We start from the raw sequence: 144,179 nt of genomic DNA, 5'->3' as shown, positions 1-144,179 counted from the left end.
ACGGACCATCTGGTACCGCCTCTTGGGGTGGAGAGCTCCCCCCTCGGCGCTTTGAAATCAACCCGACTTACTCCTGCAAGATCTTTGTAGGCGGTGTTCCATGGGACATGACCGCAGAAGACTTAACCATCTTCTTCTCACCTTACGGAAGAATTCTCGTAGAATGGCCTGTTAAAGACACTGTCACTCAACCCAAGGGGTATGTTTACATAATCTTCGAAGATGAGGTCAATGTAAAAGTACTGCTCAACAACTGCGTCCGTGATACCAGTGACAACAACTTGAAATACTATTACAGACTTATCACAAGGTCTCTGAAACATAAGGTTGTTCAAATAATTCCTTGGCGAATAACCGACTCCAACTTCGTGATGGAACCGACACGGAAGCAGGACCCCAACCTCACAGTTTTTGTTGGAGGACTTCACGGAGCCTTGACTGCAGAAGGTTTGTTCATAATTATGAACGACCTTTTCAACGGTGTGAGCTACGTCGGCATCGACACAGACAAATTCAAATATCCCATTGGCTCTGCCCGAGTCACATTTAACAACAAGTATTCCTACATGCAAGCAGTCATGGCTGCGTACATCGAAATAAAGTCGAATCTGTTCAGCAAGAAAGTACAAGTTGACCCGTACCTGGAAGATGCCATCTGCTCCAAATGTGATCTCCGCCCGGGGCCATTATTCTGCAAGGAGCTGTGCTGCTACAACTACTTCTGCCATGGCTGTTGGTTCAGTCATCATCAGGCATTGTTCATGATAAATCATCGACCTCTAGCAAAAACCTCAAAGTACAAGAGGAGCATGCAAAATGCACGTTACGTGCAGTTTAGTCATTGCTAGCTTATTCATTGTCAACAGCAAAAATCCACACAACAGGCCACTTGGATTATTACCCTTAAAAATCCACACAACAGGCCACTTGGATTATTACCCTAGCATAGAACAATAACCTAAATATTGTTCCTCCCCTTCGTTAGTTAATCTGGTTTTGAAAATTCCTATCAAAAATGCTGGATTGCAAAATTTTAATTGATTTTACTGTTTAATTTTAATTTACGGATGGTTCCGTAGTAAAAAAGAGTTTAAAAAAATAAAATTCCAATATTGTTGTGTAACACTTAAAATAAAATAATTTTAAATGTAAAAAATCAAATAAATTTACTACTTTTCTGGCAGAAAAGCCATGCATGTAGCATGTGCACTAAACTAACATTATCATTTTAATTTTTAATAAAAAAATAATTTGAAAACAACAAATTATTGCTAAGCATTGGTTTACATTTACTAGGCCTAAATGTAATGTTTTGGTCGATTTTAAAAATGTTTTTTAGAAATAAAGTGTGGATTTTAATAATACTAATATATATGAATAAGCTTGAATCTTATGGAGTTTTGTAATATTTTATGTTTTCAACTATTGTGCAATAAAACTGATTGTTTAATATGTTATTTATACTTTAACCTAATCCCCCTTAAACAAAAGTGAGTTTGATAAATGCCTATAAATCAGAGATGCTAATAGTGAGTAATTTGGATGGTGTTGCATAAAATTTAATTTCTTCACAAACATTACTATGACTGTAATCAATATAACTGTTGAAACAATTTTTTTTGGTTACAAACTGTACTCTATTTCGCCCCATCTATACAGTACGCTAAGCCGAATTTTGTCAATAGAATTCCTCCTTCACTTTTAGACCGATTTTGGCCCAGACCGAAACGGCCCTGATGTGTAGTTTTGTAAAGTGGTTTTCATTTTTTTAATCTTTATTGGTTTGGGTAGGATCTTCAATTAAAGTTGGATTTTCTCCCTTAAGGTAATATAGATGGGGGAATAAATTTAGTTTAAATTCCTTCTGTTTTGTTTATGTTTGATTGACAGTTTTAATAAAAGCACTAATCAGATGATTTGTTTAAATTTTAGCTCAAAACAAAGATAATTATGTGAATTTTGAATTATCGTGTTTTATTTTATAGGGAATGGAGTAAATGGTTTATTATGGAAGTATTTAGTAAATTTGTTTATGATTTGAATTTAATTATTTGTTGGAGTTGCGTTTACAACGATGTAATAATTTTTTGTGATATATTAATTTAGATGAAGAGAAGATTATTCAGTCGTTTTTTTTTATCAAAGGACGTGACAAAATCCTTTTAACCTTAACCTTCAAACTATGGCTCTTAGACCATTTATTTTCCATTTACTTTAAGCTGAATTAGCCTAACCTGAATGGATATTGCCAGGATATGAAAATGTAAAAATTGAAAATAGAGGAAGAGGGGGCTCAGTAAGGGATTTGGTAATACATAAGACAACCTAATAATACTGATGTAACAGGTCAAACTAATATTAACCCGAGATAATTATAGTACTAGGCTCAATTATTGTATGTCATGTTGTTACTCGCTCTACTTCAATTGAGAAAAAAATCAAATGGATTATTTACTTCTTTTTGTTATATCGGCAAGGTTACGTTGCCAGTTCCATAAACTTACACAAGGTTAATGGTTGTGACCAAAACAAAATAGTAAATGCCAATTATTAGCACATTATCTTGCGACTTCCAGTAACGCAAAGTTGGAAGTCACCAACAATCAAGACATTTCAAGTCAAAAATAAGAAGCTTCAACAACTCAATTGCTAAGGTAAGTGTTAGTGGTGATATTAGACCAAATACAAGAGAAGGACCTTTTTGTATGGATTCCATCGTAAAGTTCACCACAGAACTTACGGAATTACAGTCGCTACAGTCAAGTTTATTTTTATGATTCAGGAGAGGTAAATAATATACTCTGTTCTATAAGAGAAAATAAAAATCGTTTTATACTTTTATAAAGTATGCGGAGCAACTACTTCTCCTACATTCTTTAAATTAAAAGTTTTGGTATTGTTGCAACATTGATACCTTGTATACAAAGAATATACAGCCTTATTAGTTAATTAATTTACACAATTTTCATAATATAAATGCCATACAAAGCAAATTTAATGTTTATATTACCTGCTCTACAGTTCAGTTTTCAAGCTATAAACTAAATTCATCCCAAAACATCTAACGAATTCCAAACCAGTACCGGCTGACTGTAACCATTGGTTATTTTTACGATACATAGGTTACACCGAGGAGTTGGTTTTATCTATGGTTATAAGATCATGAAACTATGAAACTCTAAGTTTGTATCTACATGGTTATACAATGATAAACTTAAATAAGCCATTATATTTTAAACATCAAAATTAAGGAGTAAGAGTCAATTCAAATGTTATTTCACAATTTTCTGATCCTAGAGCTCTTTTCAGGGTAGATCCTGATACCAGCACCATATCCACTACCTACTATTCTAGCCAGTACCATTGACTATATATACCTACAGGTATATATATATACCTTTTGACTATATATACCTATAGGTATATATAGTCAATGGTACTTTACACTACTTGTACCATAGACAAAAATAAATAAATAGCTTGTACCTACCACCGTTGTTTGATTACTAACAATCACTACTCATAACAGTTTTCGTTTATTTGTCTTAACAGCTGACGTTCAAAGCAGTAAAATTTTACTTATTTTCTCTAAATCCTCGAACCTCATTTGTTTGTTAAAATCAATCATCACCAACAATCTTCATTCTGACAAGGCTCCTGGTTACGACCGCATAACTGGTAAAATACTTAAAGAGCTTCCACGAAAATGAATAATGTTTTTGACTTATTTTATTTAATACAATGTTAAAACTTGAATATGTACCAGATCATTTCAAAAGAGCACAATTGATAGTCATTCCGAAACCATGGAAGCCTCTTGACCAGGTATGTTCTTACCGACCCATAAGTCTTTTACCAATAATGTCTAAGTTATTTGAAAAACTTCTTCTGAAAAGGATACAAGAACTTATTGGCGAAGATGTGATTCCTGCACATGAGTTTGGTTTCAGACGGAAACACAGTACCATAGAACATGTTCACCGAGTTGGTTGACGTGATACGTCAATGTATGGAAGAATAAAAAGTTTTGTTCAGCTGCCTTCTTGGATGTTAGCCAGGCATTCGATAAGGTGTGGCATGTTGGCTTGTTATAAAAAGTAAAAAAGTTTTTACCCCATTCAATTTATAGCATTTTAAAATCCTACCTTCAAAACAGGACTTTCCAAATTAAATATCAAGACGTCCTCACTAACCTACGTCCAATTGAATCTGGGATTCCTCAAGGAAGTGTCCTCGGGCCGTTTTTGTATATTCTCTACACAGCAGATCTCCCAGAAAATGAGTTGGTAGAAATTGCTACATTTGTGGATGATACTGCAGTTTTGTCTGTTCATCGTGATCCATTTCAAGCTTCTCTAAATTTACAGCAAAATCTGAACATAATTACTGATTGGTTTAAGACATGGAGGTTCAAAATTAATGAAACTAAATCTGTCCACATTTCTTTTACTCTAAATCAAAATTCTTGTCCTCCTGTCACAATAAACAACACCCAACTTCCCGAAGTAACTGAGGTTAAATACTTAGGTATCCATTTAGATAGGAAGTTAACTTGGAAAACACACATTTGGAGAAAACGGCAACAACTAAATTTAAAATCTAATCAGTTAAATTGGCTCATCGGAAGAAAATCAAAACTTAGTCTAGAAAATAAATTATTGCTATATAAAACTATATTGAAACCAATCTGGACATATGGAGTGCAACTATGGGGCTCAGCGAGTACTTCTAATATAGAAATTCTCCAAAGATACTAATCGACAATGCTGAGGAAGATAACAAATGCACCATGGTATGCCAGCAATAGAACACTACATCAAGACCTTAAGATGCCTACAGTTAAGGACGAAATCATGACCATAAGTGAACGATATATTACGAAATTGGAATCACATCAAAATCATTTAGCTCTTAACTCATTAAACAACATGGATACAATTTACAGACTTAAGAGGCCATCAATTCTGGACCTGCCCTTCAGATTTTTGTTAAGTGTTTTTATTGGAAAATTTGTTGTAATAGCATTGCTGAAATAGCAAAAGAATGCTTAACAGCTATTTTTAATGTTCCAAAGTCAATTTTTCGTATTACATAGTATTTACTTATTGTTCAATATATAATAGAACAGATTGTTAAGTAAAAAAAAAAAAAAAATAGTGTTGTAAAAAAACAAACAAACAAAAAACCGTGCGTACAGCAAAGTAAGTAAACAATGCGGTAAAGTAGATATTTTCAATTCTTGATTGAAATGGCTAGTTAAAAAAAAAAAACAATAATAAAAGCTTTTAAGGCTAAGCCATTCTCTACACATAAAATATTTGTGCATATTTAGGGGTCGAACCCCTCCCTCTCTCTCGCAGTCAATAACGACTAGAATAACAACACACCCAATACATTTTTTATAAGTTTTTCACAGCACCCCTAAATCCCACAAATATGTAATAATCAATGCAAGCTATTCCTAGAACCTTGCACCGGATGCATGGTTATTGTATAGATGAAGTTTCCCTTACAGCGGCGCCGCAAAGGCCGTGAGAACATTGTTCTTGTACTTTTACTATTTTAGAACGTAAACAATTTTAAACCTACGATAGCTATTACACGTGTATCGTATAAGAGTAGAGTACTGCAAATTTTAACAATTTTATATTTCAAACAATCTCACTAAATTGGCACTCGAGTAAAATCTATAAATATATAAATAACATGTTAATGATGGTCAAATTTGATTGTTCATCGTTCACAAATTCGAAAATCTCTAATTTAGTACTGGATTAGTGGCTCGTGTCATCAGTCTCAAAAAGAGCTATAGATGGTTATTCTATGTTTGGTATTTTAATCACTTCCTTAACACTTTTTTCTACATTCCAAATATTCAAATACAGTACTTTCAAATAAATGTAAAATAAGATCAAACCAGTTTGTGTATCCATGTTAAATAGGCAGTGCATAGAAACGGCACTCAATAAAGACAGCTCAATACAAGTTTAACGGCTACTTTAGCACTAACGTTCTCGTAAAACTCTCTATTACCTGTATGGGCGAGCATTACACCAACAATAACACTGCGTTGGATGGATACATGTCCACTAATATCTCTGGAGTATTCACTTCCATATAACATTTTAGTCGATAGTTATACTTGCAACAGAAAAGAACATTCTTTTTTCACAATTATTATCTCATATCAGCATTGACCTTAAATAGTGCAAGCGAACTTCACGTGTTATTGTAAAATCCAAATTCGAATTCGATGTGTGCTTCTTGTGGGGGACGTTTGAGTGCACCGATGAATTTTATAAGGATGGATTTTAAATGACGATTTTGGTTCTTTCTCTAAGGGAATTAAGGATAAATAAATAGTAAACAACAAAAGCACGTTTCAGAAATTGTCCGGAACGTACCATAAAGTTGTTAAAATGTAAGAGACCGGTATGCAAAATGATTTATTTGTCTTTTTTCTGTTTACTGGGGTGTATTCCAAGTGCAAAGAGTGATCTGAGCTACAACATGGTGCCAACCTCCAGCGTGTTAGATGATGTTTTAAGTTTCCTTGTCAACACGACGGACAATCAAGTGTGTTTGAAGGAGGTTGGAAATGCAGAGGTGATCAAGAAGCTGGTCTCTATTCTAATGGTGTCCCTCAAAGTAGTAATCAGTTTTAACAATCACGTCAATAATCCCCCGTTATGTCAACTCAACATCGTAGCTACTGACACGTCAACGTGTCAAGACCTCCTGGTACACTCACTTCCTCTCACTGTAGAGCACCGGTTCTACATCATATTACCTGATATTCCTTGTGACGTAGACCAATGTGCGGCGCAGTTTGGCATTGCTCAGGTAGCCTTTGTTTCTCTGTTGGATGCGCAGGTGGTCTATCTCAGTTCGCCTTTGCTTACTGGAAGGAAGTTTCTTGCTTCTAATTTCACTCATGTTTCCAAGAGAGATAGTCTGAGTAAGGTCAATCTCCAAGGAAGGGCAGTAAGTGTAGCGACTTTCGACTGTCCTCCGTTTGTCAACTTTGAGGATAAAAATGATACAGGTTAGTTTTATGTGTGGTTATAGTAGTTTAAAGCATTTTACGTTGTGCTTCTTTATCTAGAACAACCCTGTGATTTAATTAAATATTTTTTTAGCAATTTGTTAAAACTCAGATAGTTCAAAATCAAAATCTCATATAATGTTCGCCTACATTGCAAATACAGTATTGTCATCGAAAACTTATTTAAAAGAAATATTAAACCACACATTTTTAACTGACATATTTAAACTAGATATACGAACATAGAAATTCAAGTCCTTACATTTAATGAGACAATATCAAAGTCATCGTCCACTTTGAAAATTTATTACCCAAGTTCTTTAATAAAACAAATTAACGAAAAATTAATTGAACATTAATACCCAGTTCGCTTATGGATATATTTAACGTTCAATTTTTAGTAATTGAAATACCAATAACAGAATTTTACATGGGCGCCGTTATTTTCATAACAAACAAACAAATTAATAATATTCTTTTCTCTTTAACAAATCATATATCTTCGTTGCAGATAACATAACCGGAATTGAATGGGAAGTCTTGAAAAGCTTGGCGAGACTTTTGAACTTCACGATAAAGGTAGTGGAGTTGAACGGTCATTGGGGTCATCGGGTCAACGGTAGTTGGACAGGTGGCATCACCAGAGCAGTATACGAGGGAAAGGCAGAGATAGGGGTTTGCAACATGTGGTATAGTCTTGACACCTTTGACATCATGGACTTTGGACCTCCTCTAAATGTGGTACAGTATCATGTAGTAACAGCTGCAGTTGCATTTAATGTAAGATGTAAGGTCCATAGCGTCTTCTAATGGACGACAGCTGTCCAAATAGAGAAAGGCTAAAATGAATTCTGCAGCATGTTATACAGTAAAGGTATCTTCATCCTTATGGACCTTGGACCTCATATAAAGTTAGTACACTATCATTATATACTAAATAATTATTTATTAAATGCAATGGACATCTCCTTATTGGCATCTGGTTAATGACTAAGAGGACACCAAGAGGCCTCTCGAGAAAGTTGCTAGGCAGGAGCTTGGAATTAACTGTTTTACACGGCAACAAATGTTCAAAGTACATTAATCTGCTAGTGTTATGCTTGATTGGTCTAAGGGTTATGATCAACGGGCTTTATACCTACTCATGTTCTAATTATTCAAGAAATATACTATACAAATTCTTGCAGGTCAAGTTCACATTCATAGTGCCTCGGCCTAAACCTCTTCTTCATCACTGGAAAGCTCTGGTGCAAATCTTTGACAAAAACGTGTGGATTTTCATTTTGATATCTTACTTTTTATATACCTTGTGCTATTGGAAGTTTGTGCAAAGGTATCCCAAAATGAGAAGTAAGTACAGTATTATCAATCATAAACATATAGCTTAAGGCTTAATAAATTAAGATTTCAGAGGAGCTTATGAAATAATCTTGAGTATAATGTATAATAATGAGTATACATAATATCACCCTTAAAAGAGAGTTTATTGCACAATAGAGTGATAGGATAGCCATCAAAAATAAAATGATACTCAGGTGGAAGTTGGCAGTTTAAGTTAATTCTTTGTGAGTTGTAAGAGATGCCGCATACATTATCATAGGTTAGGTTTCTGTTGTATCTAATGTCTTGTGCATTCGCTGGCCATGTTTAAAATTCTAATTGAAGCTCACTGGCCGTTTGACAGAAGTCATGGCCTCGTCGTGGTGCGTGTTTGTATTATTGTTGATGTTTGTATGTGACTTTGTGTGTTGTGACAGGACCTGGACTGACCCAGTGTTCTCTGGCCATGTTCGGAGTGCTGATGGGTGCTCATTGGCCGTCCCACAGAGGTCATGGAAGTTGTCGGTTTCTGGTCACATTGTGGTGCGTGTTTGTATTGTTGTTGATGTTTGTATGTGACTTTGTGTGTTGTGTCAGGACCTGAACTGACCCAATGTTCTCTGGCCATGTTCGGAGTGCTGATGGGTGCTCACTGGCCGTCCCACAGAGGTCATGGAAGTTGTCGGTTTCTGGTCACATTGTGGTGCGTGTTTGTGTTGCTCTTGTCGTCTACTTACAACACGAACATTGCGTCTAGACTTACACTACAGCTGTACGAGCAGCGCATCGAAAGTGTGAAACACCTAGTACAGCGAGGTCTTCAGTGGTCAGATAGTCCTAGAAACGATCGGGATAAGCGTCTGAGCTACTTCAACTTTGCGGTAACTATTGTTAGATCACTAGATCAGTAATACAGATGGGGACGTAACTTTGGCGTACTAATTTGAACCTAATATCGATCATTAATTAATGTGTGTTTGTGAGAGAGAGAGGGTCATCACTAGTGTTGAAATACAATGCAATCATCTCGTTATCTACAGTATCATTGACTATATATACTGTACATACTAGACGTTCTATCGCATTCTAGACCTGTCGCCAGTATTTTGTTGGCTAGCAGATATAGTCAATGCCTGTATGCAGGAGTAGGTTCCTGACTAAGATCTCCTGTTCCTTAGCCATATGTTTTTCTGAAGCTGTCCTTACATTTATATTGTTGGCCATTTGAAATATCTACAAACCACTAGTCTGATTTTATTTCCTTCTAATTTAAGTGGTTGACTGGTTGATTAACATAAATCATCCATACATGGCTATATCCTAGTTTAAATGAAATTTTCTCTCACTCTTGCTGAGGAAATGTTTTACACGGTGCCTATTGTTTCTGAAAAAGTATACAAATTTTCCACATTACTTTACAGAACGAGTGGCAGTCGCAATGGGAACAGCGGTACGTTCCAGTCTCAGAGAGTCGCGTGAAAGAAGCACTCGATTCTGGAACGTTTGCCTTCCCAATACAAAAATGGGGTGATAAGCTTCTATTCTTCTACGTCGATGGTCTTGATAACAACCAGGACCTCGGGGGCATGATAGTCCTCAAGGAGACGACCTCAAGTACGTACTCAAGCATCAAGTTCGCTAAACACTCACCTTTCTTCAAGGCGGCCCAGGTTTGAACATTTTCAACTACTGTAATAGTTAGCCTACCCCAAACAAAATATTTAGGTTAATGTGTTTAAAAGGAATACACTGTTCTAGTCCATAATAATAGGATAACTGTAAAATGTTGTAGGGTGTCCAGTACATGTTACGATTTTTATTTAAAGATAGGCCCATTTTCTCTGGCACACTTTACGTCCAAGGGGGCTGTTATCAACTTAATAAGAGAAAGCAAGTAAGCTACAATGCAATAATTTTTTTCCCTTTTGATAAGAGTAATGCAAAACCTGGTATTATAACGGTTTTTTAAACTGGAGATCAGATGACAATATGACCTAATTAATTCCAGAGGCCATTTCTGCACAAATGTATGTAGGCAAAGTGCTTGGTGGAGTTAGGTAATCTGTGTGACACATCGAAACTCACCCGACTTCTATTATCTAGCTGGATTTAATTAGCTAAATAGAAAGGTGCACTTTACTTTACCCAGTAAAAGTAATTCATTAATTGCTGAACCATCACGCAGCAAGACGAATGGCATAGTTTTGAGCTGAATCTACGTTATCTATACTTCTATACTATTATATAAAAATCTAGTGGTGTCTGTCTGTATGTGTGTTACTAATAGGCGCATAAACTACTGAACTGACTGGGCTTAAATTTTACATTAATATAGCTACCATACCAAGGACCATTATAGGACTATTCACACTTCGATACTGACCGTAGGCTTTGCCCCTTTAGCTTTAAAAGTTCTGCGGTGAGGATTTTAATAGTAAATATTGATTAGTCTCCATGGCTGCCATGTGAACACATACAATGTTTGCAATTTGCTATGTCCAAATGTCCAAATGTAAACAACCTGAACTGTCAAACCACACTAATTCACAATTCCACAGCTGGTTTATAAATAGGCATATAATATTTTCTACAATCATGTGACATTATTCTTATATTTGATGGTTCATTGATTATTGATTTTATGAAAAAAGTGAGATTGTATATGTGTTGCTGTATCTAATCTAACTTTAATTAATTATTTAACAATTTGCTAATGTGAATGATTGTATTGAAAGATTTTGGTGTAAAAATAGTGAAATTATAAAGTTCACATTTACTTGAATCATTTTAACATTTTTGAACACTTAACATGTGTTTAGAGTAGGGCACCTTAAAAATGGAATCTTTTCTCAAGGAGATATAATTAATTGTATATTTTTGCCATTTTAAAAGAGAAATATTGTTCACACCATTTGCCTTTTCACAATTTTTTAAAATCATAATTTCATATTACTACCCATAGATTAGTTATGATGTTTTCTAATCCAGAGGTAGCTAGGTACTACCTATCTATATTATAACTTTTGACACTTCCTGTAGATTTCACATTCTATTCTAATAATGAATAACTTTTTACTAGCGTTTCATGGACATAAACATTGTTTGAATGCCGTTAAATATCCTAATTGCTGATATACAAATATTTCTATTTAAAAACAACAATAACAACTAAGTTGTATATACACTTGCCTTTGGTGCATGAATAGTATGAGCTATAAATAGTAGGTCTAAGTATGTTTCTGTTTGTTTAAGTAGTAAGAGTGTTAATGTTTTCGTTTGTTCGCATATTATATACAGGTAATTATATGCTTTTATAATCAATGCTATGTGAGCAGATCACATGTTTCATTTCATTCAAACCATAATATTAACCAGATGTTGTAAATTATTGTTTGTCTATGTTTGATTTGATCATTTAAAAGTAAGTGAACGCTTTGAGTTTTTTTATTTGTTGTTTTAAAGTTTATGATAGGTACATTTATTGGAATTTAATCTTATTTTACACTTTTTTTCATTTCGGATTTCAAAAAGCACCATTTAAACATACATCAACCCCGGACTAAGGACGGGTACTCTGCTAGTGCTGGATAAATGTAAAATGGAGTGCATCGATCTCTGGAGTGATGCCTGTCTAACTTATCCATTGGCTGGAGAACAGCTGTTTCTTCGGCCTGGCAATTTTACCAATCGCCTAATAATCATGGACAGCAGAACAGCTGAGTCCAGTCCCAAATCTTAAAAAATATAATCATTTTCAAAATGAGACTGGCAAACTAATATGCAAGCACACTCTACCATCCGAATAACCATTTATTGTTGACAAGCACAGTGGCTGGCGGTGTAGTAAAAATGTTATTGAATGTAATCATATTGTTGCAGTAATGTTTATTTTCAGGTGGCTCTATCCAGAGTGTTCCAGGCAGGACTGATCAGTTACTGGGCAACTCAGGTCAGTATAAGCCCTGACAACTTGTATGCCAGAAGACTTCTGCAAGAGAAAGATGGCAGGACTGAGCCAAAGAAACTTGGAATGCACAACTTGAGAGCTGCGTTCTTAATGCTAGTTGCCGGGTTGTTCACTAGCATATTAGTTTTTGTTGCTGAAAGGATTTATGATAAACATTTGTGCTTTAGTTATATAATTAATCTCGCCATCCAATTTCGTTACAGATATCAGCTTTGTGTTGGACCGAGGAAAATGCGTTTGCAGGACTCTCAACAATAACGCGTTCTAATAAACTTTACGCCATTAATTAGGAGAGCTGACCATGTAAGAGTTCTAATTTTATAATAGAAGTTTTGTTCATGATGTATGGGGTTTTTTAAGGTTTCATCCACTACGGTCCATCAGGGTGAATAAAAAGTCAAGACCCCCCCATCTAATATTTTTCCAAGTAAATATACAGAGATATCCATTTGAGGATCGTGCAATCTTAGAAGGAAGTTTCTTTTTATGATTTTGAAATTTTTGAGTGTCCCCCCAAAAGGGGGGATTTGGGGGGTAACTCAAATATTTTAAATGTAAACCCCCTTCAAGTGACACCTCATTTTAAAGTGTTTACAAAAACTTAAAGAATGGTGAAAACTAGAGGTCGCTATCTCTTCTCTGACCAAAATGGTAGCCCGTCAAATGTTGTGGAAAATCAATGTTAAAATTGGTTCGTAATTGTAATATTGGCTACCATTTTGGATAGAGAAGGGATAGCGAACTCTGGTTTTCACCATTCTTTAAGTTTTTGTAAACACTTCAAAATGAGGTGTCACTAAATGGGGGTTTACGTTTAAAATTTTTGAGTGTCCCCCAAAAGGGGGGATTGGGTGGGCAACTAAAAACTTTTTAATGTAAAACCCCATCAAGGGACACCTCATTTTGAAGTGTTTACAAAAACTTAAAGAATGGTGAAAACCAGAGTTCGCTATCTCTTCTCTATCCAACATGGTAGCCAATATTACAATTACGAACCAATTTTACCATTGATTTTCCACAACCTTTGACGGGCTACCATTTTGGACAGAGAAGAGATAGCGACCTCTAGTTTTCACCATTCTTTAAGTTTTTGTAAACACTTCAAAATGAGGTGTCACTTGAAGGGGGTTTACATTTAAAATATTTGAGTTACCCCCCAAATCCCCCCTTTTGGGGGGAGACTCAAAAGTTTCAAAATCATAAAATGAAACTTCCTGCTAAGATTGCACGACCCCCAAAAGGATATCTCTGTATATTTACTTGGAAAAATATTAGATGGGGGGGTCTTGACTTTTTATTCACCCTGTATAATTAAACCATGTGTGCCCCTTGCGCAAACTGCACATTTTAATAAGAAAAGATACAATATGAAATGTGAATGGTGCTATAAGATTAATGACTTTACTAATTTACAACGTTTATTTGAAATGTGTCGATTGTATACAGGGTGTTGAAAATGTCTGGAACCAACATTATATCTCGTCAGTGGTTAAAGGAAAACAACTGATATTTTGTGTACGGATAAACTATGGTTTTACCTATCTTTTAGTGCCTTATGCAAATTTTTACCACTTATAGGGAACGTCCTGTGGAGGATGCAGTAAAAAGTTTTAATGGAAGCCTATGGTAAATGATACATCATTTTAAAGGCCATTTTTTTTCTGAGTAAGGAGCCACAAGTTTCATCTCAAAAGGACCACCCTAGAAAAAATGGCGACTGTTTGAAATTTAAAAAACCACTCATAGGGAACGGAATTTTTAAATTTCAATCAGTCGCCATTTTCGCTAGGGTGGTCCTTTTGAGATGAAACTTGTGGCTTCTTACTCAGAAAAAAATGGCCTTTAAAATGATGTATCATTTACCATAGGCTTCAATGAAAACTTTTTACTGCATCCTCCACAGAACGTTCCCTATAAGTGGTTATTTAAATTTCAAACAGTCGTCATTTTTGCTAGGGTGGTCCTTTTGAGATGAAACTTGTGGCTCCTTACTCAGAAAAAAATGGCCTTTAAAATGATGTATTACTTACCATAGGCTTCCATTTAAACTTATTACTGCATCCTCCACAGGACGTTCCCTATAAGTGGTAAAAATTTTCATAAGGCACCAAAAGATAGGTAAAACCATAGTATATCCGTACACAAAATATCATTTGTTTTTCTTTAACCACTCACCAGATATAATGTTGGTTCCAGACATTTTCAACACCCTGTATATATGTCGGTATATAAAAGTGATTCGCCTGAAGACTTTTCTTACTTACTATTTTTAAATAATTACTCACTTTTACAATAAAACCAATTATTATTAACACAAAATTACAAAAGCAAATGCTTTTTAAATGCTAGATGCCTATTTTCTGTTAACCAATCAGTCATAATTCATTGTATTGTTGTACTAATAAGATTGACTGTAACATATGGTCTTAATTATTCAGAATGGGCAAGCTTCTACAATTCTATTTAACCTTGATGTTACACAAACAAACATATTTTATTCTTATATTAAATTTAACTCTCCAAGCATGTTGTCATAATTAATTTATAATTTTCTCAAAGCTTGATCCTTGCAAAATTTTATCTGCTAGCTAAGTTAAATATCGTTTGTGATTTACAAAGTTATCAATGAGAATATTTTGAAAATACATTGTTATTAACAGATTGTCTATTTATTGTCCATTTCATTTCATGAATAATATTTACATTATATTTATAGTACATTGTCTACTTCACTCTATATATGTAAGTTTCAACTCAATTACTCAAAAGTTAGGCTTAACTTTTAATAAGATTTCTTTGAACTTTTGAAATTTAGGGAAGTTTGAGATTTAATGAAAATGAACATTATTGTATCATGTTAAACAACAAGATAGACAGTGAAATGTCAAATTAAAGGTATTTCCACGTAGATGTGCGAATACGTATCAGAATATTAAGAAAAGGCATAACATAAATACAGTTGAGGGTTAAGTTTTCGGAACAGTTTCGCTATCCTTCGACATTGGACTCAGTTTACAACCAAACATATGGTCATGGTTTGAAATTGTTCTTAAGGTTGACCACAGACTGCAGGACTTACTTCCAGAGCAAATTCGGAATTTATATTTATATTTTTACTAATTCTGGTTCATAAATTAAATTACCTACTTCCTCGAGGGACTTTACAACAAATTGTTTGTAATAGTTGAATCGATTTACCTTACATCGTATTTTACTGAATTGTAATGTAGTTTTGGTTATAGTTGCAGTCACCCGTTACATTACCATTTTATCATGTAATTTACAATATGTATCAAAATCTCTCTGTGGTGTTGTTTTCTGTTCTTTGGTTAACTAAATTTCCTGTTTTATTTCAATTTAATGGTACCCATTAAGACGAAGAACTGTGACTGTACGGAGGGAACGCGAACGTGACCGCATGCTCGCATGCTTCACCCACCCAATGGAATAGAACATGACTATATTGTCTGTGATTTGACTATTTAGAGCGGCAGTAATCTAATGCCAACGATCACATAAGTCTAATGCCTGGTAGTTCAAAAGTGTATGACAGTATTGACAGCATTGCCACTGATGATGATACTGTTCAGAATTAGTACCCAACTGGATTTTTGAAATTTTGAATAGTTTTACCGTTTCAGGGCTTCTACCACACAAATTAATTTAAAGGGTAATGCCACTATTTCATCTGTTGGTAAAATAGTGTTTATTTTCAAATAGAAAAAGAAAGCCACTACATAGCCTTATATATTTTTATAATAAGTCTCTAACTAACTTTTGAGTAACTCTTTTTGAGGTCTAGCTGTTTATGTGTACATTCTACATTCTTTTATTACAAGTTTTAGTTTTGCTTGATTTCGAGCAACGGATTATCTAGTTTTATGAAATGCCTACGCCCTTCCCTACCAAGGCCCCCCCTTCTTAAGGATTTTAACTGCATCAATGTGAATTTTTTAGGGTAATCTAGGTAGATTAGTAGATTTTTTTACCTATGATTTTCATATGGATATGAACACAGAAGAAATCTTCTTATAGACAGTTAGTAATACTGTTGAATACGTTTTCCATATTCAATGATACAGTATTACTCAGAAAAACCAACACGTAACTTAATTTAAAACATATATTATTAATCCATGTGGCAGTGTTATCAAACAGGATTCTAAAAACGTAAACCAACTAGTTGGACAAGGCAATAAAAACATAGAACAATTGACAATTCACACTCGATTAATAAAACAGTGAAGATTGTGATATGCTAGTAAACGATAAACTTATATTACAAACTAGGGAATAGTGATTAGGGAACAAAAGCAGACGAGCAGAGGTTGTTGCGCCTATTTCGTTCATGATGTGGATATCAGATAGAACCACTGTCGATGATGCGAAAGATCTGCTTTACCGACGCGAGTACAGTATGACGAACGGTGTTCCCCTTCTAAATTATAATTAATTACATAAAAAATATATGAAATTTACATATTTATAATCTGCAAACGTTAAAAAAACATTACAGTTAGTGAATTCATGACTCATGAAATGACGTAATAACGTTGCAAGTGTGAGGTGTGACATTTTATTGAATGAGGATAGAAACTAATTGTTTTTTTTTTAATGAATGTAGACTAGCTGTGTCTTACGAACGGGAATCAAGAGTAGCATATTTAAACTGAATATAATTCAGAACCATAATTCAGAACATAATTCAGTGCCAGTTGTACACGCCGTCACGTGGTCGTGGTTACTAAAATTATACTGAAAGATTTTATCAGTCAATCCTTTTGTAGCTAACAACGATGAATAAACAAGATCAGTCTTGTGATAAGAACGCGATAACCGCAGATGTGCACCGTTGCGCCGCGCCGAGGAGATAACAGTAAACACAATAGTCACCAAACGATAAGGTGATAAGGTTATGACTTAATGTAATAAAGTTTCACGAATATTTTACATTTAATTTCGGTATGCTACATTTTTCGGTTTAAGCTAAATTTTCGGGAGCTTTGCTTCAACATATTTTTTGTTCAAAAAGTTAGTTAGGTGATTATAATAAACTGTATTTAAAGAATTTAATGTTAATAGGTAGCAAAATAGCTATAATAAAGTTACCAGAGTGTTTATTGTAAAGAACCTGTAATCCCGCAACAATAATAATTTGTTAACCAACAATATTATTACAACACTAAACGTGTAGGTGGATCGTAGTACTTTTTCTGTGATCGTAGTGAATAGTACAATTATTACAATTACTACAATGATTCGGGGGTATCAGAATCAATGTTAAATATTAGGACTACTTGAAATATAATAAACAAATGTTAATCAACAAAATTACTATAGTTCAAGGTTTTGATCTCAATTAATTAACGGACAACTACGCCGATTGCCAGTAAAGTTAATATGCAGAAATAATGTCCACTAGGATTATGAATTAACTACAATACCAGGAAACTAAAAAATAGTTAAACCGTACAGCTGATCGGGTCGCTCTTATCTCTTGCTCATTCATCCAGAATACAATAGGCGAGGCGAGCTCCACGTTGGCTCCAACCAGTTGTAATAAATTAGCAGAGGGAATTCCACTGTTATGAGCAATGTAGGCTATAAACAACAAACCTCAAAAAGATAATCAAATTCCAATAAATATCTTGTGGATTTATTACAAACCTAGTACGTTTATCAACAGTACTGACGTTTAAACGTATTTAATTTTGTAGTTATCTAAATATTCCACTTTTGTTCCCTAGTCTGTGCTTATATTGTTTACAACTAATCAATTCTACAAGTAATTATTTGAACGAATCCCACTCGCTAAAATGTTCTTAGATGAAACGAAGAAATACACATACAACTACTGGCTCGATAGCGGTCGGGTTGTATTGACTCTACGTGTCACTTGGTCGACCAATCAATAAAGTGAATGACAGTTGACAGAGATACGGGTAAATCGTGACTGGGGCAACATCCTAACGAACTGAATACCGAACTGCTCATTCTCATACCAGGGAAACCACGTTTAAGTGGTGCTTCCAGCAAGCATTCCTTAGTGACACTCAATTGCACGATTGCTTTTTGTAACATTTTACCCAATTAGGTTTTTAATATTTGGCTAGGTGGTTAATGTTTATTAGAGGAATTTGATTATTCTCAAATCTTGTTCTCGTGACATATCACGTTAGCACGTGCCATCGCATTACCTCGGAACTGGTGAAAATACTCTGGGTGGTGTTGCGGATGCTTTCCAACGATCGGAGCAATCCACAATTAATTTTGTAGTTTAAATTGTGGCCAATCTTGAAAATGAATATTGTTTAACACTTGCGAAACGAAGACCATTATTTCTGCTAATTCAACGACCATTGATTCTCCTGCAGACTAAATTTTGAGACAATTCTTTGACCGTGGAATTCTCCGTTCGAATTAAATTACTATTAAAGAACATATGGAATCCAAGAATGTTTAAAATTTGCAGTTTGTATAGAAAGGTTCCACGAAGTTTCATATCTTGATTTTAATCCCTTCCCCTTGGTCTTCAGAACCTTCTAAGAAGAGGCCTTCCCACTCAAGACTGAGCTGTATTTTATCATGCCGAAACGTCTTGATAATTAATTCTGATTAGTAATTTAACATAGAAAATGGCTCGCAATATTCCGATAAACCTCACAAAGCCAACTTACACAACACAAATTACGAAAACTCCTCATGTCTGACAACAAACATTTGTGATTTTTTACATTGTTTAGATATATTAGTTCCACATAGCTTACACATTCTCAAGCATAAGAACACGTCTTTCTCAACGTGTAAAATATGTTTTCAACGGCCAAAAAATTCTGTTTGCAAAAAGTTACGGGCTAGGAGTCGCACGCTTGGTGACGTAGTGAAGTTTATAGGCTGTTGGAGTGCAAAGTAACACAATAAATCTCAGTAACATGACACTTGGATCGACCAATTAAGGGAACAGTGATTAAGACTGGATAAGTCTTGTAGTATTAATTAAACCACGTACTTCATTTACGGTTAAAGAAGCACCGGTTGACAGGGCAATTTAAAAACGGTTTATGTGGCTTTAAAACAAATGGTTATTAAAACGTGACCAAAGTCAGTTGAGTTATACGCATTGAGTTGGGAATACTTCTTATTTAGTTGTGAATGCCTACTGTGATGTGTAATATTATTCTTTATTAATAGTTAATCTTACGGGTGGGCTTAAGACGATTAAGGTGTGTTTCTACCCCATAAGCAGAGTGCATTTTTTTATATTTTATTTCTTTATATTTTACCAATACTGTATTGAGTATTTGGAGACTAAGTAAAACTATTGGATTGTTAACTGTTAACAACTGTGTGTTTAAGGATAAAAAAGAACCCTTGATTTTTGTGAATACTGAGCCTATTGAGCTTGTCACAAGTACAAAATTTCTTGGTCTAACAATAGATAATAACTTGGATTGGAATAAGCATGTAGACAACATTTTAGCTCAAATAAATTCTTGCATGTACGCACTAAGAAGAATGGCAGGGATGTGCAGTGAGTCCACTCTTAAAATTATTTACCATTCATACATTCATTCACACATTTCATTTGGAATTTGTCTGTATGGCTCATCTAAATTAGAATATCTAGATAAAATTCTTAAAGAACAAAAGAAAGCGATTAGAATAATAAAAAACCTACATCCAGGTACATCATGCAGGGAACATTTTAAAATGCTAAACATATTAACAGTTTATGGTCAGTTTATTTTAGACACTATTATGATATTTTTAAACAATAAGAAGGATACAATTTTAGAACAAGAAACACACCATTACAACACGCGAAAAAAGAATGAAATCATACCCACTCACCATAGACTTGAATTTTACACAAAGAAGCCGTCTTAAGGAGCAAGTTATTTCAGAAAATTGCCAAAAGAATTAAAGTGTCAAATAAACAGTTCAAAATTTAAACTAAAACTAAAATCTTACTTGGTTTGCAAAGTATTATATTCAATAGAAGAGTATATGAATAATTAAGCAAATGTTAATTTAAACAGCTAAGTTGACACTATTCAGATGTACTAACATGTACTTGTCTTGTACGAATAAAGATATTTTGATTTGATTTGATTTGATTTGTTGTTTTTCCTGCTATACCTAACCAAAGACAATACCGTATACTATGATGTTTATGTTGGATAAAAATACATATCCTAGTAAGCAACACATGCAAACATAACTGAACATAATACTCTAAGGCAGGTATCAGATTTACAATAGTGTGAGAAGACTACTTGCAGTATACAAAGTCAATTATTAAATACACATTAAACGTTTCATAAAATCTACTTTTTTAGGCTCACCTTTTGGAATGTTTTGCCCAAATTAAATCTAAACATTGAGTTTGTTGCGTTATTACATTAAAACATAATTTGTACCGTACTGCAACAAAAGCCTGTTTTCAATGGCCTATAATGCAGGTCTAAAGTAAGTTATTTTAAAGTTAGTTTTCAAGTAAGTTAAGTTTTTATAAAGTAGTAGTCTAAAGTAGTTTTTCCAACATCGTCTATACCTGTTTTAGCTCTATAATTAGTTGATTAATTTGACAAGAGAAAAAAGTCCCTAAATATATATATTTTTTACGAAGATTGTTTATGTTCATCATCTTCCCACGTAGTATATTTCACTACAGTGTCATCATTTAGACAATTATAAATAGATGTAAAACTATATCAATAACTTTAATTTGAATTTATGTGTATTTTTGGCGGATTGATATACATGTTTATCTTAATATTGCCAACAGTTGTTCGCATTTTAAGAGCTAATTAATGAATTTAAACCACTAATAAGACTAAAGTTGTTTTAAACTAGGTACTTAGCTAGTGCAGTATTGTATAGCAATAAATACAGTTCATCACACAAGCCAAAATTTCATTTTTGACCCTTTTTGTGAACTTTAAATAGATGAATAACTGTAAAAATAAGTGTAAATAGCCCATCGGCTTTTATCATCAACTTATAAACATCTGGTTACTAGTTTCAACAATTAACTCATAAAATACCATTTACGTTAGCATTTTTAGGTCCGCATTCCATAACTTTCTCCCAAAGAATTGTGGATGAAACTAGAACCATGACGCAGATAAGATCTCAACCTCAACCAAGTTTCATTATAGGAGTGTCGAGCAAAAGGTTTCCCTAAGGTAGAAAAAACCAGTTCATCTTCTCGTTGATAAATTAATAATTACAGGAGCCTGTGTAAAATAATAACCAGTTCTTTCATGTTTGCAGGCGGTTTCCTCAGATACGGAATCAGATTGGCGTAATTACATCAGGGGATCTGATCAATCGAACAGCTGTTTAACGCCTGTAATCAGCTGTTCATTTGTGACGTCACACTTAGCGAGTAGAAATCCTGAAATTTAGAAGTTGGTTTTCAAGATATTTATAGAACACGTAATTTTCTAATTTTAAGAAATATCAATACTGTAAATGTTGGGCTACTCCCAAAGAGGAGTTATTAACTTTGTTGAGGTCATGTACAGTATATAAATTTGGGTTAAGTTAGTAAAATGATTACTGTTATTTTCTTACTTTCTTTAAACCAGGCATACAATTCTTCGTGATTCCAATAACTAGCTAATGTGTGAAGTCGAACCCAATATGGAATGCGTTTTTATCTAATTTAATTCTGACTACTTACTTACGAGTTATTAGTAAGTTTACCTAGTTGGCAATAAATCTTTATAATATTACAGGCCAATAATTGTGTTCAAATAGTATAGTCTTCTTATTCAACAGTAGACAATATATTAAGCTATGTCAGTGTATTTATTGATATTAGTGTATGAAGAGCATGACTAAAATAAATAAGCCTCATAAATACAAATTACTGATAATGTTAATGATTTTGTCTGTTATTTTGAACCTTTCCATAGAATAGTTTTATGCACTTCTCATCCCATTGACTACATGAAAAATATTTGGATGTCTTTTTCAGATTGGTTGCCTGCTCATGATCACTGAATGGCTGCTTTCTCATTTTACAGTAGTTTATAAGTTGTGTTATGGGATTCACTCTTTAGGAGAAATATTTACCGGTACTTGATTGTTAATTATTGCAAGCAATAATTTATTAGTAGATATTTTTATTTATTTCATAAGTTAAAAGGTTTGTGAATTAACAATGCTCAAAGACAACTCTAAAACCGGACAGAACTAACCTAAACATTGTTTACTTATTTATGTGTTTATTCATTCTCAACGGTAAACACCATTTTATAAGCAATACATTAATTGATAAAATGCAAAAAGGTAAGTAAATTAGCAAGCAACCAGTGGCGGAAGTAATTCTAAAGTAGCTTACATCTATGAAATGCTGATAACAAACCTATGGGGGATTAAGTGATTACAGTTCAACAGATTATTTTAGGGTGTATTTTACAGTTCCATTTTCGTTCTTTGGACAAAATAAGGAGCAATCAATAGTGTACACATATCATATTGTATTATTTAGATCATTTCGCTGTAAAGTTAGTTGAATAAGTACCAATATACAAATAAAAAAAAGCCATTTGCACCTGTACCAGATGTGAAAAATCCTTAAAAATATCTTCAGCTGTTGACGGCTTGATTCTAAAACAATATACAATCCGTGGTACAAAAAACGTAGCGTAAAGGTTGGATAAATCAGAAGTAATTCACCAGTGACAGCTGGCTATTAAACAATGACGTCATTATGGCCTCCGTGCCTCTGATTGGTCCATTCTTCGCCACATCAACACCTGTCATCTCATCCCGAAATTACCCGACAAAAGAATCTCATTAAAACCAGACCTATACATCTCTGGTGAAAGTCTCAGTTTTTCAGTTTGGTAAAGAGGTTTTGTCAAGTGAATTTACTGTCAAGGTTTGATATTTATTTGTTCGTGTTTTTGCCCTCGTCGTTCGGCAACCGTTAACATACTCTTAGAATCTGATGGGAAAGGGGATGTGTGTTTCGAAGTCTGAAAAGAATCCGAACAACGAATATGTAAAGTTATTGAATTTGAAAGTTGCATTAGGGGAATTAGAAACTGTTTTGGTAAACAAAGAGGGATGAAGAAAACTTTGTAAGAGATAACGAACAAGACAAACAGTAATATTCCTGTAAATTCCGTGGGTTTAAATTTCACGTTGGAGAGGTATATTAACCTAGATATACTAAACATATACTAAATTATACGATATGTATTAGAATAAGTTAATTAAACAAAACAAAATAATAGGCCTAGTCGAGCTAGAAAAATGCTACCAGTTAAACTGGGGCAAAAGTAAAAAAGTGCCTAGAATTATAAAGCCTAGTACTTTTCCTGTAAACGTGTTTGGGGAAAATATCAATTTTTTTTAACCAGATCCCGTCAGGTGAGAAAGTACCTGAAACAACATTATTTGCACACTACTCGGATGAGGTATTTTCCCATACGAGGTATTATTGATACGGTGGGACCTAATGCTATTAATTTAATGTTAATACTCTAGATACCAAGACGTCATAAAACCCTAACCTAACCTTGTATTTGGCTCAACTGTCGCAAAATAAAAACAGACCTAGAAGTATAAAAAATCAACAATGTCTAAATAAATATCTATTGGTCCTATTAATGAAGTAATTTGACTTGCGGTGTACGTGTTATATGAAGCTGCTGCTGCTAGGATTAAGGATCGGCGCTACGTTATGAACGTATTCGATTCGAGGGTTTCCCAAGTCTTGCAGCTTCCAAATTAGTATTTACGATTAAATAGTGTCATACACATAAAAAATTGCATACATTGTTCGAATAACGTTTACATTGTACGGTTTACTAATCTCGGTTTTCATGGACTTAGGCTGACAACTTAGTAATGGGCTATCAACCTATCCATAGTCTCCATTTCCATTTTAATAGCTTGTGCAAAGCAAACATTCCCTGGGAAGATGTTTGCCCGCTTGCGGTCAGGATTCGCTCCGGTTGCGGTGGAAATGTAATCGTAGAAGCCGCGAGGCGACGTGAGGCAGAATTAAAGTAGAGATTAATGGAACCTCTCCATCTGTGGGTCGAGGTGGTCCAGTCATCGTAGCTATCATAGTCACTGAGGATAACTTGTGTAAAACTATCCTGAGGCATTTATAAGGGGTGGTCCAATGGAAACGGATCGATAAAAAAGTACTATTGCTCCTGAAGGTTTAAAAATGGAAAAGTTTTATTGACATAGAAGTGAAGGAAAAGTTATGCCATTTACAAAATAAAATACTATATTTTTAACTTTTGACAATTACATCACTCAAATTGCAGCTATTGAAACGGTCACACATTTTCAAGCCTTTCTCGAAAACCAACATAGGCCTAATTCAACAAAAAATATAAAACTGAAAGTATTAAAAAATTACATTTTAAACTCCGATTAAACTAAACTCATCTAACTAAATTCCAAATTCCTATTGATTCCCAAATCGGCAGTTTGATTATAAATGCAGCGCGAGTCGCGACCACACACCGCGCAGAGACAACGTGTGTGAGGTTATGGAGCGAGAAGTAAAAAACAATCAATACAAGACCTCAGCTCTCAGTTGAGATTTGTCTGCAAAAACACACGACGAGCCTCGCCTGGACAACTGATATTGCAATCACGTTCTGCGATATCAGTCGCGATAACACATATATCTCTGTCGGCCTCAATATCAGTTAAATTTTAGTGCCTACGTGACACTCTGGGGTATTTGACCGCCAGTCGAAAAAATAAACTGGTTTTGGCTAACCTGTTAGGATTTTAAAAATTTAAGAATGAGTTAAAACTATTTGTATTGTTAAAATGGACTTTTCTAACGTGTCTTGTGTCTAAAACTGCGCAACGTTTCTGGGGGTGGATCAACTCCCCCCCCCCTTTATCTAGTGAAAAATCCGAATTCTAAATTTTTTTTAAATAGGCCCTCAAAAGGTGGACAGTCACAATAGCAGCTTACTGAAAAACAACTAGACTCTAATTTACGACAAAAATCAAGTAGGCCCTACATAATGAAACAATAAATTAAATCTAGATTGAAAATTATAAAAAAGCTGAAAATAAAATCAGCTAGTACATACTAGTACTTACAACATTACAGGTTAACACTGACAAAACAAAGCACTGAATTAACGCTGCACTCCGCCAAGCATTTTTCACTTGATAACGGGAGGAGTTGATCCACCTCCTGAAACGTTGTGTAGTTTTAAACACAACACACCCATTTTTATTATTTGTCGGAAAAGTCCAATTCAATAATATCATTTCAGAACCAATGTCATATTATAAAAACTCTGTTAAAACTATTGTTACGAATACTATTTAACTATACAAATTTATAGTTTATTCACGAAGATCTGCAAGATTAACGATACATACAAGAATCACAACAAAATACCATAGATAAAACATGCTCCCTTAGTAGATTTTTCCATCTTTATAGAACAGCTGAAGCCAATTTTTTCGTTAATTCTGTCCGGTGCACTGTAGAGGTCGTGTTTTGTTTACAATTTGTTTCTTCTTATTTCAGGCATTTAAAACGCCGTTTAACCAAATAAAACAATATAATCATAAACAATAACTCCTCCTCTAGTTATATAACCAAACAGTAAAGCACAAATCATAATATTAATTCGAAAATAATAGAAACAAAATCTTGTCGACACCAGCCACAAACTAGACACGAAAAACGAGCTTCAATTTACAATGGGATAGGAAGTCTACTTGTGTTGGTTACTCCATAATACCTTTGTTTACAAATACGCACGGACATGTAGACTTCTTATCAAATGATAAATTATTAATCCTATTATCTAGCTGCTGAAGATAAAATTTTTAAATTATCCCCCTGTTAGTTTCGAAATTTATTGAATAACAAGAATCAAACAATAAAAAAAAGCTCTACATAAACCGATTGTAACCAATTTCAATTTATCTTTTCTGATCCACAACGAGGATGAATTCAGAGACTAGGCTTTGTTTGATATTTCGTTGTATTTTGTCGTCACGTTGTTCTGATTGTTCTGACAGATGGCTGCTGACCCTGTCTTAACAATAGGTTATAAACCTTAGACCTGAATGGTGGGATAAGCTCCTGTTGTACTCTCAGCTGGAGTGTACGATGTCGTCAGCTGTGTGTAATATTACGTCATATGTATAATCAACCACGGCTACCTAGATTACATCAACGTGAGCATCTTTAACACTCTTGTGTCATCGGCAAGCATGTGCTCTCAACAAGAACAAGGGTAATGTAGCATACTCTCTACCTAGATAGCGTAACAACTGGATATTTAAGACGCACTTATGTCGATATTAGGGATATTGGCGTTGCATATAATTTGCAGGCATAGTCAAGCCATGAGCGACTAGTGGGGCAACTAGTTGCTGATGTAGATGTGTAGTTCAGCAACACCATCCTCACTCAAATTATATTCTGCTGGCACGTTTTTTAGGGGTTCATTTATGCAATGCCACTAAAACTTGCAACTTGCATAGTCTGTAAAACAAGTATAGTGTTTTAAGATAGGTACCTTCTTGCTTCTTGGTTATAAAGTTAGGAAAGTTCTAAAATTAAACATTTATTTGATTTTGTAAAATAAAACTGATTGTGATTGGAAAAATTACAATTTACTTAAAACATTTCTTAGTCCCACATAATTTCTTTTTAAAGTAGGAAATTAATAGCTCAAGTCTTACTGTGCCTCACGTAAGAATAATGTTTTCACTCTTAAAACTAGCTCAAGGGCACAGTTTTAGTAGATCAAAATCAAAATCAATTTGCTAAATTTAAATTTACAGAAAGTAAATAAAGATACGTATCTATATATTAATTTGAAACTGTTTTTCTTTGTCATAGCTAAATTGAGAGAACGGCTGGGCGTAGAAACTCGGTAGAGGTGTCTAAAGAAAGGTCTTGGTCTGTAGATGAGCCATCAAAAGAGAAACGTGGTAAATTCCCTTGGGGCTCTGCCCGAGTGGTCTTTGAATTCCCATCCCATGTTATTCTTATGGAGGAAAAACTGGGTTTTTGTCCCAGCTAATTTGAGAGAACGGCTGGGCATAGAAACTTGGTAGGGGTCTCTAAAGAAAGGTCTTGGTCTATAGATGAGCCATCAAAAGAGGAACGAGGTAAATTCCCTTGGGGCTCTGCCCCAGAAGCCTTTAAAGTTGCCTCTTCAAATTTGTTTACCATATGCATAATTCTACACTACTTTTTAATGAAACAGCTGTTAATATTTAAATTGTGATTTATTGAATTTTTCAAAATGAAGTACAGTACTGTATTTGCAATGGGTTTTTCTGATTTTAAAATTGATTTTATTCTGCATCGTGTCATGTTTTGCAATATAATGTTCTATTACCAAATCAGTGGAAAATTCTAATATCACAGTAACTCTTTTCTTAAGGAGTTAACTTACAAGATCAGCTTTTTGAGAAAAGATAAGATATTTACAAAAGATTTTGATTATATCTAACTGTTGTGTAGATCGTGAGTATTTCCATAATCTTCGTGAGTTGCCTGTAATGCTTCGCAATTGCTCGAATTCGAGCAACAGGTACACTAGTAACACTTAAAACTAAAACATATATTTACGCTTATACTATTACTCACAAGACGGTGAATTGTTAAATTGTTACTCACAAGGCGAATGACACCTATTGGGTCTGATGATGATTGGAGTGTCCAATCGAAATCGATCACCACTTACCATCTTTTGTATATTTACCGTCTTGTGAGTAACAGTATAAGCGTAAATATATGTTTTAAGTGTTATAAGACGTATCTTTATTTACTTTCCGTAAATTTAATACCACGTACAATGCTGATCAAGAAGTTATTTAAATTTAAATCATATTTAGGATGATTTAAGATCAAAACAATCTAACTTAATCTCATTCGATACTAATTATTCAACTACAGTATAAAGTACTGTAGCGATGATTCGATAGTTCCAGTTGTATCGATGGAGCCCGTTCGGTTCCATGCCAGCCAGCACTCACAGCACTCAGCAGTCAGCAATTTCTGTCAGTCAGTCAGTCCGTTGTAGTCTGTTGGTGGAGAAGGTAGAAGGCATTGCTGCTCTTCTACCAGTTAAACGCGCGTGTTTTTAGTGAAGTGAACCGATTGATTGGCCTCGCACGAGTGTGACAGTAAAGAACATGGGGATTATATTTTGGATAGATATACCAAAAGGTAATGTTAAAATATTCGTTATATTTAGCCTATTTGTTGAAATATTTATAAACCTCAAATAGTTTTAAATATAATTTTCCCAAAAACAATTTAGATATTCTACAGGTTATAGTTTTAAAATATCTACATTTAAAGGATGAATCTGTATCTGTTATAAGTAGCTGCGTAAACAGTTAAATATAAATTCTGAGGTAAAACTTAAATATTTATAAAATGCAGTACCGGTACGAAAGTAAAATTTTATTTATTTTAATTCGTGTCAAATTAAATCGTTGGACTGCCTATGCATTTTTTATTAGTTTTAATTTAATAAGGGCTACACATTGAGGTATTTGAAATGTATGTATTGTAGTAAACAACATTTGTGAAGAGAACCTAAAATTAACTAATGTACATACGAATAAATAAATGAACAACCGGACATTCAAAGTTTTAAATCTTCAATATATGAGGTTCACTAACTTAATTTAAGCTAATTTTTACTTAAATAACTCTTTCGACAGTAAAAATCTGTAAAATAATAATGTTAATGACAATTGATGGATTCTTACAAAAACTAGGGACTTTTTACAGTAAATCGTCATATCAAAATATATTAAAACAAAAGAAAACATCTCAACAAATAACTACCAAAAATAGTGAATACTTGTTGATATGATCTTATGGCACATTTGAATGATTGTACAGTATTAATAACTGTTTTTTTGGATTTGCAGTCTGAATAGGCCCTATAGTTTAAATTTATAATGTGTTGTGGGGGGATTTCCATTATAATAAATTTGGTTTAGCTGAAAGAAATGATGTGTTTCTGCCTGAAGGGCGTTCAGAGATTTTACTTTTTATTTATTGTCATTACAGATCATTCTCCGGTGTTTGAAACCGAAATTTCAAAATTCCCACGCAATGGAGCTTGCACGGTTTAATTGGCTGTAACAAAATTGGCTTTATCACGAAATTTTTCCTTTTTACCATATTGATAAACACTACCAGTTGTACAAACTTATTCGCATGACCTTTGGATCAAGTAGTAGACAATATTCGTGAAATAAAATGAATAGCAAGGTGTAAAATTGTAGCGAAAATCAATTTCCCGATGTTTACCGTATAATTCAATTTAACCCAAACCCATTGCTCTTACAATTTTGTTTTTATTTGACAGATAGATTTAGATTTATTTGACAGGCTAGAAGTTTATCCTTTAAAAGATTAAGTTATTGCTTGTACAAATAATACAGTATTGTATATTTTAATAAGTGTTAATTCCTTATATGTTATGACACAATGGGTGTATAGTAGTTTATTTCAGCTCACTACGATGTTTTTAGCCGAAACGTTTATTGGAGGCCGAAAGCTACGTATTGCTGTATATTCCAGCTGTCATCGCTATTTGGGGACCGAGCAGGTTTTTACATACCTAGGGCAAAAAATTAGCAAATACACAATCAGTATCCATAGCATTGCAATACATTTTATTTTATTGTCACTACTGCCTAGCAACTATTTATTATTATTTTCCCTGATTCCTCAAATTATTTCTTCACGTTGTAGTTGCGTTGACTGTTAGTGTGCATTATTATTGTGTCAAATAGAGGTCATATGGTATAGTGTGGTAGAAAATAGGGTTCGTACCACGGACCGAAATGGTTTTGCAGCTCTCGATCGTAAAAAAAGCTCGAGCCGGCAAAAAAAATAATTTTTGGCCCTAGGTACGAAATATGCTATTACACAATTGTGGGTTTTAAATTAGCGAATAAATAATATTAAATAATAATAGCTAAACACATAAACATTTAGAGTACTTAAAAATAGATAGCATCAACATAATTTCATAACTGTCAATTACTAAAAGCACAATAGTTAACAGCTTATACTAGTCCTAACTCTTTCCCTAAAGGTCTGCGTTAAAAATGTTCGGAATTAAGTCAACTACCCAGTCATTGTCAAATGCACCTTAGGGTACCAATGTTGATACATTTTACAATAAGTTCCACCGTGTCAATTTCTCGCCTAGTTCAAGATAATAAGTCATACGATATAATTAGGTCAGTAAAAATACTGACCCAAGATAACTCAGCGTATGATTATAAATTATTAGAGGCTTAGATCAACAAGCTCACTCAACTGACTAAGCAGTTTTGATCTACGGGAGTTCATGTGTTTTACCATGTGGTAGTAGTACACACAATATTTTCCCTATCTCCATAATTAACTAATCATAACACAGATTAACTCTTTAGTTGTTTTTAAAATGCTATTTAGGTTATGTTTGCTTTTTACTTTCTCTCCCTATAGGCTACATAGTATATGGAGAATGTATTGTTTTCGTCAAAATTTACGAGTTTGAGTTTCGAGTGGATATATCCGTTTGGGGTTCCTCTGGAGCCAAAAAAGTGGTTTTCGAATTGATGTGTGTGCTTGTGTGTCTGTTTGTGGATGTGTAGGTACAGAGCTATAGACTACACCTGTTGTCCGATTTCGATGAAATTGGGTACGGTACGTATGTGTTTAATTAATCCATGGTATTTCCAGGCGTTGTTTCATTTTTATATTTTTTTTATGGTAATTTTTCCATAAAATAACGGACAAATCAGATTTTTTCGAAAAAGGCTCGAACGATTTTGATAACAATTTAGTATTTTATATTATTCCTTTAAATCGTGAACAAAATCTAAATGGTATAAATCCCATTTCCTTAAAAATATGGTTAAAAAGTTATTGTAACTCATGTTATTTTCCCCATAACAATTCCATGTCAAAAAATAGACTTTAGGACTAAAGCCGGTTTTTATTAAATTGTGTTATGGTCCTTATAATTATAGTGCAACTGTATATATATTACACTGTGGTGTATATTAGTGCAACTCCCCATTGCTGAAACAATTATGGTTTTAAAGATATTGCAACTTTTGACATTTTCCTTATAAAATATCATAGGTACTCCCCTCGCTTACCCATGATATAGGTTGTTCTGTTGTTCACGTGCGGAGAGAGAATGTGTCAGATTCTGATACAGTTTATTTTAGGTTATGTTATTTGCTCACCGATTGTTAGTGTTTTATAGAAACACCAACAATGAAATCAGCTGACTTGGTCATTTAGCGGAAATGAGCTATTTTGCGTAGGCCTACTGCTTTTTTTCTCGAGTGAGGCAATTGTACTTTGAACTCGAGTTGCACATTATACTTTTCCTACAGTTACCTAACAATGTACATGTTCTCTCACTGATTTGAGAAAGCAAAGTGGCCAATTCGCTCACCAGTGAGACAATGTTAACATTGTCTCACTCCAGATTTGCAACGTGAAGGCACGAAATAGTGAGCGCGTAACATGCAGGCAACGTCGTATGCGCGCGAAATACGTTGGCAGCACTGGCTCAGCTGGTCAGCTGTTGTACTGTTGTATTTGTCACTTTACATTAAATGTTATATTAAAAGTTCACTTCTGTGTAAAAATAGGTTATGTTTGTTCATGTTTCTTCACAAATGTTTTTGTTTTATGGTAACTGTAGGAAAAGTATAATGTGCAACTCGAGTTCAAAGTACAATTGCCTCACTCGAGAAACCATTCCTCACTCGCCTACGGCTCGTGAGTAAGGATTTCTCTCGAGTGAGTCAATTGCTCACTTTTCTCACTAGTTGCACAAATAACTATTTCCTACCGTTACCATAAAACAAATAAATTGGTAAAGAAACGTAACATATTTTTATACAGAAGTGAACTTTTAATATAACATTTAACGTGAAGTGACAAATACAACAGTACAACAGCTGACCAGCTGATTTTTAGCCAGTGCTGCCAACGTATTTCGCGCGCATACGACGTTGTCTGCATGTTACGCGCTCACTATTTCGTGCTTTCACGTTGCAAATCTGGAGTGAGACAAAGTAATTAGAGTGAGACAATGTTAACATTGTCTCACTGATGAGCAAATTGGCCACTTTGCTTTCTTAAATCAGTGAGAGAACATATACATTGTTAGGTAACTGTAGGAAAACATATTTGCAGTTAAATGCGTTGATCCAAAAGAACCTTTTCTTTAGATCAATGTCCAGTATAAATAACATTTGCTAAATTAGTACAGTACAAGGATTAACAGATAAAATGTTTACAAAAATGGCAATGTATATAAATTTTAAAATACAGTACTCCAATGAATTAAGTGAATCATTCGAATTTATTCGAAAAAATATTTCAAAACTATTGATATCTGAATACAAAATTGATATAACTCAACGTGCTGTGTTCAACAATTATTTCTGTAAAAAAAAATGAAACGTTATACAGTAGATTGGTTTGTTTCGCGGAAATTAAAAGAGTACAGCAATAGTTTTACTGTACAAAACCCCATTCTTCGTAGCCAGATGAGACTGGATAACAAACTGGTAAAAACTGACATACTGACAATTTCTACGTTTGGTCCAAGTTTGTTCAAAATCGGAATCATTTTTACGATTTGTATGGAACTAGTTCAAGTACGGTGGACACGGGCCGGGATATGGATTATCATTAGAATTTCGGCAAATGCTATTTCATCATAAGCAAATTTTTTTAACAGAATATACATTGTAGTACTGGAGCATGTTAGATTATTATGATTTTTTTCATTGCATTTTCGATTATTCGTACTTTGATTATCTATTCCATGCTTCTTAAAAGTGCAACATGGTATAATTGATACATTTTGTTATCTAATGCAATCAGTTTAGCGTATGATATGCATAGAGACTACGTTGTTAAAACAACTTTAAGACATTCAGCTTATAACATTAGTGGAATAAAGCAGTAACCTCCGAGAAACCCTAGAATAAAATCTAGTATACATGAATAATATAAAAGTTTTTTTTTTAATGATATACCCGCTTATAAGTAAGATCACATACAAAAAGTAATCGGGTCTATCTTACACGTTACAATAGTAGCCTAGTTACAAATAAAACTTACAACTGGCGTCAATTACATAGTTTGCTCGGGTAACGATGTTTTTGTAGACATAGTTGGTTTTTTTTTCAATTTGCAAGTGCCATATTAAAACTCTGTTGGGTAAGGATGCCCGGCATGTAGTACACAAATAACAATGAGACAAGGGGCAAGGTACCTACAAAATTCATAAGTGTGCTTTATAGCTCCACTGCCATTAAATACAATAGAGGGAAATATGTGAAGTATAGACGTGACTGTTTGACTAACTGCTCAATAATTAACGGACAGTAGGCAACTGTTGGTAAGCTGATAGTCAGGTATTCTTTTGGAAATTAAATTTAGTACGGTGCAATCAGACCGAAACCTCAAAGATCCATCAACTGCTTCTAGTTAAAAAATTCAACTGTACAATACTGTTTCTATTCGATCAGTGGTGATATCCAAATAGGCCCCTACCCTATGATACATTCTGTGTATCCTTTTGATCAATGACCTTCGCCTGAATGTTTATTTTTTGTACTGTATTTAGATTGCATTATTGGATTGTTCATAAACATATGCTATGATTCTTTGTTTACATTTTACTTTGTTAATTGGTTACCATCGCGGTTCCTAATGTATAAGCCTAATGTAAACAGTATAAAATGTTATGTTAGTTTTAATTTCTATAGGCATTATCAAATTAGGATTTGCACTCCCTCTTCACTAAGACCTGGTAATATTTGGTTCAATAAATTTTAAAATAAACACTTCCAGGATATTTTAGTATCTTTATTTTAAGAGGTCTTTCCCCAGCTATGCTGGCATCGTAAAAAACATACTCACTATTCGCCGAAATAACCTTGGTAAGTTTGGCTAATAATTAAGTTTTGTTCAGCCGTTGATGCGATTGCAAAACTTGCATAAGCCCCGATTTCAAGGAGCTCCACTCAATTACCTACGAAGAGTTTCTAATGTATTTGCTTACGCTAAATATTCTAAGGACCGAACCGGTAAGCGTAACTGTCATGCGATTTCATCATTAATGTTTTGCTGGTGTTCCAGACCGGCCAGTGACGTGATGCCCATCAACTGCCAGAGGCGGTATGTCCCTTCAGCCGCCGTTGGACAAGCGCCGCAAGCTCAGCTTCCCTGCCCAGCTTCACCACAACCTCCTAGGACTGCCAGAGCGTCGGCCACCCAAAGTATCCAAGCGACGGTTCAGTACAGTCAGCGACGCTGTTTCCCGCAAACTCTCCGGATGGCGTTCCAACACCGGCGAAATCGTCGCCCAAGCCAAAACACTTTGCGGACAGTACATCCGGTGTAGGTTGAAACGAACGAATCTTCTTAACAGAAAATGCGGTCTGCAAAGACTCCGGAGTGCCGTGAGTTTGCCGGAGGTGCGAGAGGTGTTCCCAGAGCTGTTGAGTATCGGGTTGGAGTTGGAGCGGATGCATCCGTCGCTGTACACGGGCGTGGGACGTCAGGCGAGCTGCACGCCGGTGTTGACCAGTGAGGCGGCCGTGACCAGTGTACTGACTGGGGTGGCGAGGGAGTTGTCTCGGGAAGTGACCTGGGCTAAGGTAGTGTCTCTGTTCGCCGTAGCTGGAGGGTTGGCTGCCGACTGTGTGAGGCAAGGCCATCCGGAGTTGCTGCAGACAGTAGTGGAGTCGCTGGGCCAAGCTGTGGATTACCACATGGCTGATTGGATCGCTCATCACGGAGGATGGGTTGGTTATTTTTTAACGTAGTTAAACATTCTATTCAATAACAAAATAACAAAAACACACGTCAAATTAAGAATTTAAGGACAATTTCGAGCCTATTTCATTGGGTTGTGAGGTTCACTGAAAACTTGGTCAGCAGAATGCATCTGAGTACTGAGGTTTATGATAATTGTGTAGTATTTGTAAATCGACTAAGGATCACGAACTATATCAACTTCATACTTGAGTGAGAGACCTTGATAAAAAAACTTCCCGAAATTATTATGTTTTTGAGTCTGAATGTCAATTGACGTATTCAGACTGTCCAAAATTTAAATATTGCCTATAAACAATTGAACGATTATTTATAACAAAATTTACGATAGCTTGTGCTAGTTTCTTGTAGTACATACATGAATATACAGACATTAATTTATAGACCTAGAAATAACAATAAATATCTCAACAACAGTTTGTAATTTGTTTTGCAGGCTGGTCTGCTGAGTTACTGCAAGCCGCCAGACAACGACATCTCTCTCTCAGGGTTCGTGGCATTGTTAGCAGCAGCTCTGATGATCTTTCTGCTCCTGATTCTTTCTCTCCGTTGGCTTGGGAGGATCTCTTTCTTTTGAGGAACTTGTACATTTTTGTTGTTGACCATATTGGTGGAAATGTTATGTTTTTTTCAATATAGATTTTATATTAATCGGGGTATATTTTAACCCATATTTTCGTTTTACGTCAACAGCATAAAATATGTTCCTGGAAATGTTGATAATTAGGTAATTAACAATCAACATGGGTACATCATACAGCAAAGAATTTTCGTATACAGTTTACAATTACGTGGTTACGGTTAGGGGAGTTCAAAGATTGCTTGTTTTGTTAAGTTAATAGTTGTTTTATTTTTTACATTCCACATGCAAAAGAACAGCATTTTAACAACAGAATTCTCTTAATATTTGGTATTATTTTTTTAGTTTTCTTAAACACACACTTAAAAATTACCACTCTTGGTCATCTTGGTCAAGATAACTTGACCGGACACTATAATTTTTTCAGGAATGCCAGAGGAGTTATTTGAAGACAAATAAATAAATTGGTGTCATTAATAGTATGAAATATTTATCATTGAAAAGATTTTTAAAGCCGTGATTTATATTCAGAATTGTAGCTAGATCCACTTGTCTTAAGTAAAGAACCAAAGAACATAATAATTCAGAATATACATTTATGGCATTCACAGCTTTATTTGAAATAAAATATTACATAAGTCTCTCCAAACTAATAAAAACCCAACGTGTCTTTATATGATTGCAGATTAAGAAAAAACTATGCCACGCGACCAACAATTCCAATTAAACTTGCCTCGCAAGAAAGTATCATCCAAACACGGGTCAGTTCCATGTCTGTAGTAATGTCGATTTGCCTTAGTCGTCCAATGGATCCGATCAGAATATAAATGTGTTCTGAGAATGCAAATAAATCACGACTAAGTACAGAACTAACAGTTGTCAATAGTTTGCATACATTGCTTGAAGTGCCAACCGATAAGGTATTTCGTATTTTTATTTTGTAATTGATTAATAAGATACTTTATTAGACCTAGTAGCTTTGTTGTTGGTTCACAGCGATGAGAGAAAGCAGGAAAGATGAGTGCGGTTCCAGAAAGTCACTGTAATAAATTATCACATCCTCCTATTTACCGTAGAAACTCAATTGCACCATTTTGTCGTTTTGAACAACTTTCTATGCTTCAATGATTTCAGCAGTAAATAAATTTGCCGAATTTTTAAAAGAGTATTTGTAAACACTGTCTTTTTTGCCAATAAAAACAACTTAAGAAGTTCCGTTGGCATAGATAAACGTCTTAACCACAGACAATATAATACTTTAATTTTATTCCATTGTCTGTGTCTTAACCTTCTCGTGACGGATTTTTGTACATTCATAAACTATAAATGTCTTATCAGTATTTTTACCTTTTTGGTAGCCTAAGGTGTCCAAAATTCTTATCTCCTGCGAGACGCGTTTCGCATTAATTACAATGCATCTTCAGTCGCTGTCCCTGGTCTCAACATTGCCCACAGAAGTGGTTGACAAATATAGATAGATAGATATAGGTAGACAAATATAAATGTCTAATTGTATGGGTAGCCGAGTGATTATTGAGCTCATCTTCAAATTTGAAGGTCACTAGTTTCGTGGTTTGATTCCAAGCGAGATGAATTCCGTATCCAGGTGCAGTTTATTTGTCTTTGGTTTATCAATCAATGATTACGGATAACAAAAGGAAGACGTTAGTTGGTAACTAAACCACAATTTGGACCATTCAATACAAGTTTATAATAATTCCAAATATGTAGATAGACGAACAATAAAAGAAATTATAAAGTATTGACTACTTTTGAAAAAAGTTACTAGCAAAAAACAAAGGCAGCCACCAAAAATTACTACTTACTTGTATTTGGCCCCATAAAAAGGTGTCTAATTTTAGAAATACAAATACACAAATTCGCTATAGACAGTCATTTCTTATGCTCAAGAAAAAGGGAACTTCATAACAAATTATAAAAGAATTGTTAAAAACACACAACTAGAACCCATGTTAGTCTTTGGTTCAACCTGATAAGGTATTGGTCTTAACACCTTCTACCACTAATAAAAGTTTATGTCCTTTCAAGACAGCAATCGAAGGACATTTCATCGGATCGTTTGAAACAGATTTCGATCTTAGATTTGATATCTTCGTCCACGACTGTGCACCAGGTAAGCCCGGGGAAGCGACTACATAAAGATCAGTATCAAACAGCGGTCAACTGGCTACTTTGGCAAGAACATTATTGCACATGTGCAATCAGTAGCAATCTTGTCTCGTAAAATCTGTACAGAAGCAATAATCTTGTGATAAAACTGCAAGAAATGTTTAACAAGCACAGAGGAATCTTGAGCAATATTTTCCGTTGGTATGTTTAGTGCTTCACCAAGTTAAACTAGGGTGTGACGTTAGTATCCATAGAGTATCGGATTTCGGTTCGAGAAGGACGGGTTCGATTCCCGGCACATCCACAAATCATATGGGCTTATACAGCTTGTCCTAAAAGCGTTTTCACCACACTATGATGTTTTTAGCTGTTTTACATACGTTAATTGGTGGCTGAAAGTTACGTTTTGCTGGCCATGCCAGCTGTCATCGTCATTTGGGGACCGAGCGGGTTTTTACATCCCTAGGGCCGCAAAATCAGCTGCCCGCTTACTTTCTTAAAACATGAATGCATATTAAATACACAATCAGTATCCATAGCATTGCAATAGAAATGTTTTATTGTCACCGCTGCCTAGCAACAATATTTATTATTATTTTTGCTGATTCCTAAAATTATTTCTTCACATAACCTTAAAGTTGTAGTTGTGTTGACTATATCAGTGTGCATTATTATTGCGGTGAATAGTGGTAGCAGGGTATAGTGTGGTGAAAATAGCGTTCGTACCACGGACCAAAATGGTTTTGCAGCTCTCGATCGTTTAAGTTCTCGACTTCGTCTCGAACTTAAAAATTATCTCGAGCCGGAAAAACCTCATTTTCGGCTCTAGGTACGAAATATACTATTATTTACCTCCTCTTTAACTCCTTTATAAATGCCACAGGCGTAGACAATAACGAAACGACCTTTTAATATACACTTTGGGTAATATCATTGAATATACAAACACTAGTGATAGTCAAAGGTAGTATGCAAAATTAATTGTAAACGTATTTTAGGTTATCTACTCAGTTGTAAGACTACTAGCTGACGATTTGGAAGTTTTAGTCTATGACTGAGGCCGAATTTGATCCATGTGACATTTTGTACAAAATGTTTGAAGTTTACCAAGATGTTACACCTAAATAGGTAACATATTTGACAAATTATGTTACATTGAAAGTCGTCCTGTAAGTTATAACGGCCCATGCCCATTAGGGAAGGGAATACAAAAAAAACGTTCTTTTTTATGGAGATAAAGATCTATCTTTTGTTATCAACTTGAATAAGCTTGCCGCTTGAGAATGGTTCCGGACTTCCGAGTACAACATTATCACATGGATAAGCAATTGTCATCATTTCAACTCAAGGAGTAGTAATAGTTGAAGAAAAGTTAGTTGCTGTAACAAATAATCACATATTATTCGTGTATAAGTTTCTAAAAAAACACACAGACAGACAATAAATTCATAAAATCTACATCGAGATTAATTTTATTTGTTTTACATGAAGATACCAAATATTTTCCATCAATAAGGTATATGCTATGTAAATATACTAAGAAAACAAGGCGTCTTAGTAAAAGAAGAATAATGACAGTTTGAAATTGCTGTAACTAATGTTTGCCGTTGTTACTCCACGGTAATTAACTACACCCGATAACGCTCGCTCGCTACTCGTGTAATTTATGGTGCAAACTTAAGCCTTGTGCGTTGATTCAACGATGGGAAACTTCAACAAATGTATAATTCAATAAGTGCATTCATCAGTTTTGTGGCGTGTTGTAAAAAAACTTAAATAAAATGTTTCACCATGAAAAATCATTTTATAATTTTTTTTTTGTAAATATAGTAGTTTTTATTTGTAAATGTCATAAGTTTTTGTATATCTATCTGAACCCTCCATTGGTGAGATAAAGTGCTTAGAACACAACAAAATGCAAAAACGAAATCCCCAGAAAGCTGGAAATTCACAAAATAAATCAATACTGAGAAGTATATAGTAGGAGTATTTAGATAGCCTAGGTATAAGTAAAAACCCAATACAAAAAGTTCATAAAAGAAAACAATAATTATTTTAGATTGAGGTTATGGGCAGACAAAGTGCACGTCTGCTCAGTATATAAAAATATAGTTTTGTTTGTGGAGTGGGGTCATCATACCGACACAGTTGCCATTGCCTGAGATATCTTCCTCAATTAATCAGTGGACCTACAGCCTTAAGGTTGATTCGAACCACCATGATACAATATTATAACCATGGAAAATCACTAATGTATCAGTAAATTGTGGGATTCAAATCGAAATCATAAGGAAAGAATGGCCTGCACATTTGCCCCCCTTGTACAAATCCAAGACTTATATAATACAGTACCAGGGGACCGAGCATTGCTCGAAGTGTTTGATTTGTTCAAGAGGTTTAAAAATTAAACCCATAAGCCTACAACTATTTCAGTTTTGCTACGATTAATTAAGTTAAGTCAATTCGTTTTCGGAATGACATTCACTCATTCTTAATTTACCTAAAAAGCTTTTTAGTGTGGACGAGCAATCTATCTTGAAATTTCTCCAATAAACTTCAATAAAAATGCATGGTACTTAACATCTGTTGACCGTTATTGCGTTAGTCACTGGGATTGCAAAATAATACGTTGAAAAAGTTTAATTTCATTTTATGTTTTTAACGAAAAACAAATTTCCCAGAACAGAGCCTAGCATGGATATTGTTTTTAGCCTCAAACTAAGATATTTCTAACAATTTTTTAGAAACCATAGGAGCCGTTTTTGAAATCATTGTGCACAAACGCTACTCATATTAGAGTACAGATTTATTAAATTAGTAACAATATCTTGGGTTATAACCACAATCATAGCTACTTACTCCATTGTCGATATGAGGATATGGGTCAATTGAATGATGAACCCTACATGCTTGCGGCAGATCAGTATGGCGTTACCATCTACACGTGATAAGTTGTAGGTTTGACTACAAAATATAAATGCACTTCCATAAATTATATTTTGTACACTAGAATTTTGTCTTTTGGGTACTAGGGTAGAAGGGATAGAAGTTTATGGACCAGAGCTGTACCAATTTTCAATTAAAAATAACATAGGTAAATGAGCCGCGTGCAGTGCGTTCTATAATTTTCGATACTTAAATGGATCATGGGACTAAAGCTGCTATACTAACAGCTATCCTTTCGGTTTGATTAAAACTCCATTAATGCTACAACAAAAGTAAGTTACATCAGCACACTCACTCTACTAGCTATTCATTCTAATTTTAAATGGCTACAACTTCAAAGTAGGTAGATATTTTCCCACTGCCTATAGATGTTTTATAGTAAAAAATACTTAGTTCAAAGATCACCACGGTTATTATTAATTGGTGGTTTTTAGCAAATTGTGATACGATGAATATTTTGTACTAAACTGTATCAGACCGCTGAGGTTATCACAGGTTGTGTTCTCAATCGGTTGCAAATTTGCTAACGCAAGTTTAAAACCTTTCTTGTGCTGACATCAATTCATTGCGGGAATGTTGTAAACTTTTACAGAATAACGCTGAGTCAGACTGAGCAGTTACACGATATGTCATATGTCAAATACATTAGGACCACTATATAGCAAACGCTGTTTCGTAATGAACTTGGCGCATCGTGAAGTGAGTATTAAACTCATAACACCTTTTAATGTCGCCTCAATGCTGTAATTAAATTTAGAATTTTGATTGAACTACTGTAGTAGGTACTGAAGTAAATTTAGATTCGACAGAATATGCAATTGGAATTCTTATTGATAAATTGTTTTGTGTATTTTCGAGGGATGTTGAAAGGGGAAGTAAATAAATCTCTTTAATTTTATAAATAAAAGTTCAGAATAAAAAAAACTTGTTAGTGCTCAAAGTTTTCTCAAATCGAGGAAGTATTTCGAGTAATACTGTTCACAATAGATTCTGTTTTTGTAATATTAAAATCAAAATTGGAATGTTCAAAATAATAAATCCATTAAAACTATTAAAGTTGGTTTATAAGTAGCCCATCTTACTATGTTGAATATTAATAAAATCTAAACAACAATCACATAACTAACGTTTTGTAAGATATTTTACAAAATGTATCAGCTGTAAACAATAAACTTAATTTAAAACTTTAATAAAATAATTTTCTTTATATGTGAAATTCATTTACACAATGCCTAAAATGAACAAAAAATGCATTCAAATAGTCTTTGTTATATTTTATGAGATTTGTATGTACACTTGGTTATGATTTAGGCCTAATATTTATAAAATAAACAACATCCGTTTGTATGTGGAGTGTATTACCGAAACAATGTATGTTTTTAAAGTCTTGCATGTGAATGATCGATGGCTATTGGATTATGGTTTGGTGTTAACGATTCCCTCCAAAACCGCATACCAGCTTTACAAAGTCACATGGATCAGAAGTTTTTTGTCCTGACAAATATACAGTATTTAAACTATTATTGGTAAAACCAATAGCCTGTCAGTAGTTACACTACTACAGGCTACTGTAGCCTGTCTGTAGTGGTATGTCTGTAGTACATCTTGGTCTGTAGTGGCATGTCTGTAGTATCCGGTCTGTATAGACTGTAGTAGTGGCCTGCAGTCGCCTAGTCGGTTATCCGGGCAGTTATAGATCCCGCCTTTAAATCTTCAAATGTTCAATTCCAAGCAAGATCTATTATGGACCCAGATTTGTGTTTTGGACTAATTAAATTATGTTATCTAAAAAAAGGTCGACCATAGATAGTCGACCAAGGTGCATGACCAAGGTTTGGACACACAAAACAAGTAACAGTTTTAGTGGGATTGAAATCGTAAATTTAAAAATAACATGGGTATTTAAATTATAGCATTTGTCAATAGAGACATATTAGAAAACTATAATTCCAGCTATGATATTACTCACAAGCACAGAATGTTTTTGCCAAGGATGGTTTCCATTGTTTGGCCTGAGGCAGATCTCCATTGAATTACCGGCACGACAGCGACATTAATTAATTACAGCTGTCAATCTAGCTGTCGGCGTGCCAGACTGTTTCCATTCATACCCTGCGCTTTCTCAAACCGCACGCCTTCAGGGGATTAGTGAACCCCCGCGGTGCGTAAGAACTGGTAATAGTCTTCAGTAAGTCTATTGTTACACCATATGAAATCAACGGTTGACGAAGCTCGGCGTCTAACTGACCGTAGGATATACACTAGAACTTGATGGCCTTTTGTCTGTGTAAGTTTTCTGTGTGGTACCTACCAATCGCCACTCTTAAATTTTAAGTTTGTAAACTGGAGAGGATACCTCCATGTTTTTTGTTGAATCAGGCCAACCTTTATACATAATGTGAGGAATGTAAAACAAAAATGTAAGTAAAAAAGTGTTCGACAGTTTAGGAATTTCGATTCCTAAATTTAGCGTGCTTCTTTACCTAAGGTGGGTGTTAAATGACCGATTTTGGAGATATTAAAATCCAACTATATATTCAGCTGTCAGATTATGCGTAGAGCACACATTCCATGGCCAAACATACACACGACGTGTTCACGTATACAAAGGCACTCACTGTTAGTCTTTAACTTACATAAAAACACATGATATTTTATTATGTAATGTTTTCCATTACTGGGATATTAAAAGCGCGAAAATAACTATTAATTTACACAAATAAAAGTTACTTGTTTGGTGAAACTGTCAATAAAGTGTAAAAAAACACACAAAGAAGATTTTCCCCACAAAACAGAAAATTGGATTTCTTCAGAACAACAGTCAAACAAAACTTTAATAACGAGTTTTAAACTTTCTGTGAACTAAGTGAAGTCTCAAGATAACTGTCAGAACTAGTTTTATGGCTTAAGGGGGAGTAACTTCCTTAGTTAAATCCCTTAGCTCGAAACATTTCAATTGACATAGATATGCTGTTTACAACCATAAAGAACAATCAGTGTAACTAAAGAATGCGTATAAAATCAAAATTAATCGTTGACAATCTACCTTGTATTCAGGATACTAATCGTTATGTACTCCGTTCGGTAATATGGTAGAAGATTAGGATCCGGTTTGGAGACGCCTCCAAATTCGAAACCTCACGGACGCCTCGGAGAAATTATAAGTTTGAATAAAACATGCGTAGTCCTTGGTGACTGTAGCTACAAAAGACAGTGTAAAAAAGAGAGGAACGTTGCCAAACTTCTATAGGATAAAATACCACTGATGCAGCAAACCTGCAGACTAATCAAATTTCAATTTGTCTCATTTGGTTTTTACAAAAATATTCCCATTAATAAAACTTATTTACTCCCCATTTAACTATCATTAGATTTAATGAGTGCTTCGGTTTGCTGCTACGGTGAAGGTAAAATGTGTTCCTATTAGGGAAATTCGCCAAATGAGCTAAAATTGCTGTTGCGTTATCAAAAGGACTTTTTTTCAATTTTCTCCTAGTTTGTCGGGTTTTGTGCTCAATCAGTTTTATATATGGTTATTATTAAACAAAATCAATCAATTCATTGAGACAGATATGCAAATTTTAGGTTCGTATTTTAAGCTGAAATTAATACAGGTTGGGAGTAAAATGGATTGAGATAATCTGGGTAAGCTGTGGTCTACTGTAGTAAAAAAAATTTAAACATACTACTAAACTTTCTACTGGAATCACTAGATTAACTGTGTTGATTTAATTTTAAGTTGCATTGATTGACTTAAGATATTACATGACTCAAATTTGGATAACTGCAACGATTACTTATAGAAGCAATTGCGTTAAAAATTTACCATAAACCATAAGGTTGAGTTGTGATTTGTACAATCAACAATTCTGAACAACATGATTAAATACTCTACCAAACCTCTAGAGTTATAAATACAGTACAGTACAATACAGTCTAAATACAGCACTTGCATCATTTTTGCGGTTCTGTCACCACGATTCACATTAGATGTTTGAATATTATTGATCAAATGCTTGACTTGCCTTTGCCGTGATAAGGTCTTGCAACAATCCATGCGTGACCGAAAGATTTACTTTCCTAGAGTACATTCCTACACCTGGCCCAAATCAGAGTCAATTTGAAGAATTTACTCTCAAGTTGGTTAGGTAATGTAACTACATCAGTACGATGTTGTAACAGTACGTTCGGGGGATTGTTGTATAGTAATTTAAATTTTCAGTGAGACATTGAACATAACATAACATTGAATCAGATGGATGGTGCCAGACAAAACAATGAAAATAAAACCCTACAAATTTAATTTATAACAAAAAAACTCAAATTGTATCGCTGGCAGTACATACCACAGAGCTTAACCTTTGAAATAACCTATTTTCTTACAAATTCTTACCAGGACTCAAATACCAATTAGTAATACATGTAATACTTTCATACTTTTCATTTCCATGCAACCATACAAAGTAGGTAATGTACTCGTATTTTAAACCAAGTATGAATGGAGATTAGTGTAGGATGAGTGGCGCGATCTAGTTGCCAGAAAAGTACAAATTCTGTATCAGCTCCTATTGAGGTAACCTAAATTAGGTACTGATTTTTTAAATTTATTTTCTACAGCCCCGACTATCAACTGGGCAAAGATAAACTTTTGAAATGATGTAGAAGTAGAATGAATCCCTAATTTAACAAATAAAGTGTAAGAGATTGCTGTGCTCATTTTTGACCAGTAAAAAGTACACAAGCTATATAAAAACTAATTTAAAAAACTCACAAATTCATGTAAATTGAAACTACAACCCACGCAAAATCTACCATGGAATTTAGTAGGAAATCTTATGTTCATTTCAACTTTCACCAAGACTCCGTTTTATGAGTTGGTATTAAGATACGGGACTTCAACCTAGAAGGAAAGTGAACTAGTAAAGGTGGAGGTCTAAAAATAGAACACTCGGACAGCGGAGGGCGGACCATAACTCTTTAACTCTGTAAGTGTGTGATTACAATGCTAGCCGCAGGCGCTAGTAATTACCAGCTGTCTGAGGACCATGAGGTGAAGATTTGGCGGGGAGCTGCCTATTCGACGGCTGCTAGAGATGTACTAGGTGAACACAAAATAATGATTCGGTTTCATACTTAAACCATAATGTTACTTTTCAACGTAAGATGTTCTATCTGTGTTAACTGTATCTCTCATCATTGCCTATAACATATATGCTATGTATATAGGCGATATATATAGGCCTACAGATTTCAGATACAGATGTCTCAGGAGCATGAGGCGCATATTTAATCTATACTAGTGGCTTGTAGGGGCAATAGCCCCTATACAGGGTGATTGATATAAGTGTGCCAGCCGTTTTATTCGAAAACTATAAGAGATATTAAAAAAGGTTAAATGGTAAGTGCCTTGCATTTTTTATTAAAAAAATTGTAGTCAAGTCAAAAAAATTATTTTAGCCACCATTTTTCCAATATGGCCGCCAACTTTGATTTTTCTTATGGAACACCCTGTATTTTATGATGTATTCTGGTGGAACATGTAATTTTAAGACGATTTTATTCTAGTGATTTTTTCCATACACCTAACCGTTTCAAAGATAATAACGGTTAAAGTTTTGAAATTTCGCATGAGAAAGAGTTTCGATAAAGGCCTAAGCAAGCATTCCAGCTGTTTTATTCGAAAACCATTCAAAATTTCCCAACTTAAACCATTATTATCTTTGAAACGGTTAGTTTTATGAAAAAAATCACAAGAATAAAATCGTCTTAAAATTACATTTTCTACCAGAATACATCATAAAATACAGGGTGTTCCATAAGAAAAATCAAAGTTGGCGGCCATATTGGAAAAATGGCGGCTAAAATAATTTTTTTGACTTGACTACAATTTTTTAAATAAAAAATTCTAGGCACTTACTATTTAACTTTTTTCGATATCTCTTATAGTTTTCGAATAAAGCGGCTGGCACACTTATATCAATCACCCTGTATATATATTCTAGTAAATATTTTGTACAAATTATTAGTCTCATGGGTTACCCTACCTTGAATTATCGTTTAACATTTTTGTATATTATAATATGTATAAAAGTTATTACATACCTGCATAATGCAATTTTTTGATGTCTGTTCTGTTTAAAATATAGATTCCAAAGGACTGTTCATGTAGTGTGTTTATAATACAAACTTTCTAATCATGATATACGTCTAAGGAAGATTTTCAATAATAATCTTCATGACTATTAATTAAATATTTATCAATTCCTTTGAATATAGACAAATTCACTTAAATAAAACACATAGAGATAATGTCATCCTCCAAATTGTATAATGCTAATTATAACAAAATCTCTCTAAAAACAACAGAGTATAGTATCCATTTTAATCGAATCCTTGGTCTTTATTTTGTTCTAGTACTATTTTATCATCATCTGGCAACTTTAACCGGCTAAAAGCTACATAAGTTGACCATGGGTAAACACGGGTTTTTTCAAATAAATGCCAACTTTTTGAAGGTTTGGCCTTGCGCTTTATTTATAGTAATATCGAAAGCTAATCGCAATAGGAATTGAATTCCTAAACTTAAACGACATATTAGGATCTTTAGATGTTAGTTTTATTTTTGGCATGAAAAATATGTTCCCTTTGCCTACTCCAGTAATTACTTCTAACTTTACACTTTTTTCAGACATACCTAACACAACTAATCTTATTCCATTAACTAATAGGCCTGTAAAAATAGGTTTTTGCCCGGAAATAATTCTCGGAAAGCTGGAAATCGTTTTAATCCTTTTGTTTTATATAGAAGTAAAAGGATTTGAAGTTAGTCCCATTTTTTCAGGTGAGCTTCTGACCTGGGACCACAAAAACCTTGAAATTTAGGGTCGTTTTTTAGTTTTTATTAAAACGTTAAAGAACCGTCCAGCCTACAGAAAAACACGTAATAACGGAATTGTAGAGTATAAAATTCCGCATCCATTGAGTATCTAGTGATGAATATCGAACCAATATTAAGTTATTTATAGTAATTTAAATAAAGGTATTTTATTAAGAAATTATTGAACATTGCATATTTAACATTTTTATTTCTTCTAGAAAATATATTCCAAGTACATTATTATTTACAAAGCAATTAAAACGAATTACAAATACCCTTGCCACAGCGAACCTGCAGAATAAGTGATTTTCCATTTACCTGGCTAGATTTGTACTAAAATATTCCCTAAAAATTGTCAGATTTATCTCCTATTTACTTAACATTAATTTTAGTGACTACTTAGGTTTGCTGCTACAGGGAAGATATTGGGATGTGTTTTTTATTGCAATGTCGATAGCTTAGTATTAAATAAACAAAATTTCCAAATTTGGTTTAAATATACCCATAAACAAGCAAAGTACAACAGTTTATTTATTCTCCATAAGAATAACATGGGAGTTTAAATTAAAAATTTTTTAAATTGTCCCCGTAACCGTTGGGCATACAACAACGCGTCAGTATACAAATAAATTATTTATTTGTTAAGCTCTACAAAATGGTTTGGAGAGAAATTATGAAATTTTGGGCTTTTGGGGTCAAAAATGGGAAAATATATTTTTACCCCATAAAAAAACCCCACAAACCCCCGCTCCCATAGTACGATTATGATGGTTCGTGAACTCATTAGAATAAATGTAGGTTTACACGTGTCTACAAAATTTCATCAAAATCCTTGTTGTATGCCCAACGGTTACGGGTATAATTTAAAAAATTGTAAATATACCCAATTTAGTTTTAGTCACTAAAATTAATGTTAATTAAATAGGGAATAAATCTGATAATTTTTAGGGAATATTTTAGTATAAATCCAGCCAGGTAAATGGAAAATCACTTAGTCTGCAGGTTTGCTGCGGCGAGGGTATTTGTAATTCGTATTAATTACTTTGTAAATAATAATGTACTTGGAATCCATTTTCTAGAAGAAATATAAATGTTAAATATGCAATGTTCAATCATTTCTTAATAAAATAACTTTATTTAAATTACTATAAATAACTTAATATTGGTTTGATATTCATCACCAGATACTCAATGGATGCGGAATTTTATGCTCTACAATTCCTTTACCATGTGTTTTTCTGTAGGCTGGACGGTTCTTTGACGTTTTAATAAAAACTAAAAAACGACCCTAAATTTCAAGGTTTTTGTGGTCCCAGGTCAGAAGCTCACCTAGAAAAATGGGACAAACTTCAAATCCTTTTACTTCTATATAAAACAAAAGGATTAAAACGATTTCCAGCTTTCCGAGAATTATTTCCAGGCACAGCCAATTTTTTAACTAATTTTACTGGCCTATAATCCAGGCCCTGGAAAAAGTCTATATTTCAGTTTATAATAGTATACATATTACAGTACATATTACCATATGCTTTAAATTAAATAAACCACATGTTTTTAAGTAACCAAAGCAGACATGACCTGGATTCCCATGTTATTTAAATGTAAATTATTTTATTACGTAACGACCTTTTGGTGCATAATTAAGAAAAATGAATAATTTTCCCCAAAACTTCATGCCCAGACCTTTAAAATGAGACCTCTCCCAGCTTTCTACGGCCTCCCGTTCGCTCACAATTTCATTGTAAAATTTTGGGCTTACGGAATTAGATATATAGATATATAAAATCCAATGTATGAATGTTTGTTTGTCCTTTATGGACTCCGAAACCGCTCGACAGATTGTAATGAAACTTTCAGGCTTTATTAAGCATTATTCAATGATGGTTTGTGTGAAGTTTGGTGCAGATCCGTCTAAAGGGCTTTAAAGGGCTCCATTTAAAGGGCTCCACCCCAGTGGCTCTGGAGTTTCTCATGTTAACCTTATGAGTACTCATATTTAAATGGAATTAAAGAATCTTAACAGCTGGTTCAACTAATCAATTTGATTCTGTGATGCTCAATACATTAAAAAGTTAATAGGTTAATAGGTTATAGGTTATTATAGGTAATTTCCAACCAAAAGGTGAGTGAGCGTAGCGAACGAACTTCAACCTGGAGGCGAGTTAGCGTAGCGTACGAGCTAAGCTGAAGGCAAGTGAGCGCAGCGAACGAGCTCCCTCCTAAAGGTGAGTGAGCGTAGCGAACGAACTTCAACCAGGACGTGATTGAGCTATGCGAACGAGCTCATCTTGAAAATGAACGAGCTTTTGTCATTATACCACATTAGGACAGGACGATGTCTGTCGGGCCAGCTAGTCAATTTCATAAAATATGGTCTTAGTAGCTAATAAGTTGATTTTGAAGCATTACAATTTTACCTCTTTTCTCTCAATCTTAAACCTCAATGGTCTCGTTGCTTGTCATTTTACCTTCGACGGATCCATAATTTAAAAGGTATTTTAAATAATTTTACTTCAAGCCACAAAATGGCCAGAATTATTATAATTTAATACGAATACATCTGATAACAAACAAAATGAGAATTCAAACAATAGGCTATCAATATTCAATAGTTACTAGAACACAATATCTAAATCGTCTAAAAATCGCTACTGACTTTCGTTTGGTTTGTCACATCGGTTTGACAGTTAACATTGTTAGAACAGCTGATTTAATAAATTGTACCGACGCGCCACACTTGACATTTACTATTGAATTTCAGGCTTCAACTCCCTTTTACATGAACAATGAAAATAGTCTTGTCAGTTCGGCATGTCCATTCAATTACTTGAAGCACAAATACGTTTACGAAAAATCAAAAAGTTACAGTAATGGTTACCACACAATGTTTAATCATGTTTTATACTGGGTTCTAATAAAAATAAACCCACTTCAAGAGAAATGTAAATGCAGATATTTCTTAACTGCAGTGTAAATGCATACGTGTTTGAAACCAAGCAAAACCTCTCGAAAGATCGAACACTTTCTTTACAGTAGCGGTGCAAAACGTATGTTTTTAGACCGAAATGGATACATTGTCTTCTAATTGGCGGACATTCTTACTTTGTCTCGCTTCTTGTTACAATAGGAACATAAAGTAGCAGCCGAGGGAATCGAGCACTGTAAAGTATAGCATTTCAGCTAGGAAGTGTTGTTAGGGTTAAGTATATTAGCAATTTACAGAGTAATTGGTACTTTCCTGCTATATTGGCCCTTAATTCCAACACAGTGTTAACTATAGTTTCGTATCTTATAAAATAACTTCTTTGTCAGCATCGTACGTGTTATTAAATTACCTGAAAGCACAAAAATACGTCAAATAACACTTGTAATAATAAATTTACTCTTATACTGTTTACTCACAAGACGGTAAATACTTATAAATGGTGGTTAGTGTTGATCGATTTCGATTTGAGTATTATTGTAACATAATTATTGTCGGACGCTTTTAAGAACTGATTAATGACATTTATTGCAATCTAGTGGGGGTACCAATAATCTGAGCTGAAATCGTATAGTTATCTATACACGGTTGCATGAAAACATAAAATTAACATGTTCTTGTTTTCCTCAACGTAGAGTTATCGTTCGTATTTAATGTTTTACTCAATTAATTAACTGAGCAACAACTTTGTTCTCAATTTTACCAATAACGACAGTAAGCTTGAGTCAGAAACGTGAGTTACGAACTAAATACGTGAGCAGTCCCAGAGAGTTGTGTTAACACAGCAGAACATACGGCTGCTATGTGTTTAAGTTAGCTGATTCCATCAAATTTCTCGGCTAGAAATAGTTAAATGTTTAATTAATTTCAATCATAACCACGAAAGAGTTTGAATTTAGAGAAATAACAACCCAAAAATATCACAGTGCACTTTAAATATTCCGACTAGAAACTTTTAATAAAACAACTTTAGCTGATCCGTAAAGACAAAAAGCATGTTTTATTCATAGAATTGTCGTAATGCATATTACAAATTTAAAAGAGTATATGATGCTACTAAACGTTCCAAAACGCCTCAAAAACCTAATTGCATTTCCGTGGTCACTAACGGGATCGCCAGCAGAAATAGTTTCTCTTCAGCAAACATCAAGTACAGTACTACACTTTCAAAGTGATTGTAAAACCACGTTCATCTTGACAACATTGTTTATTGCTGAAAGATAACAACTAGTGATTTATGTCTCACGTTTTTCTGATGTCTTCAGGCAATCAATCGGTTCGCCGTTCATTCTACGTTTGTTAAGCCAAACTCTGTAGTGTATAGCACGGTGTATAGTATTGTTCAGGGTTTGCAATGTTTGCAATGTCCCAGCTGTTGTAAAGACCCAATAAAGTGAATTTTTATAAACTGTAATGAAATACAAGAAATTTAATTTGATGCAAACAATTTGCGAACAGGTCTCCTCGTTATCATTTCATTTCAATTCAAACATTGAGAAAATAAATCTTAAAGATGTTAATGAATTAATTTAAATACCGGAGTTTTCAACATGTTGTCGGAACAATATTTTAGTAGTATTAAAGACAAAAATCATTAAACCCAAATAATATGTAGCGGTGATGGAATCAGTGGAAATAAAAAATAAAATAGTTTTCACCATCCAAACACACATGGGGTTTTGCTAGGTTACGAAATATTTACGCAAATGTATGATGTTGAATTCAAGTTCCTCACTGCTAAGATTTGTACGAACAAACCCTTCTTTAATAACAGAAAACAGAGTGCAAGACTTTACATTACGCGTGGTACCCCTGGGGCACAACCTCATTTCCACATAATAACACCACCTTTTATCTCACACCTGGATAAAAAATATTCACAGTCTGGTTAAAAAATTTGTTTTAACATTTACACTTAGTTTTGCTTTTTTGGTGAAATAAAATCAATTTCAGTCTCCAGCATTATTTACAGGATTTAAAAAATTATGATACTTTAAATGGAAATGTCATTGGGATGTCAATGGGAGCTCGTACTATGTGTAGCTCATTCTGAACAAATTTGATGCTGATGCGGAACTTATAGTTTTGATTCACAGAATCAATGGTCCTATTAAATATGTTAAAAAATTTCAATTTATACATAAAATAATTTGTTTTGCAATATTGTCTAGACTACCCCAATAAGCTTCACGGTAGTGTGGACGAAGTCAAGCAAACCCTTATTCTCAGACGGGGAAGCCATGCTTGTGTTTGGCCACTCGAAGCTAATCCTATTACATACCTTACTCTCCTCAATATATTGTTGTTTGGTATTTCATATTTAGTACCTGTAGAAATTTATTGATGAATAAAAAGACAACAGTTCTCAGTGAGTAACGCTTTGTAGTCATTTTGCACTCATGTGTCAAGAGTTAAAGATTCATATTAATGACTTTTGAAATAAAATAAAAATGAACTCTTTCACAAGCTAATTGTGCTAAATATAATGTTATTATATCATAGGAAGCAGATGTAGAATAAGCCATATTTAGTGTTTTGTTAATTATTTAGTTTAACATTACTGTTTTTAACGCCGTTGACAGTCTCTTCAGGTTTTGTAGGGAGAAACCTTGGTCTGCTGTTATCTAAGATCACAGAAAAGTAGATACAATAAAATCAAACTTTTTTTATCTAGTAAAATAACCAAGAAAGATACAAGTAGAAATATTATTTACTTAAACAATTATTATGAGATACCAAAAATCTAAACATAGATATACAATATTTTAAAATAAAGTGATTCTATTTCCACAAGTTTAAACAGTATCTCAATTTTTTTAATTCCTACCATGGATTAAACATACGTCCTAAAGGGAGTATGTTTAATCTATGGTTTAATCTATGGTAGTACTTATTGTTTCAGGAAAATTTCCTTTTATACAACTTTACCGAAGTAATAACACTAATGGTCTTGAAAATCTCAATTATTTTTTATTTGGTTAAATTTGTTTTAAAACATGTAAATAAAAAAGATTGATTGTAAACAACAAAACGCCCTGTACGTGAACCAGGTAAAACTAACCTTAAAATTGTCTTTACCCCTAATGACAAGGAAAAATAGGTAGATGGGTACAGTATAAAATCCCCTAAACACAAAAGTTTAACACATAACGACTATGGCACAATTTATAATTTTAAGTCAGATTTTAAACCATTTATACTGACTCTCCACCGTTCTAATTAATATGTAGAGTTGGTTGTCAACCTATGTTTTTCATTATCTTTATTTTCGTGTGAAGCATCCCGCCAGCCCAGTTGTGGCTTTACAGAAGATTTATTATGCAACATAACCACTTCTCATGTAATGGGTCTCCTCGAGTTGTGGTCTCACTCATTATTCTATTAAGCTTCATCATCTACTTTGGGGACTGTTATAACACCACGAACACCTTGTAGCTCTTGTTGAATGCATATTTTACTAAATCTACCTAATTAGGCATAAACAGTGAGCGCGGCTGCCTGGAAGGCTAATGTAATTAAATGCGGAGGATTTATAAGTCCCCTAGAAAACTATGTTCGCATTCAACTTTCTGGCTTGATCTTTGTATTTCTTGTGTGTTTATCCGTTATTTATAACTGATGAGCCTCAATACTCAATACAGTACGTACATAGAAAATTAGGAATATCTATAATAAACTTGGACGTCTGGTTAATTAGTACGGTGTAATTAGACCTAAACCGGGACATCCAAAAAAAAAGTTTCAAATCAGCGCCAAATTGTTGAATACACTTCCCTCAATATGTAAAAAAAAGTTACACTGATTTGAGTGTCGGGTTTGGGGGGGAGGGGGTGAAAATGGGGTGAAAATAGGACTTTTTTTACTTTTTTGCAAATACCTCAAAAACGGTGAGTTTTTCTTAAAATACAATGAATTACAAAAATAATCTACATTAAATTTGGAACAAAATGATACCATACAATACCTATCTACAATGAACGGTTCAGGAGATATTGAGGGGTAAATGTGATTTTTTCTTAAAATTGTAAAAAATTGTTTTTTAAATGGAGAAAACCCATGGACACCCATAAAAAAAGTTTCTATTGAGTGCCAAATTGTTCAATATTCCTCCCTTAATATGTGTAAAAAAGTTACACTGATTTGAGTGTCGGATTTGGGAAGTAGGGTTAGAAAATGGGGTGAAAATAGGACTTTTTTTTACTTTTTTGCAAATACCTCAAAAACGGTGAGTTTTTCTTAAAATACAATAAATTACAAAAATAATCTACATTAAATTTCAAACAAAATGATACCATACAATACCTATCTACTATGAACGGTTCAGGAAATTTTGGGGGGTAAATGTGATTTTTTCTTAAAATTCTAAAAAAAATTGTTTTTTAAATGGAGAAAAACCATGGACACCCATAGAAAAGGTTTCTAATGAGTGCCAAATTGTTCAATAGACCTCCCTTAATATGTGTAAAAAAGTTACACTGATTTGAGTGACGGATTTGGGAAGTAGGTTTAAAGAAAATGTGGTAAAAATAGGTCTTTTTTACTTTTTTGCAAATACCTCAAAAACGGTGAGTTTTTCTTAAAATACAATGAATTACAAAAATAATCTACATTAAACTTCGAACAAAATGGTACCATACAATACCTATCTACAATAATTGGTTCAGGAGATATTGAGGGGTAAATGTGATTTTTTCTTAAAATTCTACAAAAATTGTTTTTTAAATGGAGAAAACCCATGGACACCCATAAACTATCTTAATCCAATAAAGAATTTTAAAATGGTGGCCATTTAAATATTTTAAATTTAAATTTCAAAAAAGGTTATTTTTATGAAAAATGTAATGAAAACTTTTATTTAGGTTTTAAAATTCCCTATCAAACGACACCAAGCTCAATAAGATTGAATAAAAATAACTAAATTATAACTATTTTTAGTTGTAAAATTATTAAGATCAAGGCTTCGCTATTCAGGTTTGCCTCATTTTACAACTAAAAATCGTGATATTTCATTTATTTTTTTTATTATTTTCATCATTTTAAAAGCTAAATGAAGTTCATAAAAGTCTCATAAAATTAGTCATTTTTTGCAATTTCAATTTAAAAGAATTTAAATGGCAGCCATTTTGAAATTTTTAATTGGATTAAGATCATTCTTTTTCTAACGAGAGTCTATTTTACCTCAACATACATACCAAGTTACATAATGATCGGTTAAAATATTCAAAGATAAAATACTGTTTATGTGTAAAAAACAAAATGAAAAATATCTGGTTAACGAAGTGATTTTGGGAAATAATTTATTCTTGATTTTCTTATTATTTTGACCCATAGAACCATTTTCTGGAGTTTGGCTGTTCTTACGGGACACCCTGTAGGATGTCTCACGTAAAGTGAACCAATAGCGTTGAAACTCACCTTTTTTTATTATGAGTTATAGAGTTGACTTCTTATGGAGCACTCCCCTTTACTTTTTAGATGTTTTTTGGGATGATTTCCAATTTTAAAAATATGTTTGCCATTTTCCAATATGGCTGACAACTTTGTTATTTGTTATGGAACACCCTGTGGTTTATGATTGTTTTATAATTCAAATGCAATTTAAAGACATTTTTAATTTTGACATTTTCTCTTAAAAACTACTCATTTAGGAGTTACAACGTAACGTGTTACACTTATGGAAAAAAGGCTTGCTGTATACATTCCGCATCCTGTAGCTCATATACGAATAAGTTTATAGAGAATATGCAAACAACAAAAAAGAGTTAAAATCGCATTTATATCTTAAACAGACCATGAAATACAGAAGGTTCCAATATTAAAGTTAGCTGCCATTTTGGAAAATGGTGGCAATTTTTTTTACAAGGAAATCAATATTTTTATCGTATTTTATTATTTTATTAGAATGTAGTTGAAATTTTTACAACCGTTCATAGTTGATAGGTATTGTAAATATGATTGTGTTTGAAATTCAATAAAGATTTTTTTTTTTATTAATTATATAAAAAAATCACCCTTTACGAGCCTCCCTTTTTGAAAAGCTCTCCTAAAAAAATCAGAGACTCAAATCAGTGTAACTTTATTACACATATTAAGGGAGGTCTATTGAATAAATTAGCACTCTTTAGGAGATTTTTATGGGTATCCATAGTTTTCATGAATTTAAAAAAACTACTTTTTTAGAATTAAAAGAAGAAAATCACATTTACCCCTCAATATCTCCTTACCCGTAAATGGTAGATAGGTATTGAATGGTATCATCTTGTTCTAAATTTAATTTAGATTATTTTTGTAATTCATTGTATTTTAAGAAAAACTCACCATTTTTGAGGTATTTGCAAAAAAGTAAAAAAAGTCCTATTTTCACCCCATTTTCTTTAAACCCTACTTCCCAAATCCGACACTCAAATCAGTGTAACTTTTTTACACGTATTAAGGGAGGAATATTGAACAATTTGGCACTCATTAGAAACTTTTTTTATGAGTGTCCATGGTTTTTCTCCATTTAAAAACAATTTTTTTTAGAATTTTTAGAAAAAATCACATTTACTCCCCAATATTTCCGGAACCGTTCATAGTAGATAGGTATTATATGGTATCATTTTGTTCGACATTTAATGTAGATTATTTTTGTAATCCATTGTATTTTAAGAAAAACTCGCCGTTTTTGAGGTATTTGCAAAAAAGTAAAAAAAGTCCTATTTTCATCCCATTTTCACCCCCTCCCCCCCAAACCCGACACTCAAAACAGTGTAACTTTTTTTTACATATTGAGGGAAGTGTATTCAACAATTTGGCACTGGTTTGAAACTTTTTTTTTGGATGTCCCGGTTTGCTCTTTTTTTAAGCTAATTGCACTGTACTAAATGTGATTAACTGCGAAGGACTATACAAACTGTTACGAATACTGTACAATTTTTGATCACCTCTCTTCCTGGTTAATAGCTTTGGATTTTATATTTAGTGGTAGTAATAATTGATATTAGAAACGTGGTACGAACCCTATGTTCATAGTAAAACATAGAAACACTCAATGTATTGCAAATTAGATTACATTCTCAGACTTTATTCTAATTTACTTCGTGATTGGTAAAGTAACATATTGTTTTCTTAAATGAAATATTCTACTAAGCGTGACAAACGAAAGGTTTTTTTAACGAAAAATTACCGAGAGTGTTAAAAATTTCTGCCCATAATATCCTGTGTAATAATGTAAAAATAACTCTACAGTCGAGAATAGAGACAAGAATGATTACAATTGATATTCAATTTAACTTTTAATGACAAATCTCTTTTCGTGAAAAATTAATTGACATACACAACTCATCTAAAATGATTTGTGTAAAAGCCCCAGTAATAGCCAAATATGTTCCTCGAGTATGCTAATATGGAAACCAGGCTTATAATTAATGTTTAAATCAAGAGCTAATGATCACTTTTCGCTTGTATTTGATAATGTTATAAATCAGATTTAATCTCTGGCGTTCCTTAATATAACTTTCAACACTGTAATCTTGGAGCACGTGTTTTATTTGCATTTAACGAAAATGTTAACGGTCTAAGATGACAAAGTAGGATTTTAAATTTATAAACTCACTGTAACTTTTTGCTTGACAATATCATTTGATCGATTTTGTAGTGTCTATGCCAGTGGTATTTAACAACATCACAGAATCAAAAATGATTTCTAAACTGTCCAAACAATTGTGGATATATTTTTTGGGAATCGAACCCGTCTCCTTTACTCAGCTGAAGCGTTATTATATGATGTTAAAAGGAGCAACAATTTAGGCTATTTATTATTTGGTCAACGTATTACCGTTTGCCAACAAACACTGTAAAAACGCAAGAAGAACGTATTTATTACAATATGTACGTAAAAACCTGATTCATTGTTTACTGTTGCATAGGGCTACTTAATAATTTTTTTAATCGACAGGAAATTCCGGATGCTCGAACAGAAAATAAATCAGACAATTTTAAGGAAATAATTTTGTGGTACTCCAGCCAGGTAAATGGAAATTTGCATTGTCTGCAGGTTTTCTGCGGCGGGGGTATTTTTATTTTGTTATTTGTTTTGTTACTTATTCATTTTATTTAATAAACCTTTTAATTGGAAGTTAATTATACTTTTTATACTAAATGAATATTAATTTAATTTCCTAAGTGTTTATCGATAGAAAAAGTTGGTCTCCGAAATACCAGGTCACAACTATTTACAACAGCTAAAAGCCATTGGCATTTTAACCCAAACATCCGTGGGAGAATTCCTTATTTATAAACGACAGCCAAACTCCATTTTGAACAATAATTGCGAATTACAATAGGGTTTCACCCAACTTAATTCAGAAAATCATTAACATAGTTTAGTTACGTCCTTCAGGTTTACAGAGAAAATAGTTGCTATTCTTCTATTTCGTAGCAGTTGGACTGTATAAAAATATACTAAGGAAAATGACCATTTACAAAATACGATTGTAAGCGAATTATTTTAAAACACAATTTCTTCTGTCGGCAACGTGAATGTGAAGTGATCAATAGTAATTTGTATCCTTTCTTTCTGATTGACCCTTAACCTCAACCTTTGAGGGTTGACTGATGATTCCTGCCAAAATCTCAGCTTTGATTAATCATTGGTTGAATCACGCGGGAATTGACTACTGTCAACCTATCATCCGAAGAGAAGGGTTCAATTTACGATCAAACTTTTAGGAACAATCATTTTCTAACCTACGGTAAATTACAGAAGTATGTACATGTTTAAATCTTTTTACAGCAAAGAAAATGTTGTAATGTTGTAATTCATTCAAGTTTTTTAATCAAGAGCTAATTTAAGATAGGAAGGTTATAAATACCTAGATTTATTTTTTTTATTACAAATAGTAAGCAAAAGATTTCTCTACATGTTGCGAAGCGTTGGTTTAATTATAGTATTATAAATTTTTGAACTAAAAACTTACTCAAAATAATAGCAATTCCCCGAAAAAAGAGTTGCAATTGAAAAATGGTAATTTTGATAATTTTATACAATAACAAATATTGGTATAAAAACAAATACTTTTATCGTAAATGAATGGTAAAATTATGTAAAATAAAAACGACCGTTAAAGTTATTAACGGTTAAAATTTCTTAAATTTAGCGTGGTATTATCTGAAAAATTATGAGTTAAACATCTTAGAAGAATTTTTAAAGTGGTATTATTATTGAAACCGTACAGAAAATTGTCTTTTTGAGTTATAAGGAACCCCAAAATAATAAAATACTCATTCTAAATTGAATACTCGAACGTAGCATTGGGCAAAATTGGGAAACTGAACAAAAAAGTACGAATAAATATCTTAAAACACTTTAAACAGATTGCTAGTCACAGACTGCATTTGACAGAGATCATACAGTTGGCACTGAAAGTAGGCCTATGACCTATGTATGCTTTCATACAACCTTTGTACATCTGTTTGGCGTATTATTTTGTTTACGTAAATTCTCGATTTTTAAACCCCTTTAAACAGGCATTCATTCATTCATTACTAGGACGCCCTTTTTTACTCGGGTTCTATTTAATCTTCTAGTACATGCGAGATGGTCGAAAATACATTTTAAACCGCATAATGAACTTATTTTTTCGTCATATTGCACCATCACTAATATAGGTAATACACAAAACGAACATTTGTATTGTTTGCCAGAAAGGTGTCCACATATTTGATAATACACACGAACAGCCGTTATAGTATATCTCGTGCCAAGGGCCTAACATGAGGTTTTGCCGGCTCGAGATAATTTCTAAGTTCGAGACGAAGTCTAGACTATAGACGGCGGTAGAGTATGCTATTATTTATATTTTAATCGTTAAAAATCAGGTTACAAAAGGAAACGTACGGATAATTTTCCCGACAATAGCTGATTCATTTTCCATTAATTAAGAACAAAAGACAAAAGACTCCTCCGGCGCAATCTACAACCTTACAGCAGGCAATGCAAACTGTTGTGTAGGTTGCTAGTACTGTATACTGTTGTGTGGCTCTGCTCGTAGTGTAACGGTTCACGGGGAAAAGCCGATTACGATGTCAAATACCACATATAAATAAAAACGGCTCCAAATAGCCGTATAGTTTACAACCAAGGGGGCGGAGTGGGCGTGAGGCTAGAGTTATGGCTTGTTTCGTATGTGATTATCACTCCCTCTGGCAAGTTCCGAAGTAAGTGGGCAAGAGATGCATTGGCCGGTTGTTAGGATGTAATCTCCAACACTTAGAGCATAAAAGGCAAACTTGCAGCTCGAGAAGTCGGCTTTTTAAAAAAGGTTTTTTAAGGTGAAAAAATGCCGTTGGAATCCTAGGGATCATCTGCAGGGTATCAGCACACTTTCCAATTTAATTTGCCGTTTTAGTTGGACAGTTTATGGCTCTTAAAGTCAGGTTTATGTACGTTATGTGAGTTATTTCTACTTATTGTTATTTGACACACATTTTTAACGAAAATAAAATGATATATTATTACAATTTTCTCGCTTTCCGGTATTACATATAGGCTTGATAAGTTTACTACGCTTTTCAGAGCTATGGACTTTTTTAACGTGTTTATCACTCAAACAGTCACATACGTAAACGTAAAACGGAAGAAACTGAATGAAGATCTGTGTTTCGTTCATGAGCGGTGTCAAACGACAGAGACAGATGTTTTACAAGGTCTCGTTAATCAGTTTGTTGTAACCTGTTATCACCCAGAAACAAATGTCGAGATAGTGTATGTCAACAACTCATTACCTATTTATGTTTGTTAATAAACTAGCTGAGCGGAATGCGGATTTCCATAAGATTTGGTTGCATGTAGACAGATGTGTAGGTTCATGAAGGCTATTAACCAGGCTCTTTTCTGAAAAATAAGAAATCCATGATTACAAGCCACGAGATCATTTTTAGGTGGTCAACGGTCACTTTGTACATTTTGGTTTTATATCCTTACTATCATACATAATTTACCAACATACATGTTACATACATTACCAAGTGACTAAGTATCTTAAGACCCCACTCTAAATGGTTTACAAAACTACAGCGACACACTTATTGGAAACAGAAAAAAACTGCTCTTAATAAAAGTACAGTTTGTTTTTAGTGTGACAACTTTGACCCAAAAATAGGATATTAGGTTATAATTTGTTTAATACAAAGCCCCGTCGAGAGACACAAAATTTAAAGTCCCTTACAAAAGAAGAATATTGGCGAAAACTAAGGTAATCTCAATGAAGTACAACGTAGCAGTCATTTGATAATATATTAATGTAGGTTCTTCAAGCTGATACAAGTTTTTAATGACGCCATTTTGTACTGTGTTGAGATAAAGTCCTCTCGTTTCACTGATGACCTTTAACAAGGACCTTCAAAATGAGGTGTTAATCGATGGGACATTACATTTAAATATCTTGAGCTGTCCCATAATACCCCATCTAAGTAGGATTACCATACATGCCAAAATTTGCTCTTTCTTGCTAAGTGGGAAGAGTTTAGTTGTCATGGTGCGACTCATTGCAAAGTGTATATACATTTGCCTAACCCTGTTTAATGTATCCAATTACAAATAAATGCAAGTTTCTATTCGTGTCTAAAGACAGTGTGGAAGGCAAGACCACCTACACAGTGTGTTATCACACACCATCTACTGATAATATCTACAGAACTCACGACCCAGAGACAGCTATACGACCACGACAACTCCCCACCCACACATTCACTGGGATTAGCGAGTTTCGAATGTCTTACACTTGGAATACAATTAGTGATAGTACCAGGACATCCCACTCCCTTGTTAGCTATACAGCTAGTTTCAACAGATTGTGCTAATGCAAATTACTGGTTTCTTTCCTACACACAAACCTTTTGAACGAGCCAAAGAGTACAATTAATTGTAAATTGAGATAATCGAAATATTCTCCCTCTGGATGTTCACCCCGGTTTATAACAGACAATGTAGGCCTAAGTAGAAATTCATTGAGGTTGTTTGCGGAATATCGTCATACTTTCTTGAAACTCTTCACAAATAAATCATACTTAAGATAATAGGCCACAATATTGTTTCGACCATGTTTCATGAACTCGTTTTAACGAGTCAAAACAAGAAGAGAGAGTTTGTTGATTATCAGTTAACGTTGCAAGGTTATCAAAGTGTCGTGTTTGTAGCTCTTCTTAGCTTTTTAGATTAGGTTGGTTTTGATAAGGTTAGTTTTGGATAGGTTCGGTTGGAAGTAAGAATAGGCGCGGGGTTAAAACTAGGTTGAGAATAGTTTTTTTTATTTGTTTTTACCTTATAGAATATCTTACCGCTTTTTGAACTTCAGGCACTTTGATATTGGATAATATTTTTAAACTCATGTTTAGATTCTATCAAACAATGTATCCGTGACGGTTGGACCTCCGGTCTCCATCCAATTTATCCTGAGGCTAAGATATGTTGGCTGGTTTCATTTTAATCAATAATTGTGAATTGGTTATTTTGGTTGGTCAAAATTGGTTTAAATCATCTTAATGTTCCAGTCTGATTTACGGTATAAAAAATTAATGGAAATATGGAATTTTTATGTGAAGATTCATCCATGTAATCATAATAATGTGATATTACCTTCAACCATCAAAGTATACTCGATATTCGATATTATTAAGTGTTGTATAAATTTTTTTTTTGCCTAAATTAAAATACCTTATAAAGCTAATCTGATGAAGTGAACTGATTGTTTTGCTAATTTAAATTCAGAGTCGAGTTAATAATAGAGATCGATGGTTGTAGCTCAGCTCGAGTATTCATCCAAAAGGTCAGTTTAGTTCAAGTATTTGCCATGTGGCCGGGTCAGTTAGTCAAGTAGACTAAGGACATTTCTGTCAGTGATGTTTGAAGGCCAATGTCAATGAGTTTGTTGGTTTTTGACCCCACATCAGCTGTTAAGCAATTAATTGTTGACAAGACGAAATTGGTCCAGTGACTTAACTACTAACTTAGTGACTTGGTTAGGTAAAAGCATAGATATAACATACTCCCTTAGTAGATTTCTCATCCTTATGGAACAGCTGAAGACAAGTTTATTGTTAGTTCATGTACGGTTTATGTAGAGGTCGTGTTTTGTTTACAATTTCTTTCCCGTTATTACAGCCATTTAAAACCTCGTTTAACCAAATAATACGATCTAATCATAAACAATAACTTGTCCCCTAGTTATATAACTAAACAGTAAAGCACAAATCAAGAAATTAACCCTAAAATAATGGAAACAAAGTTTCATCGACACTAGCGCCTTTGTGTCACGTACATGAACTAGACACGAAAAACGTTCTTCAAAATTTACAATGGGATGAGAAGTCTAAAAAGCTATTCTTTAATTTACACTAATATGATGTGGTGTTTGTATTATTTATTATTTTATTTGTTTGTACTTAACTAATCGTAATATGTAAACTAAGTTGATGGATTTTTCATGCATTGCCTTTGGATGCGACTTAAAATTTGTAATATAATATAAACATATTTTATTCTAAATAGATAATATTATTTGATTCTAAATAGATAATCTAAAGCAATGCATGTTATATCCTTAATGCTTCACTAGACCGCCCATATAGTATCGTTGAAATTTTGAAAATTGATCTGCCAGGGTTGGTTCCTTTGTTATTCTCCATCTTAAAATATTTTAAGACTTTTGCCTTTGCCCCCTAGCTTCCAAGGTTCTGAGATGTGGCTTTTTACAATAAACATGGATCGGGCTCCATTTGAACTTGACGAATGACTTATAATACTCATGAATTATGGATAATCGAACATAGAAGTGACTAAAAAGGACACAGTTTGTAAAACATCTCATCAAGTAATAATGTCATAATTAGTTATTTCCTTTGAACTGATGATCGGATTGGTTAGTGAAGCGTGAACCTAACGCAATTCGTGAAATACAAGTTAAACCTTTATTTAGTAATACAGTTATCAAAAGTAGTCAGGTAACTTATCTTTAGAATACGGCAGGATTTCCTCTTCATGAAAAGCACACATTAAAAATAAAACATGACATATTATGTTTTAAAACTAGTCTGGTGCCCACACGGAAATGTAGAATGTCCATTGGGTTTTAAACTACCTTATTAAAATCGTGCTATCTTTATCATTATGCTGATTGCAAGATTGTCTACATAAAACGTATACTCTAATATGAGCTATGTCAGTTTGTCTGTCTGTCTGTTTCTGTCTGTCTCTAAATCTAGCGGAAGGATTTGACTGAATTTTGGAATTATGGACTTATAGCCCTAAATACGTGATTGGTGACAGCCGCTACCTCATGAAAATTTGTATTTCGCTACACAACTAATTAAAAAATTAACATTGACCATGGGTTGCCAGGGAAACGGACAGAGGAGCGCAAGTCGTAAAATTGTCAACCCCTCGGCCGAAGAATTCGTCGGGGGTAGGACCAAGGAGCGCAGATGTGCTTGCGCTCCTCGGTCCGACCCGGGCAAGAAACTAATCCCCTACTTACGAGGGTTGAACAAGACAATGCTTGCGAGTAAATCCCATTAGTCGCGCTTCACTGACTACACCATTGATTTGGGCATATTTTTCCAGCGCAACTTATTACCAAACTAATGTTGTATCAACAAATTACCAAACCGTACACTTTCACTTTCGAATTTAAATTGCAATATAAAAGCTGATCCTTCAGCTGAATGTTGAACCACATTGAGATTTTGTTTATAAAACTGTTAATAAAAATGTATGTAAAATAGGCTACGTTTTGATAATTGCGATTTGGATAAGGTAGGCGACTTGTGTCTTCATGGTGTGGATCTAAAATCAATCAATGGAATTGATTGTAAATTAGTAAGTTTATTCAATTTTAATAACTGCTTTAAAACAAACGTAATCTTTGAAAAGAAAAGGGTATTGCATCGTTAGTTTTACCTTCGAAAATGTGTTGAACCCTATTAAAATTAGCAAATTTGCAATGGGTCCCCTCGTTATTAAATACTAGCAGAACACCCGTCCTTCGTACGGGATTGGCATATATGTATAAAATGCTTATTGCAGTTATATTCAAGCTTTGCGTTTGCAATGGGGGGAGGACACAGTTTGATAAAATTTGGTTCATAAATTTACGGTAAGATATAGTATAACACATCTACCATTGCCATAATTTTCTACCACTGCACCTAAACAATAGAAAAAAATATTATCAAACATTCGCACAATATCACAAATTATTCATTAAATTAACAACTCAAACCTAACTGTAAACAATCCTACTTTGACAATTCTCATTGTGTATCACAGCTTTTTGTAGCTGCTTAGTTCAAATTAGCTGTTGTCATATATGCAAAAACAAAACAAAAATAGTGCTGCACCCTGTTGGGAAACCCTATAACTTTTTAATGCTATTGCATATTATAGAACCAACTTGTAAAGTTGAAACAGCTGACTAAATTCTTCCCTTTAAATATGAATACTCATAAGGTTACATGGGGAACTACAGAGCCACTGGGGCGGAGCCCGAAAGGATTTTTGAGATAAGAATATGCCTAAATGTTAATCGGGAATGTGAACTATCATCATGCCAAATTTCAGTCCAATTCGTCCAGTAGTTTATGCTTGATTGAGCAACACACACAAAAACGCACAAACTCAAAAACTTTCAGATTTATAATATTAGTAAGATAAAAAATTTTTATGCAGGAATGGTTTGTAAAATTCTGTTAATATAAATCTATGAATACAATTAATTGCTTTCAACATGTACTCACCATTGATAGAAAACAAACCTGAATTTTACATCTTAGTTTTAGGCCTATAGGTAATTTCAACGGACAGAAACCATATATTCTTTATGATATATAGAACGCGCCTATCCATTGAAATATTTTATTTTTCCATTGATTAATAAATATAAAAGGTAATCAAAATTATACATAAAAATACGGCATTCAAGACTATTTTGATACATGCTTCTTTTAACTTCTCGAATATAACATAAATGGAACTGCCTATATCATATTATACAGTATACAAAATACAAGATTATTTACAACAAACACTTATTAGACGATAAGTAAACAAGGTAAATATAAACAATAAAAAGTTACAGTGAACATAAATATGACACAACAAATTATTACATTACAATAAAAAACAATATTGCATTCAAATATAAACAAAGCTACTTTGGAATTGTGAAAAAGTTTAAAAAAGAAATATAAAGAGTTAAGAGGACGTGTTTTTTTAACAATATCAATTAGACTCTAGTTATTTGAACTTAAATATTGATCCTACAAAACTGACCCGAGTGACCAGAAACACCAAAAACTGGAATGGGCTGTCGTGAAAGGGAAATCTAAGAAATTGCAAATGAAATCCATTCGGAGTAATGTAGGGGATTAACGGGACATCCATGTAAGATCTTCACTCATAATTCCTTTACATTTCCAAATATTGACTGTTTATAATTTGTACCAAACAATAGGTCGAATAGTTTGTACCAGATGCCTACGACTACAATTTTCAACAGGTAGTACGTTCACCATTCCCAGCAATAAAATCATTGTTTGTTCATCAATTAACAATGAGGCATATTGTGTTATTGTTCTAATACAAATGAGAAAAAATCACCAATTATTACTGTCCAAACATTTTAAAAATCAACCCCTGCGTGATAGAGCAGGCAGGTTATTGCCCCTAATGTATTTCAAGCTACAGTACAGAAAGAACGACAATAACTTAAGATTTATAAATCTCTTATTTGATTCTAGACTCAAAAGAATTATTATTATCATTTTCTTCATAAATTATTCTATTATATTTTTATAAATAATTTACTTCGCAAATGGTAACACTACTTGAATTAAGACCTTGTTTTAATTTCTATTATAGTTTATCTTTTTTAGAAATCCGTCCAGAGTACATGCTGGTTACTGTTATTTTAATTTATCATTAACATAGAGTAATTATGTTTATGTTTATTCGTAATCCGGAGGCTATAACATCTACCTATAACGATGCTTAAACCATACTTGGGAAATAGCCAAGTAAATTCTGATTAAACGAATTTGTGCTTGTCTAATTAGTTAGGAATAATTAATTATAGGAACTTAAGGGTAAAGGTTTTCATTAGATAAAATTTTACGTCGGCAATAATACAGAAACGAAACGAAACGAAACAAACCCATCGATTTACTTTCAGATATTCCCAACAATATACTACTACGACAATATACGAGGCATGTTTTTTAAGTAAGTACCGTTTTTAAACTTCTCCGTTCCAGCGCTGCGATTGGCATTTTGGACATTTGCGCTGTATATGTGCATCTATTGGCAAGCCCTAGCCGGAAATTCTACAACAATCGGCTGTGTTTACATCCGGTATCGAGCATTCAAAATGGTGCCGCCAATTGAGACTGCCGCCGACTGTGAAGTGCGCGCTGTAATTAGATTTTTATGTTCTAATGGTGTGAAAGCCATTGCAATTTGTCAACAGATTAGTGATGTGTATAGCGAGAACATTTATGAGTGACAGAATGGTACACAAGTGGGTAAGGGCATCTAAAGACGGCACCACCAACGTTCATGATGAGCAACGCACTGAGTACTGGGGACAGTGACGCTGCCCAGTGCGTTGCTCATGATGGACGTTGGTGGGGCCGTCTTTAGATGCCCTTACCCACCTGCGTACCATTCCGTCACTCATAAATGTTCTCGCCATACACATCACTAATCTGTTGACAAATTGCAATGGCTTTCAAACCTTTTGCACTTAAAAATCTAATTACAGCGCGCACTTCACAGTCGGCGGCAGTCTCAATTGGCGGCACCATTTTGAATGCTCGATACCGGATGTAAACAGGGCCGATTGTTGTCGAATTTTCGGCTAGGGCTTGCCAATAGATGCACATGTACAGCGAAAGTGTCCAAAATGCCAATCGCAGCGCTGCAACGGAGAAATTTAAAAACGGTACTTACTTAAAAAAAACATGCCTCGTACTTCCAGAAAACCTAAGTAATTCTTATAATAAAGTATTTTTAAGTTTAGACAAAGCCTATGTGAACAACACTACTTTTTGAAGTAAATTTAGCCCAGGTACATTGTAATTTGGCAAATATCACGTTCAGCAATAGGCTCACCCACCTAAGCCGGAAATGCACAACATAATATGTTGTTCTTAAGAATTACTTTCAAAAATGGTATGCGTTGCTTCTAAATAGTACGAACGTCCGGTAGTATATTGAGTCATTCAATATCCTAACTCAACCACGAGAGAAAATTTCAGGTGTTTCCGCAGGACAAAGGGTGAATCACGGGTAGAGAGAGGATCAAGACAAATTATGTACAATCATGCATAAGCAATAGTCGTCATGCCTTCAAAGCTATTTTAAAATTATTCAAACTGTACCTGCAAAACAAAATACTGTACATGATTTAATAATTCTGAAACGCAGAGAGAATGTTTACCTGTCTCACATAATATAATATGATTTTAATCATAATAAAATAATGAAAATTTAGTTCCGTACTATTTAGTGATAAATATTTAATTTGTATTAATCTGCACTTAGAAAAATATGCAGTTTGTTTGTATTTAAAATGGGCTGATTAACGTCGGACAAAAACAAATTGTTTTTAAGATAACTTTTTCGAATACTTCATACAGTATCTTGCATTGTCTCTGTTAAAAGTTAAAATATTTATAGTTTCAAAACTACTCCTTTCATTTTCACTTTTAAGTGGTATATTCAGTGAGGAGTAATTTACTCGCAGGGTCGACCTAGCCATTGTCTCTTTTAATCCGTATAAGTAGGGGATTAGTTCCTTGCACGGGTAGGACCGAGGAGCGCAAGGTACCTCTGCGCTCCTCGGTCCTACCCCTACGGTTTTTATTTATGACCTCCCATTAGAGGAGGTATTGTGCGCTCCTTGGTCCGCGAATCGGGTTGCCAAGTAACTATGTTGGATGAACAAAATAACAAGGAAAAAGTAAACAAAAGACTTGTCACGTGTGTTTAAAACAAGTAATCCACAGTATATAAGCAAATTAAAAAATACAGTACAAAGGAAAAAACTTCAATAATTAATTGTAAACTATTGAGCAAAGATTACACTGAAGATTAGGGGGAAATATCTCCGATCAAATACTGATTATTTTGCTAATCCCTCTCCCACGAAAACTTAATCTCCAATGTACTGAGGCATTCAAAGTAAACTAACTAAAAAAAATCGTTGGCACAAGACATTTTGAAACTAATATGATTTCGTTTATATCATACTAGTTGTTTTCCCGTTTTTCGCAACAGGACAAGAATACTTGAGAGAATAATGTGTGTCTCGAAATCTACTGTAAAAAAAGTTACACACACTTACCATGCTAATTATACAGACAAATCTCAATCGTAATTTTTTTCAATGAAAATCTCTTGTGTTTTTGCTATAAACATTGTGGCAAATCAAAACATTAACTCAGGGAAAAGTAAACAAACTAATGTAAACAGCTGATACATCTTCAATATTATTTTAATTCATATGTTTTGTTAGTTATCAAATCTTACTAAAGTTCTTTCAAAATCCCTGACTTATGTGCCTTTAAGATGGTCCCAGGATTAAGATCTGAGAGTTATCACGAAATTGAAGGTGTATAAACCTACTCCATGAAATTCTACATTCGCCAAGTTTCGTGGCGATTGGTCCTGTGGTGTTTGGGTATATATCACTGCAAACAAATATACAAACAAACCAACATCCTCTTTTATACTTATAGATTTTTATCTGCTGTCATTGGTGAGCATAAAAGTCGAACAACTGGTTTCAATGACTAGAGGGGAGAACATTTCTGTTCGAGTAGCACTTAAACTTAGCAAAATCATAAAAGTGTATCTTATTTTCGTATAATTACATGCTTTTACATTACATAGTTGTTATTGTTTCAGCGATTAAATGTGAATGATTTGTAATATTTTTTTTGTAAATTATACAATTTCTGTACGATTATTTTCACTATTTAACTGAACTAACAAAAGCCGAGCAAGGCTCGGTCCCCCGTTACTAATAATAGGTACCTATCGCTTAGCTATTCATAGAGTGAAATGTCTAGTATAGAAATAGCTTTCTTCGTTACATTGCAAACCTATCAGAATTTTAATACTAGTAGGTTGGTGAACCTACATCCTTTTAGGTAGGCTCAGATCCACTGGGCACTGCTTCACTTAGCAATTTCCCATTGTTGATTGACGGGATTCAATCCCGGACCTCCAGGAATGAAGGGTAACTAAGCAAGCGTACAGGTGGCTCTTGTACAGATGTAGCTTAAGATTTAGGATTACGTCAGCTGTAAGCCAATATTTGGGAATGTTTCCTTAGGAGATCAAGTAAATAAGAAAAGTAAATAAAAGTAATTTCGGTTATCAACATATGTTTATGGTCTTTTTGTCTATGGTAATACTATCTGATGAAACCGTACGTACGTAATCCACTCTGAACAGTTACTAGGAGTTCACTCTATTTGAATATATTTGTCGCCAAACAAGTTGCTCTGACATTCAACCTTGCAGTTTCCTAAACGTAATATACGCATACAAAATCCACGTTCTTTCTCTCACCTTTATTTTTTCGTGATAGAATTCCTTAAAGACGTCTCTACCTTTGGAAACTTGTAATATTGTGACGCTCTCGTGGATTCGTGAGGTTTTAAAACTTGAAAAGAACACTTGAGATCCTCCCCCACCGTCATCATAGCACCAGCGTTGTCGAACTGCCCGCAATAGTTGGGTGCGGAGAATATAGTTACAAGTTTTCTATTGGCAAAAAACTCATAGCCATCTTCAACAACTTGATGACCTCTTGCGATCAAATCCATGTCAAACTTCGCGAGGAATCTCAAAATGACTTCATTTCCAAAGGTGAATGAAACCCCTCGGTCATTCTCACCCCAACCTGCTATATCTTCCGATGGATCAGCCCAGAGAAGGTCACAGAGAAGACCTTGGTCAGGAATGTCCGTGGGTCGTTTAATACGCCTGATGTGATCCATACTCTTTAGATCCGGACTGAGTCCTCCGTGGCAACAAAAGATCTTCTCATCAATAATCGCAGCAACTGGAAGGCAGTTGAAACACTCACAGAAGGTCTTCCACAATTTGACGCTGTATCTCCTTTTGCACTCGTCGTAGAATCCGTAGATTCTATTGATACTTGCACACTCATGGTTGCCTCTGAGAAGAAAGAAGTTTTCAGGGTACTTTATCTTGTAGCACATGAGGAGACAAATTGTTTCAATAGATTGTTTACCTCTGTCGACATAGTCACCGAGGAAGAGATAGTTGACACTGGGAGGGAATCCACCGGCTGCGAAGAGACGAAGAAGATCGTCGTACTGCCCGTGGATGTCGCCGCAGATTTTCAACGGTGCGTCAAGTTCCAGAAGCATCGGCTGAGATAAGAAGATCTCTCGTGACTTGGATATGAGGTGACGAACCTCAAAGTCTGATAGTTGAACGTTCTTACCAGGCTGCAGCTGTCGAACTCCTTGTAACAGACGGTCTGTAATCGAGTCTATGTTCACTTTGGCATCCATTAGTCGAGTTCTAGTTGATGAAATTCGTATTGTGTATTTGGAAACTTCGTGTGTTGCAAAACATCATTTATGTTATGTTTTCCATATGTTAACTGTAAATATTGTCATAGACGTAAATTAATGTTAATCATATGGTCAAGAAATGATGCATGCATTAGAAAGTTACGTGATGTTTACGTAGCAATAGTAGAAAGCCTTCAACTAGACGACTTCTAGTTCTTGGTGTTTTCTTTGCCATCTTCACTATTACTCTCATAGCTGTGAACATTTCTCATTATTTAATTATTGTACATTCCTAGCAGTTGTTTAATTAATTTGAAATATGAACTTATTACTTATTATATGAATTTATTAAAAATTATTTATTATTTGCTATTATTTATTATCTATACTTATTTAATACTGTACGCAAGCAGGATTTTTGTGACAATTACTCCTCTGAAACTACTGAACCGATTGTCATGTTTTTGGTGTAATTGGGAAGAACGTAGCGTGAAGTTGTGCAGGAAACTTTTTTTTTTTTTGGGAAATAATGAGTGAGTGAGGCCCTGGAGCCCTTTAAAGTTTCGTATTTCTCCATAAGATTAACATTGGAAACAAAAATTGTTATGAAACTCCAGCTGTTGTCAGAAATCAAAAGTGAGAAGAAGAATCCTAAAAAGTCAATAAGTATGCTAATATAGTATTATAACAGTTTGCTACAAATATTTACTTAGCAATTTTTGCTCGAATTCGAGCAACAGGGACACTAGTATGAATAAATACGCTATGAAAATATCATTTATTGTTTTGTACGAAAAAAAATCCTTGCTCCTACTATCTCGACTTCAGACATTGGCATAATCTCATTGGCATAATTTTACTGACACAAAATTATTTTGTTGCATAAGTATTATCTTTATTTATCATAATTTTGTCACAATTTATATATTCCTTTACAGCGACGGCTAGTATACTGTTGTTTGCCATTTAATGAACTCACCAAAGAAACAATATATGATTCTGATTTCTCACGAGAGGACACTTCTGGTTAAATTCCTACGGACCAAGCAACACTACAGGGTTAAAACTAAATTCATTGCTAGAGTCTCGATTAGAAAGTTGTCAACTCTGACAAACCAGGTGTCTAACCATAGTGGTAAACGACATTTACAGACGGTTGCAACTGAATTGATTCATAATTAGATGAACGTGAAGTAGTCAAAGCCGTACGAGGAGGCGTCGTTCCCATACCGTTGGTTTTGAAGCGTTGGAAATTATTAAAACTTTATACCGTAGCTGTTAAACGTACAATACATATTCTCCTGTTAAAGCCGTTTATTATGCTTTTCTCACAAAAAATACGTAAAAATGAAAATACAATAGTATTAAACACACACTTAGGGACCTACAATAACTTTTGAACCGTAAATTTTACAGCAATGGGGGTTTGCACTATGTGTTTAAGAATTATAAGGACCATCACATACAAATTTCAATCAAAACAGGGTTTTTTCAAAAATACGATTTTCTTTCATTTCATGGGGGTTCGATAATAAATTCGGTTAATGGGATGATAACATAAGTTACAATAACTTTTGAACCATAATTTTTACATGAACGGGGTTCTATCATTTTGTTCAGAATTTAAAGGGCTACAACATACTAAATTTTTATCAACATCTTTCGGGCCATTTTGGAGAAAGTTCGCCATGTTCGCGCATGGGATTTTATAAAAAAATCACCATTAAAAATCAAAATTTCAAAAAAATTAAAAAGAAACTGGAGGTACCATGGAATAGAATTGACATACCAAATTTCATCAAAATCGGACCACAGGACCGGACGGTGTGGTCTGTAGTTCTGTCTGTGTACACATCCACACACACAGACAGACAAACACACGAACAGACATCACTTCGAAAACCACTTTTTTGTTTCAGAGGGGCTCAAAACGGATATATTTTAAAATTCGAAAATTTTGACGAAAACAATGTTTTCTCCATTTATGCCTACTTTGTCATGGGGGGGGGGGGTAAAAGATACACGAATAACTAAGCCTTCCATTGACCAAAAATCAATATTATTGCTCGAAATTCGTAATTTGAATTTAACTATTGATGCAAGTTGAATAGTCCAATAGACAATGATACTATCTAATAATTGCACAAAATACACACAAAACCCTATTACACAAACAGGTCTACGCTAATGCAGTATAAAATATACGTTTCCCTAACATGGATTTTAATCAAACCAAGAAGTCCTACGTTGCGAGGCGGCATTCTTCCACGAAAACTGAAATTATATAAAACCAACGTGCAGCAGTCGACTAGGTGGTGGTTTCCGGCCAACCTTCTCTCTTAATATCAGGTAATTTCTGCGGATTTTTATACCTAAGTGCGTGTGCAGGTGCTAAGCTGCTCGCTGCAGGCGATTGCAACCAAATTACACTGTCATTACATAGAGCAGCGTGGGTATGAGACGCCATTGACGCCATGGACAACTAGCAAAGTTTCACTTGGTATAGTTTTAGTTGCGTACACAGTCACATCCTTGTAGCGAATTTACCCAGAGTATTACCGTAGTATAGTAACAGACTACGGAAATATTACAGTATTATATTGTCTGTGGTATAGTGGTGATCTAACCTCAAATTGTCGTCTCAGAGTCCCCAGACGATTAGTTGCATGGTGTGTTTCCGTAAGCACAGCAACACGAATTTTTATGAGATTAAGATTTAATAATATATTTGAGTTCTTCATGCAGTATCATTCACCCATGGGAAATCATTTTTATGGAGGGGGAAGGAGTAAAATCCTTAATATAAACTGTTCCTTCCAAATTTGGTTTTCAAACATGACAGGGGTTTTTTATGGTCCTAAATCGACCACACGACAGATTATCATGATTTTTGTGTTGAAAGAAAGATAATTTTGAAAGGAAGGGAATGTCGGATTGGGTTCGTTTATGTTCCTTAATTTTAGATTAGGGTTTCAGTTTTCTTAGAAATTAAGTTTTTGATATATATTATCATGGACAAAAATAATTAAATATTTATTCTGTCTATAATATTATATAAGATGCTTTTTATGTCTGTTACAACTAACTGTCAACTGTCAGCATGTTTAGGTTATGCACATCTTTCAATCATTATTTTAATATTTTAATCCGAGCTATAGACACATTTATTTGGAATTATAATCATCTCTAAATAGTTAAACACTTTGTCATCAAATCATCGGTTGCTAGAGGTAACATGTCAAGTATTATCCCACTGTGGTGGTCGAATATTGCCTATTCGTCGTTGTAGCTCTTGATCGTCACAGACATAACCAATAATCCCATGAATGGCAGTCAACGGGAGCAGGGGCCGTATCAAAGGCAATCTCACGGTAAAGTGGAGCTATAAAGCTGATGTATGGAGACGCTAGCACGGCGTAAACCAAGCAGACTATAACGTACCAATCGATTGGTTTATTTATGTCGTAGTTTCTTTGAACTGACTGATCGCCAAGTGTTTCTATGCTTTCCACGCCGGACAAACTCATTGTAGATATTGTGTGTGCTTGGAATACAACTAAAATCTTTCTTAAGTTTCCTTCGATGTGAAAAGTCTTTGTTTTTGATACTTCAAGTAGACTTAGGACATCTCATCGTATTGTAATGAAGCATTTTTTGTGTCTAGTCTAAAAGCGTTGGTGTTGGTACGTTCAAATACGCTGATGTTGACGAATTTTTTATATTACAGTGAATTTTATCTGTGCTCTTTTTACTATTTGACAATTATAATAAGGATTTGTTGAGTAACCACTGGCAAATAGATCGTTGTATTTCGTCTTAAAAGATTTAAGTTTTGTTAAAAATCAATATATGTAAATTAATTGTAAACATAAAAACTTGCCGGTGGAGGGTAACCTACATACCAAGTAGAAACTTACATAAAAATTATATTTGTAAACGAGTATGGACATTTCTTGTAAAGGTAAAAACGTTCTCACAACACTTCTTCTAGCTTAGTTAAACATTAACATTATTTCATCACGGCAAGGGTAGTAACGAATAAATTTAGAAATCAACTTATACCCCTTTCTACTATTATTTCATGCAATAATTTGTGTTTTCTAAACGGTTAGAATTTGTTTTTGCGTTTTGTATATTCCACAATAAAAATTGTGACTTCTTTTTGCATTGAAAAATAATTTATCTTTGTCAAGTTAGGAACAACACCTTGATATCAAACTTTCACATTCTTTAATAAGAAGTGGAATAATTTAGTCAACAGGAGCGTGCCCAAATGTAGCTGGCCATAATACACGTCAAAAAAGGCTTCACATTTTAATATAGCTTGACAATTTTTCTAACAGTATCCAACGTCAATGGTATGTTTACGAGTTGTACGCCCGATGTCCAAGCGCATTCGGGAGAATGAGAACGACTCGTGCCAACATCTGTTTTCATACCAACTTATTCCTGTGCGCATGCAATTTGCACTATTCATAAATAAGCAATCTTTCCCACGAGTTTTTACCGAAACCTCACGACCGGCAGTTATAATCCGCTACGCTCTCGAGGGCCAAACTGTAAATAACACTTTCTAGCTTGCAACCGCCGTGGAAGAGGGAATAACTTTACGATATCGTGCATTAACTATTAAGCGTAAATTCTGCGCTGAAAGCAATTCTCATATGGTATGCTATTGTTGTAATAGCTTATCATATGACTGGTATACAACAGGTTGGGTATAAGAAACGGAGATGTCATAACTTTGCCCGTTAAAATCAAGGATTTTAATTTCACTATTCTTTTGATCATTTTACTCGTCTGAATAATTCTAGAAGACCTATGGACTTTGGGACATCATAGTCTAACTATTTAATCTATGGCATGATTCCAAGCAAGTTATGAGCTGGTACAAACTAGAGTTAACTGTAGTGATCAAATTAGTTAAGAATCAAGAATCAAAATTTTATTCCAGTAGACACATACCCTACATGCATATGGACCCATCAAAAAGTGGATTACATGCTGCAAAAACACAAGTCAGAGATAAATACAGTACATAAAAAATTCAGGCATTAACAAACAAATCAAATAAGTTATAAAGGTCATTTATGTTCGAATAAGTAGTTGCTGCACTGAAATGAGAACCCACGACATCATCAGGAGGCGGATCATTTCTCATATATTTAATGGTTTTTATACGTGCGTTTATAAAGGATATTGCGTGTGACGCAGAACCGGATTTTGCTAATATTTAGAGTAATAGGTCCACCGTGGATTCACACTGAAGATATTCTAGCTTATAATGCACAGTTAAAGGTTTGATGTGATATGGTGCTGGGAAAAACCCGTGAGATAAAAAATCAAATTTGTCAATGCGCAATTTTAGTGATTCCCCAAGTAGATCCCTCCTCTTAAACATAAACTTTCATACGCGTATGTTCTATTATATATTTACAAATCAATACCTAAACGCTCTAAAATACCAACCAGTGTTCATTTTCTTCCTGATACTGTGAGATTAAAACTTCAAATAAAGAAATATCAGTGAAAAGTGCTGAGGTTTATTAAAAAAGAATTAGAAATATAATCCTGAAATATCAGGAAAAAAGTAAAGTATTTCGTGTCATTTCAATAAGCGTGCATCAAATTACAGCATTATGAAACCTTTTGATTTTATTCAGGTTCTGAATCTCAACACATAATGTAACATCAGTGACCTCTGCACAGACCGGAAACACAACTCAAGAGAGCAGGCTGATTGGGGGGCCGAGCTTCATCTATCAGAAGATAAAGACCAGTAGATTATAGACTAGCGACACGTGGATTGACCATGATCATCATGGGGATGGGAGGGGGGGGGGTAGCGGGTAGTTCTAGACTATAGACATCTAGCAACAATCAACCACGCAACTCTACTTCTGCTCATTGCGGAAAATAGCACACTGGATGTGGATAGGAAACTGGCATATCTTGTTAACGAAAATGAATTAGTTAGGACAGTTAGTGTGTGCACCCTAATCTTCAATTCACAAGAGGAAAAATATTATTTGTCGTTTATCGTTAATATTATCATTATTATCAACTGGCTGGGTAGCTGAGTGGTTATAGTGCTCTCCTAACAATCAAGATGCCGGTTCGATCCTGAGAAAAGTGACTAGCTTTTGATAGTTCAAAACTGGACCCAGCTGTCTCAATCATTGGACCTTAAATAACGATTCAGGCCAAAGAAGTAGCTGATCCTAGTCAGTGACAAAGCCACGCAGATAATCTCACTTTATTATATCACTCTCCTTGCATTCGTATTCAACTTTGAAATATGCAACTTGATGTGCGTCATCTGTCTTAATGACATGAGTCTAGTTTTTAACCATCAAAAACCTGCATGTATCATGATCAAATCAATATACTTGTTATTGTCAGGCGAGTACTAAAAGCACTCACAAGTTGTAAATACAAAAAATAATTTTATTTAGTTGAACTAGTTTTACAATGAAATAACAAGTAGTTAATAACGAATACTGAATCAAAATGCACTCAAATAGGACACACTTGAAATTTTCTTCAGCTAATCAATAAGAATAATGAATGTTAAAGACAATATGTTTAATCTATGATTTTATCCTAGCACAGGTCGCTTGATGATGAGTCATTATCAGCTGCCCAGTTGTTTATTATACCCGCATAGTCTGATCTAACGAAGGTCTGGTGATGTTTGGTATCAATTATCAAGATATAGAACGCCGCCAGGAAAATAACATACCATTGCCATACGTAACATTTTGTTTTGACGAACAAAATATATGGATTGTCTTAACGATTCTATGGTTAGATAGAGCAATTAGCTTTGTATAATGCTATTCCAATAGTAAAGTTAATGCTTTACTTTACTGTTAATAGTCATCCCATCTACATGGACTAAGTAGATATACCCATAGCAGGATTATAGTTAAATACTGTAGAACATGGGTAAATTAGCATATCATAACCTAGCGTGTACTACTATTCTATTTAAGTTTGTCGTAGTTTGTTGTTCTTTGATGGGGTTGATCTTTTAGCACAAAATATAGTAAGGGTTTCAATGCATTGTGCTTCAATTGATAAACCAGTTGGTGTATAGCGGCTGTAGTAATAATAGAGATCGATGATAGCGAATTGACGATTTGTCCACCAGCACACCCTGTTTTGTAGCTCAATTTAACTACTAACTCCTTTTCCTTCTGAGACTGCACCTTGAATGTGGGAGTTTCTACTAAAAAGTAATGTATTTTTTCATTAAGATTAGATCAAAACTTTTTGGAGTAAAAAAAAACTAACCGTATCCCTCTGAGAAAAAATTTTAGGGGTCAGAGTGTTCGCTTTCAAATCTATAGGTCGCTATTCGGTACCAAGCGAGATCGTTTCAAAAACCAAATACCTTTAGTCATTGGGCTATCAATAAGCAGCTAGGGATGCTTTGATACAAAATAACAATGCACTATATTGTATACATATGTTACTTAACGATAACAGGGCTTAGATATACCGTCCCCTTGAAAAATCATAAAAATGTCAAAGGACGTATAATACACAAAATAAAAATAAACGTAATCCGTAGAACCATCTGAATTTCTACCGCATGAAAAGTCTATCCGATGTGAAAAATGTCTTCTTTGCGAGTATAAACCCTCTGTGTAAAATTGTACAGTCCCAGCCGAAATGAATACCTTCATAAATAGGGAAGTCCAATTTAAAAGTGTTAGAATCAATTTACCGTCGAGAGATTGAAAGGGGTTGTCACTAAGTATCTCAACGCAGGTTCAGGGACCCTGAAGCTACTGGTACGTTCATTGACACGTTTGCCTGCATTTCTTCTTGTATAAAATATATTGAGTGGAATCATAGTTAGATTCAATTAATAGACAAAGAATAACAAAAAACCGATATTATGTTGTTTTGTAAAAGAAAAGAAAATCAATAAATTAAAAATACGCGATTTTCTTCCTTAGCTGTATGACATGTTGGTCAACTTCTGCCAAATAACTGTTGGGATTTAAAGTCCGTATTAAAGGGGTTCAGATTATCAGTGGGCTTCAGAGGTGCGTAGCTAGGTGGGTGATTATAGTGCTTGCCTGACAATCAGATGTTGCAAGTTCGATCCTTAGAAAAGTCACAATCTGCGTTTAACAATCATTGATTGTTTATATAGGAAAATGAAATATATTATCCTGGCTATAGAAACAGTTGCCCTCGTTTTAACAAAGCTACGCAAGACATCCACTACATTCTATACACTGACTGCAGTATAACTATAAATCAGCACTTGACCCGACAAAACCGCATAGAAAAACTTGGGGAAAATTCATAATAAATTCACCATACGAAGGATACGTTCCGTAACAGATTAAAACAGTTCAAAAATACGCTTTTTCGAGTCAAACTTGCGCTTCGGAATAATAGCCTGGAATATTCCCATATACTTAAAATATTCGTCATGACTAGAAACCTTGCGTAAACCTATCTATCATTTCATAAAATGCCCTTTAAGGTCGTAATGCCTACATATATAATATAATAGCTACATTTATATACCTAATCAAAATTCTACGAAAATTGGCATTAGGAATCCTGAAAAATCTACAACCACAAGATCATTGTAAACGATATTCATCAATAATAACACCCTTACAGTACCCAACAACATTGATTGTGAAAAACTAGTAAAATACACCATATCATGTATTCAACATTTGTAATACTCTCCCATGTAAAATAAAACTGATAAAATCTAAAAAAATGTTTTTTAAAACGGTCCAAAAATATCTAATCCAGAAAACTTATTAAAAATTAGATTAGTTCTTCGATGAGCATCACTGCTCACCATACAGAACGGCCCCAAAACGAACCCATAAACACACCATACACAGACACACACACACCAAACACTACAATGAACAAAGACGATGAGGATCTTATTCCCTACGACTACGGCGAAGAGTAGGCCTACCAATGAAGGTAAAAGATCAAAGTTAGGTAGGCTAAACTCTCATCCTCCATTCATATAAGGGTTAAAATACGCCCAGTTGTGTTCATATCTCAAATGGTAATTTACGTTACTTTATGGAGGAACATAAGCTACTACTTATTCTTCCTCTCTTAAAAAGACGCTAAAAACTCGTTTCTGATCTTTCTTCTTCTCCTGTATAATCTGTGTGGGAAGAATGTGTTCATGTGATGTCGCTAATACATCACATCACAACAAATACTTTTACCAATCACAGATCATAGTTCCCAGAATCCCCTCGATCAGGGAGGTGTCAAGATACATTATTTATCACCTTCGAGCCGACGTGAGGAGAATCAATCATCTCTCTGATTCTTCTCAGTTGGTTGTCATTCAATGTTGTTCAGTTCCGTAGCTTATCTCATCCCGTATTTTGACTTGCGCCGATACTGCAATAACAGCTGTTACAATATACGTTCTGAGTCTAAAGTTGTTCACCCTTAGGGCAAGAAAGTGTTCACTTTTAGCCATATTTACCAGGTTATTTTGAGCCATGTTTGCAAAATGGCATGCTTTTGTTGTACTTCCCCAGCTGTAACATTAGTCCGGTCACAAAATGCAGGCGAATTAATGGGAAAGTTCTGCTACTACTTAAAAATACCCCCGCCGCAGCAAACCTGCCGTCTAAGCGAATTTCCATTTGGCTGAATTGATTTTCAATTGATCTATTTAAATAACATTAGGTTTAACGAGTACCTAGGTTTGCTGCTACAAGGAAACTAATAAAGTGTGTTTTTAGTAAAATATTGATAGCTTACTGATCAAAATATATCCATAAACAAGCAAACTACAACATTTTACAATATTCTCCATAAGAATAACATGGGAATTTTAAATTTACCATTTTTTTTGTTTTCTCCGTAACCAATAACCGTACAAAAACGCTTTGATATACTGAATTGTTTGTTTTTTTAAGCTCTTTAAGAAGGTTTAGAGAAAAATTGGGAAATTTTGTGTTTTGAGAGTCAAAAGTGAGAAAAACCAATTTTTACCCCATAAAACCCCCCATAAAACCCTGTTCCCATGGTCCGATCATGCTGGATCGCGAACTCATTCAAGTTTATCCCGCCTTACACCTTCAAACCAAATTCATCAAAATCGGATAAAAATTACTCAAGTTATCGTGTTCACGGACACATATATATATATATATATACATATATAAAAATTTGAACGAATGGTGTTTTTGGCCTCTGGGGACATCAAAATGAAAAAGTAAATCGGTCCCGGGCCTAAGTCTTACCATGAGACCTACGGTAATAGCTACTTCCCTATAGGGAAATTCGCTAAAAATAAACAGTATCAGCAATCTGACACATACTTTCTCCCATCCCTTGTCAATTAACTTTATAAGTGTAATTCTTATAAGATAAGTGGTGGGAGTAACTATAATTAATTTATAGGAGAAATCACAAAAAATGTAATAGCTTTTGAACCGTAGTGTTTACAGCAATGGGGATTGCTTACAACAGAGTGGAGTTGGATTTTTTAGAATTAAGGACCTTAACAGACAAATTTTAATCAAAACCGGTTTTTACCAAATTTTCTGTTAAATTTAAAGGACAAAATTTTCTAAGGAATTTGAAACACTAAATTTCTATCAAAATTGTTCAAGACATTCTTAAGAAAATTTGATTTTTCCGGTAAATAAAGCTAAAACCACCTAAATCTTTTTAACAGAGTGTGTGTAGTGTAGTATGCTATAGTTTGATTTTAAATGCTCTCAAGGAGTAATCTATAAAAACACATCTTCACAAAGAGCATTTTCGAATAGCTCACAATTTTATATGCAGTAATGATTATGATACACAGGTAACAAGCAGGATTGAAATGACCAATTACTTGAGCCCTCCACCTGGCTGGGGGTCCCAATTATAAATGAAGCTATAAATAACATCCTCAGGAACACTTCAAGGATGGCAGCAGATCCCCTGCTTCAAAGGCTTCGATTGATAACATGTGCGAATATTTATTAGAGAATTTCCCCTACAGGGAACAAGCTATTACCGTAGTACTCATGGTAAGACCTGGACCCGGGACCGATTTACTTTTTCGTTTTGAGGTACCTAGAGACCAAAATCACCATCCGTTCAAATTCATATATATATATATATATTTTAAATATTTAAGTAAATAAGTACAACTGAGCACCCTGAATATTATATTTTATAAAAAAAGAAGTGACATGTTTCGGACATTAGTCCATTTTAAAACTTCAAAATACATTAAACACTTAACCATTGTTTATATTGTTTGTTTGTAAATAAATATGATTTATATATACAGATGGTTTATAGAACTAGACAGGATTTGGAAAAACTTTTTTGTTACTGATTATTTAGTTTTAAAATTTGGTCAAAGATTGGGTTTCTTGAAGGAATTTGGCTATTTAAAATATGATTTGGATTTTTTAGATTTTCTTCGTATATGAAATATTCTTCAGTTGAATCCATTCGATTTCCTTTGTTTAAAACTTTTAGAATTTTCATGTTGTTTTTAAATTTGTGTAATTGTACTTATTTACTTAAATATTTAATATATCAGCAGCCCTATTAAGTGAACACCTAAATTAAAACATATATATATTTATATATTTGTCCGTTAGCGCGATAACTCGAGCAAAAATCATCCGATTTTGATGAAATATGGTACAAACATGTAAACCTACGTTTATTCGAACGAGTTCGCGAACCAGCATGATCGGACTATGGGAACAGGGGTTTATGGGGTAAAAATTGGTTTTTCCCATATTTGACCCTAAAAACTAAAAATTTAGCATTTTCTTTCCAGACCATTTTGTAGAGCTTAAAAACAAATAATTTAGTACATTGAAGCGTTATTATGCGCCTAATGGTTACGGAGAAAATTCCAAAAAACTGTAAATTTAAAATTCCCATGTTATTCTTATGGAGAATAAGTAAACTGTTGTAGTTTGCTTGTTTATGATCATATTTTGATCAAATTTGGGAAATGCATTCATGTCACACTAAACTATTAACATTTTACAAAAAAACACCTTTTTACCCTCGCTGTTGCAGCAAACCTAAGTACTCGTTAAACTAATGTTATTTAAATAGGGAATAAATGTGATATTTTTAAGGAGACATATTTTAGTGTAAATCGAATCAGGCAAATGGAAATTCGCTTAGTCAGCAGGTTTACTGCGGCAGGGGTATTTTTCCTATGTTACAGTTTTGATTGAATTTATATAATTTGGTTTGTCAAAATTGAAATGTGAAAATTGTATTTTGCAGTTAATCAAGCTAATGTTTCCCTAATTATTTAGATATTTTCAATGTTATATGCAAGGTTGTTAAGAAGTCAATTCTTTCAAAAGTAATTACTGTACATAGAAAAAACCAATTTCAAGAAAACAGACTACTTGAAACTATAATACCACTGAGTTAGGCCTAATACCACTTTAAAGATGTTTTAATACCATACCATTGATTCAATATTTTGAGCTTGTTCACTTTTCAAATCTCACTATCCACAGCAGTTATAAGAGATCAATGTGTTTTGGTCCAGCAACAACGTAACATTAGACCAAAGGAAACAGGCGAAAGTGAACAGAGGACGTACAGCATTAATTATAATCGGGCAGAAATCATCCTAGTTTGGCAAACAGAAAAATTGGGGCACAGGATGTGAACAGCACAAATAGTAATTGCAAGAACGCAAGAACTGAGCGACAAATTCTACACTTCCAGTTGAATTAGGGACTTCCCTAGGTTATTACATTTATAAAGAGGGAAAGTACTGTAACTTCAATTGACTATGGTATAGTAGTATGTTTTCTGTGCTATGGTAGGCACATATTATTGTTTGAAAAAGTTAGTAGCCTAAGGGAAACTGTATGGTAATTTATATTAATAATAAAAAAATAACATTTAGACAATTAAGTTTATTAGAACAAGTGTTTTTTTTAATTTTTTTGTATGATGACCGCTAAGAAATAGGTTTGCATTTATTTATAAAATAGATTGTTTTTGTAAGGAACCTCATTATTATTAAGTTCTATAAGATGTCTTATACAACTTTTATAAAGATAGATAATTAATTCACAAACAAACAGCCATTCCTCATTTTATACGATACATATAAGATTCTATATTCAAATCAATGGTTTTCTACCTGATTTAAAGTCTAATGGTCCGTAAAAGCTTTACGAAATTCAGACTGAGCTTAGCTAATGTTCATTGTCTAAATATTTAGTTCAAAAGCTCTACCCAATTCACGACCACGTGGATAAAAAGGTCCTCTAGATTCCATAGGAATCATAAAATGTCAGTAGAAACTGTAATAGTGCCTTAAAACACTTAAGTAATAAAGTTATTTAATTTATGTAGTGCAAATCCACTTAAGTCACCAAAGGGGAAATCAGAAAAGAGGTACAGTACCTTGTAGATTTTCATTAAGAAAATATCAGTCATTTGGGTACATGATAATGTACAATTTTCATTACAGCCATTTTGTAGATATTTATAATCTAATAATTTTGTACATTGAAGCGCTGTTGTACAATTAAATATTAAGGAGAAAATTACAAACAAAATGTAGGCTTACATTTTAAATTTCCACGTTCTTGTAATAGAGGAAAAAAATAGTCTACTAGATTGCTTGTATGTGTAGGCCCCCTATATGTTGATAAAATTTGGTAAATTTATTTATTTCATCCTATACTACATTCGGTCACAAAATGAAAAAAAATCTCATTAATTTTTCCCTAGTAACAAATATGTACTCGTTTAATGTAATGTTGCCTTGGGGAATAAATGACTTTTTATGGAAATATTTTAGTAAAAATCCAAATTCGCTTTGCCTGCAGGTTTGCTACAGCAAGGGTATTTATTTTCTCTTTCTGCTATGATATGAATTAAGTATGGTTTTTTGTAAAAAATGATGAGTTTAAATCTTGGGGTGATATAAATTTCAGTTTCCCTGAACTCAAAAGTGGTAGAGAGCTACAAAATACGTAGTCAAATTTTTTTTGGAATTTGGTAGGTGGGTAATAATCTATGATATCACCTGGGACCCATTTCATAATAAAGTACAAACTAATATTATTAGTAAATCAGCTGATCGCCCAATGCAAATCTAATTGAAATTACAAGTTAAGTTGTAACTTGTGCCTTGTAGTTTATTATGAAATAAACCCATGGTGGTTTTAATTTTTTTTTAATTTGATTTCAATGAATTTTTTTAATAAAATAACAGAAACATCTTTTTCACAAATCGGCACTAATAATTTTAATTTACAATTAAGGGTTATATTCTTTGTCAATTTGCTGATACCGTTTTTTATGGAAAGGAGGAAAACTGCTCACACAGATGGCTAGCCTGTGTAAGTGAACTTTTGTTTCTTTTGCCAGTTTGGATTCTTCCCCATTCAGGTACACTTGCTATCCTAACTAAAAAATCCAATTGCATGACTATTATCAGCCTCCTAATTTGATCAGACTACTTACTGAAAATAACCCTTCAACTCTATTGAACACATACCTGGGATTTTTCTCACTTGTCAGGGTGTTTCTGACATTCAGTTAATTTACACTTTGGACCGTTACCCGGTCAAGGTCAAGCTTCTTGGTACTATGAATACCCTGGGCAAACTGTTGTACAGAGGGCCTACTGTCCTCAACCTCAACCTTGGGGTGGCTGCAGGCAGATGCTACTCTGAGTGGGCGAGCAGCATCCTAGACTTCTCCTTGTTGAGTGTGTCTGCACACACATCTGCATGTGTCTTTTACATCGAGCGCGGATATAAAGAGCCTTATACGACTGGACCAAGGGTCTCCAATTTTGGCCATTATCTGGCTAAGGGAAGAAATACCCTTAGAGACCTTGTCTGTCGTACTGAAGATCTGGTGCCACCAGCTTGTTATTCACCATCCTTTTGAGCACAAACGGTTTAGAGTTTGTAATCTAGGCCCGTTTGCTCTAACTCTGGGCACTGAACAAGTTAAAAACTAACAAAAAACATCCAGAGGTAATAAAAAATTTAAGACTTGTACAAACATTATTTTACTTATGACAACTCTTTGTAACAATCCCTCTAACTAGGACAAACTTGAACCAATCAGTAGGAATACATTTTAAAACCTGCAATGTTAACAAATGTGCTTAATCTGTTAAAATAAGACTTTTTCTGATATAGTACATAGCTCATGTGTGAATCACTTCAAAGATTCAAACAAAACTGTCTTTGCCGTAGAATAGTTCAGCTCTATTATAAGAAAAGAGAGGCATGTGGTGTAAGTATGATTTAGTATCTGTAATGTTCAGGTTTGAAAGGACCTTCCTGAGCTATGCCAAGGTAAGAAGCTTGTTCTGATGACAACTTGGTCAACTTGACACCAAGATGGTCCAAATGCAGCCTTGCAACCTCCTCGTCCAGCTGAAAAAAAAAGTTTTTAATAAATTTATAAACTCATGCTGAGCCAACACCCTAGACTATTAAATAAAGACAAAAACAAGATAAGATGGATCTTTTTAGTCTACACTATCTAAAGTATGAAATTATATTTTGTTTGAGTTTGACCTGAGCAATACTTGACACAATCACGTTAATATCAAAACATCTTAATGGCAAAAGGTGATGCAAGGCAGTAATGCCTGAGAGGAAATTCCACTACTATTGTTCATGTTCTGGAGGCGACTAGGTCCAGCTGGAAATGGTGGTCGGCATTCATTTCCTAGGTTATTGTTGATCATTGGTATTAGTAAAATTATTATTTCAAGTTCAAATATTAATTTTTAAAAATCTCAACGACTTGCTATTTTTACTTTACTTTCAACAGAAACATTCAAAACAACGTAATTGGTTTTTTTTAAATAAAATTTAAGATAAGTATAATAAATATCAAGGCCTTAACGACCATGGATAACAAAAGGGCTCAGATAAACGGACTCTGATTATTGAAAAAACACAGTATCTATAGTCTACTAACCTTTTTGGGCAACATGTAAACTCCCAGAGGGTATTCTTCAGACTTGGTCCATAACTCAATCTGCGCCAACACTTGATTGGTAAAGGAGTTGCTCATGACGAAGGAGGGGTGACCCATGGCACAACCCAGGTTGACCAACCTTCCCTCAGCCAATACAATGACATGACGGCCATTACTGAGTGTGTATCTGTCTACCTGAAACATGACAAACAACTAGTCAGTGAAGAAGCTCATGTTGGGCCATTAAGAGTAGTACAAGAGGCTTGTTTTAAATTTTTTTCGAACCAAAAATTGTATTCTAGTGATCGCAGAAAGTGCCTTCAAAATGTGTTATCAAACATTTATTTGGTTGCAATCGCTGGGGACGTTTTCCATCTTGCTTTGATAATAGTAGACATTGATGACTCTACGACCTTTGTTCACAATTTTACCGAGACCTTCAAAATCTGAACAGGACCGATTTTCCTAAGAATAATAAACAAAAAAACCATTTTAAATAATTGATGCATACTACTTGGTTACATACACAGTAGAATCTTTATAACATGACTCTCATAGGGATTATGAAATAAGACTTGTTATCAAGGTTGAATTCTTTTTGAGGTTTGCCATAACATGTGATTAGGACTATTAGGAGTAAAATAATTTCAAGGGGATTTCAAAATGACCCTTGTAATTGAGGTTTTATTGTATTATAAAGTAGATTTGGTTGGTTACTGCATCACTGAAGGTATACCTGAGGTTTGATGTTGATCTTTTCCTTGGAGTTCTTCTCCAACCAAGAGACGTCAATCTCACAGTCAAAGTGGCCGATGTTGCAGATGATGGATTCATCTCTCATTGACAAGAAGTGTTTTTCTGTAATGATATCCTTGCAGCCTGTTGTTGTAACAAAAATCTGTCCTTCCTTTGCTGCCTCATCCATTGTTGTAACCTGGAAGTTCCAATACTCAATATTTGAAACTAATGTGTTGGTATTGAAGAAATATTTATTGATGTGTTTCCTAGACCAAAAACAAGATTAAAATCAAAACTTAACATTCCTTTTATAGACTATAGTGTTTTGTGATTGGTTATTATTTGCACGTTGTATCATGACTTGACTGCTTTACAGTGCATATTTTTTTACTGTTACCCTTGTAGTGAATTCCAACTTAGGTTGGGCGTTTGTGTATTGTTAGTTGTAATGTGTTACTTAAGATTTTTTCACATGAGGACGGGATCAGATTCCAGATCCCAAAACGTTGTGTATTGTTTTTTACCATCGTGATGGAAAATGTCCGCAATAAACCTTTGAACATCAAACTTATCATTACACAATTACATCTTATGATGATGATTTGAGTTTTGTGTAGCTTAGCATGGAAAACCTTAAGTGAAGGAAGAACTAAAATGAGGTCCTATAATAGTTGTGTGGGCTAGCTTGATCTGAAGAGAGGCTAGAATAGTCTATGTTAACTTTTAAATTTTAAGTTCTAGGGATGGACGAGATTGGATTTTTAGTTCGAGACGAGACGAGATTTTTTATTTCTCATAAAATTTCGAGACGAGATCGAGACGGGATTTCCCTTCTCATACACAACGGGAAATGCACGTTCAAAATTTTTACCTGATTTTGTAACATTGTTAGATGACTGTTTGTTTAAATACAAAAATAATGATAATAGGCAAGAATATTTACAATCTTTTATTAAAAAAACATCAGCATAACATTTTTTTATTAATCACGCCTAACTTATTAAAAATGCCTACGATTAGGAAACATGGTGATATCAGTTAGGATAGAGTTCAACTTATCCTAAAATAAAACAAATCATAAAATAAAAGCAATATTAATTTTTATAAAATAGTTACTTGTTTTGACTTTTTAGTAATAAAACATTCCTCGCACTGCTTACACTTAACAAAACTTCTCAAATGTTATTTAGGCTAAGTAATATTATTAAAATAATTAAAGTAATATTTACAATTAAAGAATTAATTAAATAAGAACGCCTTCGCAAAGGAAACGCAACTACAACACGCTCCTGTATTGCGGGTATTGCATTGACTTTCTGCAGGCGAGACTTGACCATCCCTAGTTTTAACATACACGTAGGACAGTATTACAACTAAGGACACAGGACACAGATTTTTAATTCATCTACCTACAACTGTGAGGGACTTGCCTATTTCAAGGTTCAAAGCAGTATTGAAGGACTGGTTGCTACTAGGGGTGTACGGGTCTCAAAACTACGAGAAATCTTCGGGACATTTGTTGTTTTACAAGACAAGATTTGATTTTGATTGAGATTTTTATTGGAGACAGATTATAAAAACAACAGTTAAAAACACCTGCAGAAATTCAATTCAATACCGTACCCGCAATACAGGAGCACGTTGTTGTTGCGTTTCCTTTGTGAAGGTGTTCTTTCTTAATCTTAACATGTAAATATTGCTTTAATTGTTAAAAAAATTTTTTTTCCATCGCAAATGATGAGAAGTTTTGTTAATTGTAAGCAGCGTAAGACATGTTTTACTACTGTTAATGTAACCAAAAAAAGGCATTCCAAAATCATTCTAAAAATAGCACAAGACTGAAAAATTGTTACTTGATACTTAACTAGTAAGATATATTAACTAGTAAGACTGATGTTTTAGACTAATAAATTTGGTATTATTCAAAGTTGAACTATATCCTAAATGATATCACCATGTTCCCTATGTGTGACAGTTGTTTTTAATAAGATATAGGCCTAAATAATATTTGTTTTTTTATACTGATGTTTTTTTACACCTTTGCTACCACAATAGTACAACAGTTTTAATTCATATGGACTAGCGACGGCTGAATTCTACCCATAGACTGCCGTTGCACATTTGCTTTGGTGTTCCAATGTTATTAAAACGCTTATATCTTTGTAACAGTCTATTTGAAGGCCCTGAATTCTCTGCAGGGGTCTACAGGGATGTCTGTTGTTGACATGTGTGTTGCTTGGTCTGTGGATATGATGATTGGTGACGTCGACGTCATATGATACAATAATTATACAATTTACAATTGTAACAAAACATCATTAGCCTACTTAGATTTTTTATGTGTTATTATTATCTTTAAACACCATAACCTAATTCAATAACATACTTTTTTGCAATTTATTTGATTTTATGAAAACAATTTACCATTAGAGCAAAACGTCATTATCCTATGTAGCTTTTATATTTGTTAAATTATAATCTGTTTTTGAAAAATCTGTTTTTTTTTTACTAACATTCACCTAAAAACCAAAATGAAAATTAAATGTTGCATGTATGTTTGAGCTATGTCAAGAAAAATATAATATTTTCAACTATTGTCTTCGGTATAGACCGGGCGTCGCAAATATGCGACATTATAAAAGGTTATCAAAAATTTTTTATAACAATATACTATTTACAAAACTTGATTGCAGTGTATTACGTAAAGTAAATGGCCACTGTTTAACAGGTTTTTGCCCGTGGTCTGCATGTTCTGTTAACCAAGTGACAGCTGGTCTGTGCTTAAGATTAATATGTAACTTATACCTCGATCCAAGGCAAGGACCGCGGCCGTCCTATATATGACTTTCAGTAACAAATGTGTTAATAAAAGATTTTAAATATTCTTGCCTATTATTATGAGTTTTGTATTTAACCAATCAACTGTCAAAAACATTAGGTATTTAACAACATTACAAAATCAGGTTTAAATGTCAAACATGCATATTTTGTTATGTATGAGAAGAGAAGAGAAATCTAGTCTCGATCTTGTCTCAAAATTTAATGACAAATAAAAGATCCCATCTAGTCTTGTCTTGAACTAAAAATCCAATCTCGATCTTCCTTAGTTGCTAGACAACCCTTTTTTATGACATATCGGAATTTTTTTTATGTAGGACTAAAAGTTTTGTCATAGGTAATGCTTTTACACGGTTTACATGGTTTTTAGCATGGTTTGTTTCCCTATTATTATATTTATGTAGCATGTATTTGTGAGTCAAGATAGACTACTTTTTTAATATTTTTTTTAAATTTAGTGGGGTCGTATAGCTGCATATGATGGCAGAATATTTCAGTTCTGGCAGAGAGGCTGCAATTTTAGGTGGTTATAGTATACAAGTTTCTGAACCTAAAACCGCCCAGACCCCAATTTTTAAGGACCTCGGTCGTCCGTAATGACGTCATAAAAATGGCGGCCGTAAGAGGATGCTGGGTCCCCATGAATTGGCTATAATGACCGAATGCCTGAACCGATTTTCATGAAATTTAGCACACAAGTGCTTGAATACATTATCTCGGCCTGGGTTGAAAATGGTCAAGTTTCATCTAGTCATTTCAAAATGGCGGCTGTTCAAAACTAAAAAAAAATATGAGGAAAATAATTGTGAATTGTTTTATATAGGGTGAGTTTCAAATGAGTTCCCCCCTACTTTTTTATACATTTCTTAAGATATCAACTCCGAACCAGGTCAGATAATTGTAGAGTAGCGAGTACTTCATTTTGACTGGGTTTTATTTTATCCGTTTTTTGTTATCAAGCTTTCTTGATAAAATATAACAATTATTTTGATTTAAAATGTCAATATTTCAAAAACCAAATATGACAATGAAAAACGGATTGTGGCATTGAATTCAACATAAAAAAGTAGTTCACAATGATGGGTCACAACACCACCTTCATATTTAAAATAATTTATCACACTTCAAAATGGCGGCTGAAAAAAATACATCCGTCATAACTGAGTGAAAATAGGTCAACAATGAATGGTGGTGTCCACTTATCTTTATCTAGCACTATTTTGAGATTATGGCCTTAGTTTGTAAATGCACAATGTTATAATGGACTAAAAATAAAGTTATAAAAAGCTCTCATAACTTTAGAATGGATCAACATTTTTTTTAACGGATTGCAGCAACGTATTCAGCGTAAAAGTCTTGTTTGAAACGGTGGGTCACAACCCTACCTTTACATTTGAAAAAATAACTTTTTATCCAAAATGGCGGATCCAAGATGGCGGCCAAAAATTTAAACCCCAGTCAAAATGAAGTACTTGCTACACTAGAATGATCTGACATGGTTTAAAGTTGATATCTTAAGAAATGTATAAAAAAGTTGGGGGGGAACTCGTTTAAAACTCACCCTGTATAAAACAATTCACAATTATTTTCCTCATAATTTTTTTTTGTTTTGAACAGCCACCATTTTGAAATGACTTGATGAAACTTGACCATTTTCCCAGGCCCAGGCCGAGATAATGTATTCAAGCACTTGTGTGCCAAATTTCATGAAAATCGGTTCAGGCATTCGGTCGTTATAGCCAATTCATGGGGACCCAGCATCCTCTTACGGCCGCCATTTTGATGACGTCATTACGGACGAACGCGGTCCTTAAAAATTGGGGTCTGGGCGGTTTTAGGTTCAGAAACTTGTATACTATAACCACCTAAAATTGCAGCCTCTCTGCCATAACTGAAATATTTTCCTGCTACCCCACCTGACTATTATTAAAAGTGACACAGCCTATTGCATTGCTGAATGGCCAAATAAATCATTGAATCATTGAAGGATGGATGGGTCCTTGACATCAAATAACGATCCCTGATTAAGTGATTATAGCAGTTATGATGACATTTTGACAAATTACATATGGCAAAATGTATAAATATTTCAATATTGATTTTCTACTGGTAAAAATATCAGACACATGCCCTACATATAAAACCCTACATATTATTACAAACTGCCTTGAAACTGGGCCTAAATAGATGTTTGCAATTACCTAACCTAACAGTTAAATTTCCGGTACTCAAGATATGTAATTTTTTACAATTGTTTTATTTAGGGAATGTGCTATTACTAGTCTCATGGTAGGATCTCGCCCCCGGACCGATTTTCTTTTTAATTTTGGAACCGCAGAGGTCAAAAATATCATACGTACATATTCAGTCAGGTTTGCTGCAGCGAGGGTATTATTATTCATGATTGGTTTTTTTTGCCTAAGTATTTTAACCCATTGTTGGTTTGTAAACAGTGTAATAAAGACTGCAAAATTAATTTTCTTGGTTATTATTCTCATTTTGAAGAATTTATTCTCAAAATTTATAAATCTAACCTAACTAATGTTTTTTTAGTGGCATGAGAAGAATATTCCATCCCGTTCCTACTCTGAAAATGAGGAGGAAAGGAAAAATTCTCCCTCATCTCCAACTAAAAGTACAATAATGTCCATCAAAGCTACTGAGCTCTACATATCCCAATAGTTGTCACACAAAAGCCGCTAACATTACTAACCTCGTATCCCTCCATGGAGGCTTGCAGTGCATTGATAGGATCGATCTCTGTGACGATGACTCGACCACCGAATGCCCGCAGACTCTGAGCACAGCCCTTGCCTACGTCACCGTAGCCAGCCACTATACACACCTTGCCAGCCAACATGATGTCTGTGGCTCGCTTGATACCATCTATCAGTGACTCTCGGCAGCCGTACAGATTGTCAAACTTACTCTGCAACAAGTGACCACTTTGAGAGTTTAGCAGGCAGGATTATTTATTAAAATACTATAGTAATACCAGAAACAAAAGAACCCTCGGCCGTTTCGAGCCGCGCAGGTTTCAATGGTACGGCCCACCTACCTGCGCGAACAACGTGATCTTTTTGTTTCTGCGCAGGTTGTTTTGTTCGTGGTATATCTATAGCAGAGTACCCGTCCTTCATAAGGGGTTGGAATATAAGTATAAAATGCTTATTGCAGTTATAGGCTACTCAAGCTTTGCGTTGCAATAAGGGAGGACACAGTTTGATAAAATTTGCTTTTTTAAATTTACAGTATTCTATAGTATTACACACTACCATAGCCATAATGTTCTACCACTTCACCTAGAGAAAAATAAATTATCAACAATTCGCAAAATATCACAAATTATTCATAAAATGAAAAACATAAACATAACTGTAAACAATCCTACTTTGACAGTTCTCATTGCGAATCACAGTTTTTTGTTGCTGCTTAGTTCAAATTAGCTATTTTCATAAATGCAAAAAAATATAGTGCTGCACCCTGTTGGTAAATCTTATAACTTTTTAATGCTTTTCCATATCATAGAACCAACTTTTTTAGTTGAAACAGCTGACTAAATTATTTAATTCCCTTTAAATATGAATACTCATAAGGTTAACATGAGGAATTACAGAGCCACTGGGGCGGAGTCCGAAAGGATTTTTGAGATAAGAATATGCCTATATGTTAATCGGGAATGTAAGCTATCATCATGCAAGTCAGTAATAAGTGTCAGTAGTCAGTTAGTCAGTAATAAAAGTGTCATTTAATTTATTCTACATTCATTTTACCCTGGTGTGTTGGTACCATTAAATACTAGTCTAATCCCAGGTTTTTTTTTAATAGATCTTGCAGACACTTCTTTACATAAACGCTTTATTCTACAATGTAATTGATTGGTGTGTGCATGTTTACAGTGGTTACAGTTATTTAATAATCTATAATTAATACGCTACATGAAACTTTGTCGGTTGAACTCCTCCGCCATTTCTTAACCGATTTTATCCATTGACGTCTCATTGGAAAGAGCGTGTCGCGTAGATTTGCAAACTGGCCTCACATTTTTGAAAAAGTCCCTTGGGCTCAGCCCCAGTGGCTTTGAAAGTTCCCATGTTATCCTTATGAAGAACACAATTGTTTACATTTTGATCAGCTGTATAGTTTAATTGCTGTTATTTATTTTTCAATTCAATGAAACGCATTGAGTACATTTATTTACTAATTGAGTTTGTGTAAACATAACCCCCAAGACGGATCGTGTTAGTATGGTTGTATCTTAAATTTGTGTATTTATCGTTGTTTTGTGTCGCTATGATGGATCGTGTTAGTATGATTGTAACCTAAATTTGTGCGTTTATCGTTGTTTTGTGTAGCTATAATTTGTTTATTTATTGTTTTTTTTTCTTTTAAATTCCTCCGACGCGACGACAACGAAAGGAGGCGTAATCGTGATAACAACCGCAGCTACAGAACAGTGGCGCGTAATAGGCTTAACTCATCACAGTCAGCACCTGACTGACCCTGGACAATCTCAACTATTAGGTTACAAATGCGCCCTAACACTGCCCCAAAACAACTTTACGTTCTCAATTGGCCCTCTCTATCAATGGCCTGTATTGCCTGTACGGAGATTTATTTTGAGAAGGAGAAAACCGGCCGGAATGCTTAGGTTTATCAATAACGAAGATAAACATGGTCTGAGTTACACATCGGTAAATCTTTGAGTTGGCTCTTTTAAGCTCATTGTAAATGACTGTTATTCGTTTTGAAACTCCTGTAATACTTTGCAATTGCTCGAATTCGAGCAACATGTACACTAGTAAATAATATTCAACTACATCAGAATCCTCATTATACAAAACGTACCATGCATCTTCATCTCAAATATTGTTTTTGTGGCCATCTCTCACTCACTATTTCCAAAGCTACAGATTTGTCTCTCAATAAGCAAAAGCAAAAGCTAAAAAGTTTCTGAGGTATATTCAACCTACCTTGGTAACAGAGTCGTTGACGTTGATCGCAGGCACTTTGAGCGTTTTACTCTTGAGCATCTTGTAGAGGTTATGTACTCCAGTGGTGGTTTCTTCTGAGATTCCCTTGATTCCAGGAAGATATTGCGGGTATTTTGTGTGGACGAGGTTTGTCAAATCGCCTCCGTCGTCCAGAATCAGGTTTAGAGGCTGAGGTAAAACAAAAAAACATCAGGAAACAATGAATTTTTATGTAGCCTAATTCAAACAATTCCATTTAACGTGAGTGTACAAGATTTCACTGATTGATTCCTTTAGCTGGATGTTACTCTAAATGAAATACAAATTCAACTACTTCTATGAGGAAAAAACATATGCAGCTGATTTTACCTATCATACTAATCAACTATGCAACACAGCCAATCAAAATTACTTATACTTATGTACATTTATTTTAGATACTCTGATAAACACTTTGTCCATTACATGCGGTTGTTTTAGAAATATAATGGACAATGGTTATTAAAAAAATCATACAACATTTTATCAAAAGCCAAACACTGAATAGAACAGCCATATAGCAACTCCATGATACATCTGTTTGAAATATCATTGGAAAGACATATCGGTAAAGAATAATGGAAGTAAAAACTTGTAGCTTTTTAACAGAACCATGACGGGATTGGAGGATAAAATATTGTAGTTGATCACAACCTGATATTTTTATTATTAAGAGGGTAAAGTTTTCAAAACTACTTTGATACAAATTGAAAAAACTGTTTAAAACACCTACTGTACATTTTATTGAAATTTGCAACACTAATTAACCCTTAGATAACATTTTTCTGTTATGTGACCTGGCAGTATATAGCCATGTACAAATATGAGAAAAGAAAATATAATTAGAAATCCTAGAATCAGAATGTGAAAGTGTAAAATCTACAGTAGAAAGTAGATTAAATTGTGAGTTCTAACAATAGCTAACTATTGGAAATTCCATTGGCATTGTGAAATCTTCTATATATACTGTAGACTCCATCTTATCCGGATACCTATTAACCGGACTACACTCGGCAGTAATAACAACTCTTTAACCGGAAATTTTTTATCAGCACATCGGTTTAACCGGACTAGATTGGCAGGAAGTGGGGGGTTCTGAACGACTGTTCTCATGTGAAAGATTTGAGACCAGTGATCATGTCCCTAAGTACGATTCTCTCCTGGTTATCCGGACTGGCCTCGGTCCCGAGAAGTCCGGATAAGAGGGAGTCTACGTATATAATACTATTTTAAGTCGATTTTTGTGAACAGAACTCCTCCCTCGTTTTAAGACCGTTTTTGATGATTTAAGTGCCAAAAAATGGCCCTGATCTGTAGTTCAAAGTGGTTTTCATTTTTTGAAATCTTCATTAGTTTGGGCAGGACTTTCCATCAAAGTTGGGTCTTCTCTCATAAGGTTAACATGGGGGAATCTATAAATTTAATTGGAAACTTTGTCTACACTAATTTGAGAGAACGGCTGGGCGTAGAAGCTTGGTAGATGTGTCTAAAGAAAGGTCTTAGTTTTTAGATGAGCCATCAAAAGAAAAACAAAGTAAATTCCCTCGGGGCTATGCCCCATTGACATTTTAAATTCCCTCTCCAGATGTGTTTGAAATTCCATTTGCATTGTGAAATTTAGTTTAAAAAGTGCCAGGCTATAGCAAAAACCTTCTTTAAAAAACCTGTTTGATGTAGAGTATTTTGAGTTTTGAAACCCATAACCTTCTAAAAACACTGTACGCCTTAAATATGGAACAAAACCGTGTGATAATAGGCCTACACTAGAAGATTAATGAAATTTATGTTAGCAAAAGAAGAAAAGGAATGCTATTTACTGGTAGTCACTGAGCACACAATACAAACTGCATAAAATGCATGACACAACTGCTTTTAAGACATCTATGGAAAACAAAAATGGAAGATCTCAACGACGGTGGAACTGCAGCTGCTTATAAATATGCATCGTCAATCTACATAGGCCAAGGCATTAACTTTCATCAAAACTTATTAAAATACTTGAAAAATACTTTAAAGCAACTTTCATTGTTGAAAAAGGAATCTGCCACTCAAAAAAAACAGTCGTCCCCTCTTTATTTTAATTAAAATAGGCAATTCTGTATTTTGATTATTTATAACCATGTATTATTAATTATTATTATGTATTATTTATTATCAACCGGACTAGATTGGCAGGAAGTGGGGGGTTCTGAACGACTGTTCTCATGTGAAAGATTTGAGACCAGTGATCATGTCCCTAAGTACTATTCTCTCCTGGTTATCCGGACTGGCCTCGGTCCCGAGAAGTCCGGATAATAAATTGAAAAAACTGTTTAAAACACCTACTGTACATTTTATTGAAATTTGCAACACTAATTAACCCTTAGATAACATTTTTCTGTTATGTGACCTGGCAGTATATAGCCATGTACAAATATGAGAAAAGAAAATATAATGTAGCCATTTACATTGGATATATACCTGGCCGTCAGGGAAGACGATGGTTTGGTCTATACACCAGATGTATTCCTCGTCAGTTTCTCCTTTCCAAGCATAAACGGGCACTCCTGTTTTGGCTATGGCTGCGGCTGCGTGATCTTGTGTGCTGAATATATTACAACTTGACCACTGCACCTGTACGATCATCAGTAAAACACAGTTAAAATGTTTGTATTTACGACAGTGGGCCAGTGGAAATTTTTGTAAAATAATCACAAATGCTTTTAAAGATGTTCATGTGCAAGGGAACTCTGGTGATGAGCTTATTAGTTCCCCAACTTGTCTAGTACGCCATTGCTGCTGCTTTTGGCACAGTGATTTGTGTAGCATAGTGGCCATGGAAGACGACTTCCTAAAATAAAGGTAAGTTAAAAATTTCCTGGTCAATGGAAATATGATGTTAACTTCCCAAGTATTTTGAATTTTATCTCATGGTGACAAGCTTATTAAAATTAAGTGGAATTTTTTCATTTGACCCTCAATGTTTTCTAAAAAAGAAAAACTAATTTATAAACTTGATATTTTTTTATAAATGAAGCAAGAGTATAATAAGAAATCCCAATGTTATTTTTAAAAATAATTTTATGTTTAACCCTTCCCAAACAGGTGACGGATATATCCGCATAAGTCTCTGGTGATAAAGGACGGGTGACGGATATATCCGCATATGGTTTTTGATGCTCCGGACGGGAAGCGGTTATATCCGCCTTCTTTTCAGACAGACTGGCAGGTGCTTGAGCAGTAAACAGATGTTTCGCGGAACCAAGGCCTGCTCTTTTCATGACTGCGCTCTCCCCCGCACTCAACCCTCTCTACCACACTAACCCCTCTCCTGCGCCTCTCCCCTCCCGCGCACCTACCACCACTCCTACGCTCCCCACCTCAACGTTTCGCGATCAACATTACGTTGTCTCTATTTATTGTTTACATATTGTTTTTTATTTATTGCCTAACGTTGTCACATGGTCATATCTTCAAAGGCGGGTGGCGGATATATCCGCTGCATTTCTACTCATCCGTGGACGGGTAGCAGATATATCCGCAGTTAAAAACGATTAAAAAAAATTATTTTGACAGTACGATGTGTTCCACTGTGTTTCTTTTATGTGTACTTATGTCTTTTATGTATAACAAAACACAAATATGAAAAATTAATTTTTATTTTTTCCTCTATTTTTTCCCGTCCTATGTCACGATTTCGCCCGTACGGGAAGGGTTAAGAGATATAAAATTTGGAAAGTAGCCTACACAAAATGTAACCACCATTGGAATGTCCCCACCTATGTTTTTTACAACACTGACAAGTGATTTGTAAAAAAAAAACAACAAAGAATTATATAACAAATTCTCAATACCTATCAATTATAAAAGATATAACCTAGACTTAATTATAACAACATCTAATTAGTTTGAAAAAGAAATAGCCTAATTTAAGGACAAAAGTTGTCCACGGGGTTGGATATAACCTCCATGGACCATATATAAAAGTTCTTCAAATGCTCACTAGAGAGCAGCACTGTCAAAAAATATATATACGACATGAGTTATAGGGTTTATAAAAAAAGTCCATAAAGTAAACAATAAAAAACCCCAGTAGAGTAGTATGAACAGCATTTTTTTTTCATACTACACACAGTAGCCTACATCTGGCGAATTCCAACTTTTGACAGTGATATGGTTTGTTCTTTACCATGACTAAAGCAAATTATTTTGAAAAAAATCCCTATTAACATTATTATCTTAATTTTTATGTGCAATTGTACACAGAACGACTCCGAGCCATGTTCACAAAATAAATAAATACATTGCTAACCAACCTAACACTATTTCCTAGTGCTATCTGCCCACCAACTTACAGATGACTCACTCACAGGTGGTTTAAACCTCTTCGTCTATGACCATGAATTGTTCTAAAAAAATCTATCATAGATTTGGCGGGGTTGCTGCTGGCTAGATAGTGTTCGTTGGCAGGATAATTCGTTGGTGGATAGTAAAAGCCTGCAACACCGCGATACGTCTCGCCACACACAAATGTATGCGACCGAATATCACTACATGGCTCTCATGGAAAGCGCTCAATCCACTAGTAGTTATATAGCCTATCGATGGTCATACTTGAGGGCAAATGTGTCACGTTGATGCCGTTACGCCAACGCTGGATGCCGTCATACGTAGCATCTCCCAGGCGCATTTGCCGTTGTGCACTTATTTTATTTCCAAGATGGACACCATCCAGTTGGGTTGAGTAAGCTTTTTGAACATTTTAGATATTATCGAAGAGTACAATCGGAATAATCCAAGATGATGGGGAACCCACCTGTGTTTTCTTCACGAGGACAGTTTTATCTAGTTTTATTTATATAATGTTTTAGGAACACAGGAAGAATGAAAAGAAACTCTATCGTTACTATCAAATGTTATTCCAGCATTGTGTAAAATTAGTTAATTAAATCTAGCGTTCAAAAGGGTTAATAACTTATTATAAATTCAAATGTTTTTCCAAACTTAAATGAATACAAGATAAACTTAAGATCATATTACTGTAATGAATAAAATATACTTTCATTCTCAAATAATAGAGAACAGCATTCCAACTTAAATTTATAACAAGGTCGGGATAAATTAATGAGAGAACGAGATAAATTCTTATCAGTCCAATACAAAATGTCACTAAAACTATAAAATCAAAAAAGCCTACTTTTAGGTGGTCTGATAGTTCAATCAAAAGTTTATGTAACAGAATTATTAAATTTGATGAAATATTAGCTGTACTATGATATGTTGAGAGTTTATCAAGAGGCCACTACAGATAACAGAGTACAATAGTTAAAGCAAAACATTCGTCCAAATCTGTGAAACTTGAATAATTATCAACCTTGACAAACTTGATTTTTGTTCTTTATTTTTCATGAATCTGGCAATGAAAAAGAATTAATCTGTTTACACCTATTTCCTTAACTGTAGCAAACAGTTAACTAACGATTTTAGTTTTTAGTATTAAAAATGTCAGGCCTGCCTAATCTGCTAAGTTTGGGATTAATATTTTATTTTTACAAAATTCAATGGCAGTTCCAGGTTTACTAGATTCATCATTGCGAATTGTCAAGTCCAGACTCAAAAGACCATTTTATTAGTAGGCTATCTAGGCTACTTATGAAGTACTGTACCACATTATAGGCTTAAGCCTTGGAGTTCTTGTGGAACAAATTTTATTTAAAATTTTAAATAGGTGGACCAATAAAATAAAATTATCAAAACTAGCAAACCTTTATTTTTAAGCTTGATATATCATAATCTTCTGTAGGCTAAGTCAATAAGATGTGGAAAAATGTTTAAAAGAGCTTTATTTTTTATTGAATCAATGTAACTTAAACTTAGGTCTATGTGTGTGCTGTAGGCCTATGTTTAATGTTTGCTTATTACTCACGTGTCTTTTTAAGCTAAGCCCACAGGTATTTTTGCCCATGGGACCAAGACCAAGACTAAGAATTTCCTACTGCAGACAGGATTATTTAAGTAACATAACCAAAATCTTAAAACTGATACCTATATGAATTTTATTTACATCTATTTGAATTCAGAATTTAGAGTTTTTAAACACTTTCTATCCCCAGACAATAAAAAGAGACGATAAAACTGGTCTATATTATTTCAGGTAGGCCTAAATAATGTTAAATTTAAATTTAATTATCAAACTTAGACCAGGGCTGTTTGACTTAACTGGTTAACTTATTTTTGTGGAAACAAAATGAATCATTAATACATAGTACAATTCAATTAATTATTTATTGATCTGCTTATAATCCACACTTTAGAATATTTTACCTAACCCGTCATGTTAAACTTCCCTATCCCAAGCGTGATGTATACAACTTCCTTATGTCTCGAGTGATGTAAAGTTTAAAAAAACTCACTCGGTGAGGTAATGAAACCCATTCAAATAACATTGAGTGCTTAACTTAAAAATTATACCTCTATGAAGCCAACGACGTTCAACGCTAGAAATCAGCTGTGCGCTTGAATGTTATTGTTATGCTTTAAAGTATTTTCCCAACCTAGCTTTTGTTCGTAAAAGAACGTTACTAATGCGTTACTATGCAACGCTCGTTGCACAACATTCACCTGCGTGATGTAAAAACGCTCTTACTACACTTGTAATGTAAATAGCTATTAGTGGCAGCTGGATATTCAAAACAAACATTTCGATTCTTCTTATTTAAATACAACTACAGAATTACGTAAAAATAAACAAATATCTTTGACGGTACGGTACCTATCATGGTGTTAAAACAGTTGCTGCATACCTTCTCTGAACTGACCTTCAAAGGACCAAGCCCCTAACCTCGTAGGTCAGTTAAAAATTACGTAGGCTAATTTTACAGCTTTGTAAACATTGAAAATTCTTCAAGTGATTTTTATCTGATACTATCCCTTTGCCCATGCGTTTTAACCCAGAATAAACCCTGCATACTATTATACCTACTACAACTAGGCCTATGATATGTATCATTGTCATTTAGGGCCTTCTATTTCCATTGTACAATGGATATGGAAAGCCTTTAATGACAAAAAAATATTCTCGGCAGATAAACCGAGTGGTATTTTTACTCTTACAGAGGTGGTTTACCCAAGTAGCGGTTGATCAAGGATCAGTTAAGAGAGAGAAGGTCGAGGTTTATACTGTACAAATTTAAGCCCTGCACACACCAAAGCGATTCTCATGCGATACTGGAGCGGGCGCGATACTTTTACTTGGAAATTCTCTTGCGATACCAGTGGTCCGTGCGATACCATTGCGGCTTATGGAGCTGAACACACCAGAGCGAACTGCAATACGCGATACCGAGACGAATGCGATACCGTTAATAAAATGAAGGCTCAATAGAGCAATGGGGGAATTGTGGTACCATCTTCAAACTGAGGAGTACTGCTTTCCCGCACGTCCCTTTCCCGCTCTGGTGTAGAAGCACCTGTTCTGCTGCGATATCATCGCCCAAGTATCGCAGATAAAATTCTAGGAATAGTATCGTGCCACTCCAGCGATAAAGTATCGCTCCGGTGTGTACAGGGCTTTATGTAAGTAAACCTTACTTAGTCCGAATTTAGACCTACCTCAGCTCCAAGCTCTGTAAGAGTCTCAATAAGCACAGCTGTTTGAACCGTCATGTGCAGACACCCAGCGATTCTAGCTCCCTTCAGGATCTTCTGTGGCCCGTACTTGGCACGAAGCGCCATCAGTCCGGGCATCTCTTTCTCTGCCAACATGATCTCCTTTCGACCCCACTCTGCCAGGTTGACATCAGCTGTAGCAAAGAAATAATGAATAGGTTATATAATGGAAGTGTTGCAAGTACATAGGGAATGGAAGTGTACTTTGGACAGGGCTGTCAAAATAAGTTTCAAGCGGAAGACTTAGAATAATTTAGCAAGTGAGGCAAGTGGCCCAAATAACCTACAGCCTATGGTTTGAATCAAGTCTCGATCTTGACTATGGTTTGATAATATCAATATAAGCTTACACAGGCCTACTCGTTTTTGCCAGAATTCCAGGGAAATCTGATTATGCCTTACACAAAATTTGAATCTTGGACGCATTCAATAAAAAAAAAAAAAAAAAATCCAGAAACTTAAACAAAAAAAGTTCTGGGTGAAATATCAAAAGTAAATTAGTGGACTGACAAAAAAAATGTTTATTCAAAAATCATTAGGTCTATTACATATCTATATAAAAGTCAAAAGTACCCATGAACTTTTGAGAAAACTAACTCACAGCCCCATAAACCATATATCTCACATAAAATGTTCGTCATGATGAGAAACCTTGCGCAAAACTATCCATTATTCCATAAATTGCCCTTTAAGGTTGTAATTCCTTTCTAAAGGGAACTTTCTATATAGGCCTACCTTATGTTATAAATACCTCAGCTGTACTTTTATATGTTCTTTCAATTTATTTAAATCAGGTGTAATTATTTGTTTGTATTACTGTATTCTGTTTTGTTTATTTCAGCTTAACTTAACCAATCAATAGTTTTATTAAAACTCTTATGAAGTCAAACGGGGAGAAACCCGTGGGTAACAGCTAGTATATCTAGACCGAAATTTGTTCCCTATATAAGAAACTCATCCTTTACTCATCTCCATTCATACTTGGCTTAAAATATCTACTTTGTATGGTCGCCAATTCATAGAACAGTATTAACAGTATTAAAAAGGTATAGCCTAGCCCAACATGTGTTTAAACAAAATTTCTTTGTCTTGTCTTGTGCTATTCTTTGTGGCAAATCAGAACATGTTACCGGGTACTTTTGACCATGCAATTTCACTTTGGAAATAAAGTCAGGTAAGACACTAAGTATATTCTTAGATAGTTCTATGTTAGCACCAAAACCCGGAAGCCCGGGTCAAACGAAATTCACAATAATGGTAGTAAAATGTGTTTTTTTGATCGGTTAAACTTTATAGCCTAAGTTAGAGCATCTTGAACTTAACTGATTTGAAATCCTTTATTTCTAGGAGCAGCCTATTTAACCCTCCCAGTGTTACTTGACGAAAATTCGACAAGCAGCACACTTTGTGTAGTGTTACTTGTCGATTTTTCGACACGCAGACATCGTTTACGGCGAAGGCTCTATGACTGACTGAATCGGATTGAACTGGATCGAGTTAGGTATCGTTCTTTCCGTAATATTCTAAGCTTTCTCCAGAGGTCTGTCTCAGCGCTGTATGTTCTCTGAGCCGATCGTAATTGTAGCAGACAGCTGACACTTGTGTAAACCTGGCAATAACTCCATCCATAAGTAGTGCGCGCGCCCGAAAAAATCTATTGCTGGCCGTTTTGCGGCAAAATACGGCCCCGTAACATATTAGGCTACCGATGATGTCACCAGATAGAGGACACTTTAACGGACACAACAGTATCAATAACATGTACCTGGGGGATAAGAAAGGGGGGGTTAAGTCAGCAATAAGTAGAGCGCGCGCCCGGAAAAATTTATTGCGGACCGATTTGCGGCAAAATACGGCCGCGTAACATTAAACCGATGATGTCACCAGATAGAGGACACTTTAACGGACACGACAGTATCAATATCATGTACCTGGGGGATAAGAAAGGGGGGGTAAAGTCAGCAATAAGTAGTGCGCGCGCCCGAAAAAAATATTGCCGGCCGTTATTGGGCAAAATACGACCGCGTAACATGAAACCGATAATGTCATCAGATAGAGGAGACTTTAACGGACACGACAGTATCAATATCATGTACCTGGGGGATAAGAAAGGGGGGGTAAAGTCAGCAATAAGTAGGTAGAGCGCGCGCCCGGAAAAATCTATTGCGGGCCGATTTGCGGCAAAATACGGCCGCGTAACATGAAACCGATGATGTCACCAGATAGAGGACACTTTAACGGACACGACAGTATCAATATCATGTACCTGGCGGATAAGGAAGAGGAGGTAAAGTCAGCAATAAGTAGAGCGCGCGCCCGAAAAATCTATTGCTCGCCGATTTGCGGCAAAATACGGCCGCGTAACATGAAACCGATAATGTCACCAGATAGAGGACACTTTAACGGACACGACAGTATCAATATCATGTACCTGGCGGATAAGGAAGAGGAGGTAAAGTCAGCAATAAGTAGAGCGCGCGCCCGAAAAATCTATTGCTGGCCGATTTGCGGCAAAATACGGCCGCGTAACTTAATACCGATGATGTCACCAGATAGAGGACACTTTAAGGGACACGTCAGTATCAATATCATGTACCTGGCGGATAAGAAAGGGGGGGTAAAGTCAGCCATAAGTAGTGCGCGCGCCCTCAGAAATCTATTGCTGGCCGATTTGCGGCAAAATACGGCCGCGTAACATAATACCGATGATGTCACCAGATAGAGGACACTTTAAAGGACACGTCAGTATCAATATCATGTACCTGGGGGATAAGTAAGGGGGGTAAAGTCAGCAATAAGTAGAGGGCGCGCCCTCAAAAATCTAATGACATTTGTTAAACACAGCTGAACATGTACACAACACACACACACAGTGTGGGACAGCTGAAAGTGTATTTTGATTACACTTCAATGCGTTAGTTAATCTTATAATGTGATTAGTGGGGGTATTAATCACAGCGAAGTAAATATACACAATCACAATACATTTTTATTCATATTAGCACTCGATTTCACCAAATACAGTTGACCAGCCCAACCGATTTTACGAGTATTTATCACCGACGACACGACATAACCCATAACTGGTGTTTGTTTTGTTGACCGATGGCGATAACAGACGACAACATCGACAACTATGAACTATAGACCGGCTCAACAGGTGAATTTTGATCAGCTGTTGTCCAATTAGTACCTAAATTCACCGCTTGAGCGCGTAAGCCTCGAGCGGACTGAAATGAAGGATTTTTACTTCAAGACAGAATTAATTTTTAGTTGCCATTTATAGTTGGCTTGGCACGCCGTCTTCGAAGTAACTTCGTCGTTACACTCGTCCGTCGTATCCGCTTACACGAAAATCGACGATTCGTTTACTGAAGGTTAGATACTAGTTAGGCCTTTTTTTTTGTTTACTTTACTCTCATTCATCACGGTCATTTACGTTTGCTGCAACATTCGATTAGAAATATCTAAATTGAAAAACTAAAAATGTTTTATTTTATTTCATTTTCCACGGTAATGCCATTTACACTAATACAATCAGTTAAGATTATATAAGCTCCAAGACTGACTTCAACTATACAACAAAACAACATTTCATCAGCAATTGCATCAATACAATCAATCAACAATAACAGCTATAAAAATATGACATACAATAACAATAACAATGCAGAATGACCATGAATAACCATAACAATGCATAAAGAATATTAATAACAATAACAATCATAATAATATATGTATATCTGAACCATTTAGCGTGGTATGTCTGAGGTTTAACTGTAATCTGATGATAGTAGTGTAGTTCCTCAAGTCTAAGGTGTAAACTGTATTTGGATGTATAAGTGTAATTGGGTGTGAATAAATTAATCGTGTAGAATTTTGTGTTAGGCTAGACTGTCGCTGTAGAGGTGAACATGAGTTGAGAATTCGTTTTTTATGTTAATAAATTGATCATTCAAAGCCGTGACAACAGACAACTTACGACTAGACTGGTTGACGATCCTTTTGTATCACCAACTTTTACCATAAAGTATTAGGCCTATAATCCTATTATGCGCGGCCACTCAAGTCGCGCAGATTTTTTCGGGCGCGCGCACTACTTATTGCTGACTTTACCCTCCCTTTCTTATCCCCCAGGTACATGATATTGATACTGTCGTGTCCGTTACAGTGTCCTCTACCTGGTGACATTATCGGTTTCATGTTACGCGGTCGTATTTTGAGGCAAATCGGCCAGCAATAGATTTTTGAGGGCGCGCCCTCTACTTATTGCTGACTTTACCCCCCTTTCTTATCCGCCAGGTACATGATATTGATACTGACGTGTCCTTTAAAGTGTCCTCTATCTGGTGACATCATCGGTATTATGTTACGCGGCCGTATTTTGCCGCAAATCGGCCAGCAATAGATTTTTGAGGGCGCGCCCTCTACTTATGGCTGACTTTACCCCCCCCTTACTTATCCCCCAGGTACATGATATTGATACTGTCGTGTGCGTTAAAGTGTCCTCTATCTGGTGACATCATCGGTATTATGTTACGCGGCCGTATTTTGCCGCAAATCGGCCAGCAATAGATTTTTGAGGGCGCGCCCTCTACTTATTGCTGACTTTACCCCCCCTTACTTATCCCCCAGGTACATGATATTGATACTGACGTGTCCGTTAAAGTGTCCTCTATCGGGTGACATAATCGGTATTATGATACGCGGCCGTATTTTGCCGCAAATCGGCCAGCAATAGATTTTTTCGGGCGCGCGCACTACTTATGGCTGACTTTACCCCCCCTTTCTTATCCGCCAGGTACATGATATTGATACTGTCGTGTGCGTTAAAGTGTCCACTATCTGGTGACATCATCGGTATTATGTTACGCGGCCGTATTTTGCCGCAAATCGGCGAGCAATAGATTTTTCGGGCGCGCGCTCTACTTATTGCTGACTTTACCTCCTCTTCCTTATCCGCCAGGTACATGATATTGATACTGTCGTGTCCGTTAAAGTGTCCTCTATCTGGTGACATTATCGGTTTCATGTTACGCGGTCGTATTTTGCCGCAAATCGGCCAGCAATAGATTTTTCGGGCGCGCGCACTACTTATGGCTGACTTTACCCCCCCTTTCTTATCCGCCAGGTACATGATATTGATACTGTCGTGTGCGTTAAAGTGTCCTCTATCTGGTGACATCATCGGTATTATGTTACGCGGCCGTATTTTGCCGCAAATCGGCGAGCAATAGATTTTTCGGGCGCGCGCTCTACTTATTGCTGACTTTACCTCCTCTTCCTTATCCGCCAGGTACATGATATTGATACTGTCGTGTGCGTTAAAGTGTCCTCTATCTGGTGACATCATCGGTATTATGTTACGCGGCAGTATTTTGCCGCAAATCGGCGAGCAATAGATTTTTCGGGCGCGCGCTCTACTTATTGCTGACTTTACCTCCTCTTCCTTATCCGCCAGGTACATGATATTGATACTGTCGTGTCCGTTAAAGTGTCCTCTATCTGTTGACATTATCGGTTTCATGTTACGCGGCCGTATTTTGCCGCAAATCGGCGAGCAATAGATTTTTCGGGCGCGCGCTCTACTTATTGCTGACTTTACCTCCTCTTCCTTATCCGCCAGGTACATGATATTGATACTGTCGTGTCCGTTAAAGTGTCCTCTATCTGGTGACATTATCGGTTTCATGTTACGCGGTCGTATTTTGCCGCAAATCGGCCAGCAATAGATTTTTCGGCCGCGCGCACTACTTATGGCTGGAGTTATTGCCAGGTTCACACCAATACAGCTGACGTGCGTGTATTTGTAAACAGCTAGGTTACCCTCGGACCGATGACTGATGTGTTTTATTACGTTTATCATTGTTTTGGTGTTAAAAATCAAAAGTAGTGATATACGTGTTGCATTATAAGAAGATTTAAGTGGTTTTGAAGTGCTGGTTGATGATCCTGAAGAAGTAGGTAGTGATATTGATGTAAATTATCAGCCAGATTCCTAGCTATGGTTAGGCTATGCATTCTTAGCTAAACGCTATGTACTGAAATCTGTTTTTTTGCCCATAACTTATTTATTTGCAAATCTACTTCCTTATATTATTATATATTTGTAATCCTCATAAAATTTAGAACAAAGTGGCTATTTTCAAATATTTATAGGCCTATAATTTATACAATTTCATTGAGCGCAAACTTATTATTTTTTTTTTTTCAATTTTTCCAAAATAATTTTTTTTTTTACCAAAATAAATTTTTTGAAACAAATATTCCTTATGTTTTATGTATGATATTGAAGCCCATGATTTTCCAAACAAAATGGTATATAGAACATTAGAATTAACATTGTTTTAAGCTTCTCAGATCCGTTTTAATAAAACCTTGCAAATGCGCCAAAAATAGGTGGACATTAAGGCCTAAACTATGGACACTTGGAGGGTTAAGACCTAGACATATAAAATAACTTAAATTTTAGGCCTAACTGGTAGCCTATATTAAGTTAGGCCTACTAAAAATTAATGAGTGACAATAATAAGTTAAAATTTGGTCTATTTCACTTACCGGTACCTTAGGGCCTGTTAAAAATAATAAAATATAGGATAGACTCTAAACAATGATATATAAAATAGGCTATATTATGGTATATACAATAGGCCCTAACCATTTCCCGTAGTTCTGCTTATGTAAGACTTTGGATGCAATTTGTATGCAGGACCTAAGTCAAGTTATGTAATGACTTCCTTGGAGAAGGTAGGTAGCTTTTTCTAAGTAGGATGCCTAAGACTATTAAAGTCTGCATTAGGTAGGCTATATCAGGTTTTGCCAAGAAAATAGAAAAATCAGGCCTATGGCCCAGCCTTTAAGTACATTACTTGATACTGTAAAATAATTTTGTTTTTGTTACCCCCCACGGGGCAAGAACAGATATGTTCCTTGCATTAGTTTAAGTTTATCATAGTTGGTATTATTCTAAGCAAATTCCCTTAATTTCCTTGACAGGTCAATAATTAATTCTTTGGAACATTAATATGAGGATAAGGCTTAATTTCAATTTAAAAATCCCGCTTCTAAGTCCACATGGTTTTTAACCTAAAACATTTACTTAAATTAAAATAAGACTCGTATCACTTACCGACTTTAAACTGCGGTTTGTTTGGCATATTTTCAGTTTATATTCGCTAGATAAAATTAATATCCTAATCCAAAATATTAATAACTACACAACCGGCGAGTAGAGTTTTCAACAGGGAGAATCGTCGGTTAGAAGTAAGGTGTGTGGTGTGTCGGTGTGTGTAGACTAGTAGACAAGTAGAAAGAAGTAGTAGTAGTAGACTAGACACAGACAGACGACGATACGAACTGAAGAAGAACAGAAGAAGAACTAGAAGTGTTAGTGACGAAGAAGCATGGTGGCAGGAAAGTACAAGGTGAGTGAAGTGAAGACCGAAGAAAAAGAACGAAATCGTCAAATCGAATCGAAATCAGTAAAACCATTGACTATATAACACTACTTATATAGTCAATGGTAAAACATGGTAAAACAAATCAGGCAGAGCTACAAGCTATGAGGTGCAGTCACGATTACTAGAAAAATACCGGTATGGATCATAAACATAAACAAAATGACGTTGTTGGTCCGAGTCCTATACTAATAGCATGAACATATGATTTGGCAGTTCCATTTGAGCAATGTTAAAATGTTTATTTTCGGGCCAAAAAAGTCATTTGTTTATGTTTATGATCCATACCGGTATTTACCCACGATGTTATTATAGTTAATTTCTTATTAATTTTGTTAACACTTCTGTGTATAATGTCTACATTGAACCAGAAATAAATGATTCTGTAATAAAAAAAGGGCCTATCGAAAATATACATTAAATTAGGAGGGCTCACTTACCGTACTTTACGGATCATGGTGCGTATGAGCCAAACGATTGGATTACTTTTTATTTCAGGAATAAGCTCGTGTATTATAAGAGCCAAATTACTGAATTTATACAAATTACAGGAAGAGGCTCGTATATGCTATACAAGCCTATTTCATTATAAATATCACAAAATATTGCTGAAGTTAACTATTAATAAATGGGATCAGGAGAAAATCGCAATATCAAAGCAGCAGTTAATATTAATCCATCTATAAATACCCGGGTTTTTAGCTGAGATATTATAGAGTTTACGATCAATTTTAACGTTTTAGCATAGATGAAGTAATATTTTAGTGTCATTTTAAAGAGCTCGCTCTGAAGTTGTGTGCCGTCATAGCCGTCCCTAGTACTCTCCCAAGAAATGTATACAATCTACTCCATTCATAATGATAAGAAACGTAGACCGTAGACCTATATTATTGCTATATGAATTAATTTTCCTTCGACAAATGAACAGTTTGCGTTTTCGGTCAGGTCGATCGGACAACGCAATCCTAGTGTGGCCCACACAAAACAGCTATTGTAAATAATGACAATAGCCATTATTTAAGAATTTATAGCAATTAATTAAGAACACTTATTTTTCTTTGAAAAGGACTTTTCATTGTAACAATAAAATACAAACTTTTAATAAAGTGGAACACTAGAGGTTTGTTACCAAAATACTCCTAAATACTGTACAGCTAATAGATATTGAGAAAATAAATTTCAGGGAGATTTCAAATAACTAATTGCATATACAGTACACTTTACAATTTGTATTGATTATAGTACTGGTTATACTATGATCCTTACCACTGACGAGATAATGTCATCCACTGTCTCGTGACGTTGTGATCATATGATAAAATTTGGGTGAGACCGAGGAAGGCCTACCTACCAGAAAGAAACCAAGTGTCAAATCGTTTTCCGAAATAGTACTAAGTTCCAAACAACTCTTTCAAAATGATGCAAGGATGTATGTTTAATGTAGACGGGGGATATTTAGAAGGACTCTGCAGAGGTTTTAAATGTGGAATATTGAAGCAGGCTGATTATTTGAACTTGGTGCAGTGCGAGACGCTTGAAGGTAAGAATTTGTCTTAGGCATAGGTAGTCGTTTAATGGTTTCCTTTACTTTTAATTATATACTAGCCTATGTGCTTAAACTATTACACTGTTAATTTATAAAAGGTCAGCAAAGGTAATATATCAAAATGAGGCTTAGGCCAATAGGCCGTAATAACGTTTCCTATTATACAACTAGGGTCTAGGGTAGGCCTAGCCTAGGTCTCGCAGCCTTGGTCTCCCTAGACTTGGGTTTCAATTCTCCCTAGACTAGTTTTGGGAACATAGTTTGGTGCACACTTTAAAACAACCTTCAAATCAAATCAAATCAAATCTTTATTTGCACAAAACATTTACATGATTACATTGTAACCTTAAATAGGTGCATCGTCAATACAATATTTTTTTAATTATCACATAGAGATAATACTCATTCAATACTAAATGAAACAAATGATATTTTAGTCAAGATGGCGTCTACCTGCAGAATCCCAGTATTCATTAAATTCTGAAACTTTGTACATGGACAAATCTATCAAAAACTGTTTTAGGAACCTTCTAAAATTAGTTAAGTTGAGATTTTTTACATGTTCAGGCAATCTGTTAATCATTCTTTTACTAACCTCTAAAGTTGAATTAATAGTTCTTTGAAAATTACATTGGTTGATTCTTAAATGATTTTTTTGTCTTGTTTCATAGTTATGAACAGAACTATTAGTTTTAAACTGATCTAAATTAATTAAAATATATACTAAACATTCAAAAACATACAAAGATGGAGCAGTCAATATCTTAAGTTTCCTAAAAAGTGGTTTACAATGAGATCTACGGTTAACATTTAAAATCAATCTTAATGCTCTCTTCTGCAACAATAACAGCTTTCTTATGTCACTATCACAGCCCCAAGCCAATATGCCATATGACAAATGACTCTGTATATTTGCAAAATAAATAGCAGATAAAACATCTAAACTAACAATTGACTTAAGTCTTCTAATAATAAAAGTAGCTTTGGAAATTTTATTGCACAGGTAACTTATGTGATTGTCCCATTTTACATTAGACTGTAAAAACACACCTAAAAACTTTACAACAGACAATTCATCATTACTATTTCCAAGACAAAATTCAAGACTCTGCGTTTTCTCTTTATTTAAACATAACATATTTGCAGCAGCCCAATCTTCAATTAGCCTATTCGAACTAAGAAACAGTTGATCAGCAAAATTTTTATCCTTACACTGAGTTTGCAAGGCCAGGTCATCTGCATACATATAAGGTGTTACATGATCATTTAACAGAGCAGCAGGTAAGTCATTTACATAAATAATGAAGATAGTAGGGCCTAAAATAGACCCTTGTGGCACACCAGTCGGAACTGGCAGGTAAGGTGAAAAACAGCCATTGTAGAGGACTGACTGATATCGCTGTGACAAGTATGAGTGTATCAATTTTACAGAGAGAGTGTCAAAACCATAAAAATAAAGCTTATTCAATATAACATCATGGTCTATGGTGTCAAAAGCTTTTGACATGTCATAGAAATGTCCACGCACAATTTCTCTAGCATCTAAACCAGATATACAATCTTTCGTAAAATTAACGATAGCATTACTTGTCCCTCTCTTCGCCCTAAAACCATACTGCATGTCAGAAAATAACTTATTACCCTCAAAATAAGATTTGACTTGAACATTTAACAAGAACTCAAAAACCTTAGATAAAGCTGGGATAATTGATATAGGGCGATAGCTGTCATAATTTTCTTTACAGCCTTTCTTAAACACAGGTATCACTTTTACAAACTTTAAACATTGTGGAACAACACCCTCATCAATACATGAACTAAACAAATATGAAAGCACTTCTACAATGTATGGTGCAGCAAGTTTTAAAATTAAAGAATTAATAAAATATACATCTAGACAGAGACTATCGCTTAACGAGTTAATTGCACTATATACATGTTCAACTGACACATTACAAAAGGTAAACTTATTCTGTACCCCATTTATATTGAGTTTATCCAGATAAAATTGTACACCTTTATTTGACTTAGGAACACTTAGGACAGTAGCTTTTACGGAGTTCATCAAATTGTCATTAAACTTTGAACAATCTAAGTTCAAATGGTTACCATCAGCTATTGGTTTCTCATTTTTGTTCAGGCCCTCATTTACAATAGACCAAATTTCCTTGGGTTTATTGCAGGCATTTTGCACTCTATTAGAATTATAGGCTAATTTTGCCTTTCTAACTGCTTTTTTATAATCACGCTTAAGCCTATTATAATTATCTCTATACTCTATGCACCCAGTTGTTTTAAAACGGTGATACATCAAAAGACACTTTTCTTTTAACACAGCTAAATCATTATTGAACCACTTAAATTTATTTTTTGACCTTTTACTAACAGCTTTTTTAAGCTTGACTGGGAAAGCTATATCAACAATGTTCATAAATGTCTCGAAGAAATATTCAAACTTTTCATCTAAGCTACTCAAACTGTACAAAAATAACCAATTAACCTTACTTAATAAGGTACTAAAATAAAATACATTTAAATCAGGTATAAGTCTAGTAATTGAGGGAGCACATTGTGCTTTTCTTTTAATAGTTCAAATAGTTTATTGCCATTAAGTATACATGTCATACAATAGGCCAGGTCAATGGAGATAATATACAATTCAAAGTACAATGTACAGAGTCAAGTGTAAATAGATGAACATACTATACTAATAAACTAATAATACTGGGTTTTTGTACAAAACTATTTGAGATGTATTGATAATGATGATAATAATACTGTTTATAGTTAAGCAAACAAGTTGGGTAAGTGCCTATAACAAAATAATTAAGGCTAAAATTGGCAGTGAGATACAGCTTAAAAGTAAATAACAATAAATTTTTAAATAAAGTTCACAGAAATAACATTATTATGAAAGACTATTATATCACAGTTCATGAAACCATTATTACATACTTTAGAAACAATACCCTACTTAACAATTAGAATTTTACAGAAAATCATCATGTTTGAAAGATAAAAATTCCTCGATAGAGTAGATAACCCTTCTGTTCAAAAAATCGGTCAATACATTTTTCAGTGACTTAATAGGCAAGTTGCGTACATTTTCAGGGAGGGCATTGAAAAGTTTAAGTTGTAAATATTTATAGCTGCGCTGTGTTGAGGCCAGTCTTAATGATGGTAACTCTAAATTATTCCTTAGTCTGGTGTAATGATTGTGAGTTAATGAGCGAGATGAGAATTGTTCAATATTTGTTTTTACAAAAATGATATTCTGCAAAATGTACATGTTCTATCTAAATTACTGCTTTCATTGACATCCAACTTAGCCCTAAGAATTAGAGCATGATGATCTGACACAACCATAGGCTCAACAAAAGCCTTATCAATCCTTTCAGGATGCACCGATACTGATATGTTATCAATGCAAGTTCCCCCTATTTCACCGCCAAAACTTGGTCTGGTAACCTCAAATATAGTATTCCTCAAATTAAAACTGATTAAGAGGTTATCAACAACATATTTTTTAATACTACTTGACAATATATCTACATTATAATCGGAACACAAAATTATTGAAGCATTGGACTTATTTCTACTACTTAAAAGACTTAAAATTCTGTACATACATTCCAAGAAACTTTCGAAGTTCGTCTCATCAGGTACTCGGTAGATCTCAATGCAGACAATGTTCATATCCTTAATAAAAATTGCCGCAACCTCACAGACATTTTTTATTGATAGGTCCACAAGATAAGTTAATTCTTCAGAAATAATATGCGACTTAACAAAAATAGCAGTTCCACCCCTATTTTCTAAAGGTCTAACATAGGAACTGGCAAGTGAAAAACCAGGTATGATTAAGTTAGAAAGGTTATCAAGGTTCCCAATCCAATGTTCACATATACATAGAACACTTAAATTGTATTTCTCATCCAAGTTTATTAATTCATCAATTTTACTAGTGCCGGTAACACCTTGAACATTCCAGTGAGCAACAGTAAACACTAGTCCCTTTATATGAGCAGTAGGCATATCTACGTTGCATCCATAGGTTGTTGGTTCTGATTTAAAAAACGGTTTTCACGAGTCCAAACACCAGACCTGTTTCTAGGTGTACGATACTTACCAATAACACAGCCTTCAGGCCATAAATTTGGGTGCATAAGTTCCTCACTCACATTACCAGGTACACCAAGTTTAAAAGAGCTATAAGTATTGTATCGTGTGTTCAACTTCTCACAAACATAGGAGTTTGAGTCAGTTAGGCCTAAGTCTATAAGGTACGATAGAATAGCATTACCTTCCACAGACGGGTCAAAACCAGATAAAAACAGCCAAAACAGTTTTTTAGCAGGCTTTAGTACAGTACCGTCAACTACCTGTTTGGTACCACGAACGACATTACTCTTCAAAACACTACTGTAGCTTGATTTAATATTTTTTTCTTCGGTAACGTTTACATTATGCACATTAGCTCGTACACTACCTGTAACAGAGTTCGGCCTACTTACCGTGTTGTTGTCCATAGTATTGGATGCTATAGGCCTATTAGGCCATGTCACCTGCTTGCGAGCATTAGTCCTATCAAAGTGACCTTGTTTGTTTTGCCTTCCTCTATTTCCTTTGTTCCAACCCATGTTAGAATTTGTGTATACTCTCCTACCTTTATCATTTACATCATGCTGGTTTCCCTGGGAAAAATTGGGTGTCATAAGCTTAGACCTATCTTGGGAAGTATTATGGCCATTCCCTGAGCTTTCAACCATTTCTACATTACAGCTACCAGGGTTATCTTCAACATGGTTATTTAGGCCTGAAACACTATGATTGTCTATAGGATTACTCAGAGTATCCTGTTTCCCGCCTATTTGCTCCTTTAACCCCACCAGTTCTCCTCCTAACCTCACATTTTCAAGTGATAACTCTTCAATCTTCTGATGTATCAAAACATTATCATTAGTTAATTCCTTGTTGAAATTTATTAACTTCTTTACCATTGTATTGAGGGTTATAAAATCCTCAAAGTCACAAACTTTATTTATTAACTTGTCAATTTTCCGTGAGCACAACATGCAATACCACTTTACCTTGTCATTTAATGAGTTTATACTGCCATACTCCTCATCTGAGATGCCGAGATGCCGACACACAAACAATGGTGCCATTTATTACAGAATCCTTCACATTGAATTGCATTATCACTGTCAACTACCATAATATTACAGCAAGGACATACATTATCCGTGTCACCTTCATCTCCCGCCATCTTGAACCTCAAACTTCAAATGAAAGAGATGTTTATGTAACTTAGGTACCTTCGATATTTTGATTTAACCTTGACTAAGTTACATTGTCTTTTTAAGAGCCATTTGAAAAGTTAGTAGGTACCTAGGCCTAGAGCCATAAAAAAAGTGTAAGATGTTTTAACACGTTCGCTGCTGACCTTCCGTGATCACAAACATCTTCGGCGATTCTCCCGCGAGTGGGGCGAATTAGAAATTTCTTCTTTGATTATGAATAGGCCTACATTAAGTTATGAACATCTTCTGAGATCACAGTGGCATTATGAATATCTTACACGATAACGGAGACATTATGTACAACTTCTGATATCACAGAGGCATTAAGTTATTAACATCCCCCATGATCACGGACACATAATGATCATCTCCCGCATTGGCAGCAAAATACTAAACATCTTTTGCAATAAGACCCTTTCGTCAAGGGGAGGGGTTGTGACCCCTAAAATCTCCCACTTTGTCTAAGCCACTGCCTAAAGCCTGCTCATAGGTGCCGGGAATTCTGGTTAAGTATGACGTTCTAAAATATTGAGATGATTTGATTGATGAATAGATAGTCTATGTGCCCCCGTTGATTGAAAAATGTGCTCATCAAACTGAGCCTGGCAGTTGTTCCTTCTGCCCGCGCATGCAGACTAAGGCTAGGGCCAGATTCATCTTACCTCATTGAATTTTTTCCACGGGCGTTACCCGTGGGTTTGAGAGATACGAGTAGGCCTAATAAAGTCGGTTAACACGTTTACCAGTCTCAGATCAACCAGATTTGCACGTGTATTCTCTACTAACATGCCACGGGCATTGCGGCTTATGGGAGTGAACACACTTATCTTATCATTCTGAATTTTTACACGGAAGTTCTAGTTTTAACGTAACTGATTTCCTGTGCAGTGAGCGCGAAGAGGGGGGGAGGTGAGGTTGCGGATCACGGACGGGACCGATGATTTAATTGCTAGTGTGCCATGCTCTATCAGTCACGCTGGTTAGCCCGAAAAACGTACCTATCTCATAAAAAGAGTACGGCCACAGTCAAACTCTTTTTACGTGTATCAGAAATACCAATCTCGCTGTTTAAATATTACAAACGTGTAGCCCCGGCCTAAAGCCCCGTTCACGTGGGGCGAGTTTACAAGCTACAAGCCGGATTTTTTACACACAGCTAGTAAAATAGCTCAGTGTGAACGCCGTACTCGCTCAAAAGCTGCTTGCAAAAAAGCTCTGGAAAAAGTTGACGCAGCCGCTACTTTACACGCCAACTCGCCAGCTTTTGAGCGAGTAGGCGTGTAAAGTAGCCCAGTGTGAACACAGTTGCTTGTGCTTGTGCGCATGTTATTCAAATATGTCGGAGGATTTAGTTCAAGCCAGCTACTAAGCTAGTGGAAAAACCATTGTGTGAACGACTACAAGCGCACTCGCCAACTCGCCGGCTTCTTACACGCCGGCAAGTAGCGCGTAAACGAGGCTTTAGCCTCTTTTGCTGCTGCACATTTTTGTTTTGTTTTTAACCTGCCCGACAAAATATTCGTTTGGTCTATTGATGTAGGCTACTATCCCCAAGTGCAGTGTGATGGGAAGTAGTGAATTAATTATGTTTTACTACTCTTGGTGTCAATAACTAAAACTTTGGCTTAATTTAGGCCTCCTGTTTATTAAAACAAAAAGGGAATTCGATCTGTTACCCTAATCTTTTGTGCTGTACACTCTTTGTTAGGTCAGATGTAACTTTGTAATTTACATTAGACAAATATATAGGCCTAGGCGTATAATAAATTAAACTTAATTTTTTTCATACAAATTTTATGCAGACTTAAAATTTTTTCAGACTTAAAACTTCATCTCCAAGGCACTGATTATGGCAGCTTTTTGGCGAACGAACCAAGCCCTCTTGCTGTCTCAGTTATTGATGACAAACTCCGTGAAAAACTTGTCATTGAGTTCCAGCATCTCCGCAATCATGCTGTTGAACCTCTCTCCACTTTTTTGGATTTCATCACGTAAGTAGTTATTTATTAGACATGTTTTAAATAGCCTACGATATAAACATCTTACAATTTTTTTAGTGGTGTATGAACCAGAAATTTTTGATCGAGCTGAGCTTGAGTAGTCCAACCAAGCTAACAAATTTGATCGATTCAAGCTTTGGTAAAAATTTACAACTCACATGTCACCCTTGGAAACACACTCCTGGAATTAAAAAGTGTATAAAATAAAGTCCTGGAGAATAATAAGTGTGGGAAAAGCAATTTTGGTCCCAAAAATGGACCAGAAAATACCTCCGCCGCAGCAAACCTGCCGACTAAGCAAATTTCCATTTGTCTGGATTGGCTTCATAGTAGGCAAGCAGCCGTCTCTATTTCACCCGCCAGTACAATACTCTAAACTGCTTACACATCAAGATCATACATCATGCATAGTAGATCCTGAAATTGCATCCTATTCAATATCATGGTGCCATCCTGAATTTACTATGCCATACATTGAAAGTGATTGCAGTGATAGTGAAGAGGAACTGTTGCTGTTATTCAATATGTCAAAGAACTAAATGAATCCATCTAATTAATTGAAGAAGAACAGAATTTGGCGAATTCCACCATCTAATGAATGACCTAATTGATTACGAAAAGTTTAGATCTTATTACAGCCTGAAGGGTGACGGTGACAGCTCAGGGCGCTAGTGCACATTTGTGATTTCACCTTTCGGTGACACGAACGATGCGTAGCTAGATGCCATAGCGGTAGCGACGTCACTCACTTGTTATTACGGCAGTGAATATGCTTATTTAAATAACATTTAGAGCTACGTCAGCAACTTCTTCTTAAGTCATCTGCTGAGGCCGGTGTGATAGTCCTTTGAACAATTTCAGGTACCCAACAAACTATGTGTAAGGAAATATATTAGGGTAACAAAAAATATGCAAACAAATTAAAAACCCACTTATAGGTTTTGGTTTTATAAAATAACTTTTTTGTGGGTTATATTTATAGAGGGAGTCAAATATTTTGCACTGAAATACTGCTGGCCCAGCCTTTTATAATGTTAATGTGACCCTTGTTAAAAAAAAGTTATAGACCTCTGGTGTAGACGTCAACATCGTCTCCGGAGATCGCCTTAGTTTTATCCTCATCATCTGCTATTACCGCGAAAGTATGATATTTTTACCGTGTGATGTCTGCAGACTCATTTTGTGATCCCGATTGTAAAAGCTCGGCTTGAGCTTGATATTTTGATTTGGCATTCGATCTCTCAAGCTTGTAGGCTAGGCTTGATTCATCTCAAAAATTCAGCTGCTCGTACTCCTCTAGTTTAGATGTACAATTTTAAATCTTGATGGTTTTACCCAAGTAGCAAAGTTTATTGTGACGTGTATAGGTAAACCGTTTAGAAAGCGTCCTCCTCGTAGCATTGGTGCGAGAGAGAGATACCGAGCTGTGGGAGTGAGACAGACTATGGCTCTTCCCCCACTCCGCTGCCGCCAACCCCCAACCTTCCCGAACACCGCGCAGTGATACAACACAACGCAACACAAACACAACCCTGCAGAGTGCAGTGTACTCGCGTACTGCTACCGGACCGGCACCTCGCTCTCGTTGAATACAATAATACAATAATTATTTCCTTTTGAACTACAATAATTCTTTGGGACTAAGTCCATCGTTAGGTAACACAATTAAATATAAATAGCTTAAGAACACTAATATAATAGAATAGACTAATGATTCTCACGGACTACCTTTATAGATATATTTGTTGATCAGTTATTGGAAGAACTTAAGCTTTGATAAATGTGAACCATATGTACAGTATGCATCATATTGAATGATATTGATACAAATTAATTTGTATAATTTTCAGTTTGAGAATAAAATAAACGACATACCTTAATTAATAGTGGAAACCAAATGTCGACGATCTAAATATTATCTCTATTCCGAATCGGTAATGAAATCACTGATATCACTGTCATCCTCAGATTCATTTTGGTTTACTGAAATTATCAGTCTGTCGATTTCATTGTCTATTATATGGTCTTTTTCCCAGTAATCTTGTTCGACCTTTTTGACATGTTCACAACATTTCTTCCATTCTTCTGCAGTGTATGACGTAAACAGACTGTCACAAAGTCTCATTTTTTGGTCCAATGTCTTTGCAGCTACATCTTTAGCAACCTGTATAAATAAATACTTTTTAAATCCCATACGAACACGTAATTTCTTTACATTTTACGTTGGTTTTTATACTGTTACAATTATATATATTAAGCCTACACGTACTATAATTATTAATTATACTAAATACTATAACTTGTTATTATAATTCAAACCAATTATGTTTTATAATGCTATATTAATATAGGAATTCCCGTAAAAGGTTATGTGTAGTTGGCTTAATTCTGTTGTGTTAAAAAGTACTTTAAAAAAAAATATTAAACGCACTCCACCTATTTTCATATTGCCTCTTCCTCGACAACCGGATTGGAGTTATGAAAATAATTTTAATACACTTATAAAATATATGACAATAATAAAACATAAATTAAGCCTACCTGTCCTTTTATAGCTCCCCATACCAACTCAATGGGGTTGAGGTCGGGGTGATATGGTGGCAGTCGCAGCACTTGATGTCCAAAATTGTTAATAAGCTGGTCTATTTTGTACACCGGCTCCCTCTGGACGTTTTGCACCAACATCAAAAGTTCTACTTTGGTAAAATTTTCGTCATAGTCAATGTTGTGTTTATGAAGCCAGTCTTGAATGTTCTTCTTCAAAGAACCACTTGTTGGTTTTTTGTCTTCCTCTACGCAATGGTATTTTGCATTGTCCATCACTATAACGCTTGGTTCTTCAAGATTCGGCAACAGTTGTTTTTCAAGCCATTTATTGAAATTTTCATAGTTCATGGACTCATGATAATCGCCTGTTTTTTGATGTGCTTTGAAAATTGCCAAACTGTCCCTTACAAATCCATTTTCACCGCCACCGTGTGCAATTATCAGCCGTTCGCCTTTCCCAACAGCCTTGGTTACGCCGGGTTCCTCAGGACTTTGCCAACATTTACTTACTGTATGGTTCGCATTAACGTAAGTCTCGTCGATGTAAACAATTGGAAAGCCTTCTGATCTACATTTCTTAATTTTTTTCAAATATCGAATTCGCCAATCAACGGTTTAAGGGATTTCTACCAATAGTTTTCTTCTAGACTGGCATCTAACCCATTTAAAGCCCAATTGTTTTAACACATATATTAAGTACGTCCTTCCACATGTTAAAATGTCTGCTTCCTCAAGAGCTGAAATGAGTGTCTTCACAGTAGGCAATTCTTTTTTTAAGATGTACATTTCCTGTATTTTCCTTCTAATAGCGGCTTTAGTAAAATCATCAACTTCAATTCTTTTTTTTCTTTCAGTCTTTTTGCCTGTAGGTGTAGAAAAGGTCAACTGTCCTCGGATTTCAATCGCTCTTTTTCCCTCACGAATAATTTGTTTTACGAGGGTTTGCCCAATACCTGTAGCTGTTGATGTTTCCTCGGCCAAATTAAATGTCAAATCATGTTCTTTCCTCATTCCTTTCAAGTGTTCTGCAACTTTATACACAATTTCTCTTGCCTGCTCTCCAAGAGGTCGACCAGATACAGAAGAAGATTTTGATGTCGCCATTACGTTTGTCAACAAACACAGGTCATATACCAATCTACCACAATTTCAAAAAACGATTTACTATTAAATAGCTACCGTAACTATAAAATAACTGAACAAAACTATCCCTACCTACTAAACTATCACTAACTATCACTAAATATTAACAATTATAAACGTTGTTGCAACTTTCAACAAAATGAAGGGGGAAATCTCGAGACATAAAAAGAGAGTCCGCGTGGAGGATTCAGCGCAGGGTCGTACTGACTCGTCACAACAATGCTTGTCAACAGATGTTAAATCACGATTATTAAAACAGAAACGGTATGTACCATAACTAATGATGTCACTAGCGCAAGGGCGGTCCTAGACATATATTTTGGGGGGGGTCACCGGGGGGCCTGGGGCATATCGCATACCCCCCAGTAAAGGAGGGGGGTCCGGGGGTTCCCCCCCGGGAAAAAATTGGAAATAATGTGCTAAAATGAGTGGTTTTTAAGCTATTTTGAGGACCTAGTTTAATGTGTTCAAGCTAGCCAGTTTATTTAAAGGTCAAAGAAATGTCTAAAAATAAACTTGTATAATGTCATGTTTTTGCATTATTGAGACTTGTGGTTTTAATATCAAAGGAATACCGCAACATTACAACAAATTCAAGCATTATTGATTTACGAAAACACCCTTTCAACTGGTGCCGATGTGCATGCTAAACAGAAAATGTCCAAAATCAGACCAAGATTTCGAAAAAGAACTTATTTTATCTAAGAAGTGTTTAAGAACTTGCACCAAACACGACTGCATTATACCTGCCCTAAGCAACAGTTAACCTGCACACAGTACACTACCCAACTAACGTTACGTTGCGTCGGCGTCCCGTCACTGCTACCATTGACTTTATATCTACACAAGACGTATGTAGATTTAGAGTCAATGCTGCTAACGCCTGAAGAATTGGTTCTCAGTGTTCTCATTTTTTTCTATGCCAGTGCCAGTGGCATTTTACAAGGGGTCAACGTGAGGATAAAGTTTTTGTACAATGTTTTTGTGGTTGTGCCGGGAATTAAATCCGTCCCTTCCGCATCTAAGTCTGAGACACTACCATTTTGTTGTTGTTTTGTGGCTAGCAACATGCCAATTGGATTGTGTTATTCTTAAATATGATATCAGGTGCTCTAAATATGAATACTATTTAATATTGAAAGTTTTGAAATTTGCTACGGTTATCATTGAATTACATTACTGTAATTACAAATTCCTAACGCTGAACTCAGATAAATTAATACCGGTATTCAACTACCTTTCAAACTTTGACTATTGATACAACTTCTTTTCTTTATCCAATACCCAATTCAAGTTTTCAATCATCTGGGTTAAAAATGAATTATAACATTTAAAATCCCGAAAAATTAAATAAGAAGAAGAATGCAGCCGAACGTCGAACATCAGCATCGGACACTGCCGTTGCCATGGCTGAAAGCGTCCGTTGTCAGCCGATCTTCCCTACTTTTCATAACGTACAAAAACATAATCAGACTTGAACGATCCCAAGTTTTAGGTTAGACTTTGTAATTAGTCCTTTCGTTCGCTACAAGTGTAAAGACTACAACGAATTTCAATTTGGTAAAACGATTTGCAATAAAAATTATTAATGTTTCCCTGGTATAATAGTTTATGTATATAAAAAATATTTTGGGGGGGGGGTCATGACCCCCCTGACCCCCCCCCCTGGGACCGCCCTTGCACTAGCGTAAACACAATTGAGCATTACCATTGACTATACATTACCATTGACCTGTTGGTATATTAGTCAATGGCATTACTTAAACGGAACTGTGAATACAGTTATATAGTTATTGTTGCGAATTTCCCATATAGGGCTTTCCTCTGCAATGATCACATTTCCATCTTTCCTAGTAAAAATTGTAGCACTTCGGCTAACATCCTCGTTCATCTTTGGTAGGAATGTGAATCTTGTAGGCCTAGGTGTTCTTCATTATACAGGCTAATAACGATAGTAAATTCTTAAAAAATATTATCTTTATTTCTTTTACTCGGTGGCGTTCTATGACTTTTATGTTTCATGGGTTCTTTCAGTGATTAATTTCTAAAGATTTAGTTTTTTGTAGGACGCATTTCTTTGAATTGCAGCTTAAATATTAACAGCAATTAAATTATACAGCTGATCGAAATGTAAACTAGGGTTGCTTTCAGATAGGTGAAAGCCAGTTATATGGTGCAACACAAATAAACAACTCGATCACCTACTTATAACCTACACTTTACCTCCCTAATCTAACTTTACTTCAAAACTTTTAATGTAGTCATGAATACTCATAAACCCCGACCTACCTTCCCCACATGCCTAAATTAGATCAGTGTTCAATCTGCGTTTTATTAATAAGTGTAATATAGCTGACTGCACCGTCGATGTAATTCAACATAATATAACCTGTGATGTATTATCGGATTAAATATCGATTTCGATGCGGTTCGATATATCGCTTATTAAGTCCTGATTTCTAACATTTGCTGTTTCTGATCAGCTGGCAACACAAATAGGTTCCCAAGAAAGTAGTCACTGGTCCGTATCCTTCCGCTCCTTGTTTATGCTCCGCGCATTGAGAAAGTAGTTCCGTATATTTTCTCGATTTTCAGTGAATTCCGCGCCTTAAAAAAGTGTTTTAACGGCATTTTCTTGTTTATTTAAATCATAGGAATGGTTTAAAAACGTTTAAAAGAAAAGTCTAGAAAGTTTGGAAATACCTTATGATTCCCTTGTTTACATTTTTCTTGTAAACAAAAAACTGTCATATGGCTACTTTAATCCCATAAGCCTAATGTTAAAATTTGAAAAAAATAGATCCTGCAGTGTGAAAACGGACGTTGGCGGAGAGGGGGAACATACCCTCCCTCAACGTTACCTCCCCTACATGCGCTAAAAATTTCGCGCAGGTCGTTTTCTAAACGGTTTACCTATAGTAAAAGATTGGTTATGTTACAGGTACAGTTACATGATTGACAACATCATTCTGCTGATTACTGGGACGCTGCATCAGAGGCCCATCTCTGAGCTGATACCCAAGTGCCATCCGTTAGGCAGCTTTGAGCAGATGGAGGCCATTCACGTGGCGGCTACTCCAGCCGAGCTGTACAACGCCGTCTTGGTGGACACTCCTCTTGGTAGGCACTCTTGACTCTGCTTTTCATAATCATTATCATTACAATAAGACAACAATGTCACGTATAACTAAAAGTCGTTGACCCAAGGGTTGGCAGGCTATTATTCACAGGTGATAGATATTGCCTTCATCATATTACTGCTACTTAACTGAATGAACTTACATTTTCTTTAAAACACACTTAAATGAAATAAAGCATTGCAATATCGTGGTAGCCTATCTTTATAAATGTATTGGTTTTACACAATAACTATACCGGTTATATAATACAGTAGGTACACTTCTTATTAATCAGAGAGTTTCTTGGGACTGGGACTACCTCTTGGATAACATGGCGGTCACTTAGATTTCTAGGTTAGGGGTTACCCATCCATTAGGAAGACAAATACTTGTAAAAAATCTTATACTATAATAAGAGGAAGATTTGTGTGCACAATGATCTCAAAAACGCACCAACGATATCCTCTTTTAGTTATTAAAAATATCTTAGTTTTAGGCTATAAATTATGTCTATACTAGGTTCTGTTGTGGGAAAACTAGTGTTCTGTTAAAAAAATTCAAATGCAAATTTTTTTACATTCCTTATGGGTTGAAAAATTTTTTAAAGAATGTAAATTAAACTAGAAAATTAATAAATACGGTACAAAAGAAAAAGCCATTTAGATGAACACCATTGAATGTAATCAGGGTGTATACCAACCGGGAAAACCGGGGAAAAACATTGAATTTGAAGTAACCTGGAAAACTGGGAGAAAATACAGGGGCTTCAGAGCCACTCCGGAATATTTATTTCGTCCACTAATAACTGTGTGATTGTGTTTCCCAGGCCTACAAGCTCGAGAGATTATACACAAATTCGGAAAATTGAGCTCGAGCTGAACTTTTACTATCGCGATTGTAAAATGTGTCCGTATTATTAGTACAGTTTAGAAGATTTTTAGTAATTTCAATTTAAAAAAATATTTTGTAGTAAATGTTTCTTATTGCTAATGTAACCATAGACAATAGACTTTACCACTATTCATGTACAAAAATTGTGTAGGTACTGATATGATGAATAAAGACTTTTGAATCCTGCAAAGTTTGCACAATCAAAAAATTCACATTTCTGCTGCGGTCTGGGAAGACTAAGATGATGTTTTCATGACTGCGGGAGGCGACAATAATGTATACAAACCAAAGGAAATATTGATATTCAGGATTTTGCTGGATGGCGGATGATGATGATAACGTTTCTGTGACCGCGGGAGACTATGATGATGACCACATGACCACACCACGGAAGGTATTCAGGATTATGCCGCCGATGATAATGTTTCTGTGAACGATGGAGATATTTAGGATTTTGTAGTGATGGCGGATAAGGATGATAAAGTTGTTGTAACCGAGGGAGACTATGATGATGACCAAATGATTACACCACGGGAGGTATTCAGGATTATGCCGCCGATGATAATGTTTCTGTGAACGATGGAGGTATTAAGGATTTTGTAGTGATGGCGGATAAGGATGATAAAGTTGTTGTAACCGAGGGAGACTATGATGATGACCACACCACGGAAGGTAATCAGGATTATGCCGATGATAATATTTTTGTGAACGATGGAGATATTTAGGATTTTGCAGTGATTGTGGATGAGGATGATAACATTTCCGTGACCGCGGGAGGCGACAATAATTTATACAAAACACGGGAGATATTCAGGATTTTGCAGTGATGGCGGATAAGATGAAAAAGTTTTTGTGACTAGCTCAATGATTTAGATCAGTACTATATTTCGGTGGCTCAGACAAACTATGACGATTTTTATTTAAACACTATTGAAAAATTTTACATAAGATTGAATGTCTAGTTGTGTAAATAGTCAAAGGTAATACTCATTAGTACTCACCCTTTGAATTGCTGCCTATTTTGTTTACCAACTAACACATTAGGCCTTACTTCTAATTGCTCCTTTTGTATGGTGTACTTAAATATTGTAAATTTAGAATTTTTACTGTTAGGCCTATTTCTTCAACTTGCAGTAAAACAGCTTCATACTGAGACGAAGCCTATGAATAATGATGATTTATTTATTTTATTTACAGCTCCATTTTTCGTGGACTGTATCAGTGAGCAGGATTTGGATGAGATGAACATTGAAATCATCAGGAACACCTTGTATAAGGCGTACCTGGAGGCGTTCTATGAATTCTGCAAGAAGCTGGGTGGCACCACCGCAGATGCCATGTGCGAGATATTAGCAGTGAGTTGGTGTAATTTCTTGGCTTAAGTTATTAAATAGATCTTGTGAAATATTGTGTTGTGATTAGCTGTCAACAGTTTTACCCCTTATTAACCTGGATGGCAACCGAAGTCTCTGGATTCCTAGAAAAGGCCAGTTCAACTAGCACATTTTAAAATCTAGGGTAGATAGACCGGTCAACGTCTTTTTAGGTTCAGACAAAGAAATTTCATGTGACCAGCAGATAATCCAGAGTCTGTTAAGATAGACTTTATTTTGTAAATCACATGATTCTTGTTACCCCTTTTTGGATCACATGACTAAAAAAAACAGGGCAATCAAACTTTGTTTCGAGCTAGGGTTTATCACCTTACTCCAGCTCTTCATGCTCTTCCCTCTCATTTGTTGTCCCAGAGGTCCCAGTCCAGATTTGGTCTTCCTACTGCATCCAGCTCTTTCTGTAGGTTGTGAGCTAACCACTGTCTCTTCCTTTTTATCGTTCACTGGAAGAAAAATTATCTCTAGGTCATAATTTCACCCAAGTGTATGCAAATTGTTATTGAATGTATTGAATATATCTTGTTGGTTGAAATATTTATGTCTCAGTTATTGTAGTATTATGAATTAAAGGCCAGTTAAGCCTAAATCAACAGTCTCACATATCCCATCCATATTATTTAGTAATTTTTTCCTATCTGTAAAAATTTTGTTTCATGCTTAAAATACGTTTCACCAATTGGTCTAGACTTATTAAAAAATTAAAAAAAGTAACTGTTTCCACGCACTGATCCACTAATTGCTGTAACTGCTGCATTATTTATAGTGTAATACATTAGTTCATTCTGCTTTGACAGTTTGAGGCAGACAGGAGGGCAATCATCATTACCATCAACTCGTTCGGAACCGAGCTGACAAAGGATGACCGAGCCAAGCTGTACCCTCGCTGTGGGAAATTAAACCCTGATGGATTGGCAGCCCTGGCTCGTGCCGACGACTACGAACAAGTCAAGCAAGTCGCTGAATACTATGCAGTGAGTATCACCTCAACAAACTTTATGGGTGGATGGGATCAACAGTTTTTAAATTTGTGATTGGATAACAAAGTGGTATATAGGTCTACAGGGTGTTGAAAAAGTCTTAACACACTTCAAAATAAATTAAATGGCATAAGATAACATTTTGAAACTTCAACATATCATGATGACTTTTCTAGCTTTTTGCAAGAAATCAAAATATTTTGCTGATTATACACAGTTGATTATCTATAGGTAACATTAATCTTCGTAAGAACGTCTTTTTCTTCAATTATATCTTTAACCGATGTAAAAGGAGTGTTTTTCTAAAAGAATAAAAAATTTAAAAAATGTAAAAAAAATTGAAAACAAGGAAAAAAGGCAAAAAAAAATATTTTGGACAAAAGTACTGCATAGGTAAACTATTTACAACATTCTATATGCGTCTGGGCAGGGTTAATCCTTCTTTCATAACATCATCTTACAATTCAATCGTATGTGGAACATGGTCATGAAATGGTTTGATAACACTAATAGATTTAAAACACAATGTTGAATTGAAATTTAATGTTTTTTTTGTTCATTTGTGTTTCCTATGGCAATGGACTTTTTTTTAATTTTAAAAGGAAATATTGTGAAAGGTATTCATTGACTCTGACTTTTCAGGAGTATAGCGCCTTGTTTGAAGGAGCTGGCAACAACCCTGGGGAAAAGACTTTGGAGGATCGGTTCTTTGAGCATGAGGTAAGTGAAGAACATGATTATTTTGGTTACAGACTTATTGTACTTCTACTTCTCCATTTCTGGAGGAACTTTAAAATATTTAGAATACCAATGGAAATTACAAGGTACATTCACTATAGTGATTGGCGAGACTAGATTTTTCACTTCGAGACAAGATTCTTTTAATTACCGCGGGACAGGATTTTTTTTCAGGACGAGATTAATGGAAGGTTATAAACAAATTAATATCTACTTTTTTATATGTTCAGAAATATTTACACGATTTTAGCCTACTCTGTTTTTAAGGTAGATATTAACTAGTGATGGTCGAATCCAGGAATTTGGAATCTGAATCCTAAAAAAATTGAATCTCAAATCTTCAAATCTCAGTTTTGATTGCATTTTTGGGTAAAGGCTATATTGTAATTAAATATTTTAGTTGGAAAACTATAGCACAACGATTTGTAACAATTCTGATTTAGAATATCACATTCTTCAAACATTCTGGTTAGACACACACCTTTCTAGGATTTTCAATACTCTGTTTCTCTAGGAACCCATGTTTTCAACTTAGGTTTGCTAATTATGGTGATTTCTATTGCGATGTAAGTTAGTATATTTCTTTTATGCAAAGACTCAACCAATTAATGTAAAGACTTGACAATTCATTGCCTAACTGAACATATACTTATCTTGGAACTAAGATAAACTTCTTAGAAAAGAAGATATAATTTTAGAGATTCCTAGGGGAAAAATATGATAAGTAATTAGAAAATTAGAATAAAGCTAACTCATTTTAGAAAAAGTCAAGGTAGGCCACTGGTGGACAACGTATTGTGTGTTCTGTGTCTTATTTGTCTATTAAGTTATGGTCTACCTGGGATTTTTTCTCAGATAAACTAGTAACCGTACTATCCTTTTATTCTAAAATCTACAATCTTAGCCTTGAGTCTTTCCTTAAACATGCCATTTAATTAGTTTACTGTTAGTATAGATTTTTTACCGTGTTTTTTTATGCAGGTGCACCTGAACGTGTATGCGTTCCTGCAGCAGTTCCACTTTGGAGTGTTCTTCTCCTACCTGAAGCTAAAGGAGCAAGAATGTCGTAACATTGTGTGGATCGCCGAGTGTGTCGCACAGAAACACCGGGCCAAGATCGACAACTACATCCCCATATTCTAATTGGTATACTCTGTGTAATACACTGTGATAGTGTTCTTTAAAGTACGACCCCTCCAAATTTGAGTTAAAATCTTTCAAAAAAATTCAATAATTTGTATTGACCACTTTGGGTGGGTTCACATAATTTTCAAAATGAAAAGCTTTGTTTTGCTCCAAAGTTGATTTAATTTACATAAACACTTCCTATATAAATAATGTGTATTGCTTCGGTTTCTATTTGTTAACATTTTCCCAAGGGAAAATACATAATATCCCTAAAAAATTATCCACACATCAATGTTGATTGGCTTCTTAGTGTTTTTAATGTATTATTATCAATGGGGTGTAGAATGGTATTTTAGTCCTGTAACAGAACAAAAATCTTGGAGTGCTGATGAAGATTGGATAGTCCTTTATAAGGCCAAGCGCTTGGGTCTCATTTTAACATTCCACTCTTGTGTTTTAATTTTCAATAATATAAAATAGACAATATAAATATTGCACGTTATTGTTATTAACAGTTTTGATTGGGCATAATATAAAATGATTAAACCTTTTTCATTTAACTGCTCAAAAGGTTAGTCAGTTAAAATGTAAATTTTAGATCCAGAATAGTCAAAAATATATATTGGTGTATAGGAGAAATGAGTGTTAAATACGGATATTGTTTAATAGCTTTGTTAGATTTCTCAGTAGCCAATTGTACAGCAAGTATCCCAATAGAAAATATAACAGTATTGTTGTAATTAAGATATTATTTGTTGGTTCTTTTATTATTTTGTTGAATTTATATTTGTAAAAAATCTTGTCCTGTGTAAATTAGGTGACTAAAACTTACCTTCAAATTGAATCCTGTTATCACTTGGTTGCTTTGATCATCCCCTCTGTCTTGTGAATAAATAGGTTACAAATAAAGTTATAACAATGTTAAATTATTGAATCTTAATTATTATTTTAACCCTTGATGTTTTATATTCATTAAAGAATAGACATCCTTGTTAATACTAATTGGACCTATTGTGCTGGAAAATAATATTGGCCTGATGAAATGTTACTTTATTGTTGAACAGTGCACAGTTGATGAACGCAAATGCAGGGTGAGATACCTTGTATAGCTTTGTTATTGTTGCTTTGTATTATCTATCTGATGATAATGTAAACAAATCCTTACTTCAATAGGATAAAGTGAAACTTAAAAGGACACTGGGATAGAGCCCCAAAAAACTGTACTTTTCTTTTGATGACACATCTACAGACGAAGACATTTCATTAGACAGCTGTAGGGGTGTGCACCAAGATGTAGTTATTAAAAATAATGTTTTACTTTTTCAAATGAGAATTTAGTAAATTAAAAGAATGATACTGTTTCACCTCATTTTGGCTACTATAAGAGAAATATAAATTAGAGATTTAAGAGAATTTTTTGAAATTTTACTCTTGGCGTTTTTTCTCCAAGCCTACTCATTTAGGAGCTACAATATGTTTGACATTGGAAAAGGTGGCTTGTTGTGTCATTTTGCCAGATAAACATGCAATATGGGACGTAATAAGGTGCACACTTTGATAAAATCTTTTATGAAACCTCATTAATGCTCCTATCAATCGAAATAGTTATTTGTGCAACTAGGGAGCAAAGTGAGCAATTGCCTCACTCGAGAGAAATCCTTACTAACAAGCCGTAGGCGAGTGAGGAATGGTTTCTCCAGTGAGGCCTTTGCACTTTGCACTCGAGTTGCACATTATATTTTTCCTACAGTTACCATAAAACAAATAAATTGGTAAAGAAACGTGCCTTTACGTTGCAAATCTGGAATGAGACAAAGTAATTAGAGTGAGACAATGTTAACATTGTCTCACTGATGAGCGGATTGGCCACTTAGCTTTCTCAAATCAGTGAGAGAACATATACATTGTTAGGTAACTGTAGGAAAATTAATTTTACGCCACACTACACTGTTATAATAAACTTTCCACACAAGGATTTAGTCCGGAAAACAGCTGTTTGCTTCATCAAATGGAGGTTTACTACATACTACTGTACTGTAAATAGCTTTTATACCAAACAGCTGGTTAATTTGGCAATGAGTGATTGTAAAAAAAAACATAACCTCTCTTCTAATATGAGTGGTGATTGTTAGTCATTGGGAATAGGTCACTTGTTACCGGACTCGTTTGGTAATACGGCACTCGACTTTGTCTCGCATAGGAACGACCACACTTGTCTGGTAAACACCTATTTTCCGGACTAGTAACTTAATAGTCTATAACTTAGACTAGTAACACCTAAGTGGCGTCCCCATCTTAATGATTGATAATTGATAATTGATTGATAATTAATATTAATATTACCTACGACCATTTTTCAAAATAGCAGTTTCAGTTCAGTTCTTAGAATTGGAAAGATTCACTTAACAACATTGTTTACTTACTTAATCGCATTGTTGTTTTACTTAATAACAACACTGGTAAAGGACCAATGAGGTTCAAGGATTTAGAGAGAAGAAATAAAATTGTAGTCTTTGAATGTCAACTAATCAGCTGTTTAGACTAATTGAATTGCTAAATTTTAGATTGCTAATTTTAGACTAATTGAAGTGGTGCAAGTAGTGTTTTGTAGAATGATTTGTTGCATCACTGTCAGTGGCGATGAAAGGTTATAAACAAAAACATAACCTCTCTTAGAAGTTATGAGTAGTGGATTCTTAGTAATTAAAAAAATTGTCGTAGGTAAAATAGTGTATGAAACTCGCGTAAATAGCCTTAACGACACTATCTTTACCATCCTAATGCAACTATATTAAACTACTAAGCTACCTACTAAAATATTTTTTAGGCATGCTTGTGTAGCCTAAATATATAAATAAAATGACTTTATTAGCCAGTGTTTCACTGATACATAACAGTTTTTCAGAACAACATTGTCTTCTGTAGGTACTAGTATAGTACCTCCAACCAAACTTTTGTATATTTTGAAAACTTTAAAAAGTTTTATCTTAAAAGTATGCAACAGATTTTATGCTCTTGGTCGGGTAGTTAAGTGAACAATGCAAACCCATAATAAGAAATATGACACAATCTCAAACAGAAAGCCTCTGGCAAAATTAGTTTGGCTCATGGAGTTTCCCTATGAAACATTACCAAATCTTTTGCGGTAGAATTTAATTTATTGGATCGTTGAACTTTGAATCTGCTGTACTCGGCACATGTGATCCATAAGTGATACTTTAGCATATGCAGCAAAGCAGTAGTAAACTACTGACAATATCAGTGACAGCACGAGTTGAATTGTGCAGCCTCAGGAAGCATACCTCTGAACCTGTACAGACCTCAAAGTCTTCCTATTACTATTTTGAATTTGTTCTCCAGATCAGTGTTAATCTTGTGATACCCTCCCTCATAACCAGGCTAAATATATGCAGCTAAGAATTATTTTTTTACACAGCTGGGATAATCTGCAAGAAGTGTACTTTTGGAGTCCTATGAAGGTATAGAGTATACTACATAGACCTAGTCTCTGGCTTTTAAGTCCTCAAGACAACATAAAGTGTTTAATAATAGGCTTTACCTTTGTCAATGTGAAAGTGTTTCTATATACCAGGTGGAAAGTTGAGTAGCATATTGTGTAGGTAATATAGAATTCCTTTTATCAATTATCAATCATTGAGTTGGGAATGCCACCTAGATACGTATTTTTACCCAAATATGAGTGAAGGATGAGTGTTCTCTGAAGTATAAAGCCATACCTCCACCGGCGTCCCTTTAAAAATAAGCCAGAAGTGAGCAATGAAAATAAATGAAATATAGTATATTTCAGAGGTTTTCAAAGTGATGTCTATGTGTGGATGGGTAAAAAGCAACAGACTTTTTTCGATTTTGATGACATTTGGTATATAGGATCTCAGGTGTTTTTTTTTATTTTTGATTTTTTATGGAAGTTTTTGCATAATATAAAGGAAAAATATGATTTTTATCTACATACGATTTTGATAAACATGTATGTTGTAGAACAATTTAAGATTCTGAACAAAATGGTACAACGTATTCCATTAAAAGTTACGGTTCAAAAGTTATTGTAAATTATGTGTTGTTCCCATATAAAACCCCATAAAATAAGAGAAAATCGTATTTAAAAAAAAAAACCGGTTTTAATTGAAATTAGTATGTGAAGGTTTTTATAATTCTTTACAGCGTAGTACAACCCCCTATTGCTGTAAAAATTACAGTTCAGACGTTATTGTAGCCTAACTTATGTTATTTTCCCATAAAAACCCAATGGACTTTTAGAAAAAAAAAAAAAAAAATTCTGATTGAAATTTGTCTGTTATGGTCCAAATAATTCTAAATAAAACAGTGCAACCTGTACAAATTACGGTTCAAAAGTTAATGCAACTTTTTTTGATTTTACCTATTAAATATCATAGTTAGTTAATCTCATCGCTTACCCATGATAAAGTTGTTGACAAGCTAATGGGAGAAAGTATGTGTCAGATCGATGATACCGTTTATTTTGAATAAAAGTACGAACACTACAATACATGCAATGCAATATTGTACAACACATAATTTGGAACAGAGTAAAAAAAAAAAAAAAAAAAAAAAAAAAAAACATTGGAAATAGTCAAAATAATTCAACTTAATCCTGTAGAGATAATTTCTATATGTGCATAGTAATCCTTAGTTATTTATCTATTTTCATGTTACAATGATTAATATATTATACAATGATTAATAGCATATAAAACAACAAATCTTATTTCGATACAGTACATTATGTACCGTATTCAAATGTTGGTTAGAATTTTAACCAAAAACCTTTTTTCTTAACAGCTGATTAGCAAGACTCTCGGACGTGTTTGTTTGTTATTGGGTCATTGTTGTCTTTCTTGTCTTGTTCGTGTCCGTTGAACTGTACTGTATTTTTATGTTTTAGTAGAGTTGCATTGTGTGTCCATGTACTGTAGTGTAGTGAGTGTTAGCATGCCTATATCTATCGTGTAGCGTGAGTTTATTTTGGTAGAAATTTAGTTAAAAGTATTAGTTTCAAGTGACATATTTATTTGGTAAATACTAGATGAACATTTTCCTGTGACGACATTCATCTTTAGTTCTGATGCTTCACTGCAGTAATTCTGGTTAGTATTTTCCATCATCATCTAAGTACCATTATTCTTGTAGAATATTATTTTAAGAAGAATAACTTAGTAGTGACAATAGGGCAAAGAGACGACGCTTTAGGCACGTTTTCCCCATAAGAATAACATGGGGATCATTTTTTAGCCACTTTTTCAAAAATCCTGATCTTTGCCTGTACACCCCTATATAATTCAATACCATTGTACAACTCCATTAAAATTTAAAATCCACATCCATTCACATGTATATTCTCAAAATTGAATGAGGTTTGCACGCGAACTCGGGCGCGCTCCCGGCTCATGGCGCACTCCCTTGGACATCCGTAATGGAAATCCATGAGTTCTGGCTACTTGGGAACCCAAGCCATTTGACATACAATAAATCACCCTTTCTCCTAATTACCTTTTCTACTAAATACATGTCTTTATACTTGGTCTTTAACAACTCCTCTGTATAGAAGCCTCCCCTGATTATATTACCATTTTCATCTTTCAAGATATAAGTCACAGGCTTTGTATTCTTTACTTCTGCTATTGTAAATAGTTCCCCTGTCCAATTCGGGGTATAACCTTTACTAAAAACATGTTTATACTTGGAAATCCTCACACTATCACCTACCTTATATCTTGGCTTTTTAACTTGCACTACTTTAGAAGTCAACCTCTCATGCACATATTTACTATTCTTAATATTCACTTGGTTAGGCTTCATACCTATAGATCTATGCACCTTATTATTATATTTTCGAATTAACTTTGGAAGTAAATCCAACCATTTATAACTCCCCTGAGCACTAAATTCCCTATATAACCAATTCTTTAAAGTTCTCTGAAACCTCTCCACAATTGCAGCCTTAGTTGTAGAAAATGTGTGATAGTGATTAATATTTAATTGTTTCATTAGTTTGCTAAAATATTGATTAAAAAATTCTTTTCCATTGTCGGATTGAATGTTTTTAACCCCCTTTGGTAGAATGGTTTTAATGGCTTCTGTAACCACCAACCCTGTCTTATTCTTTAGCGGAGCAGCATAAGCTTTTTTAGAAAATGTATCTATTAAAGTTAAAATATATTTGTTGCCAGAATTTTCTCTAGCATAGTTTTGCATATCAATTAAATCTATTTGTACGGTTTCGTTTATACCTAATACTTTAAAAGACCTTCTAATGAAATTCTTTCTTGCAGGCTTATGAAGTTCGTATGCAATTTCATTCATTTTTTATAACATCACTCTTTCCTTGTACTGTAAATATATTACCATTAGCCCCAATCAATAGATTATCTTCCATTCTTTTAAATACATAGTTTTCTGGTATATATGGTCTATTATCTATATACTTAAATCCACTCAAAGATGTGGGGTCAGCAACCAATAAATCAGGATTGTATTCCATCAAATTAAACTTTCTTCCTGCATATACAAATTTTGATCCATCATAATACATAGCTTTTGTGACATTAAACAAATATCATCTAAATATTCCCCCATTGGTAGATTCCTTATAAATTGTTTTTTGGCATCCCAACATTTTTCTTTTTTATCAAAAGTTATAGTCTGTTCTTTTGTAACACAGTCAGTGTCATCAACAGCAGGTTTAACACGTACTAACCTTTTATTATTAAAATCCCAATAGCCTGCTTCCATTTTTGGAACTTGTGAAACATTCACAGCGTCCTTACTATCTGTACCTTCTATCAAATTGCTAAGTTTCTGTTTCTTAGCATTCCAAACACCATTCTCTGATTCTAAAAATTCATAATTATTATCGTCTTGTACAAATTTACCATCTTCTTTTCGTATTAAAGTCTGTTGTAAAGTGGGCACATCATCTAAACTTTCACCCTTTTCCACATTAGTAATTTTCTGTTTCTTAGCATTCCAAACACCATTTTCTGATTCTAAAAATTCAAAATTATTATTGTCTTGTACAAATGTACCACCATCTTTACGTATTAAAGTCTGTTGTAAAGTGGGAACATCATCTAAACTTTCACCCTTTTCCACATTAGTAATTTTCTGTTTTTTAGCATTCCAATTTTTATTCTTAGATTCTAAAAACTCATATTTAGTTTTACCTTGTAAAAATACATCACCTTTTCTAGTTAATGTCTGACCCAAAGTTGATACATCATCTACAAACTCCCCATCTTTAACATTACCAATTTTACGGTTTAAACAATTCCAACTATCGTCTTGTAAATTTAAAGTAGGTTCATTACTAGCCCTGGGTTCTGCAGGCTTATTATATGGATTATATAAACGATAAAATTTATCTATAAACATATTTTTATTTAATAAATAATTCCACTTTCTCTCAATTCCTCAATAATGGAATCTATTTCATTATCCACTCCTGAGTTAACGGGTTGGCGACTTAGCCAAAGAAGTCTTAACCTATCTACAAGCTCATTAGGATCATCCCAATAAATATAGTCTATTTTATTACCAGTCACTTGTCTCAAACCTTCACCAACAGATTTAAATAGAGGTTTAATTATATTAAGATATTTAGTATGTCTATTACTTGAAATTGGTGCACCATCTTTGTAACTCTTTAAATGTCCATTTGTAGCTTCCAAAATCTCTTTATAATTTTGCAAATCAGCCTGAGTATAATCCTCAGGTTCTTTTAAAGTTAACAACTGCCACAAGCCTTTTGTCCCCTTGTAGGTTTTATTTGCAACTGTAACATCATCATTGGCAATATCAACTTCCTTATTTCCAATAAAAAATGTATTTGCTTCTCGTCTAATACCATATGTAGTGTCTGTCATACTACTTTTACTGAGGTAATTTCCTAAATAATCTGATGCTAAAAGACCAAAATCTAATTTCTGTGGAGTGGATTGCTGTAATGGTTGTAATGGTTGTAATCTTGGTATCATTGATATTCTAGATGGAGTCATTGGGAGTATCTCCATTTGAGGCCTCTCTGTTTTACCAATAGATGTGATTTTTTTTAATTCTTGTAATGGCTCTATTAAAGGTTGGAATGTTTGGAACCTCTCTTCAGCCTCTAGAAACTTGCCACGTTTTAAAGCTCTATATTTCTCTCGTATTTGATTTGCAGAGTCAACCAATTCTTGTTGAATGTTTTTCATCTTTTATTTACATTTTATTTATCTCATTTGACAAAGGATTGTACTCAAACACTTTATCATGTATTATCAAACAATATGCAGATGTATTTGCTGGTACATTTTCTGCAGTTTCAATCTCTAATTTAATATCAACAATTCCTTCCTTCACTGTTTCGTTCTGTCTAGAACAGTCTATTATAATTAGTGGATATTTCTTCATAAACTCAGCCCTACTAATCATAGGATCTGGGATAGTATTATAGTAAGTCTCTCTAAACCTCATAAACATCTCATACGCTTTAGAGACATCTCCATTTTCAAAGTCGAGATTTAAATCACTATAAGGATAATATTCAGAGTTTAGAAATACTTTGAGATTTTTTAATTTACAGTGATCAAATTCATCAGTTCTTTTTAGTGCACTATTATCCCTAGCTGTTTGGAAACCAAATATAATATACCTAGGCTTCTCCAAACTTGATGATGTCTTTACTGACCATGTATGTCTTGTAGTATTGGGATATGATGGAAGTTCATGCAGCTCTAAACTTCTAAATGCGATTTGCAAATTTTTATTTTGCAATAACATCTTTTGTAATTGTAACTTCTCTCCATCTGATGGTATCACATGTGGCATCACCCATTGAATTGAGTTAAGTGTAATTTTAGGAATCAAATCAGCAGTGCCACTGGCTGGAGCACTAGCGGTTGTTAATATACAATTCAAATCATTTTTGGATCTTTTCAACACCAATTCTTGTTTGACATTTACTAATACCTTATTAAAATCCTCGAATACACCCATTAACAGCTCTAATGGCAAACATGTACTAAACTTGCCACCTTTATGGAACTCTTTTAAATTCGTGTCAGAATCAAATGCTACATTTGTAAATTTAGTTGTTTTATTGTAAGAGCTCAATATTTTCATAAGACTAGAAATTCCTGGGTTTCTTACAATGTCTATTTCTTTACCTGCAACTTCGTATCTAATTTCATCAAATAAGAATGCAAATGCATTATTTATAAAATGACCTTTATCATGATTTTCAATTTCTCCCTTAATATACAGATAACTCCTACATGGGAGAGTTAGCAAATCTTGATTATTAATACATATTCGAATTTCATCAGAATTATTTATTGCCAAAGTGTTGTGGGGAACATAGGAGTGATTTGTAATTTTAACCACACTATCGTCGAATTGGGATTTCCCTGTAACGTCTAGAAAATCTTCCATTTTTATTAATAGAAAATTTTAACTTTAGTCCTATTGATTTTAGGAACCTAGCATTTTGTACACTTATAGATAAATTCTTATAAATTCTCATATCTTTTTTATATGACAAGTAATTGTAGTTTCTTCTCCGTTAAAGTCAATTGCCTTGTCATGTTGATCGGCAAATGTAATACTGACAACATCTAAACTTCTCTTATTTACAGGAAAATATATAATATTTCTTGGAACTTCAATAATTTTGTAGCCAGGAGGAGCTTCTGGATAAAAGCTATGTATGGTGTGTGATTTGTTGCCATTTAAATAGGACCCGTTTGCAATATTACATTTTACTCTAATCACATTTACATTATTAATGTTTATTTTATTTGTAGATTCAAACTGAACACCAGGAGTAGAAACACCTTTAAATCCCAATAAAACAGACCCTAAACATGGTTTTGTAAAATCAAACACATGGCTAGAAAGTAGTGTCGCTTTCATAGTTTTATTATTAGCTGTAAGGAAAAAGTCTGGGATTTGCTTTTGAATTTCCTTTGCAAGCTCAACCACCTCATATGTTCCTTCAGAAATTTCTATTGTAACTGGAGCATTGTGATCATAATAGAAAACATCATCACCTTCTCCAATGGTTAATTTGTTTCCTTTAAGTTGATTTAATTTTGGAATAAGCCCTTTGAATAAAAGTTTGGATTTAGTATTAATTAATGCGTCTCCATTTTTATCTATTATAACTTTAAGTTTTCCATTTAATAACTGGTTTAAATCATCAACTGAGATCTCTCCTTTTGGTAATGTCATTTTCTCTACTTTGTAATATGTTAAAGTATTTAGTGGTTTTTTAACATTAAATATGGAATTATAACTTTGAAAATCTACCAATCCAATTACATAATCATCATTTAATTCTATGGGAGGAAAGAATACTGACTTTAGCTCTGGCTCTGTACCCGAAAATGTTATAGTAAATGAATCCATTTTTATAAAGAAATATTTTTTATGAATGATAAACATAAAATTCCACAAATAGAACTATTTAAATCTTGTATTTGATCGGTTGTATAGTATATTTTATATCCCTCAAAATATTTAATTACTTCTTTTGGAGGTTGGATTCCAAATGGGTCAAAATAAATTACAATATCTTTATTTTTACGATAAGCTGTCCAATGTGTGCCAGATGAACTGTCTAAATTAACTATTCCGCACTCTTTTACTCTTGGTGTTAGATTTTTTAGTTCGTTTTTTAGGTACACCCCCCTGAAGTGAGGCACGTCTTTTGCGGCCTCTAACAGCTGGTAGTTGTCCATCTTTTTTATTAAATTTTAATCCCATTCCCATCTTTGCTTTTGCCTTCATCAAATTTGTCACGGCATAAGCAGCAGCTCTTTCGGCAAGACTTGCGTCCTTGGCCGTTACTCTAGTCCAAGCTAAGTCTGCTAATCTCATGTCTGCTTTGTTCCGAGCAGCGGTATCGGGATTATTCATGTAGAATATATCATGCTCTTTACAATAAGAGTCTAGTTTATTTTTTGGAGGTACATTTTTAGCTATATTCTCACGTACATTCGTTCCAGGTCCACAGTACCGATATGATGGTATGTGAAGTGGGAATGGAAGGTTATTTATAAGAGTATTCAATAACCCTCGACCCCTGTAAGGCTTAAGGAATAAACCTTTGCCCTTTTTACATGTTTTCTTATTATCATTTTTTACCATTTTTATTATATAAAAAATGTCTTTTATTCAACAAAAACACAAATTTAAAATAGTACATACTAAGGAAAATAGACCAAAGAAGTTGGGTCTATTTCCTACCAATATTCGATGCGTTATTTGTGGTCCAAGTGGAAGTGGGAAGACGGTTGTAATTTATAACTTAATTGTAATAAAGGAAGGATTAAAATTTACAAACTTATATTTAATATCTAAATCTTTAGAACAAGAAAAATATAAAAAAATAATTGAAATATTTAGTTTGT

General features: G+C 34.5%; 5 protein-coding genes across 5 annotated transcripts in view; 3 read left to right on the top strand and 2 right to left on the bottom strand.

The window, feature by feature from the left end:
* The window catches only part of LOC129000381 (cytoplasmic polyadenylation element-binding protein 1-B-like), a 1,176-nt gene extending 328 nt beyond the window's left edge, over nucleotides 1-848 (top strand). Inside the window, exon 1 of the mRNA XM_054427345.1 lies at nucleotides 1-848. This exon is cut by the window's left edge and continues 328 nt beyond it. Coding sequence (XP_054283320.1) covers nucleotides 1-848 — 848 coding nt within the window.
* Nucleotides 849-28,399: 27,551 nt separating this feature from the next.
* LOC129001261 (bcl-2-related ovarian killer protein homolog B-like) lies at nucleotides 28,400-35,850 on the top strand. Its single transcript, XM_054428494.1, has 3 exons — nucleotides 28,400-28,536; nucleotides 34,501-35,168; nucleotides 35,636-35,850. The coding sequence occupies exons 2-3, from the start codon at nucleotides 34,542-34,544 to the stop codon at nucleotides 35,774-35,776; spliced, it is 768 nt and encodes a 255-aa protein (XP_054284469.1). The 5' UTR covers nucleotides 28,400-28,536; nucleotides 34,501-34,541; the 3' UTR covers nucleotides 35,777-35,850.
* Nucleotides 35,851-71,216: 35,366 nt separating this feature from the next.
* On the bottom strand, nucleotides 71,217-72,340 carry LOC128999643 (serine/threonine-protein phosphatase alpha-2 isoform-like). The gene has a single exon (XM_054426256.1). The coding sequence runs from the start codon at nucleotides 72,295-72,297 to the stop codon at nucleotides 71,326-71,328; it is 972 nt and encodes a 323-aa protein (XP_054282231.1). The 5' UTR covers nucleotides 72,298-72,340; the 3' UTR covers nucleotides 71,217-71,325.
* Nucleotides 72,341-87,328: 14,988 nt separating this feature from the next.
* On the bottom strand, nucleotides 87,329-111,799 carry LOC129001478 (adenosylhomocysteinase-like). The gene is made up of 8 exons (XM_054428777.1): nucleotides 111,640-111,799; nucleotides 104,451-104,641; nucleotides 99,321-99,473; nucleotides 96,822-97,010; nucleotides 94,562-94,777; nucleotides 89,009-89,206; nucleotides 88,273-88,467; nucleotides 87,329-87,719 (listed from the first exon to the last, which is right to left on the bottom strand). The coding sequence occupies exons 1-8, from the start codon at nucleotides 111,665-111,667 to the stop codon at nucleotides 87,588-87,590; spliced, it is 1,302 nt and encodes a 433-aa protein (XP_054284752.1). The 5' UTR covers nucleotides 111,668-111,799; the 3' UTR covers nucleotides 87,329-87,587.
* Nucleotides 111,800-113,304: 1,505 nt separating this feature from the next.
* Nucleotides 113,305-133,679, top strand: LOC128999865 (V-type proton ATPase subunit d). Its single transcript, XM_054426590.1, has 7 exons — nucleotides 113,305-113,507; nucleotides 120,636-120,807; nucleotides 127,448-127,626; nucleotides 129,714-129,871; nucleotides 130,705-130,881; nucleotides 131,530-131,607; nucleotides 132,607-133,679. The coding sequence occupies exons 1-7, from the start codon at nucleotides 113,384-113,386 to the stop codon at nucleotides 132,766-132,768; spliced, it is 1,050 nt and encodes a 349-aa protein (XP_054282565.1). The 5' UTR covers nucleotides 113,305-113,383; the 3' UTR covers nucleotides 132,769-133,679.
* The last annotated feature ends 10,500 nt before the right edge of the window (nucleotides 133,680-144,179 follow it).

This window comes from Macrosteles quadrilineatus, unplaced genomic scaffold, assembly GCF_028750875.1.
Source record: "Macrosteles quadrilineatus isolate MER2022 unplaced genomic scaffold, UCM_ALF_1.0 Scaffold_8__2_contigs__length_117827958, whole genome shotgun sequence".
Lineage (NCBI taxonomy): Eukaryota > Metazoa > Arthropoda > Insecta > Hemiptera > Cicadellidae > Macrosteles > Macrosteles quadrilineatus.
Note: the sequence above shows the minus strand (reverse complement) of the source record. Positions and strands in the feature narration are given on the sequence as shown.

Excerpts from the sequence above, each read along its gene's own strand:
- LOC129001478 (XM_054428777.1), bottom strand. The coding sequence starts at position 111,667 with ATGCCAAACAAACCGCAGTTTAAAGTCG. Across the intron at positions 94,778-96,821 it reads TCAACGACTCTGTTACCAAG|AGTAAGTTTGACAATCTGTA; the intron begins GTAGGTTGAATA and ends CACTTGTTGCAG. Across the intron at positions 87,720-88,272 it reads TTTACATGTTGCCCAAAAAG|CTGGACGAGGAGGTTGCAAG; the intron begins GTTAGTAGACTA and ends TTTTTTTTTCAG.
- LOC128999643 (XM_054426256.1), bottom strand. The coding sequence starts at position 72,297 with ATGGATGCCAAAGTGAACATAGACTCGATTACAGACCGTCTGTTACAA.
- LOC128999865 (XM_054426590.1), top strand. The coding sequence starts at position 113,384 with ATGATGCAAGGATGTATGTTTAATGTAGACGGGGGATATTTAGAAGGA. Across the intron at positions 127,627-129,713 it reads CTTGGTGGACACTCCTCTTG|CTCCATTTTTCGTGGACTGT; the intron begins GTAGGCACTCTT and ends TTTTATTTACAG. Across the intron at positions 130,882-131,529 it reads AAGTCGCTGAATACTATGCA|GAGTATAGCGCCTTGTTTGA; the intron begins GTGAGTATCACC and ends CTGACTTTTCAG.
- LOC129001261 (XM_054428494.1), top strand. The coding sequence starts at position 34,542 with ATGTCCCTTCAGCCGCCGTTGGACAAGCGCCGCAAGCTCAGCTTCCCT. Across the intron at positions 35,169-35,635 it reads TCGCTCATCACGGAGGATGG|GCTGGTCTGCTGAGTTACTG; the intron begins GTTGGTTATTTT and ends TTTGTTTTGCAG.